Consider the following 144179-nt stretch of genomic DNA (forward strand, 5'->3'; position numbering starts at 1 on the left):
TTGATTTCCTGAATTAAGATATTAGGCTTTTGGTAAATATGCAGTTTAGGTTCACATGCTTTTGAGAGGGTGAACCTTGTCCCATATGGCCACAGTCTAACCCACTAGAAAATTCTCTGCTAACTGTCAAGATTATGTAATACTGTCGTAGACTGAACGTCTCATCCAGTGTACTAAGCGCTAACTAACAAAATGTGCTTTTTGCCTAAAGTGATGAAAGGATTCAAGAACAGCAGTGAAAAAGGTTTTGCTTTACATGCTGTAACCTGGTGGACTGTTTAGAGAAGAAACAGAAGACTATTATTGAAACCAACCAAGCTGGACCTCTGTATAACGCTTCTGAATTGGAATCCGATTCATTCTGTATCTGCTCACTTTTTGTAAGCCTTCATAACATGAAATGCACCGTATGTGAAATCCAGCACTGTCTTTCCCTTATAAAGGTCTCTTCATGCTGTCTAGGTTTTTTGGTTCGGTCCATCTTGAGCCGCGAAGATGGCAAAGACCTAGCGCAAAATATTTTCGATTTGCTTAGACATTTGTTGTGCACCATTCTGCTTTTGGTGAAAATGATTTTTATTAAACAAGCCTTTCCGTTGTCTTTTACAGATGCCGTCGACCTCTTCTCAGAAGAAAGAGAGTGGGCAGAGAGAAACAGTCCTCGAAAAACCATTGCTATTCTTGACACCAAAAAGCCTTTTCCTTTGGTTTTCTGTGCTTTTTCTTTTTTATTTCAACATTTGATTGAGCATATGTGATATTTGTCTTGTCACCATTTGCAAAGAATTTGACATTTCTTTGTTTTTTGAAGAATAAATTAGCTTTATACAGAGCAAGTGATATTTGTCTTGTCATTATTTCTCTCCTTATCCAATTTGATCTCTCAATTAATTGATCTCATGAATACATTAATGTTTGGATGAAATAACGCTGTGGTTGTGTGTTTTTGCGAGAGCAACGTAACCAAACGCGTTGGCGAAAGCCAAGTGAAAATGATGTGAAGCACGTTCAAAGCCAAGCGCGTTTCACTCGCTTTTCGATATCAGTCTGCGGGAAATGGTCGACAAAATTTTGCAAAAGATCCGATGACACTTGATCTGATGACTACTGAAGAAAAAAAGGGAGCGAGGGCAATTAAGCCGTGTCGCCAGCGACAGACATCGTATCTGTGGTCTGCTGGCGCAAATCTTTTAAGCTCTGTCTTCATTATGGCGTTTTCCGGCCGAGACGGCTGGGACGGCTCATAGTGAAGACGTTTTTTATCGCCGTTTTCGTTTTTTCGCTGTACAGAGTAGACATTTTGGTTGAAAACGTAAAAACTAAACAACACATTTTGTCATTCATCTTAGTTGCACTCCAACTTTTCTTTACGTTCCTGTAACACCATAAACGCAGCACAAATGATTCAGAATCCCTGAAATAAGACTGCGCTTTCGAATTTTTTGCCGAAAACGACGATAATGAAAACAGTCGTCCAAAAAGCCGGCTCTGGTTCCGAAAAACGCCATAATAAAAACAGAGCTTTACTGAGTTTTCGGGAGAAGATTAATTAGTACAACCGAAGGTTCGAGAGAACCTGAGAAATTGCACTGAATTCTTTTTCTTCTTCGCGCATTAGGCGATTTGAGGTTTTACATGGGGGATTTCACCTATTTGAAGAACCGCTTTGCTTTTAATTGAAAAGAAGAACGTAAATCTGGCCTCTGACTTGCGAGAAAACCATCTAAAGCCTTTTTTTGTCAGCTTTTAAAGTATATTGGCTAATTTTCTAGGAGGACACTAAAAGTGTCCCTTTTTTGCTGAATTTGACACTTTAGTCCAAAAAGGTTTCGGCAGTCCTGAGAAGGTTCAAGCGTGAAATTTAAAATTAAAATACATGAGGCAATGAATTGATGCCTGATGTTGAACAATTTGGATGAAAATTTTGGTAAAAATAAGAAATCAGATGGAGAATAGGGTAAAATTCTAGTTAAATGACTTCTTGCTATCTCAGAAAGGGTTTAGGTCAGAAAAAATGAAACTTTCAGTGATGGGTCTACAGGCTAATATGTCCTGGGAAGGTATTTTGAAGTATCTACCTCCACTGCTTCTCCATCTAGAGGGCGCTGACCTTTGACGAACTTTAAAAATATGTGTTTTATAAAAGTGAAACCTTGCAAAATAGCCTACAACAAAAATGCAGCTTCATAACTTTGTTCAAATACAAACACAATATGCAAATACATTTCCTTAATTTGAAAAAAAAACATTGATATGGCTCAAAATTCTACTCAAATAACAGGAATTGCATTTTCAAAACTAAAAGCAGAGACAAAGCAACTAGTAGGCCTATATGCTATGCTTTACCCCCCACTCCCTTATGTGCAAATATATAGCCCAAATTTGTTTCTAAACTATTACAGGTTTCAATTCCAAATATCCAATCAACAAAAACAGAAATGATTGCAATTCTATATGTATAAATACAAGAATATTTGGGCTGGAATAGCTCCATAACAGTAGGTTTGTGGTAGTTTTGCAAGAGAGAAAAGATGTTCAAAAAGTCAAAATGCATCTATTAACAATAGTTTAATCACCAAAATAATTGTCCAGGTAGCCTAACTGAAAATTAAGGTAAAATTTTATTTTGTCAAAATTTCAATAGGTATAGACCTGTCATATAGGCTAATTTCAGGGCCCTCTGGAGAGAGAAGGAGTGGAGGTGGGTGCTTCAAAATACCTTCCCAGGACATACTTTAGCCTGTAGGCCCATCCCTGAAAGTTTCATTTTCCTAACCTAAACCCTTTCCAAGATAGCAAGAAGTCAATTAACTAGAATTTTACTGGAGACTAGAAAATATGTGGTTATTTGTATGCTGTTTTTGAATAGGCTATAGCCTCATAACCCCAGCTGAGCCATCAGGAGGGGGGGTGTACATTAGCTAGTGATACAGTTATTATATTTGGAGAAAGAGCATAGTTTAGACCCAGATAAGACCTGGCACATAAGTAAAAATGTTGAGAAAACAAGTCTTTCTTCATAATATGTAGAATGATCATGGCTAACACATTTTCCTTTATCTTCACTTCTTTCATTGTTCTGCACTTTTTCTACCACATTTCTATATTTTTTTTGCATCTATTCTCTAAGTCTTGAAAAACAGACTCAAACAAATGTCCAATTGCCTTCTAATGTAACGTATTTTCTCAACATTTTTCTATTAATATGTGATATAAGAAATTGTTACATGAAGATTTGTTTGAAAACAGAGAAATTGCTTATCAATCCGATGTGTGTTTTTCAGAAATTTGTTAAAAACCAATTATAGACCAATGAAAGAAGTGAAGATAAAGGTTCTCTCCATGCAAAATCTGTTAACCCTTATTATTCTGTGTATTATGAAATAAGAATTGTTTTTTTAACATGTCTCCTTATGTGAAAGGGCTTATCTAGGCTTACACCAAAAGCATAATGAAAGGCATTGAGTTGTGTATTCACCTTGTCTCTATGTCAATAGGCTAATATATTTGTGTAGACTAGGATATATTTTACCATCTGTTTAAAGGAAACCCTAAGGAATTCTGAAATCTACTTAACATCAATTGTAAATACCCTACTAACTTATCTAATTTCTATATTTTACAATAGAACCACTCCTTTTTAGGTGATTGATTAGTGTTTGTTGTAAAGAAGCAGGTTATCAACCTAGAATTGCAGGCTATTGGAAGAAAACAGGCTAATAAAATAACTCTTACTCTGGAATATACAGAGAAATTGTAATTCACTCACTTTGAAGCCACTTCCATTATGTTTTACCCCCTTCCCCTAATATGCAAATATATAGCTTAAATGATATGAATCCTTTGTGTTTTTTTGTTTCTTGGTTTTGTCTCTATTGATTCAAGTTATGGGTACATGGGTTGAAACAAGAATGACAAATGGAAATGTGGATTGGAAATCTATAATTTGGATAAGATAAGATACCTTTTATTTTAAAAAAGTATGCAAAACACTGCAGCACCTGCTAAGAATGCCCCAAAGGGGGCAACAGTCTTCTCTGTTCTACATCATACTACATGCAAACATATAAACTACATACAAACATACTATTCTTTAGCAAAGAAAAATCTCTTAACTACAGCCTTGAAGGATGCCAGATGGCTCAAATTTCTTATATCTATTAGAGTAATATCACATACAAAGGGAGCAAAATTTCTAATTACAAAAGAAGCTCTGACTCTATTTCTAAATGGATATACCAGATTTGATGTCCCTTGTATATTGTGGCTATGGAGATCACAAGTAATGAAGAAATATATTTTGAAAGAAGAAGGAAGAATATTATTGATAAATTTATATATGAAAATACTAACTTGATAATCTCTTGTTTTGAAATATGAAAATGTTGATTCTTAGTGTTCATTGGGCTATATATTTGCACATTAGGGGGGTAAAGCATGGTGGAAGAATATTGTAAAGTAAGGATTGTTTTCTTAGCACATTTTCTTCTCAATAGCCCCAATTCTAGGGTAACACCAGAAGCAATAATAAATAAAAAAAGTAACATAAAACTACTATTAAATATAGCCTAATGATAATAGGCTTAGCCCAAATTGACTATTCATTTATCTGGTAAGGGGTGAGGTTGAGGAAAAGATTCTATAGGAATGAGATAAATATTTGCAATTTTTCAAAAGCAGTTTTCAGATTTTTTTTTTTACATGTTTCTTTTAAATAGTTTTAGCTAATATCAAACAATAATGCAAACTCAGTACATCAGCAAAATTTTTCCATAGAGCTTAGGGCTATATATGTATGTTGCAGACAAGTGCTTCATGAGAAGTGAGAGTACTCCAAGGGAATTCTTTGTGGTTGGTGCTTTACTATACACAGGAACATTGTTGTAGTTTTTCAGTTTTAACCAAAGCTTTTTCCTATATTTCCTATTTTTGAATTTAGAGGTAAATCTATTTATTGGCTCTCAAACACTGACAAATTCATAATCTTATTGGACCACAAGTTCAGGTCTGATGTTAAATCATCTGAAACTATTGTAATCTTAATTCATTTTGTTAAAAAAATTTTTATCAAGGTTTAACTGGTTTAGCCAAAAGTTATTTTTCGTTCTGGGAAAAATCTCTGTTACTGAGCTTTCCCTCTGCATATAGTCGAAAATTGGTTGCTTATGCTGTTGCCAATCTTATTATGAATAGTTTTTCTCCTTTTGCTGCTGCCCATAAAAAAGAAAAAGAAATCATAACTCTTTTTTATCCAAGTGGTCCTAACTACAACATTAAGATTAGCAAAACTATCCATGGACATGCCACCTAGATGTACAAAACTTTTATAACTTGATTGAAATGACAAGTTTGTATTTGTTTGATTTTCTTCCTGCAAATGTGACAATCATAAATCATCACCTGGCTCAACTATGAAACAAATTTTATATTCTCGATTTCAAAATTAGAAACACTTTTTGCAAGAAAACCCTTCATTGTGCCAAGTTTGAGGGTAAAATCTAAACAGCTAATTAAAAAATCTTTCAAAACAACAGCAGAAATTCAAATGTAGTTTCAAATTATGAAAAAACAAAAACCAAAGGACACTAACAATTTTACATTTGATCTTATGAAGTCACAACTGTAGTTCCTCTTTTCTGCTTTCCTCTATTTTAATCATTTTGGTTCTATTTCAGTCACCACATATTTGAAGTCAAGTCTCTTTCCATCATTTGGATGTCAAAAAACCACCCCAATGACCTCCTTAAGAGGGATGGAAAAGTATCAATGTGGGACAAATTTATCTGCAATCCCTCCTCAGAACAAGGGCAGATCCAGGATTTTCTTTAGGGGGGGGGGGTAATAAGTTACTTTGATAAACTTGCAAACAAAAAATGCCTGCAATTTAAAGGGAACCTCAACAATTATGTGTTGTAAGTAGGTAGTGGAAATGGTTGGAAATTTGATCTAAAATCTGGTGAGGGTCAAAGTTCTAATAAATCTGTTGATATTAAAATGGTATAGAAATATTGATACAAAAATAGTAAGTTATAGAAACCACCTTGCAAAAAAATAAAAAAAATAAAAAGCTGTTCACCATCTATAAAAAAATATAATATTTTCTGCATAATTTTTTGCCTTTGCACTTCTGACCACTATAGCAAGTGAGTTTAGAATTGTATTTTTTTTTTTGCATTCATAATAAGTAAATTTTGTCAGAAATCTGTTGGCAAGTTCTAAAATAACATAAAAAAAGAACATACAGGTGAATTTTTTTTTTTAAAGGACCATAAACAAAGTCAGGAAGATAAGATAAAGTTATACAATAGGTCAACTTGAAAGACTTTTTGTTGTTGCTAGAGTCAAGGCTTATCTCCTGGGGCGTCAATTCGTAGAAATTAGGGAGGGGGAAGCAAGGAAGTATTTTTCAAAATCTAGGGCTAGGTGGAATAATGTTTTTTCTTCAATTTTTCAATGAAAGTACCCACAAAAGCCATTTTTCAGTGAAAATACCAAAAAAACATATTTTTTAAAACATTCCCCTCTCCTCATTCATACTACTGTTTAACTCAGGGGGGAACTGGTGGAAAAGAACTCTTATTAAACCACAAGAGAAGAAATTTGAGAAAGCCTTGGAAAGACAAAATAGAGTAAAGTTTGTCATTTAATTGTCAAGTTCCATCTTCTGATTGTCAATAAAAATTTTCAATAAACATAGATCAAGAAGATCTTTGTCATTTTTTCTTAATTTTACTTTTACTTAATGGTCAACATGAATTTCTGTTGGATGTATACTAAAAATAGAGGGCAGTGATAACTGAAATTAAAAAAAAGGATCAAGACACTACAAACTATACTGGCAAGCATATCACTCAGTAATTGTTCATTTTTCATTGTTAATTATCACTTAGTTTGTGTTGAACATCCAATAGGTGTACCAACTTGAGCTTCAGATTCCCTGTTAACAGCAGGACTAACAGGTAAAGGCCATTTCACACCAGTTGCTAATGTTAAGCACATATGGGATATGTCTGCAATTGTTGAACTCATATCCCCATGGAAGAATGTTGAGTAGCCTGTGTCCAATACAACATGGTTAGTTTGGATCTTAGGTTGAATGTCTTCTTTTTCAGATTCTACTGATTCATCTAGCTCAGTTATTGGCTGAATCTCTTTAAATTCAAAATCTCTAGTAACTGGAAATGCTGTACTCAACATTAAATCATTCCTTCTCGAGAAACCATCAGTAAAGCTTATCACACTAATGTCCTCTTGATCAAGGTCAATTTGACGAGCTGTTTTCGAATCTTTGAATAAAATACGTGATCTTAAGTGAGCAATTGGTGAAATTGGTGGTGAACTGCTATCACTGTCCATTAAACTAGCCATATGTTTGTCAGGTGGAGCAATGGGACTAGAGGATATACTGATGCTTCCAGGTGTGCCAAGAAGAGACCCTCTGTAACTACTCTCACTATCTAATTCACAATCACTATCTCCAAACAATTTCCTTCTTCAAAGCAAAGAAGTTTCTAAATCTTCACAGACAAAGGCATCTTGTTCAACACTGCACTCATTCATATACTCCTTAAAAATATCTTCAACATGTTTGGACAGGACTGAAGGCAAGCTCAACATTGTTTGTTTGGCAACATTGTACCTTGTAGAATCACTGAGACTTGAGCTTCGAGCCAGTCTTAAAGCTGCCTTGGGTGTAATATCTCTTGCTGGAGATGGTACAATTTCTGCCTGACTAAAAATATATCTATTGTATCCTGAACCCTTGATTCATGCCATGGACCGACGCGCTGTTGATATTTGCAAGCCAGTGGTGAATGTGTGATATTTACCAGTTTCATTATTGCCATGTGATCAATTGACCACCAAAATTCTTTCTTAGACACTGATGGGCTGACAACTTGAGCAAAAACCAATGAACTAAAGGAAGACATAGTTAGATGGTGAGTATATCCCATCTCTAGATCTGGTTGTGACCAGATCCAGAAAAAGAAGATGAAGAACCAGTCTTACTGCTGTTATTTTGACTTCCACTTGTAGGGGTTATGAAGGGTGATCTTTGAAAATTGCCAAAATGTAATCTATCAATGTATTTATCTGGAGTTACAAACAGGTTTATGTCTTTTTGAATATGACCCAAATCATTAATATTCAAAGGCAACCTAACAACTTAAGAGTTAAGCTTTTTATTCTCAAAAAAAGATTGGTCTTGAGCCATCTTTTGGGGGTCATGCACTCTTTGTGACAATTTGTATAGGTCAAACCATTCAGCATGTTGCTTAAATTTATGGCATTGTTTAGTTACTATGACAGTAATGAAGAGTAGGAAATAAGGGCAAAGATATAACTTGTATATTCATAAAATATATATTAAACATTAAATACTAGTTCTTTTGGGGGATATAACAAGAAAAAGAGAACAAAGAGATAAAAATGCATAGAAGAAATTTAAAACAAGGATTTTAAGTGTAGGCAATAAAGTACTAGTGAATCACTGTTTCTTTTTAGTAATAGTGTTTTAATAAACAGTGTCAACTTTGACAAAATCAAAAAAATTACCAATCAAAATTTTACTTTTCATAACAATGTAGTGTATCCTTCCACTTTTTCAAGTTCTATATATTTCACTGAAGTTATAGAATTCACCATTTTATAAGAAAATTCCATTTCTGTATTTCCACAACTGCCATATCTATTTATTACATGGTCTATGTCCACCTCAATATTTTGGGTGAATGCTTATAATGGCTAGTCCTGTCAGTTTAGAGCTCTTTATTAGTATTTCTTCTTCTATTCATCCTAAAATATTCGAATAAAGACCAAAATTGTCAGAAAAATATTAACTCTAATAAAGATGCATGTAGGTATGTGCTTCAACCTAAGTATATAAATTGAAATACTCCTTAAAAAATTACGTGTTTGTTATTTTTGTATTTGATAGGCATACTCAAGTTGTGAGAATTTCAACTTTTTTATGAAGATCTTATTAGCAAATGTTTGAAAAAAAATGATGTCATTCCACTGATTCAAACTGAGAATTCAGAGACCCATCTATACCAGCTAGATAAAAAAAAAAAAAACATATAATTATTTGCCTTCTTTTGTAAACAATTTTTCAAAAATCTAATCTTGTAAATGATTACTCCTCCTTTGAAGAAGTATTTCGACTCATATGCTTAGTTTTTAAGTATATACAAACCTTTATTAAAGCTATAAAAAATTTGGCCTTTATTTTAATGTTTTAGGATGAACAGAGAGGTGATATGTCACATAATGCAGAGCTTTAATTAGATGAAAATAGGCAGTAAAGTGTATAAAAGAGAAGAAAAAGAGAAGTGTATAATTTTTGCACTTCTCATACATTAATTTTCTATTATACAAATCCCCTAAAAAACAACAATTTTGTAAACTCACCCTGCTTTGCAAAAAAAGCAACCCCAAAAAAACAAAACAGACAGCCAAAAAAAGTAATGATATCAGATTATTCGCTTCAGTGCCATAGCAAGACTCAAAAATATATGACAGCACAATCCTGAAATATCATTTTGACAGCCTAAAGAAGTTAGGATTTTAAATTTCCCCTCCTTTTTCATTATGAAATGAAGATTTTTGCCTCCCAGTTGTCTTTTGTGGAAATACAGACAGATTCCCTTGATATACCTAAATTTTATTAAATACGTTTTGGTGGTGTGCATCATTAGTAAAATCTAATAGAGACTGCACAAAGTAATTGAAACCTTGTTTCAAACTTGTTTGCAAAACGAAAGTCTTAATAATTAAAAATTTATTAAAAACTCAACATATTAAAAACCAATTACAAAAAGTAACCTTCATCTTAACCCAAACCAGAGTAAGCAGTCCCAACCGCAAATCCACAATTATGTCAGGGGCGCGCTCCCCCTGGATCTGCCAGTGCCTCAGAAGGATTTTCTGATGAGAGTCAAGATTACACTACAAATCAAATTAGAGCAAATCTCCCCAGTTCCAACCCAAATTTACATTTCCTGCTTTCAAAAGTTCAACATACACATAAGAAAAAGAAACAATCAGCCGTCCTGTCATTCATATTAAAGCCATATGTAAATGAAAAGCCCATTGTTGCCTTTGCCTCAGTTTTGGAGGAGCTGATCCAGCCCAAAAGACATTGTGGACAAAAGAAGTAATATTTTAGAGTACCTTAAATTTGCAAAATGATAATCTATGGAAGTTTTATTATGAACTAAACTAGGTATGAATTGGGCCCTGCAAATAAAACCCCTTGGGAGCATCCCAGTTAAAGCTGAAAAATAGAAACCAACATTCAAAATTTTTGCAGAAATTTATTTTATAATGTACCCATGAAATCTCCCCCACCCCTGAGGAGATTAATCAGAGCCTTATCAACAATAAAGGTGAACTTATCAAAATAATCAAAAGGTTGTATAAAGCCAATGACTCTGTATCCACATCCAGTAAAGTATTGAATTTATTATTACAACAGTTTTTCATCAGTGTTCCTATTTTGCCAAAATAAAGCATATAAGCCCTATGAAATTAAACAATCCTAATGTACAAAGTGTCTCAGGTTTGGTTGCAAATCTTCTTATTGGAAAATTGAACCTATAAAATGCAACTTCTGCTCTAAAGTGTATTTGTTGACCATGTGCAATTTACAACTAAATATGGCAAAAATTCTGTAGGTAATCATTAATTTCCAGGGGAAAAATTTTGTCCCAGGCTCTTGGACAGTGCAAGCATTTTCAAATTTGCACAAGAAAAAAACCTGACAGTATCTTTTGTGACAAGGCAATGTAACAATATTTTTAAACAAATCTACGCATCCAAAATATTTTCTCTGCTGTCACTCAAGCTCCAAATGATTGTATAGGAAAACAAGAAATATAATAATAACTTGCAAATTGCTAGAAAATGACTTCTGAAGTCAGATTTTCCCCTGCTGTTCTTAAATACCACAAGAGGACACTTCAAGAAGCTTTACCTTAAATTGCACGTCCAGCTGGATAAGGTGGTGATGAGCATCCTGTAAAACATCTTGCTGGTGGTGTAACATTTTATGGTTTGGCATCCCAGGTTAGCCTGCACTTTGTATTGGCCCAGTCCACATCAACTCCTTTCTTGAATACATCTATGGGACTTGATGATGGCTTCAGAAAGGCTGTTCCAGTGAGGGACAGCACATACAGAGAACAAGTGCTGGCACTCACATTGATGGCAACAGGGGATTTGCAGCTTCTTTGTGTGACCTCTTGTTGTACTTGTGAGGGATGAGGAGAAAACTTGGCTTGAGAGGTTGTTTTCTAGCAGTTTCCAAGCAGCAATTGCATCTACTCTCTTCCTTCAATAGACTAGGGTGGGAAGTTTGAGGAACACAAGATATTCCTCATGTGGCTTGTCTCATAAAGCTGGTATGAGCTTTGTTGCTTGCCTTTGGATAATCTTGTGTGCTTTAAGGTCCATTTTATAATGGGGAGATGCTAGGGTCATTCCAAATTCCAGGTGTGGATTTACAATAGCTTTGTACAGCTTCTTGACCACTCATGGCTTCCTTGTGGTAAACATTTGTCTTATGAGCCCTAGGGCCTGGTTTGCTTTAGCAACTTTAGCTTGTGTGTGGCTGTGGAACTTGAGTTTATCATCAACAGTAACTTTCAGGTCCTTCTCCTCACTTGCAGCTTCAATTGGGCCATCTCTTACATGGTAAGGTTGTCTAGGGTTGTTTTGTCCAAGATGCAGGACTTTACATTTTGACTTGTTGAACTGCAAACACCACTGAGATGACCATCTAGAGATTTCATCTAAATCTTTTTTGCACTGTTTAGTGATTGGGGCTGTTTTTCAATATATGATTGAAAAACAGCCCCATGTTTTTCAATATATGATTGAAAAACAGCCAATATATGATTGAAAAACAGGACTGAGAGGCAGCTCTCAGTCCTGTTTTTCAATATATTGCTGCTCCTCTCTGACACTAAGGGTTATCCAAATTGCTACACAGACTGAATCCATGTATTTGGATATGAGTATTCTTCCAATTTTGACACTGAGTTTTTAGGGTAAATTTTACAAACACATGTTATATCTATATCAAGATCAAAACACACAGCTTTCAGTTCATTAAGTTTTGGAGGGAGAGTATCAGAATTTGTGTAAAAAACATGGACTTTCCTAGAATTTTTTTTTATTTCTGTTTATTATTTTAGCAGTATTACAGCCAGTTCCAGTTCCAAAAATTGTAGGGAGGTATATGAACTAACAACAAGTCCTTTCACCTCTTTGACTTCTTCCTCAGAAAAACTAGCCACTGGAAGCGCTATTCTCCTCCAGTCTGCAAACAATGAATATATGCAATTATGAACACTAATACTCTGTTATTGATTGTGGGAAGTGTGAGTACCTGAGCTACCTGTCCCCAGCAATTTAAGGCCACTAGGCCGGCTAGTACCAATACGGCTCTTCCTACTCATTCCCGCTCTCTTCTGCACAATCAAAAACTATAGATAAATCACGTCCTTTTAAAAATTGACTTCTCCAAGCTTTAATCATTATTAAATAATATTTCTCTTCTTTAAGATATCAATTGCTGCCTTAAATATCTTACAATCAATTTCCCATGGCAGGTTAGAATCCAGGATAGCTGTATAAGTTAGTACAAGAGCAACTGATTTCGATTTCGTTTTTGCCACTCCTCTCACTGCCAGTGTTGCCACGCACGCTCTCACTGCCTGAACAGGTGATTTCGAAAGCTTTGTTTGTTGAGAACAGTGACTCAGCTCTGGCAAAGCTTGAGTTTGTTTCACTTCAAATGACCTCTTGCTCCCTATTTACACTGTTTACATCTTTCTGTGCCACATTTATTGCTCCATCAGTCGTTTTTTATTCCTAGATTTTGCTCACTAGCAGCAGCTCTTCTTTTAATCTCTTCAACCAATTCTTTTCTTTTCTGACGGGCTTTTCGAGAGGTATCTACATAAAAGGCAATAACGCCTTTTTTGTTCAGGAAAGCTTCAATAATTCTGCTCTCTGTTTACCCAAACTGATGGGGAGAATAAGATGGGATCAGGCCTTAGAGCAGCTGATGATCTAGGTGCACTATGGTTTTGCCCACCTGGCAGGCGTCAAATGTTTGAAGTAACACCCACGGCTATTTTAAACTCACTTTTCAGGATCCCCTATTGGATCAAGCAAGAGCACCAACTGTTCTTTTCAGTCCATGCTGGCCTGTACTAGGAGAGCCTTTCCAAAAGTCACTATTCAGTTCCAAATCCAAGAAGGTTTCAAAAAATCAAGACTGGACCAATGCAGAATGGAGAAAAAACTGGAATAGCAGATCATAACCTTACATTACCTTAAATTGTAGCTTAAAGTAATGTAAGAATTTCTCCTTGTGACGCTTCAGAGTTGATGATTGAAGTTGTGTTCTATGTCATTTAGTGACCAGGTGCAGTTGGATGATCAGTAGCTTCCCACTTGAGTTTCCACTATCTAGAAGACCACTTAGCGTCAGACCTTTATATATAGATGTCAACAGATTCAGTAGAAACTGATTCTACAGAGTTATTCTGACTGTTGATAATTCTTAAAAAAAGAATTGAGTGCAGACTCTAGATAGGTAGACTGCTTAACAAGTTTCATTTCGCGACCTCTAGTTCCTGAATTAGGACCAACAGTAGGAAATAATGCTTGGAGACTATTAGCCTTCGTTAACTTATTGGCTAGAAGGGTATTACCTCTATTACTCCTGCATACAAGTGCTGGGAGTTTCAGCTTTGCTATTCTTGCAGGGTAGGAAAGCTCCTGCATGCCAGATATTACTTTGGTGGCATGTCTCTTCAAATCTTCCAAAGCTTAAATGTCTTTTTGAAAATAAAGGAAAGCTTGAGACATTCCAACTTTGAGCTTGGGAAGCACAAGTTCTTTTTACAGAAGAATGATGACTTTAGGGGAATAAGTGGAAAAAGCATTTTTAATCAGCCCTAGACTTGAACTAGCACCACCATCAGACTTCTTAGCATGAGTACTGAATTTTAGTTCATTGTCAATAGTGACTCCTAGATCTTAATCACTATTTAGAGAGGAGAGTAGGTGGCCTGAGGAAGAATAAGAGTGACAAGGACTCATTTCGCAAAAGTGAATGACATGCTACTTGGCAACATAGAATTCACGAAGCCAAGCCTCAGGCCTTTGACCAAGCTGTCCAAGATTATTTTGTAAATGGGCAGGATCTTCACATCATGCATAATCGTCAGAATAGAGCATGGATTTACTACTGATAGTGGAAGGAATATCATTGATGAAGATATTATATTGTGTAGGACCCAAAACACTTCCCCAAGGAACTCCACTCAAAACATGCTTAGAGCAAGAAAGATTGTGGTTACCAGAGTTATCAATTAACTGGCTACATTGGAATGGAGATAAAGAAAACCAAAGATCCAGAGCAGGGATTCTCTTCAAGCTTGAATGCACATAATTTAATTGCAAGTTGCTTGTGACAAACTCTGTCAAAGGCTTTCGAAGAGTCAAACAGAATCATGCCAGCAGACACCCTAGTATCAAATAACTTAACAATATGGCATATGATTCAAGGGCTGAACAATGCTAATGTCATGCTAATTAGGTCAATAGTTTTCAGTAAGGTGCTTTCTACCTTTCTTAGATATTGGAATGATATGGACAGTTTCCCAATCCAGAGATAGTCTGGAAAGACCCAAAGATAATTTAAATAGCAAGGAAAGTGGTTCATAAAAGACTGTTTGACATTCATGAAGGATATGAGGATGAATGCAGTCTGGACCAGCAGATTCATTCATTATGAGAAACATAAATTCCTTTCGAACTTTTGTATCAGTAATCTGAATTGGTTCCATCTTAAGAGGTACATCATGGTACAGGAGGGGGGGAAGCAGTACTAGAATTGAAGGAAAGAATCGTTGGTTGAAAAATTTCAACTTTTGCCTCAGAATCAATAACTAATTGAAAATAGAGCAGGATATCAGGGGCTGTACATCTGCTGCAACATTTTTGAGAAACATAACGCTAGAAGGATTTAGGATTATCCCTTACATCCTCAGCCAATTTTTCTTCAAACCGTCTCTTCAACTCCCTGATTTGGTTGGTTGTCTGGTTATGAAAAGTTTCGATGACTTGATAATTCTCAGTTGTTTTTTTTTCTGTAGCAATTCCATGCTAAATGTTTTCTGTTAATGAGTTTACTTATTTTTGTTGTCAAAAAATGCAAACCTGTGGCCTGTTTTGGCCAACAAGTTTTGGTGCAAGACTTTTCATCATGCAAAATATCAGTTTTCCCATTTAACCAACTCACAGCAATATCATCAGTAATAAGTTGTTTGTAATTGGCATTGGCAAGTCTTTCAAAGACTAGTTTGTAATTGACATATTTTTGTTGTTTAGAAGAAGGTTGTTTACTAGGCAAACATAACTCCAAAATTATTACAACATGGTTACTATTACCAACAGATGTGGATATTACATTCTTAAAATACTATCCTCATTGTCAGCCAGATTTTCTACAGATGACTCAAGGCCACCTTATATTGATGGAAATATGATTTGAGGTATTTTAGGTAAGGTAATCCTTGATATCCAGGTCAGATCAGCAATCTTCAGTTGAAGTCATGCTCAAAGATCTTATAACAAACCTATTATTAACCATAAACAAGCAGCATAATCTCATTTAGGTGCTCCAAAGTTAACTAAGTAATGCTGAATTCTAAAAAAACAGTCTTTATAGAAGACCATCAATATACCCTAATGTAAAGGAGAAAGAAACCATTTTAGCTAAAACAATTTTCTGCCAGTAATTCTAACACTATAACTTTCAGTTATCAATGTGTAATCCGCAGTTGAGATTGTGAAAAGCTACTCAGTTTCAATGCATCTTCTATTCCAGCGCAAAATTTTCCGAGAGCTAAGCATAAATATATATGTAGACCTTGCTAAGCTGTGTTTTACAGAGCATTATTTCATAGTAGGAGAAATGAAAACCCTCAGAAATTAGCGTGAGACAAGATAAAGAGAAGTGACAGAATAGATGGAAAATATGTAATTTGGGCTATATATTTGCACATTAGGGGGTAATGGTAAAGTATTTAGACATTGTGAAGTTAGAAAACAATTCGTACCACATAATATGCAGAATAATTGTACCTAACACATTATGTATGCAGGCCCTCTATACTTCCCCCCCCCGTGCAAGTATATAGCCCAAATTTGCTACTAAAGTATTATATTTTTATCTTACTTTGGTATTTTTCATTAGGATTGAGCATCAGAGAAACATATTAGGTAGGGGCTATATCATACAAGTACCATCATTTCAAAAAATCATTCCATATAAAAAACTTCACTTTTTGAACAGATTTCAGACAAATTTAAAATGAGCTGTAGGAGAGCAAAGATGTAATCTTGGCAGAATTTTAGCTTTCTATTAATTTTTTTGACTGCTTCGAAGGAATGCAATATTTTACGAGTTAAATTAAGTGGTTTGTTTTAAGTACCTGGATGATTAGAAACATGCTTTATGATTGACAATAAGCCATTAGAAACAGACAAACAATGAGCTAGAACCTTGCCTGGGATTCTTAGTAAAAGTAATGACAGTATCCTGTCAACTCGTTCTTTTGCAGGTATTCTCTCCATCAAACCCACGTTTAAATACTCACTTCCAAAAATTTTTGAAGCCATTCATTTTGTGAATGTAAATTCAACACTTAGGGAAGATGAAAACTATATGCAGTGGAAACCTAGGATGTTAAAATGAAATAGACTGAGCTCAGATCCTCTTCTTTGTATACAATTTCAGTCCTCGTAAACCTTGAAAAAGTGTTTGTATTTTTAAGTTATGTTGAGTTAAACGGCTTGTTGAAATTAATAACATAGCTTCTTCAGGCAGGCTTTAAAAGGGTTATAACTCAGTGTATAAACCTGATAGATAAGAATTTGATGTTACAAATTTATTACCTAACTAAGAAAGTTATTCGCAGTACTGTTTGAATTGTGAGTATGCTAAAAAGAAAGGCTAGAAATACCTTCAAAAAAAATCCACCTACGCAAACAGGCTTAGTCTTTCAAACAGCCTTCAGCCGAGGTTGGTATAGTCTGCAGCAGAGAAAAGAGGCAATCTGGGCAGCATTTCAGCTCTTAAATAAATTTGTTAACTATCAAACACTTTCTTAGTAGCGGAAACTCTAAAATAATGAATTTTGATAATAATTTATACATCAATAGAATTGGCTTTTTATGCTGATTTGAAATATATAAAATTCATTAAGTTTAATATTATCCCTCAAAGGTACAAGCCTGATTAAATTGGTATGGGTGGGGGGACACCCATAAAAGGTCAAGGAACCTTAATGAAAATCACACCTTTAAATTCAATATATTCAGAGAACTTTAGTATATAGGTCCCTATTTACAAAAAGGCCCCTATTTACAAAAATGTGGAATTTTATACTTTTTGCTGGAAGAAATTTCACAGATGCATGTTTGTCTCTTATTTTTTTTTTCTACCCCAGGGGTGATTGTATCAAACCAATTGTCCTAGGAGATTAGATAGGGCTCATTCAAATGGGAATGAAAAGTTCTAGTGCCCTTTTTGCGTGACCACAGATATTTAGCTTAAAAAAACAAACCAAGTGCCAACAATTCTGACGCTCAAAACATTATTAGAAATGAAACTAATGATTATCCAGCGTGTGTTTCAAATTTCTAAACAGTAATTGTGGATTAAGTAGCTGCCAATATTCTCATATTTGTAAATTGTAAATTTTTAGTCATTTTACCAATCCTCCTTGTAAATATCCTCATGTTGATATATTTAAAGGTTATTCTAGTGGTAGATGCTTTGGCTGCAATAAAACTCACGCTATTATAGTTTAGTATGCGTAAGAGATCCTCAAGAAACTTTCAACCAACCAGTATATCTGTTTTGCTGAATTTGGGCAAAAATCGGAGTAAAACTTTTTCACCTAAATCTTTTAATTTTTTCCCAGATACGGAAACACTCTTAGGTACACTTCGATTATAATAAACACCCATCCTTACCCCAGTGAAATTCTTACAAATTTCCCCCCTTCTTTAGTTCATCACATTTGCGAAAACAAATTTCATTCTAAACTACAGGGGCACCATTCAAAAAACAATCAAACCCAATCATTTTTTTCCTGTAGCTTGTACCAACCTTTATCCTCCGTCCTTGGCCCACTCGCTTTACCTCCATATCCAAACCATCCCCGCTACTTAGTTAGGCTACTATTGGTTACAATTTCTGCTAGTTCCGGTCCATTTATATTCCCTTGCACTTGACCGAGACTTGGGAGATTTGACAAGTTCAATTATCCAACAACTGATGTGACTAATTATTCCCTGTTCCCTACAATGAAACCCTATCACCAACGAATCCCTCCACTTTGTGTGCTCTCGGTCTGACTTCCTTACAAAGAATAATCTCCAGGTACCTTTTGCCCCTGTCAAGACGACAATTTAATCCAAAAAGTTTTTCAATATCTCCTTCTCTTGTTAGGCATGTTGTTCCCAAAGCAGTTACTACCTAAGTTGGCTCTAGTCGTTATCCTGAAAATGATGGAAGTGCTCCCCCAGTCCTGTGTTCTTACTACCTCTGTCTTGCCCCACTATCAATCCCATTAGACATACTGACCCCAACAGTGATTTTAAAAAGTCGTTTAAGATTCCCTAAACTTTGGGGAATTCCCACATTTGACAACACTGAAAGTCTTAACTTCGAAAAACTTCTTGAATTAGAGACATATGTCAAAGACATATAGCTTAGATATAATTGCAATTATTAAAGTGCGAGCTCAAAACTCACAAATTAACACTTTCCCAGTTTTTCACACTAAGACCAAAAAACCACCCTCTGGGTAAGAAAGGTGGCAGAATTCTTTTCTTCGTCCATAATTTTAAATCCAACTGAAACCTCGGCTCAATGTTTAGCTCCCTTTGATGAAATAATGTGGTTGTGTGTTCGACCTAAAGTCTTACCGAGTCTTTCCAACCTAATTGTCATGTGCTGTATCTAAAATTTCACCTAGTCCTGGAACTGCGGATAAAATGAGTTTTATGGAAAATTTACATGCCAGTACTGACTACGTGCTGCCATCACTTACGGCCTAAAACTCGACTTTACCCACAACACTTTCAACTCAAAACACATTGTAAATGTCCCAACAACCAAAGGCAGCACTACTTACAATTTAACTTGTCGTATCCTGTTCAATTTTTACAAGCAAGTCTCCGCTCTGCCCCTTCTTGGTGGCAGTTACCATTTTAGATTAATTTTATCTTCACGTTGCTAAAATGGTTGAAGAATCCAGGGAATTTGGCAAAAAAACATGTACATGCTTCACTGATTTTGAAAAGGCATTTCGATTCTGTTGATCGAAAGATTTTATGGAAGTTTTTGAAATATTACGGAGTACCTGATAAACCGTGAAAATAATTATTGCAATCGATTAAGATAGTGAATGTTGTGTTCCCATAGAAAATGAGGGAACGCCTTTCTTCAAGATAATGTCTGGTGTCAAACAGCCCTGTATGTTATTGCCATGGACTACATTCTAAGACAGTCTTTGGACTCTTGAGATAATATTTGCAGCTGGCAGATCTCTGACCTGGACTTTGCTGATGACATTGCTCTTCTCGAAGAATCGAAACAGCGACACCGGCTGCTACTCAACGCTATAGATGAAAATGCCAAAAGATTGGGTCTTACAGTGAGTGTCAAACTCAATTGAATAGGTCAATGAATTTAAGTACCTCGGGATTTGTATTGATTATACTGCATAGCATTTTTCGTATTTCCTCAGTATGTACTTTGGTATATAGTTTATTTGGCCAACCTCTTGAAATGATAATTGGTCGTTCAGATTAGCCTTAGAAATAAAGAGTTTACTCTGTGGGATGCTATATTTGCTGAGTCAAAAACTGTTTTCTGTAGTCCTGATACTGTCCAAACCAAATGTCGCAGTTTCAATAAGGATAGAAAGCGATATATTTTTTGATTCGGAAAGGGACCTTGAGGGAATATGGGTATCTATGTATCTACTAATTTTAGAGTATACTAAATGTAGCAGATATTTTGAAGCCCTCAACACTGGCTACGTGTATGCGGAGCTTACCTTTATTGTCTACTCAGATTGTTCGGGGAATTTCCCTCTCGTAGATTTGTGAAAATGACCCGGTTTGTCTCAAATTGAAATTTGTAAAGGGAATATGAGACGGATTGGATCCTCTTTGCATATGTGCAATATGTGTCGTATTCACTAATTATGGGCTGACTAAAACCTTAAATATAATGTTTTAGACCTTAGTTATTATCGTTGTCCTGCCGTTGTCCCAATAGTTCCTAACAATGGTTAGACTTTTTTTTATGGCACTTGGTATTAACCAAGTGACATATAGCAATCGCCAATTCTGTCGGTCTGTCTGTCTGTCGATCCCGGTTTTGCTACTTTAGGCACTTCCAGGTAAGCTAGGACGATGAAATTTGGCAGGCGTATCAGGGACGGGACCAGCTTAAATTAGAAATAGTCGTTTTCCCGATTTGACCATCTGGGGGGAGTGGGGGCCGGTTAATTCGGAATACATAGAAAAAATGAAGTATTTTTAACTTATGAATGGGTGATGGGATCTTAATGAATTTTGATGTTTGGAATGATATTGTGTCTCAGAGCTCTTATTTTAAATCCGGACCGGATCTGATGACATTGGGAGGAGTTGAAGGGGGGGAACCTAAAATCCTGGAAAACACTTAGAGTGGAGGGATCGGGATGAAACTTGGTTGGAAAAATAAACACAAGTCCCAGATACATGATTGACATAAACGGAACGGATCCGCTCTCTTTGGGGTAGTTGGGGGGGGGGGTTATTTCTGAAAAATTTGAAAAAATGAGGCATTTTTAACTTACGAACAGGTGATCGGATCTCAATGAAATTTGATATTTAGAAGGATAGCGTGGCTCAGAGCTCTTATTTTGAACCCGACCAGATCTGGTGACATTGGGGGGGGGATTTGGGAGGGGGAAACCTAAAACTTGAAAAACACTTAGAGTGGAGGGATCGGGATGAAACTTGGTGGGAAAAATAATCATGAGTCCTAGATACATGATTGACATAACCGGAACGGACCCGCTCTCTTTGGGGTAGTTGGGGGAGGGGTTAATTCTGAAAAATTAGAAAAAATGAGATATTTTTAACTTACGAACGGGTTATCGGATCTCAATGAAATTTGATATTTAGAAGGATATCGTGTCTCAAAGCTCTTATTTTAAATCCTGACTGGATCTGGTGACGTTCGGGGAAGTTTGGGGTGGGGGAACCTAAAATCATGGAAAACGCTTATATTGGAGGGATTGGGGTGAAACTTGGTGGGAAAAATAAGCAGAAGTCTTACATATGTGATTTACATAATTGGAACGGATCCGATCTATTGGGGGGGGGGGGTTAATTCTGAAAAATAAGAAAAAATTACGTACTTTTAACTTACGAAGGAGTGATCAGATCTTCATGAAACTTCATATTTAGAAGGACCTTGTAACTCAGATCCCTTATTTTAAATCTCAACCGGATCAAGCGTAATTGGGGGGGGGGGGCGTAAATCTTAGAAAATACTTAAAGCGGTGAGATCAGGATGAAACTGGATGGGAAGAATAAAAACCTGTCTAAGATACGTAACTGACATAACTGGACCGGAACTGCTCTCTTTGGTGGAATTGGAGGGGGGGGGGTAATTTTGAAAATTGAGGTATTTGTAACTTACGAAAGGGTGACCAGATCTTAATGAAATTTGATATTTAGAAGGATCTTGTGCTTTAAAGTTCTTATTTTAAATTCTGACTAGATCCTGTGACGTTGGGGGGAGTTGAAGGGGGAAACCGGAATTCTTGGAAAATGTGAAAATTGGAGTATTTTTATCTTACGAATAGATGATAGGATCTTAATGAAATTTGATTTTTAGAAAGAATTCATGTCTCAGAGCTCTTATTTCAAATCCCGACCAGATCGTTTGACATTGGGGGGCGTTGGAGGGGGAAATCTTGGAAAAACACTTGGAGTGTAGGAATCGGGATGAAGCTTGGTGGATAGAATAAACAAATGTCTTGATACGTGATTGACAGAATCGTACTGGATTCGCTCTCTTTGGGGGAGTTGGGGGGAGGGGTTCAGTGATTTGGCGAGTTTGGTGCTCCTGGACGTGCTAGGACGATGAAAATTGATAGGCGTGTCAGGGAGCTGCACAATTTGACTTGATAAAGTCGTTTTCCCAGATTTGACCATCTGGAGGGCTAAAGGAAGGGGAAAAATTAGAAAAAATTAGGTATTTACAACTTACGAGTGGGTGATTCGATCTTAATGAATTTTGATATTTAGAAGGACATCGTGACTCAGAGCTCTTGTTTTAAATCCTGACCGGCATTAATCCTCTTATTTTCCTTTTTAAATCAATTTATTGATTCATAGAATTTTGTTAGAACTCATACCATATGATCTCTTGGCTCTTAGCTCTTCTCGCCTCGTCACAAGTGCCATATGAGCTCTTAGCTCTTGTTTTTTACTGTGGAATACGAGAAAAATTTGTTTTTACTTTAAAGAAATTGCTTCCAACAATTCATGTAAAGATAATGTCTGGTATGAAGTCCGAAAATGGAGACCTACAGAATCGAGACAGCTTTTAAAGCTTCATGATGAGTATAAGAAATAAACCGAAAGTAAAAAAAGTTTTCCGTGATTATTTTGATCAAAAAAATATTCTTTTTGCTTCTAATTTTTTAGTCTAGCTCGCAAATTCCATCAGTGACTTTCCCAATACTGCTTGATTAAAAAATTTGTTTTAGAAATTCACCAACAATCGATTTTGGCATTTTCATATGAAAAAACATTTCTTGACATTACATTTGTTGCCTGCAAATTTTGTTAGGACTGAGGAAATACACCGGATTTCGATTAACCATCCTTATGTAGGCTTTTGTTTCTAAACTGTAAGACGTTGTAATAATTTCTTTTTTTAGGTTTTAACCTATAAGTATGCTGTCCGATGGAGTATCTGTTGACTGGGCTTCTGCTTGGATTCTCGGTGAACTTGTCGATGAAGTAACTTTTGGTGTGGCTTTAGAGATACACAGAGCCCATAAACTTGGTATTGCCCAGCTTGAATATGGAGAAACTGATGAAACGGACAGCACAGTAGTTGACCAGCCTGGGCTTGATGTTTTTGGGCAATCCTTGCCTCTCAAAAAAATATCAGAGATAAATTGTCCAAATTGTGATAGAAACCTGGCCGCAGCAAGGTTTGCTCCACATTTAGAAAAATGCATGGGAATGGGTAGAAATAGTTCTAGATTAGCGTCTCGACGAATAGCTTCATCAACGAAAATGGAACTTGCTATCTCAGATGATGATATGGATGATGACGAATGGATTTCAGATAAAAAGAAAAAGAGAAAGGAAAAAGTGAATAGTCCACGACGACCGAAAAAGTCTAAGAACTCTAGTGACCTGTCATATTCAGTCGAAGATGGTAGCTGGGAACAGTTGCCTGTAACCGAACGGAAAAATGTACTTAATGCAATTTGTGGTGTCGTATCTGAGCATACAGGCAGGCTATGTACAAAATCTCTAAGGTGTCCCCAGCATTCAGATGACCAGAGGAAAGAACTGAGACAAACCATGGGCGTTGAAGATGTTGACTCAATCAAGGAGATTGATGTTGACACTTGGGAGCAAGAAGACCCGATCTCCTTTTTTATTGGAACTGAGCCTCCTTCTCCTGCAGAGTCAACATCGACAACTGCTTCGACTGGATCTGGGTCCTCAAAAAGATATAAAACAAAAAAGAAGTGAAGTCTGTTTAACTCAGAACTGTCTTTCGAAGCTTTCTTAATTCTTAGATAAAATACTTGAACAAGCTTCTTATGAACTGTATTAATGTCACACTATCAAATACATTTTATTTCATTGAAGTTCAAAGTAAATATAACAGCTAGAGCGAATATTTATTTACGAACTTGCAAAAATGCGCTGTTGGTGAAAATTTAAATTCCTCTCATATCTTCTGGTGTTTTTGGAAAATAGATAGCTTTGAAGAGATCCCAATAGTCTTATTATTTCATATTCTTGAAAAAGTCCAGCACCGCTCCAGGAAATCAGGGGAACTCCATTTAGATAGCTTGTATATTTAAAAAAATTACCATAATATCCATTTTTTGCGCATGTTTTTAGTCCCTTTCCCTCCTCAATGAGTTCCTGTGAAGAAGGACCTAATTCCCTCCAACAAAATAAGACCTTTACTGAAATTTCAAGTAAGAATTGCATTATTTGAAAGAGTGGGGGTTCAAGTTTGCTTGGATCTATGTCTAATAAAATGGACACACATTGATTAAGAAACTTCTTGTGAAATATTAGTGCAACCAAAGTTTAAATGTGTTATATTTCAGTTGCTTTCATAGTTGTAATTTTTGTGATTTATAGCGGTTATATCTTCTCCAGGAATAATAAAGTAATTCGAAACTAATTGGAAAGTAGCTTTAGAAACTACCTTGTAAGATGTACTCATGTACGTATAACAAAGACGAGTTTACTAAGTCTTAGCGGTTGAATTGACTAGGTCAGTTCTTGTAGTTACTAAGAAAGAAAAGATGTAACCCAATGTAGAAGTAGTGATGTTACAAAATACAAGTGTAAAAAACTCTCTTTCAGATTCCAGATACATCAAGAAACAATCAGACAGACAAAGAATTCAGGGTTTTACCCTTATCAATGGCTAAATGTTAAGCTTTCCCATTGAATCGTAATTTTCTGTAAACTATATTACCATTAGCTATAATTTCGTTACAACTGCTTTACCTTTACTTAGATTTTTCGTAAGACTTAGTAAATTATATCGCTGGGTATGCTATAACAAGTATTTTTTTTTTGAATTTTTAAGTTTGATGTTAAATTTCATTCGATTTTGGCGTGTATGCTTTCTTTTATGATGAAAATCTCTTTAAAAGGAATTTCATTTAAAATTTTTCACGAAAAATTAAAGTACACAAAACAAACTCTAGGATTTTCAGGAAAACAAACTCCTGAAAAACACCCTCCCCTCTCTTTCTTTCTTCTCCTCTCTTTTTCTACAACGTTAACAGTTTACTGAATATCTTTTGTAAATTTTAGGGAGTTTTCGGACCTATTAAGCCACAAAAAAATTTAAGCGTGTCCTAAAACAATCTAAACCTTTCTTGTCTGAAATTACTCGCTTACACATTTTGGAATATATAAAAACTTGAGGTCTTCCTTAGTTTTCAAGTTCACAGTTAAATTTACAGTTCCAACATCCTCCAGTGGCGCTAATTCACTTTTTTTTTAATGTATTTTCTGATATCTAAAGGGGCAAATTCGCCGTGTTTTCAAATTTTCTATGGAAATACCGAAAAAAAAAAGTATTTTCAAATTTTGTGGGGTAAATAAATCTTGAGTCCCTTCCCTCAATTGACGCCTTTTTCAAAATCCTCATTGAAAATGGTACTCGTGATTCTGTCTGCACGAAATATACGTCAGAATGAATTTTTGTGGGCTTTGTGGACAGTTGTGTGCTATTCTACCCTGTAAATAGTTTTAATACATCGTATTTTCCATAGAAAGGATAATTTTGAAGAAAAAACAGACAGAAAGAAGAGTAGATAGGTAATTAAAGTTGCTATAAATTTGAGTGGAAAGGATAATTATGTCACCGAGAGGAAAGGAGGTGGAATTAAAAACAAGGATAAGAGGGAGGTGATATTTATACTTATATTTTATCATAAATTTTTGGAAAAATGACTGGGCAGTGTTCTGTTAATGTTCACTGATACCTATGGTGTTTATTGAATTGAATCTTTTCAGAAAAATCCTTAGTGCATGGAAGAAAAAATACTTACCTACTATTTATTGAGGAAACGTCTACACACGGTCTTCCTACGTGCTTTGCACTGTGGATGTCTGGGCCCCTCCTGCGCCCGGAGGAAAATTTTTATTAGCCCCCCTCCCTGACTCCAACAAAATATTTTAGGAAAAATGTTAACAAAATTTTTATTTGCTAACAAAATTATTTTCAATCTTCTAATCTATCACATTTATTCCAAGGGTAGCTTGTAGGTTTCAAAAAATGAATTTATATAAGAAGATTAAATTTTTTACATTATTTTCACACTGCTTTTAAAAAGTAAACGGTTTCAAGCCAGGTTTGAAACAAACTTTTTTTTTTGCGTAAATTTGCCTTTTCTTATTATTATTTTTTTGTTTGTCCAGAAAAACCTTTCTTGCAATTTCATTGACCAAATTTGGCTATTTTCTTTGGTTTAGGGAGGATCAGAGATAAGTCGGAAGACATTATGTGTATCTAGCTCAGAAGAATATTATTTATGGCAGAAATGGTATGACGCCGAAGGTTTTGCCAAGGTTCAGTGAGGAAATTTCTTCAAAACTTCGGGAACGGCTTTATGGTTCGAGTTCAAATTTTCTGGTACTTTTGAGAAAAGGAAGGGAAAGGGTAGACCAGGGAAATTAAAATTAAGTGCCGGGAGTAGGTGGGCTTAATGGTTGTTTTTTTTTTTTAGCTCCAAGACAGACCAATTAATGGTTTCACCCTATATACTACCATGAGACGTATAATTTCTGCAGGCCTTAAAGTAGTTTTGATTGAAATGGCCTAAAGCCACTTTTCGCATGCTAAAGGAAACCTTATCCTTTTCTTTTCCCTGATCCGATATCTAAAGGATTCCTTGGCTTGTTCATTCTATATATTATAGCTGATGTAAAAGAAGGAAAATTTAAGGAGGAAATTCTCTGTGCTTTTACCTCTGTATTTGGCCACGTATACATCAACGAGAAAATCCTTGCTGCTACATTTAACAACTTTTGTATTTTCTAATGTTTAACTAAGAGCTGTGACCGGCTTAAAACACGATCAATATAGGTGTTCTTTCCCCTCTTTCAAAAATTGGGTTACAAGATAAAACAGACACTTGTTCAACAGAACAAAAAAAAATACGAAGTTATTGCAACTAGAACTAGCGTAGTACGATAGGATGATGGTCAAATGCCTCCATTGGAATGTATCTTACTATTTATAAGGTCTAACTTACTGATATTTTTTCCATCATTGGGGGATCTAGACTTGAACACGTATACTACAATGTAAAAAATGTAAAAATGAACATATTTATATATATATATATATATTAAAATAAGCATAAATAAGTATAAATATATGTGAATACATGTATACACACGCAAAAACAAACTCGCTCGCGCAAATGCTCGGAAGACTCACGAAGGATCTTCATATACGTTGTCAACATGTACTAAGTATGGCATTAAGAGCAGTTTACACTTTGTCTCCACCATCGTGTTTTAAATCGATTGAGTGAAATCCCTGTAATCGTTGCCAAGTGTTTCCAATATATCATTGACTATGCGAACTAATTCTCTTAGAGAGCTATGGAGAGTCAGTGACCCAAATTTGTTATCAATTCGGATAAAAAAGTCTGTAAGATAAAGATACATAAATTAGGGATTGATGAAGAAAAAACTGTCAGTCATGTTCTTACACACCAGCTTGATTTACAGCAGTTTTGAAAGTTTAAACAAAACCTAAAATGTTGGATTTTTCAAAAAATGTACAATAATACGGTTTTCAAGAAAAGGAAATCATTAGAAAGAGAAACAGTAATTTCCTGAAAATGTCAAGTTTTATCGCTATATTTCGTTGCTATTGTTTTTGCAGGATAGTTTCACAAAGCTTAGGTTTTGCTATGATACTGTTCAGTATCTGAATTGTGATTGATAACAAGTTATTGTTGTACTTCTGTTACTACTGCTAAATTTCAAAAACCCAGGATACCCTTTTATTCCCAACAATTTTCACGTTCGGTCTTTTTTTGAAATGAAGTAATTCTGAAATAATTATAACTTTTCCGTTCACAAAAAAGTCCGAGATTTGCAAATTCTCGCAAAACACTATAGATTAACGTACGATATTGCATTACTTGAATCTTCTAAAGAGTTATCAAGAGTTAAGATGATATACTCATTAAACTAACCGATTCTATAGTTGAATTATTAGGAGAAGAATAGGGCTGGGGGAGGGTTGAAACTTTTTCGCACGTCTCGGGAGAGAAAGGAGGAGGAGAGGGAAATTCAAACTAAAATTGAGGAAAGATTGTATGCAAATTTTAGCTCCAATCCAGACAAAATAAACGTCTTTGTACTTTAAGATACTATGGTGATCATAATTCATGGACGATGAAGTACCCGGAAAAATTTTAAAACATTAGTTCCACCAAGATGTCAAAATAGTGTTTCTGCATCATCTCATGACCGGCTAAGAGCATTAAAAGGAAACTTCAAGGGTACTTTGAAGAAGTAAGTGGACATTGAATTATGGTATATTGTTAACTGAATTCCTCATTTAATTAAGACCCATGCGATTGAGCCCTTGTTCAACTGAACCTCTTTTTAATTTAACTTTCATTCAACCACTACATTTTAAATTTGACTCAACCATACGTAACTCAACCCCTGTTTTGAGTCCCATTTAAATCAACCTCTATTTAACTCAACCCCCATTTAAATCAAGTCCTATTTGACTCAACTCAAGGCTTAAGAAAAAGTTCAAACTAGCCCTGATAGAACCTCAAAATTTACTTCTCGGTAAATATTATGGTTAGTTCATTTTAAAATATACAAATCAGTTCGTGGAATTTGGGTTTTGGCTCCAAAATTAGAAATAAATTTTTCTGTAGTCGGGCTTAAATTTTTACAGGCTGCTGTATATAGTCTAGAAAAACTCAAAAAATTATTCTTGTTCTGACCAATGGTTTGTGTAGCGCAGATACGGATCTTCTGATTCTCTTCCTTCGACCGGGAGCTCAAACCGTGGTTGGGGCAAATCACCCGACGGTTCCCGTGTTTTCCCTCCGATTTTTCCAGGTATCTATTTAGAGCCGGGTCGACTCTGGCTGAGCTTGTCACACTGCTGACCCCCTTTTCAATGCAAGTAACCAGGAGCTAAACCCTTTTCCTCAGCTAGGACCGGCTAGGAACACAATAGCAAAGCAGAATTTGAATAAAACTGAGAAGTATAGGGAAGAAATCGAAGTTTTACAGACTTCAAAATTTCTACCACAAAAAAGGCTCTAGAAGAAGAATACAACGGTAGCGATTAATATACTCAGAAGCAACTTTGAATAAAGAAGACTTTATTTGGAACTTTCGGGCGAAGTATACTGTCTTGCATCGAAACCAGTGAGCAATTGGTGCACCCCTTTATGGAGTGGCGGAATTAAACTCTAATTTTGGGAGCCTAGGCTGGTTACCCATTTCAACACCCCCACGAAGTTCCAGTGACCCGCTAGTGCCGGAGAACAAAAGAACTTCTTTTACTTTTGCGCGGCTGTATAGGACACTTCCAAATGTCGTCCAGCCACCTATTTTTGCACCTCCCAGTTCGTCATATAACGTACGTTGCTCTTGAAACATGGATTCTCTGCCATGCCTTGAGTTTGGTCTGATTTTATTCCTCTGGTAGAATGTCCAAGATTACAGAAGACGTTCCCTGTTGTGGCAAGAGACTGTTATTCCTTTGGTATTTTCAAACGCCTGGTGGTTGATTTATTTTGTTAAAGGTTAATTGCATTTTGTAAATAGTAGCATGTGTATATTTCTTTATATTTAGATTTCTTTTTTTTTATTCTGAAGCAGTAAAACAATTTTTACAAAATTAAAAACGCGGCAATTACGCTGCTGCAGGCATCCTAGCTTAAATAAATAAGCAAAGTATTAAAAAAAGACTGGTAAAATCCTTCATTTTTGCAGTCGAAATAAAAATGCTCTGGCTTTTCTAACTGGCTTATTTACTCGAAGCAAAATACAGGTTTCGAAGCATATGATGTTAAAAGTGCACATAAAATAAAATATTCTTAAACAAGACACATAAAAAATATGGTCTACTCACCTTCAGAAAAGGTTCTCAAAGCCATTTGGTGTGCCTGATCCCAAAGATCCAAGGAAGCTTGTAACAATCCTACATTATAATGGTTTCTCATTAAAGTTGTGTGAATTGATGCCGGAACCATAACCATTTGAGAAGACTAAAAAGGAATGTTAATGTATCGACTCTTCATTGAAATACAAAAAAAAAATTATTATACAGGTCGTAATTTTTCAATTATCAGAAGGGTTCATTGGACTGATCTTTTCTCCTTCCCTTCCTCGTCTTAACAGGTAAACATGTGAATATAATTTTTACTTCAACAAAAAGGTATTTTACACGAAGGGCTCATCAGTTGTATTGCATGTTTACTCCAAGTATTCTTCTAGACTAATGGAAACGACCTCTCTCCTCCGCATTCATTCGAAGGATAGACTTCATTTATTCTTTTAGGGATTTTTTATCATGATACAAATGTTTTTGGGATCTTCAAAATTATAAAGACACCATCTACCATTTTACATAGAGTTAATAATAAATACGATAGAGCCGTTGATTATATTCGGTGTATCTGATTAAAAAATGTAGAATATGCACGTAATCCATTTTGGAAACCGATAGATACAAAGATATCCGGCTTTTGAATGAACAAAATCTTTTTTGGTTCTTAGGTGTGATAGATATAACTCACACACGGCAAACAGAATGGACATTTGCACAGCAAAGGACTCAGACAAAAGAACATGGACAAAAGGGAAACTACGCAATAGATTACAAACCCATCATTATGACGTTTAAACCAAAAGATATGCTAACTAGCTTTGCACTCTTTGGCGGCCTTCCTTCAGTCGCTAGGGCCTTCACTCTTTACCAATAATAGGCTCGGGACAACGGCCATACTACTACTACTACTACTACTAACAACTCACCGCAGCACCAAGGTGCCTGAGGCCATCAAAGCTATGCATGCTCCTCAATCCTAATCTATTCAAGGCCTCCCACTATAATCTCTCCTAGGAAAGTTCCCATTTCCCTTAAATATATCTTTACGACATCCTCCCAACCCAACCACGGACGACCTGCTTTCCATTTAGCCCTAGACGGTTGGCCGAAATGGACAATCTTTGACCCTCTGTCATCTTCCATCCGCAGAACCTGCAAAGAGGGATTGAACTATACTTTTCGTAAAAGCCTACTATTTGAAATATGGTCAGTCTACTTTGATGCCCAAAATAATCCCTAGGTAATTTTTCTGGAAAACATCAAGCAAATCTTCAACCGTTTTTCGGAGTGCCCGTGCCTCAGGACCATGTTTGACCACAGTCATCACTGAAGCTATCAATATTATAATATTGGTTCGTAGACTTATCTTCCTATTCTTCCAACTTTTATCAACTATGAAAAAAACACCAACGGCCAGGGGTCCTCCATAATAAGGGCCTCGATCTTTTGACCCTTGCAATGGCCCTAAGTCAAGTCTGAACTGTGCACGTTTTTTTGCCTGATCATGTTTACATTGGAATGTTTCCAACTATACAATTCTTTGCCGAAATACCTATATTACAAGTTTTAAAGCTCGTCAAAACAGGAAAAAAATAATTATTTTCAAATTGTAAGATTAAGATGAAAATGATTATAATTATCAAATTTGTCTGTAAAAGGTAAGGCCGGGTGTACAGACCAGAATATACATATACCTTCTAAATTTGATAACCTGTATTGTGAATGCATTTTCCACATAACTGCAAATGTTAATAGGAATTCGCCAGGATTAAAGTTTACATAGCAAACAACGCCTTGGAAAATTTTGTCAAGAGAGCTCTATCAATTTAAAAGCCAAACTCACATGTATTGAATCCTTATTCTGGCTTTCAGGCAGAAAACCACCACTTGATGGAAGGCTACCACTTGGTGATGAATTAGAGGAAATGGAATTTACACAGCCAGTGGGCACCTCTACTGAAGGAAGTGGAACCATTTTCTGAAAACAAAAGTTTTTGCAATTAAAACTTGAAGAAATACAACATTGACCATGGCGATAATTTATGTTTACCTTTCTCACTACATAACAAAAAGTGTCTTTGGAACAGAGAAAGAAAAAAAAAACAGAAGAAATCGTCAACGGAATGACAAAGTGAGTGTAGAGTGATAAGCAAGCATTAAATGGATGTAAGAACCATCGCTCTCTTTTAGATTTTTTTTTTTTTAATCATATGAACATTTATCCGATCAAGAGTTTAATGCTTTGAAAAGAATCTTCCTTAAGGTTTTCACCGAAATCGAGTTTTCGATACCCCGGTCGATGATCTTTTGGATCTAAAATTGGAGCAGTAGCTCGCTAATTTTGGGACCTAGATGTATTTATAGTCAGGATAGAAGAGGACTTTTTTAGTGAAGACACGGAAAGGTATATCTAAAACCTAGGATGGGAACTTTTTCAATTTTTTTCTACTGAACGTATTTTTCAAATATAAAGGACACTTATGAGCCCTAATCTTTCTGGTTGGTGTAACAACTCTGAGGATCGGGACCACTTTTCTTATGCATCGATCATCGCAGCAAAATTTCGATTTAACCACCTACAATTAGTTAGACTTTTCAATGTCAAAGCCCTCCCTGACATTTTGTATATTGCTCAGTTTTGTAAGCTGTTTCCTAAATTTGACTATCTGAAATTTCTGTCTGTTTTATTCTAATCACGAAATATTTGGTTGCCACCTTGGGATCAATAATCTCCATTGATCGGGAAATTTAAACTCGTTGGCCCTGATCTTGAAATTTCCAAGCTAATTTCTAAGCAAAACCAAAAACTTAGTTTTTCACGTAATGATTGGCACAAAGTTTTAAATTCAATAGTTCTTCTTTTGTGTGTCTTGTCAAGACCGTTTTTAGTTTATTAATATTTAAACTTGTGGTCGTTTTCATGTCTTATTCTTAGCGTTACATGTCATTATGTCCACAGTTAAAGCAGTGGTTGGTGCCACGTTCATTTGCTTATTTTGTTTTCCTTTTTCTTTACTCTATCTTATACATTGTGAATGGTGGGCGTTCAGTAAATAAATAAATATTTGTTTTGTTCTTATAAACTTACATTTTTGACTCTTAGGGAGAGGGATGAGGCTACAGGGGGCAAACATTTGTCCCATGTTTTCTTTCATCTACATCACTGACTAATGTTTCCATAGTTTTTACAGCTACCGATCCCACTAGTGCCCAACTGCCCATCAAATGTACCATCATGTTATCTACATTACTTTATTGATTTTCTGAGCATTGAAATTAGCAACCAGCATCCCTGGCTTTAGATCGACAGGGGTACCGAAGAACCGCCTTTAGTTTTACGTTTTTTTTAATGCGTTTAATGGCTCATTACAAGAATTTTATTTCCTGACTTGGTGAGGAGGATAGAGCAACAAAAGATCTAAAGCCGAATTGGTCAGTCATAAAGCTATTGGACTAAAGGGACTAGAACACAATTGTTTATACAGATATTTGTATTTTTTATTTCTTGATTTCTGATTTTATTTGATTTTAGTTTTATCTTTGTTTTCTTAGCGTTGAAAATGTCTTGTTTCATGTAGACAAAACATCTGCGTCGCTTTAGTTTTGTCTTTTCCTTCTACTGGCCATAGTCCCATTTGTTTTTTCATTGTGAAATTTCTCTTTTTCTTTGTTTTAGCAACATCAAAAATCTTTGAAAAAACTTCTCAAAACAACATCAACAAACATCTAAAAAAGCAGGCAACATAAGACTATTTCAAAAAAAGAGATATTCTCTTGTCAGTTGCAATAAAAATAAATCACTTTTTGGAAGTATTATTTCTATAGCAAAGGATAATAAAAAATTGCGTAATAAAACTTGTTAAATCAAAATCAAATGAAGAGCAATTTTATGAAACATTAAAAAAGACTTGGAAATAAACAGTAAGGTGATCAGCAAAGAAGCTGAAGAAGGGAAAACACAACGAAAACAGGTTTATAAAAAGATCACAATGAAACATAAAATGATAGAAAGAAATATGGAATAAGATATTACGATGGAGCAACCGTATGAATAACAACAAGGGACGAGAAATTGCACACAAAGTAAGAGAGAAACAGATAAAAATATAGGGAGGATAAAGAGAAAAAAACAGTAGAATAAAGTAAAAGGTAGAATAGGAGAAACTTTTGAAAACTTGAATTTGCGTTAACAACCCAAAATTAGCTTCATGGGTGAAGCTCGTAAGAGAGTCCATCTTTTCGCGTTAATTCATTAGGTGAATTGCCGAATATTGATGCCCTCGGGCCTTCCAATTCAGAGGATCGAAAATAGAACCTCAAAGGTGAGTTCGAGCTTATATTGGCACAGTACATTTGGATTGCGTAAATGGAAGACAACCCGCGCTGGTTATTTGATGAACAGCCTCGAAACTTGTAAGATGTTGCTCCTTCATTTGGAACGGCCTCCCGGGGGAAGTTGTTATTAATGACTCATTTATTGATTCTTCTATAGGATATTCAGCAGAAACTGTTCAATAGAGAAGTCTTCGATAAAATGTTGACTAGTGGCATATCATGTCCTAAGTTTTTAGTAACCTGCGCTATGAATTTTATCGTAAATAAAAAGAAAAAAAATCTTACTTTCTTAAAATATTCGTTTAGGATCCTAGCGTGCTCCTTGATCTCTGAATGCTTTGACTTGTACAGCTTCAATTGCAGTATTGCTTGTGCTTTCATACTGAAATGAAATGAAGAATGTAAATACGTGAAATGGATATAATTAAATGTTCAAATAAACAACAATTTCTTCTAGATTAACTGAAGGTAAGGGAAAACAATTTTAGTTCTTAAAAAATACTTTTGTGTTGACTTTATACAATGTGCGTAAATGTGTTGTTCTTGTGTTCATTCCATGGGCACCAGTTTTCTAAAGTTTTCTACTTGAAGGGAGGAACAAAATTTTGAGAAAAGCTAAGTTTGGCAAAGGGTTGTTTTGGTCATAAGAATTTCAATTTTTTAAAAATTTGGCAGTTCATTTATCTTTCTTCTTCCTGGAGTAAGGTAGGGAGACTTAATCCCAGCTTTATCATCTCTCTAGGTTTCCATGCATTTTATCTGCCTTTTTAATTTTTTAAATCGAGTACTTTAAGCGTTGTTTTAATAAAACTTCAGTAAAGATATAGAAAATAAGAACAGAGTCTTATTGGAAAATATTTTACAGAACATAATAATAATTTAATTCTGATCCACAATAAACCGCTGAAAAAATTAGAGCAAGTAATTATCAAAAGAAAAGAGAGTAAAATGAAAGCTTCTGACATCGAAAGATTTCAGAGACCGATATTTTGTCGACATCCAAACGTTTATAGTCCAAGAAAATAATATTAAATTTTAAATCATGCTTTTGAGTTTATGCAAGGATTGTGGTGTTGACAGAGTTGTACTCGGTTTTGTTGAGCTATTTCATAAGCTGCGTATGTACAATTTCAAAAGACGGTAAAGGTCTAGAACTGGGTCTTCTTCAGAAAAAGATGTGTTAAAATACAAAGAGAGACACTTTTAGTTGGCTAATTCTATGCTCATATTCATAATTTGATTCATTTTTTACGTCATCCCCGACCCCTCCCTCTAGTGGTGTCATAGAGCCTTAGGCTGTATAAAGAAACCAATAAAAAGGATGGAATTCTTACTTTATACTAAGCAGCAAGTACCAATGAATCATATTTCCGTGTATGTCCCAATTTTATAAACCTTTACCCAAAAATGTTTAACGTTAAATCAGATACAGAAATTAATTGTGGACAATTAAAAGCCCTTTTGCCCATACATTGCTATGAATTTGTACCACTGATTATAAAAGATAGATTGAAAGAATTAGACAAACAATATAATCGTAATATAGATAAATTTATGTAAATAAACTCAAAATATTATATTAATTTCTAAAGAAGACTAATCGTATACAAATTAAATAAGAAAAATAATTTTGACCAGAATCAGTGAAAAAGATCCACAAACTGCACACAATTCAGGAACTATTTCTTTAATCACCTTAAATTCCATTATATAGGCATGAAAGGAGGGTTTCTTGTGATACGCCTGCTAGTGATGAATTCAAAGTTTGGTTGAGGGTTCCGGGGTATCCCAGTGTAGATGCCACCCCTTCTGCTCCCTGTCCACATCATGCTTGAATTACTCAAGAGTTTGAGATTGGATTGTTTGGTTGCTTAAGGAGTGACAAAGTGTAAAAACACAGTCGGAAAAGAAGGGGCAGTGTTGTCTATGGCTGGTAGTTTGTTGGGCAATTTTCTGGGAATATCCCAAGGTTTTCTGGTTGGGGCTAATACGAAGAAGGCCTGAGCTAGGGTTAATTTGCAGAGGATTAAAAGTTGTGATGGCACCACCCCTTTTCTTTCAATAAACAAGTATTAGAATTTTGAAGGCCCAAGCCTCTTATGGTGAAGGAGGATCCTCATATTTAATGCCATTTTGGTTGCGTGCCGCTGGACACTTTGAAGGAGTTGTTTTTGTCTCCCTTGAGTATTCCAATAGTAAAGATTTATATTCCATGTAAAATATACTATTTTATGTCCAGACTCCAGCTGTAAATTACAACAAAAGACAAGATATTCCCGAGCCATATTTATTATATTAGTCAGATTTTTTTAGAGTGACCTAGCTTTCATAAAAATACTTGTCTGTATTTGATAATTACAAGTAATTAGCAATATTTACTTATATGTTTTAAATACATTTTTAAATCTTTAAAAATACAAAGCAAATTTCAAAATGTAATTTGATAAACGGATCAAACTAAATCTAACCTAGAGCATGTTAGTGAAATTGACGTCTCATCTTGAGGCATTAAACAAGCAGGAGTATAGAAAAGTAACATACAAAAAAACTTGCACAAGGACCGTAGATCTTGGACCAAAACCAGGCCAAAGCAAACAAAACAAAAAGTCTAAAAGCCCTTTCTTCAGTAATAGTGAAAACGGAACTGAATACAAAAAGCCGATATTGAAGGACAAGTCAAATTTTCAAATGGAAATTTATTTTATATAGGTCTATTTTATATATCTGTTTTTGTTCATTTGCCTTTTCAATATTACAGAATTTTTTTTTATTATTTGGCAAAGACCAGGGACCATAGGGAAAAAGATTTCTTTAGGACATGAGAGCAAAGCTTTTTTACTAAAATTATTGCTGCATTTGCATTTCTGAAAATCTAATTTCTACTAAACAATAAAATATACCTTAAAATCAGGAGTACAGTTAGAATTTCTCTATGAGGTGAACTGTAGTCTCGGGGTTGAAACTTTCGAGAAGTATGCCTAAAAATATCAGAAATATAGAAAAAAATAGATTTAACCACTTTAAACAATTCTTTAATGAATTATCTAATCACCGTGAATAAAAGATTCATAAATCATAAACTGTTGGTTTGGTTTGGAACGGGGTTCAATAGCATGGCTTTGTAAGCTCAGCCAGAGTTAACCCAGCTTAAATGGGTACTTTGAGATATCTGACGGAAAACATGTCGGATGATTTGACGGAAAGTGTCGGATGATTTGCCACTAACCGCGCATTGCATCCCCGGCCAAATGCACTTTCTGACGGAAAGTGTCGGATGATTTGCCACTAACCGCGCATTGCATCCCCGGCCAAATGCACTTTCTGACGGAAAGTGTCGGATGATTTGCCACTAACCGCGCATTGCATCCACGGCCAAATGCATTGAATCAGGAGATCAGTACCTGCGAAACACAGACCATGGTCAACTCTTTTTTCTTTTCTCTATAGATAAGATACAAGTACCTTTTTCTATGGGTAAGATAATTAGCCTCTTTGAGTTTAAAGAAGTCTCTTTGAGGTAAAAACTTTAAATAATTCTTTAATTTATTGTTCTCTGTAGTGAGTAGGGGAGAAGAAAAACATAACCTATTTAAAAAAAATTCAATCTAGTCAAAATAAAACAGACCTCAATCTTTTGACCTTATTATTTTATAGACGAGGCAAAACTCTTTATTATTTTTGAAAGTATTTCAGTAGTCCCTGTAATTATACTTCTTTTAAATTTCTGTTAACAGAAATTAGTTTTTATTTCCAATATTATTTTACCCTGGCATAGCTTAACCCTGGCTCCGAAGACGTAAATAATTCTTTTCAAAAAATTTAATGAAAGAGAATTATTTTTATGTATTTGAAGATCAAATTTTTAGGTGTGACAAAAGAGAGCTTAATTAATTATAGCAACTACCAAAACTATTATTTCTAAATTGATGAATATGTTGCTTTATTTAAAAGAGTGGAAAAAAGTAATACGTGTTCTATATCATGGCTGGTCTAAGACCAAATTTGAACAGCACTAATAGCATGAAAGATTCATTAACAGAGTTACAAGAAAGCAAAGCAAAGCTAGTTAGTAAGATAGACAATAAATAAGAGGAAATTCATAAAATGCTAACAAAATACAAAATAAATGAAACTTCTTTCTCAGTTTCCATTGATATCTAGTAGAAATTCTAGATTTTCTATTAAAAATTGTTAAGACCTCTCTCATAGAACTGTATTTTTCTCAGTGCACATCAGTTGAGTGATTATCTGCAGTTCTGGCATTATTGGGGTTCTTTCGATTTAAATGACTTAAAACTCAAACAGAGAGTTCTTTCTTAACACTTTTTCTAATGGTCTACCAGGTTCTTGCGGAACGTTTCAGCAGGTGGATAATTTAGCAATACCATTTGAATAAACTCCTGCTCCTGATATTGGACATTACATTTAATTATCCAGAAATCCATTGTTTCATTTTTCATGTTGAAAAATTCGCAATATTTGTAGGATAAAAAAAATACCTTGGATTTGAGAATCTAGAAAGAACAAGGTTGAAGATATAAATCTGTTTCAAGTTTCGAGGCTAGTTATGATAGATAGATAGATAATTTTTTTGATATATATGTTGATATATAGATAATGATAGATACAATTATTACATTAAAAATGAAAACTAGCACTGACATTGTTACATTTTTTAGCACTTACAATGTTAGAACGTCACAGTACAAAAATAAAAACTAAGAGAAGGTCATAAAAAAAAAGAAAAAAAAAGGCTGGAGTGCTGACAAAAAAAAAAAAAAAAAAACCAAGCCAAAGCAAGTACAAGCCTACAGCATTAACATAAATATTAAAAAAAAATGAACAAAAATAATTCCCTGCAACATATTAAACACAAATCACCTAATTATTTGTTATTTATTTAAACATATGAAAACCCGTCATAGCTTTAATACTTGCACCCAATAATTTTGACAAATTTCAACTTTGCGATTATATTTTACAATTTTTTAATAATGATTTTTCTTTTTCTTTATTCCTCTGATTCTTCTTTTTTATTTGTTTTAAAGTTGTTTTCTAAATGTTAAACATGAAAAAAACAAAAAATATATTTGTTCATTTTCAGGATAAAATCTAAGTCAAATTTGCTATAGCAAGATTTGTGCCTCTATTAATTACTAATTGGCACTCGACTATTCTTGGCAATGAGTCAGTTGTATGGGTAGTCATTCTGTGCAATAAATAAGAATTTCCCATAAATAAAATTAATTCAACAAGTCAGGGGCGACCACTGACCTTATACTTACTTTTAGCAAAGATGCTGATAATGAACAATACAGTTAGTACAAGGTACCTTGCAGCACTTGCTATAGTCAAGCATTACCTACCGGGCCTCCAAAGTCTGCTGTGCCTAACCAGGGCTAGCCAACAGTCACTACAAAGTCACTTATCTACTTTGAAGTTCTATTAAAACAAAATATATACATATATATATATATATATATATATATATATATATATATATATATATGTATATATATATATATATGTATATATATATATATATATATATATATATATATATATATATATATATATATATATATATATATATAAATATATATATATATATATACATATATATATATATATATATATATATATATATATATATATATATATATATATATATATATATATATATATATATACACACACATATATATATATATACATATATATATATATACATATATATATATATATATATATATATATATATATATATATATATATATATATATATATATATATATATATATATATATATATATATATATATTATAGCAGTAATAGTAATGGAATTTGATCTAAATGATGACAAAACTTTAAAGACAACACTAACCAACCATCGGAGGGATAAACCCCTTTCTGGTAGAATTAGAAACAATTAGGAAGAAAAAAAATTAAAGCCTGAAATACTTACTTAATTAGGGTATTAGCTTCACTGTACATATTTTGGCTTCCTTTATTGGGTTGCTTGCCATCTGAATCCATTGAAGCCCCCGCCAGAACAAAAAACATGGCTGCCTTCAAATAAAATATATATTGAAACACTATATCATGTTCTCTAACAGCTATATTCTTCAGACGCTTTGCTTCGTTTAGGCAGTCATTATGATTCCTGTAATTGAAAAAATAATAATAAGAGAACAAAATATAAAAAAATAAATAACTTCGAAGACCACACTGCCTTTCCATGACGAAAGTAAAAGAGTTCAAAATAGGGATGATACCTTTTTATTGACTGTGAATAGATATAAAATTATTTAACTGGATATTTCGAACACATATACAGTGTTCATCATCAGCAGTAAAACTAGTTTTTATAAATTTTATATCTATTTACTTTCAATAAAAAGGTATCATCCCTATTTTGAACTGTTTTACTTTCGTCATAAAAAAATAAACAAAACGTAACCACTTAAGGGGATACCTTCCCTTAAAAAAATCACCTTATCTCGTTCATTACAAACATTTTTAGTCTGCGGGGCCAAAATATTTTGAGCGGGTTCGAGGTCTTGCCATAGTTTTCAGAGCTTGGATAAGAGATCTGAATAAACAACTTGAAATTACATGCTGGCATCTACTTTTTCAAAAGTATTAGAAAAACTACTGGTGTCTCTCGTTTTGTACCAGAGACAGGGCGGTTTATTTTTTATGAAACTTATGTCACTAGAAAGTTTAAATTTTACTTGTTCAATGAAACAGAGCAGAGTTTTCTTTTTAAAGTTCATGAAAGGGTGATTCCAAAAATTTTTTATTTTACCCTTTTACCTACTTTTATCATCACTTGAATCTCACGATAAAAACCTGCTGGACCTTTCTTATCCTCACCTTAAATTTGGATTTAGATTTTCCAAAGTATTTTTACCTTTCATCAGGCTTGGCACCAGTCTCCATTCTTATTCTTTCATAATTGCTGAGAAAAAACCTGGGCGAATGTTGCAAATTCTGAAATTCTTCCTGGTCAGAGGCAACAACACGTAAACTCTGATAGCCACTTTCGACCGTTGCACCAGATTGAGACCGCCCTGTTGCTTGGTCAATATCAACATCAAGATAAGGAAGTTCGTTTTCCGATCGCTCGTAATCTGTCTCCAGGCCGTTGTGAACTGACGAATTTGAGTGGGTGATCGACTGAAATTTAAAGTTTCTTAAATTAAAAGAACTAAATTCATTTCCTTGAATTACATTAATTTATACGTTAACTTTTTCTCCCTCTTCTTACATGTTTGAATCTCTTTTAAGAATTTAAAACTTTATAAACTAGAAGACTTTTCTTCATTTTCTAGGCTTTATTTAATCAGTTATTTAATCAATTATTTAATCAATTTCAATTTAATTAATTATCTTTATTTAATCAATTCCTCATTATTTAATCAGATTAAATTTTTACGCTGCACAGCTTTGATCATACCTTAAGCCAATTGTAGCAGTAGTTCCGGATTATTAAATTTCCGCAAGGTTTAGATAATCTTTCCTGGACTTGGATAAATAAAACTGACTTGACTCACGAGGACCTTCCATACAGCATCTCGGAAAATATATAGGATGAAATGGGAGTTAACATGTTGCAATTAATTGTAAATTTCCAAAAAAAGTCTATTGAAAAATCTTCTGGTGTCATTCAAAGTTTCCAAAATATAAACCTATGCCTTAATGATTTCAGAACCTCCTATTTTTTTTAGTATTTTCAATAGTGATCAGACATTGTCAAAATAATTTGTCAGCCAAGAGTTACGTAGGAAAATACCAGAAACCATGTTCTTCCTATCACACTTCCTAGTCGTGTGAATGTTGTCAGTAAAAAGACATGGTTTGTAGCGCCAATGCACAGCAGCTTTCAGAGTTAAAAAAGTTTTAATTTACCCAACTAGTTGATGTACTGGAAATTTCTCGGGAATTAAATCAAAACACTCATAAGAAATTCTGATAGAAAACTAGAAATATGATTATAGAAACTTAAAAATACTTTTTTAAGTATTTAATTATTTAATTAAAATTTAATTATTTAATTAAAAGTTTAATTATTTAAACTTTTTTCTTTAATAGTATAAACAGCATTTAAGAATAAAATCCTTAGAAACACCTTAACTTGGGATATAGGCTGCAAAAGATGATTTTCACCCCCATTTCTTTTCTCAAATTGACCAAAGAAACCCTTCAAAAAAAAATGTCGGAATAGCGAATTAACATTGCCCATTCTCCTCTTCAAAGGGCTGACCTGTGCGCATCAACGAAAGCTCCGATGATGTCTAGCCCAACCAACCAATTAACCCCCCTCGAAATAAATCAATTTCGTTTTGAAATAATGGACCATATCATTTAAAGAAGTACTAAGTAAAAATGGTACCTGACTAGGCAAGTAAAGACTATTCCTTTCATCTACAGAATTATTCGAATTTACTCGTTTTCGTTTCTCTTCCTTTCTGTGAATTGAGAATTCACCACCATTTTCATTCATCTCTGTATCTGCATTCAAATCCCTTGCCCAGCTTTTGGCACAGTCAGAACGATTTGTGTTTTGGTCAAACAAAGGTCTCTCACAATCTTTGACAACTTGATTAACATCTTTATCAATTGCAGTTTTCTGGATAGTGGGTAGTCTTCGAATTAACAACAGGTTCAAACTACACTTAACCACGGGAACTTGAGTGGGTACATTCTCGTTGCCTTTTGTTTGTACACATTGTTCGTGGTACCCGTCAGTACTCTTTCCCACGTCATGGTTCTCTTTTTCATTTGCTTGCTCTATTTCTTGTTTAGAAGTCGGTTTCCCCTTATTTTGGAACACATGGCGAATTGATCTTATTTTGTTTCTGTCCATTGTCCACTCATTTCCACTAAGCGGGTGAACCATATTCATTTTTCTTGTCTTTACATTTTTTAATGTTTGGCTTCTGGATTTTGAGTTATTACTTGGGTCGAGGTTGGCGGTTGGCGGTCCTATTGTTGGCGGTTCATTGGCAAACGGCATTTTGGTTTCAGAACCTTTTGAGTCCGGACTCCTACGAAAGAAAATTCATGAATTAGTATTTGGAAGTCAAAAGAATCTTGTTCATGGAGGAGTGGGACAGGAAGGGCTCGAATTAGCCCCAAAATAAGCGTTTTCAGCAAAAGTCAAAGTGGAATATTTTAACTAAATTATTGTGTTTTTAAAATGTATCTTGTTGGGTCAGGTATGATTAGAAGCAGGTACATCCACATCAGGAGTTTCAGTCTTTGTCCCAATCTAAAGACTGTGTGATCTTCCTATAGTTAAAAGCATTTGGGTCCACTAGTTTTTGAATGACTAAAATTAGACCTTTCCTCCCCCTCTTTCATATTACGACCCCTCAAAATAAATTACTATGTGCCTCCTTTTTAGAAGTATCTGCATTAAAAACTATATATATAATTTTCCCTTTTCTTGCTCGCAGAAATAGTTAGAAATTAAAACTTCTAATATCAAATTTTTTGTCGTAACTTCGAGACATAAGAAGGGCAATGATCATCAATAAAAGCATAGAAAGACACGTATTTTTTTATCTTTAACTCACTGCTCGCATATACCTTGTAACCATAAGAAAAGATAGAATAACAGTGATCCTAGTCACAAAATGGTTTAAAGTGACAGAATCAACCAAAAACTTTAAAGAAAGAAGATAAAATCTTAACATGATGCTGTGGGGTTAGAAAATTTCAGTGGAGGATTTTTTAAATGCTACTTCTAGGAATGAACACAATGATGACACCAATTTATAATTTTTCTGAAGATACGGAGCTCAGTCACCGAATTAAAACTTATCAAATAACTGATTGCCTTAATAATTATGCTTCAAGTTATATTGATTTTTTTTAGAAATTAATATTTATTGTTTAATTACTAACAATTATTTAACATCAATGCAATAATATTAGTTTTATCGACATCAGGCAAAACGATAAAATTAAATTAACTTGGTCTTTCTTTGACCATAAGATTCGAGCAATCAACATGAATCTAATTTTGTCAGCATTAGCTTTATTCGTCACCAAAATTTTCAAGGATCGAAAAAGAGTCCCCCGGGAGCATTGGCATAGCTAAAAATTTATTCTAGGGGGAGGGCGGTAATGGAAAGTCGCAGCACGGTCTCAATTTTTAGTAATCCAGTTTAGGATTTATCTATTTTTTGGTGAGGTCGACTAACTTTGGAGGTTATCAAGCAATGTAATGAGAGGTGCATAAGTGACACCTTGTTCTAATGATGTTATTCTTCTGCTTTTTAGCATTTAAAAAAAAGCTTCTTATTCTAATTAAACGGCCCTTGTTTTTCATGAGTTTTTCTCCTGCCTGTTTTTCACGGCCCTTGTTTTTCTTCAAACCGTTAAATTTTAGCGTAAAGAGCAAGATAATGAGGAAAGGCCAACCTCTCTGTATACGAAATGACTTATGTTCGTCCTGAGTTTCAATAATGCTCCTTATTTTCAGTAAAAAAAAAGTTTGTTTTTATTTCTGATCGTTTTTCAAATAATGCCGGTAAACCGTGCTCCTCCTTCATTAACAATTCCTTACCTTGACGGGAAATTCCCCCCATGGAAATTTTCTCCCATGTAAAATACTCTCCCCCGTAAAATTCCCCTCTGACGATTCCACCCTTTCTGAAAAATATTATACGTAAGCAATAGGCAAATTTTATAACTTACAATCCCTTTCCAGGGGGTTGCAGGGGGCCATATTATCCCTAAAGGCACAGATATTGAATCTTGGAGAAAAAACAGGCTCGGGAGGGGGCTAGCTGCCCTCCAATCTGTTTGGTTTAAAAGAGCACTACAACTTTTGATTTCCGATCAAACAAGCCATCTCCCGATCTTCTAGGGACAATTGTTCGATACGATCACCCCTAGGGAAAGCACAAAAAAAAAATAAACACGCATCTGCGTTCTTTCTTCTGGCCAAAAAAAAAAAAAAAAAATGCATAATTCCACATTTTCATGTATAGGAACTTGGAACCTCTTCAGTAGGGTTCTCTAATAAGCTGAAACTAATGGTGGTTAAAGTTTTTTTTTACTACTTTCAAAAGAGCTATTTATTTTAATTAAACGGCCTTTGTGATTCAGGGGTCATTCTTAAAGAATTGGAAAAAAAACTTAACTTTAGACTGAATTCAATAAATCTTTTATAAAAAACATAATTGAAACATAGCTTAGCGGTCACTCTTTATACTTTCTTCCTTTATAAAAATGTTAACAATAATCAGCTTACTCTTATCCCTGTTTACTTATGCGGTACAGAAATAAGAATCCCAGGATGCAGGCAATAACAAATTATTCATATATTGCATATATCATATATTGCACAATGGTATTTATTTTGTAATCTTTGACTTAATCTATATGGTAATAAACATCGTTTTAATCAGGTAATAGGTACCTTACTTTTCATGAATTACAAAGTACTGAAAAATAGAAACGTACTAAAGTATTAAAACCTTATTTTACCGAAATCTTCTATATATTAGCTTTTAAAAAAAGTTTTTTTTTCAGGAAATGCTTTAACAATTGAGATAATGCTTGGTAGACTGGTCGTTTTCGGTCATGACAAATTTTTATTTTCAATACAGGCAATTTATCTAGGACGGGGAAAAGGTTCTGAAGGGTTGGCATTTCCCACCCGTACCCACTGCCAGCTACGCCTATACCCAGGGAGAAACAAATGCCCTCCCGCATTAAATTTATGTGCATTATTATACACATGCAGTTTTATTCGTACATATGTGCTTATCAGGTGTTCCAAAACTGTTTGTTTACCGCAGACATAATAGCACCATCTGTTATGCAAATGATAAAAATAATATTAAAAAAGAAAAATAACTTCACACAGTAGAAAACAACCAAACAATATTTAGAAACTTGTAATACAAAATGTTTTTCTTTGCTTTACTGGCAACTATTCTAGTTGCGTATATTTTCTATTTATTATGCATAAATTCCAATATTGACTGATAAGCTAATTTATTAAAACAGTATTTCTCAAGTAGGTTTGTTCAAAAGTAATAATCAACATTATTTCATAGTTGTTGCATTTTGAATTTTTGAATTAAAATCAATTTGGTGGAAATGAGTAAAAACTTGAGTGCCATGGCTAAATAGAGTAAAGTCAAGGCAGATGACAGAAGCCACCTGCCTTTTAGCTCTTTATGCTCAAGTTTTCTAAATATGCTAAAGTCTTCTTTATGCTAGAAGACTTTATGCTAAAGTCTTCTGCCTTTAGCATTCAGACTTTACGAATGCTTAAACTGAATTACTTTAAGAGTCAAACTTTACGCTAAAGTTTGACTCTTTCTCTTAACTGTATTTTTTAAAACAGCAAAAAACTTTAGCGTAAAGAGCGGGGCGTTGAGGAGGAAAAGACCCTTTCATATACGGAGTAAGTTTGTTACTAAAAAAAATATGCAAATTTCGAATTAAGTTTGACTCTTTCTCTTAACTGTACTTCTTAAAACAGTAAAAAACTTTAGCATAAAGAGCGGGGCGTTGATGAGGAAGCAGCCCTTTTCATATACGGAGTAATTTCTGTTCGTTTTAAGTAATAATGTCGCTCCTTACTTTCATTTAAAAAAAACTTTTTTTTATATAATAATAAAAGAAATTAACGTTTTAAATTGAAACAGTTACAAACTAATTTTAGGACTTTTCTGTTGATCATGAATATAAAATAAGAGGATAAGATATTTCATGAATACCAAACATATAAAAAAAAGTCTCTTTAATGTTTTCCAAAGGCTAATTAAAAAAAGAATATTAATTTTAAGGAATTTCAGTAGAAAGAAAATAACCTATTGACGAAGTAATCTAATAATCATCTAGGCGCTTTTTAAAATTTCTGAAATTTCAGAAATGAAATTTTTTCTTTTTCTGTTCTAGGTTACGTGTTTTTCATTATGATTATTTAGAAGATTAAACAGCAAGCATTTTGCCTGTAAGTTAAACATATTATCAGAAAAAATTCCAAATGATATACAAAATAGCTGCAATAAGGAAACATTAAACAACCACAGCAAGAAGGTGGGAAAAAGTATATAACAAAAGTAGCTCAAGAAGCGGTATGCCACCATAGGGTGAAGTTAAAACATCTATGTGGGTGGTTTTAGGGGAAGAAATCGTAATAGAAACCTTTTCTGATGATGTGGAAGAACAACAAAACAGACCTCACGAAAGCTTATGTTATCTGTATCCTATATCGTTTTGATTAAGGATTCAAAAAAATCAGCGTTAAAATCCCCAAATTTGGCCCAAAACATGTAATAAAAGTGACCAATAAAAATTGCGGGCAATGCGAAAAAGTTATGACTGCTTCAAACTTTGTGAAAAATACTAATAGAAGCACATATATTTTACGTAAAGGACCAGAGGATTTCTTAGATATATCCATAGTGTTATTATTTATTAATAAATGAATTAAGCTTACCCAAGCGGAGAAAGAGGTTTGTGCGTCTTGAATTGATTGACAATCTGAAAAATGTCAATCGGTGAAAGAGGTCGAGATGGTAGCATATCTATCTCTAAAGATCTTTTCTGGTGGGGTGCTTCACGTCTGGATTCATGACGACTAGGTCTATCTATACTAACTGGGGGACGAATTGGTAGACCATGTCCCCTTGTGTGACTAAGGTCAATTTCTACCTTGGTGTTTGATACGGTGGGCTTATCTTCGATGAGGTTTCTATAATATAAACTTTGATAACATATTAATAGCATAATTACATACATATTAATAAAAGAACTAAATAATAATTCATTCTTAAATACAAAGTTGTTGCTTCTAAAAATATTGTTGCTCGAAAGTGTGACCATTTTATTAGCTTAACATTTTGTACAGAAGAACTAATCAGGTTTCAAGAAGATAGCTTATAGGTTCTTCGTGTGACACAAATTTGTATGATGCATTATCACAACTTAATTTGGCCTTAAAACAATTATATTGGAAGAAGGGAGGTCTTAATACAAAGTTGTTATGCTTAAGCCACAGAGGAACAAAATTTTTCTTGTAAAAATATTGGGGCTCAAAAGTGCCACCATTTTATTGGCTTAACATTTTGTACAGAAGAACTAATCAGGTTTCGAGTCCTATAAGTTCTTCGTGTGACACAACTTTTTTGATGAATTATCACAGCTTAATTTAGTTTTAAAACCAATTGGAAGGGAGGGAGGGAGAGATTTTTTTATATCTAAATAAAAATTTAAAAAACAGATGACTTGGGTGAATGCTGTAAGAAATCATGAGGGAAATAGTAGGCAAAAAAATAGGTAGTTTCTCCCAAAATAGTAGGCAAAAAATAATTTGTGTTAAAACTAGGAAAAATTCACGCGAGTTAATCATCAAGAAATCAATGTGTTTGTCGAAACCTTTAAAAAGAAAGAAAGAAGCAAATTACTCTTATTTTAGTTAAGATAAAGTTATGCTTTAATTTTCAGAGCTTTGTTTAGAAGAAGGGGGAACTAATTAAAATTATTATGTTTCAGTACGAAATAAAGGATACGTAATAATCAAGCCCGTATAAAGGATTTGGATATGGAAAATTTGGAGTAAATGATGAACTAACACTTTCTTTTTGGCATTTTTGAATACCTTATAACAAAATTCTTGCGGTATGAAAATTACTGGCCATGTAAAATTTCAATTTGAATTTAAACTAGGTCAAGTTTTAATTTATTTCGTGCTTAATTGACCATGTTATCTAGTGTCTTATGTCGAAACTAAAAGAGCTTAAAAATACCTAGTGATTTTGATCTCAATAGACTATGCTGATTATTCTACAAGTATTACGTAAAAAGCTGTAAACTGTAACCTTAATTTTTTTTTTAATTTGAAAGGAGGATGAAATTCGTAATACCCAGCAATTTGCTTATAGTGACCATTCAAAGACGTAGAGCTACTTGTACTGATGAGGAATTATATAATTCAATCTGTAGTCGATTTGACGGCAGTGACAAAAGGAATGTTTAAATACTTCTTGGGGTTAGAGCGTACCAAAATATAAACTTCAAAACTACTAATAGATTTTATTCATTTACTCTTTGAAGGCACCTAAAAAAAGTATACCATTCAGAAATTTGCTTTTTCGTAAATTTATATTTTTTTTATTTGAGTCCTTTATGAAAGGTCAATATTGATTACTCATTCAATTAGGGTCTTAGAAAAAAGTCACAAATTATTCAGTCATTGTGTTTAAGACATATTTTTATGTCTTATTCTGCCTTTTTATTTATCATTTTTAAAGAAATTAATTAACGATGAACCGAGATTGAATAATAAAAAAAAAATTTTTGACAAAATTTCTAGTTAAAATCAAGTAATTGCCGGTATCAAGTCATGGCTAATTGTAGAAAAAGCCAAGACATATAGTCTTATTTGTCTTGAGCAGAGCAAAAAAAAAAAAACTACCAGAAATATAAAGAACAATGAACTAAAAGTTAAAAGAAACAGATATTAAACCTAATAAGAAATGAAACTAATGATGAACTTATAATTTACCGAAAATAAAACTGATGGCGAGAGAGAGAGGGGAAGGAGGCTGAAGCCCAGTAACACCCTTCAATCTAGATTTGTGTTTTTGGATGTTTCGTTCGAGGGCGGTTACAAAAAAAAACTTTACAAAAACCCATCACAATTTGTTAATTTCCATATTTGTAGCTTTACGAGCCGTATTTAAGTTTTGGACGACGGGGGGGGGGGTTGATCTGAAGCCCAGTAAATCCTTCACGATGGATGTGGCCTTGAGTTTTTATTTGATTAAATAAAAAAATGTAAGTAATTTTTTAAATGAAATTAAGGAGCAACATTAAAACTTAAAACGAACAGAAATTACTCCGTATATGAAAGGGGCTTTTCCTCATCAACGTCTCGCTCTTTACGCTAAAGTTTGACTCTTTCTCTTAACTCTATTTTTCAAAGAGTAAGAAACTTTAGCGTAAAGAGCGAGGCGTTGAGGAGGAATAGCCCGTTTCGTATACGGAGTAATTTCTGTTCGTTATAAGTTTTAATGTTGCTCCTTACTCTCATTTAAAAAAACTTGTTTTTCTTATTTAATTTCTGTACGTTTTTGAATTAATGCATGTTTTGATCTTGGCTCTCCGCACATAAATAATTAAATGCTAAAAAATCCTGCGCCCCCATCATTGAAATTCTCTTCCCCCATGAGAAGTTTCTCCATGGAAATATCCTCCCACGTAACCCCCTCTCCTCAACTTTCCCCTTTAAACCAAAAAAATCCCCCTGAAAACGTCTGTACACTTCCCAGTAACCATTACTATATGTAAACACAGGTCAAAGTTTGTAACTTGCAGCCCCTCCCACGGGGACTGCGGGGGAGTAAGTCGTCCTTAAAGACATAGCTACTATGTTTTTCGACTATGGTGAATAAAATTGCTATCTCAGAATTTTGATCCGGTGACTTTTGGGAAAAAATGAGCGTGGGAGGGGGCCTAGGTGCCCTCCAATTTTTGGTCACTTAAAAAGGGCACTAGAACTTTTAATTTCCGTTAGAATGAGCCCTCTTGCGATATTCTAGGACCACTCAGTCGATACGATCACCCCTGGGAAAAAAAAACAAATAAACACTCATCCGTGATCTGTCTTCTGGCAAAAATGCGAAATTCCACATTTTTGTAGATAGGAGCTTGAAACTTCTACAGTCAGGTTCTCTGACACGCTGAATCTGATGGTGTGATTTTCGTTAAGATTGTATGACTTTTAGGGGGTGTTTCCCCCTATTTTCTAAAATGAGTCAATGTTTCTTAGGCTCGTAACGTTTGATAGGTATAACTGATCTTGATGAAACTTGTATATTTAAAATCAGCTTTAAAATGAAATTCTTTTGATGTAACTATTGGTATCAAAATTCCATTTTTTAGAGTTTCGGTAACTATTGAGCCAGGTCGTTCCTTACTACAGTTCGTTACCACGCACTGTTTGATAAAACATACATTTCATATATTTCGCTTTAAAATTGCTTAAAATATATATTGCTTTCAGTAAAGTGCGAATGAAACTCCCACTCTAATCGAAATGCAAGAGAGACGACTTCTCAGTTCATATATCTAGTAATTTCTGTTCGTTTTGAGTTTGAACATCAGTTTTATTTCTGGAATCTAATAAGTTCAATGTTGGTTTCGTGTTTTATCAAGTCTAATATCCGAAATATCCATTTCTTTTAACAATAACATCTGTTTTTTCGTTACATTATAACTAGAGTACAAGGGGGACTACTTCCCAGTTCATATATCTTGTAATTCTGTTCCTTTTTAGTTTGAGTTGAATATCAGTATGATTTTTGGTACATTTTAAGTTCATTATTGGTTTCATTTTTTATTAAGTTTAATATCTGCTTCTTTTAACTTTTAATTAAGTGTTCATTATAATGTCTGATCATTCTTTACTCTGCTCCAGACATAGCTTTGCTCTAAACTTTTGTAATTTTTATTTTATTTTATTCAATTACTTGAGAAGAGCCAAAGCCAAAGAACCTTGTGAAGAGCCAAAGAACACATACATTGCGTCTTTTAATAGACAGAAGATCATAAAGAGAATAAAAGAAGAGAAAAATAATTTTTTTCAATAAAAGTAAAGCGCAATATCGAAACTTAAAAGGAATGATTTCCCCAGGTTAAAAGATATTGTTAAACCTTAAATATCGTTTTTTTTCGTTTTTCTCATAAAAAAACAAATCGTTCCTCCTGTACGCTTTAGATTTTGAAGTATACATTTGCCCCTTGCAATCTTGTAAAGCGACAATATTTCAAATATAATGGGTTTTTTTTAATTGACAAATATATGAACTTTTTCTTGGGAAGGAGGATTTTCTGGGGGAGGTTGGTATTTTCCAAGGAAAGAAGGCAAAATGGACAAAGAAACTTCCCCAGGTAAAGAAATTTTTCAGAAAATTTTTGTACGAGGTGGGAAGGGAAGGGGATTTCCTGGCATATCTTGAAAAACGGTCAGAAATTAAATAAAAATTAAGTTTTTTCTACTGAAAGTAAGGAGTGACATAAAAACTTAAAACAAACGGAGATTATTTAGTGTATAAGGGTGCTACACTTTTCAATTCCTTGCTCTTTACGTTAAAGTTTGACTTTTTCTATTTCTTTTAGGAAGACTGCTCAAACACAAAGGCCGTGAAATTTGGATGAGAAGTATTTTAATAACTATCTTTAGTTTCTGTTTAAAGAGCATCTCCTTGTCTTAAGTTTTAATATGGCTCCTTATTTTCAGGTGATAAAACTTGATTTTTAATTTTGAGAAAAAGCAGGCAGCTAACTGTCTGGTGCAAATACACTGACCAGTACTAAGTGAACTAACTGATTGGTGCAAATAAAGATAGGGAAGGAGGAATTTTCGATAATCCATCGTTTCCCAAGGCTCTTGAGAATTTTAAGAACTAGTAAAAATATCTGTTTGAATGCTATGAAGAATTAAACAGTATAGAGTCTAATGAAAATCGAATTACCCTGATGCTGGGGCGCAAGGACGTTTAGGAATCACATGTAAGCGAATGGATAATGAAGCACCTGAGGCTGGGACATCACAGATATGCAAGGAACCTAGGTCTTTCATTCCTATCTCTGAAAGCCACAGGAAAACAGCCGTACGGAGATGAAGCTAAGAGAGAGCAGAATAACACGAACGGCTACTGAAGCCATTACCGGTACTGGAAATTTTTGTCACAATGAATGACGAGCTGATTTCCCCTGTATTCAAAAATATGAGATGTCCACATTAATAGAAGAGCATTGAATAGGCGAACTTCTAACCAGGATTACATGTCGGCTAATGTTGGATTTTAGACTTTAGGGCACAGTTCGGGAAAGTTGAGTATTGACTGACTTTGGGAAGACTACTTATAAGAATAATAAGCCATTTTGACATACTGAAAAAATACTGATTTTGCCATGTGTGTTCACACACTGAATCCATTTAATGACTTATCACACTAGCCAACAGAAGGTAAAGGGCTTCATCTAGATTGGTTGAAAGGATATCAAACAGTTCGTGGTAACGAACTGTAGTAAGGAGCGATCCGGCTCAATAGTAACCAAAACTCTAAAAAATTGAATTTTGATATCAATAGCTACATCAAAAGAATCGCATTTTAATGCTGATTTTAAATATATAAGTTTCATCAAGTTTAGTCTTAGCCATCAAAAGTTACGAGCCTGAGAAAATTTGCTTTATTTAGGAAAATAGGGGGAAACACCCCCTAAAAGTCGTAGGATCTTGACGAAAATGAAACCATCAGATTCAGCGTATCAGAGAACCCTACTGTAGAAGTTTCAAGCTCCTATCTACAAAAATGTGGAATTTTGCATTTTTTGCCCGAAGACAAATCACGGGTGCGTGTTTATTTGTTTGTTTTTTTTTTTTTTTTTTTTTCCCCAGGGGTCATCGTATCGACCAAGTGGTCCTAGAATGTCGCAAGAGGGCTCATTCTAACGGAAATGAAAAGTTCTAGTGCCCTTTTTAAGTGACCAAAAAAATTGGAGGGCATCTAGGCCCCCTCCCACGCTCATTCTTTTCCCAAAGTCAACGGATCAAAATTTTGAGATAGCCATTTTGTTTAGCATAGTCGAAAATCATAATAACTATGTTTTTGGGGATGACTTACTCCCCCACAGTCCCTGGGGGAGGGGTTGCAAGTTACAAACTTCAACCAGTCTTTACATATAATAATGGTTATTGGAAAGTGTACAGACGTTTTCAGGGGGATTTTTTTGGTTTTGGGGGTAGGGTTGAGGGAGGGGGCTATGTGGGAGGATCTTTCCTTGGAGAAATATGCCATGGGGGAAAAAAATTCAATGAAAAGGGCGCAGGACGAATCTGGTCACGTTAGAAAAAAACGTCAAATTAAGAGCTTAATATACAATGCTGGGTGTTCGGAGCCTCTCTATTATGGAGTATAATTTGAAAATAACACAACTATACGAGCGATAAAACATATATACCACAACCATAACTACTGCTAAGAGATAACACAACTATAAAGCGAAAACAGGTGAAAACTAACGGGAAAATAAACGAACTAAGAGGTGGAAGGGGCCCAGAGAAAAACTATAATCCTTTTTCAATTTTGAGCCTAACTTCCGCAAAGGAGTAATAATGTCAGAAGCCCCGAAATACCGAATTATTTTCTTTTCAAACAGTTCGTGGTAAGGAACTGTAGTAAGGGGCGACCCGGCTCAATAGTAAACGAAACTCTAAAAAACGGAATTTTGATACTAAAAGATACATCAAAAGATTCGAATTTTTACGCTGATTCTAAATATTAAGTTTCAATTAATTTAGTCTTTGTCATCAAAAGTTACGAGCCTGAGAAAATTTGCCCTATTTTGGAAAAAAGGGGGAAACATCCATTAAAAGTCACAGAATCTTAACGAAAATCACACTATCGCATTCGGTATATCAGAGAACTCTATAGCAAAAATTTCAAGCTCCTATCTAAAAAATGTGGAATTTTGTATTTTTTGCCTGAAGACAAATCACGGGTGCGTATTTATTTATTTGTTTGTTTTTTTTTTGTTTTTTCCCAGGGGTCATCTTATCGACCAAGTGGTCCTAGGATGTCGCAAGAGGGCTCATTCTAACGGAAAGGAAAAGTTCTAGTGCCCTTTTTAAGTGACCAAAAAATTGGAGGGCAAATAGGCCCCCTCCCATGCTCATTTTTTTCCAAAAGTCAACAGATTAAAATTTTAAGATAGCCATTTTGTTCAGCATAGTCGAAAACCATAATAACTATGTCTTTGGGAATGGCTTACTCCCCCACAATCCCTGAGGGAGGGGCTGCAAGTTACAAACTTTGACCAGTGTTTACATATAGTAATGGTTATTGGGAAGTGTACAGACGTTTTCATGGGGATTTTTTGGTTTGGGGGGTGGGGTTGATGGGAGAGGGCTTTGTGGGAGGATCTTTCCTTTGAGGAATATGTCACGGGGGAAGAAAAATTCAATGAAAAGGGCGCAGGATTTTCTAGCATTACTATAAAAAAAACAGTGAAAAAATAAACATGAAAACGTTTTTTCAAATGAAAGTAAGCAATAGCATTGAAATTTAAAACGAACAGAGATTATTACGCATATGAGGGGTTCTAAAAATACTTTAGAATAAAGAGCGAGGTATTCAGGAGGAGATAGATACCTCGCTCTTGATGCTAAAATATTTTTAGTGATTTCAACTATTTATTCTACGGCCTTTTTGATTCAGGGGTCATTCTTAAAGAATTGGGACAAAACTTACGATTTAGTGTAAAGAGCGAGGTATTAACGAGGGTACAAACCCCCTCGTACACATAATAAAAATATAAGAATATAAAAGTTTGTTACGTAAGTTAATTCTTAAGTTACGTATATTTTTTACTAATAAAAACGTTCGTTGAATATTAAAAGTTCTAGTAGCCTTTTTAAGCAACCGAAAAATTGGAGGGCAGCAAGGCCTCCTTCCCCACCCCTTATTTCTCAAAATCGTCTGATCAAAACTAAGAGAAAGCCATTTAGCCAAAAAAAATTAATATACTAATTTCATTTCAATAATTTATGTGCGGAGAGCCAAAATCAAACATGCATTAATTCAAAAACGTTCAGAAATTAAATAAAAAAAACTAGTTTTTTTAACTGAAAGTAAGGAGCGACATTAAAACTTAAAACGAACAGAAATTACTCCGTATATGAAATGGGTTGTCCCCTCCGCAGTCCCACGCTCTTTACGCTAAAGTTTTTCATTGTTTTAAAAAGTAGAATTGTGGCAAAGAGTCAAACTTTAGCGTAAAGAGCGTAGGACTGCGGAGGGGACAACCCATTTCATATACGGAGTAATTTCTGTTCGTTTTAAGTTTTAATGTCGCTCCTTACTTTCAGTTAAAAAAACTAGTTTTTTTTTATTTAATATCCCAAGGAGCAATTGTTAGTAGACGTTCATTTCCTTAGGGCAAGGGCGTATACATACACGTATAGATATACTGTGCATGTATGTATGGGTTTTCTTTATATTTATCATAAAGAAAAGGCTAAATTTAGATGCGTACCTTGATGCTTCTTCTTGGTATGGCTTCAGCTCCGAACGTTCTGGAGTTGGAGTCAGTTGACCAATAGGACTAGGAACCGACATATCCTAAAAATAACAAATTTGATTATTATTTTTAGGTTCAAAGATATTCTCAAAACTCAAATAATTTGTTTCTTAGATAAAGACAGAAAACGACAAAAATTTAAAAAGAAAGTTGAAGTGATGACAATGGAAAGAATAATGTTTAAATAGTAAGTTGAAACAAATTTATGGCCCTGATGTAGTTGTTTCCCTGTTTCCGTTAAATGTGCATGCTACATGCTGTTAAAACATATTTTTCTTTCTGGAAATAAAGTTTGTAGTTTATATTTTAAAATTTATTTTCTTCAAAACTAAGTATTTAGTATCAGTCTTTCATACAGCCCGAAAATTGAAACCTTTTGCTCAGAGCTGTTTTATTGCAGGGACTGATCTGTGATGTAAAATTGTGCTTTTTAGTCATGTACTTATGACCAAATGAAAAGCCTGGGACCGTTAAGTGGACTGGGAAGAGGGTATAAAAATATTTAAAGGAGGCGTGAGCTTAATAGAAGAGAAAAAAAGGAAAGTTTTATGCTGTCAGGTAAAGGAGGATTATACACGTTGTTGCCTTTAGGTTGCGTAGTGTGTGTGGTGATTTGTTAGTAGTAAAAGTAGTTATCTTTTGGGAGATCAAGAAATATCTGTTTTTATGAATTAATATTTTATCTTTTTCGGCAAATCGGTAAATTTGAATCTTTCTTACGATCATTCTTATTGACAATTTAAATATTTGTCAAATTGTTGCCTAATTTGTATTAAACACTATTTGGTACTTACGGATTATACGAGAAACACTCGAGAAGTGAAGTTTGGTTAATGTCAATGAAGGTTAGGTTACACTTCAAAAGATGTTACTTCTCATTAAATTGGTAAAAACTCGTAAGTGGATAAAGCAAAACTTTTTATCCCTACTTTTGTTTTTGATTTATCTGGATTTTTAATTTAGGCTACATTCAACATGGGCATAAATGGTTATGTTTGGTTCTTGCCGAATGTTCTCCCTTGTTCAAACTGGCTTGTATTTATGCAGCGTATGATGACATTAAAATTTCGGTAGTGGATAGACAACCTACATAAACATTTTCTCTTTTATTTATTATAACATTCTCTATTACTTATTTTTACTTATTCTAATAAAAATTGCAAAACACTGTCATTCATGAATATAAAAACTACGTCAATGGCCAGGGCTACTAAACACAGACGTTTAATAGAAATACTAGTTTTTTCCTCTTTTTTTGTACCGTGGCGATCATTTTGCAAGCTGTACAAGTGTGACAATATATTTTGCAATCATCTACCAGTATCATAAGAATATGTAGTGTGAAGCAGCAACTTTTATGTTAATTACAAGTGTATGCAAGTACTACAAAATAAAGCAGTAATAATAATTGCTAAATAATTAGGTCATGACAATTATTGACCTCCTATAATGCATTCAATATTAACTGTACATGAAAACAACTTTAAAATTGATTAAATGCTCCAAAGATACGATTTTCTGCTCCTCCAAGAACATTTTTTTGTAAAAGTAGGTACAACACTACAACAAATATTACCAAAGGAGGCTGATTGAGTCAGTGAAGGCCGAAACGGCTGTCCAAATAACAACTAAAAATATTCATCAGCTTTTCTTATGACAGATTGAAGTAAAATAGTCAAATAAGTAATCAGATTCTTTCCTCCCCCTCTTTATATTTGGCGCCGAAATTGGGATACAGATTCTTCTGGGACTATAAGTCCAAAAACAAAACTAGCTCTGGCTGTGATGGGGCAAAGGAAATCGAAACTTTTTTTTGGATTATCTTGACCATTGTGAACAGTGAAAGATCTACAATCAATGGCGCACTCAGAAAATAATTATGGGGGGGTGACCGGAGGTCTCTGGGCCAGCCAACGGAAAAAATCTGTATTTTAAGGCATTTCATTAAGTTTATTTTAGCTCTTCAAATGCAAATTTGAGTTTGGACTAATGATAATTTTTTAGAGGAGGGGGTTGGACTGAAGCTCCTTTATCTCCCTCAGTGGTTACACGCCTGTCTGCAATCACATAGGTGCTTGTAAAAATAGCTTAAGCATTACAAAAAATGTGCTTGAAAACTTTACCTTTAAAATTTTGTCTAACTTCCTACTGAATGTTTCACCCTGCAGCTCCCTAACTTGGTGAGTGTTCGTAGGTGTCTGAAATCCGGGAGATATTGAAAATGATGGTTTTTTACTGGTTTTTAATGAGGATTGCTGTTGAAAGCTGCGTTTTTTCACAGCAGTTGCAACCAATGCAGAAGACTGAAATATTAAAAAAACTTGGTAAATGAATTCAAGGCGAAATACATCATAAATATATAAACATCATAAATATCATAACATGAAGCAGCTCAGACTTTTGGCCCTTGAACCCTTTTTCAGAGACAATTTTTAATATTCGAATTACAATGGAATGAAAACACATGGAAAAAAGGAAATGATATAATTTGTTATCTTTAGTAAAAAAGATAGTTTTGTTTTTTTCCAAAAAAGCGTCATTATTTTCTATATAAATTAATAACTGCAAGCCCAAGTCACTCCAAAGTCTTTTCAAATTAAAAGGCTACGGTTTTGGACCAGGACGAAACGTATTCGAAGAAATTCAAAAGTAAAAATCGATTATAATTACTCATGGTAATATAAATGGATCAAGTTAATTGGTTTTAAATTGACTGTTGATTTGACCATGAAGAAAACATGGAGTGACGAGACGTCATTAAAAAATATTCATAAAAAAACAAGAGGCAAGAGCTCATATGGCGCTTGTGAAGAGATTGGAAGAGCCAAGAGATTCTTCCTACCAAGTTTCATTACGGTCTCTCCACTCTAAGTGCTTTCCAAGAGATATTTCTAATTTAATATAGTCTGGTGCCAGATATGCTTGCCAACTTTCATCGTCCTAGATTATCTAGAAGTGTCCAAGCTAGCAAATCCCCCCCCAAACTCCCCCAAATAGAGTGGATCCGGTCCGGTTATGTCAATAACGTATCCAGGACATGTGATTATTCTTCCAACGAAGATTCATCCCAATCTCTACACTCTAAGCGTTTTCCAAGATTTACCGTCCCCCCCAACTCTCCCAAAATCACTGGATCCCGTCGGGATCTAAAATAAGAGCTCTGAGATGCGAGGTCCTTCTTAAAATCAAATTTCATTAAGATCTGATCACCCACTCGTAAGTTAAAAATACCTCGTTTTTTCTAATTTATCCGAATTAATTCTCCTCCCCAAACTCCCCCGAAGAGGTCAAATCTGGTCTGGTTTTACCAGTCACGTATCCAGGACTTGTGTTTATTCTTCCCACCAAGTATCATCACGATCTCTCCACTCTGAGTGTTTTCCAAGATTTCCGGTTCCCTCCCCCATCTCCCCCCATTGTCACCGGATTCGGCCAGGATTAAAACTAAAAGCTCTAAGACGAGAGGTCCTTCTAAATATCAAATTGCATTAGGATCCAATAATTCGTTCGTAAGTTATAAACACCTCAATTTCTAATTACCGAATTAAGCCCCCCCCCAACTCCCCCTCCCCTCAAAAAAAAGTGGATCCAGTCCGGTTATGTCATTCCCGTATCTGGGACTTGTGGTTATTCTTCCCACAAAGTTTAATCCCGATTTCTCCGCTATAAGCGTTTTCCAAGATTTCCCCCTCTCCCAACTCCCCCAATGACACTGGATGCAGTCGGGATTTGAAAAAGAGGTATGAATTACGAAGTCCTTCTAAATATTAAATTTCATTAAGATACGATCATTCGTTAATAAGTTAAAAATACATCATTTTTCTAGTTTTTTCGAATTACCCCCCCCCCGTCAACTCCCCCAAAGAGGGTGAATTCTTTCCGGCTATGTCACTCACGTACCTAGGGCTTATGCTTATTTTTCCCGCCAAGTTTCATCCTGATCTCACCACTCTAAGCGTTTTCTAAGATTTCAGGTTTCCTGCTCCAACTCCCCCCAATGTCACCTGATCTGGTTGGGATTTAGAATAAGAGCTTTGGATATAATATATTTCTAAATCTAAAGTTTCATTAAGATCTAACCACCCGTTCGTAAGTTAAAAATATCTCATTTTTTAATTTTTTTTAAATTAACCGTGCCCCCACTACCCCCAGATGATCGAATCGAGGAAACGACTATTTCTAATTTAATCTGGTCTGGTTTCTGATACACCAACAAAATTTCATCGTCCTAGCTTGTTTGGAAGTACCCAAACTAGCGAAACTGGGACAGACAGACCGACAAAAATTGCCATAGCCATATGTCACTTGGTAAAAACCTTTGTTAAAACTTTGCACATCCGAACTAGATTGCATTTCACAGTACTTTTATTTTATGTAATGAAGCAACGCATATAGGTTACCGAAAATCGATTTTTTTTTTTTTTGTATAACGTTGCTATAACGCCCAAAGTTAATGTCTGACATTTTTATACTTAATAGATAACTGCCAAAGGCCATTTACAAAGTTGCCCTCGGTAGTGGTTTGTTTGCCATTTAAATTGCAAATGTTCGAGATAATCCTATTTCTAGAAAGCGGGAAAAATAGAAAACATTTTGTTCTCCAAAGATCTGAGGAATTATTTTTTAATCGTTTATTTTTCTTTTAATGAAGGACCTAAATGCCAGACTTTATAATGATATTCACAAAATAAAATGCATATTAGCCTCATTCTTACCACTTTTTCAGGAGTTGGTATGATTGTTAGCAACTCTGTATCAACATCTTTGTCCAAGAGCTTGGTTTTACCTGCGGTAATTGGCATTTTCTCAACCCCAATAAGGTCAGAATGTCCCTTAACTATAGACGACTTAACAATATTAAATTCACCAAGAGCACTGACAATCATACGACTCGTCGGATCATTCTCACATATCACCTGAAATTATTGGATTTTATTTTAAACTAATAAAAAACAAGTTTTTCAACTGAAAGTAAGGAGCAACATTAAAACTCAAAACCAATAGAAATCATTTCGTATATGAAAGCTTTTTAGCACTTCTAAAAAACCTTTTTAATCTAATCAAAAGGCCCTTACATTTCAGGAGTCGTTCTTAAAAAACTGAAAAACAAGTCAAACTTTAGTGTACAGAGCAAGATATCGAGGAGAAGAACAACCTCCTCATATACGGGATAATTTCTGTTCGTTTTGACTTTTAATGGTGCTTCTTAATTTCAGTTGAAGAAACTTGTTTTTTTTATTTGATTTCTCATCTTTTTTCAAATAATACCGACAAATCTTACCCCCCCCCCTATGAAAAAAAAATCACTCCCCTAACGAGAAATTCATCCGTTGAAAGTTCATCCCCGTTAAACCCCCCCCCCCCCCCTGACATAAAATTTCCTCCTGGGACTTCCTTCCTCACTGAACCAGCACCCCCCCCAGTAGATTTCTTATGAACGATTCCGCCTGAAAAATTCTCCTTAGCATGTTTTTATTGGAATACAAAATTTAATTTTTAATCGTTTTTTCCAATCACTCTGGAAATCCCCCTTCTGTAGAATTTTTTTCTGGGAAATAACCCCCTCCCCCAGTTGGAAGCTGCTTCCGCCATGGAAAATTACTTTTGCAGAAAATTCTCCCATGGAAAATTCATCTAGTGGAAAATCCCCCCTAACTAAAAAATTCTCCACACAATTCCTAACCCGCAGAAAATTTCCCCCGGAACAATTCCTCAATCTTACATGCGGAGAGAATTTTTAAGGAGAATTGTCTGGGGGAAATTTTCAGCAGGAAAGGAATCGTCTGAGGAAACTTTCCGGGAGGGGGGTATTCACAGGATGAAATTTCCATGAGACGTTTACCATAGAAAGAGGGGGGATTTCTGGCATGACTTTTAAAACGAACAATATTAAAAGTTATAACTGACAGAAATTATTCCATATCAGAGGGGATTGTCCCCTCATCAATCCTTCACCCTTTACACTAAGGTTTAACTTTCTGTCCTAGTTCTTTAGTAATGACTCCTGGAAAACAATAGCCATTTCATTAGAATAAAAATCTTTTTTTAAAGCCCTAACAAATGTTAGCGCAACGAGCAAGGATTGAGGATGGGCAACCCTGTTCATAAATATGGTAATTTCTATTAATTTTAAGTTTGATTTTGCTTATCTTTCGATTTAATTGACATAAATAGTACTTGATATATTTACTGGAATAGTATATATATATATATATATATATATATATATATATATATATATATATATATATATATATACATATATATATATATATATATATATATATATATATATATATATATATATATATATATATATATATATATATATATATATATATATATATATATATATATGGAGGATATAATTGTCCTTTCTTTAAAGAGGAAGAAGATTTGGACCCTTTTCTCGAAGTGTACATGGTGTTTTCTGACTTCAGGGGAAAATATATACAAGAGATTGACCTGCTGATCCCTGTCATGTCAATAATTCAATAATTCACCAATACAACAATGACAATAACTCGACAAAACGACAAACCTGACGAAAATAACTCCAACAGGTGTTTTCGATACGACAAAATGAAAAATACGAAGAAAGGGGACAATACGACAAAACGAAAAACCCAACGACAATACCTTGAGCTGGCGTGTAAAGATAAAGGATTAGAAAGAAGGAAAGGTTTGTAAAAGTAAGTTATATTGTTTCTATATTACGTTTTCTGGCTTTTTAATTTGTTCTGTTATCGATTTCCATATTTGTATACATTTTTGTGTATATGGCCCTTAGGTTTGCGCTGATTAGTCTAGGTCTGTTAGGAGTTACTAGTTTTGTTTCAAGTGTATTGAACTTCAAGTTATGAGCCCCATTCCGCCGCTAATGATTAATAAGCCCAGAAAATCATGACAAACCCATATAACATATAGCCAACTCTTACGTATAGCCAAGGGTCAAAGTTCTTTTTCTAGATAAATAAACCTAGTTTCCACTTTTTTTATATGCTAAATTAGGTAAACATATTAACTTTTTTATCGGTAAACATATTAGGTAAATATATTACTTTTTTAATCGGTAAACATATTACCATTTTAATCGGTAAACATATTACCTTTTAATCGGTAAACATATTACCTTTTTAATAGGCGGAAAAGATGGAAGAGGTTCCTCACTGTCACTGTCACGTTGTTGCAATGCACGCTTGCGCTCCTTGCATGCCAACTGACGCGCCTGTTGTCTATTTGTAAGACTTGACATTATCTGAAATATAAGAGAAATATATGGTTTATCATTTTCTACAGATAAGGTACATCAACTTCCCTTTTCCAAGGGAAAATTTAATAAAAAAAATTATAAACTAATTAAAACCCAACATGATGTCTTTAATTTTCTGTCTTCGAATCCTAGTAGCACCTTTATCACTTCTATTGGGAGGTGCGGATATTTCCATTGTGACAGCATCACACATTGAATTGTCATGAATTCTTACAAAAATTAAAGGTTATTGTCTTAATCATGACATGTTAAAGGTTAGCCTGGGCTAAAAGACTGTCCTTCCAACTTACGTTCCTAACTCCATCAGATAGACAAGAATTTATTTCCGTAATCAAAGAAAACAATGTTGTCAAAATTTCATTAATTAAAACTTTGTCTGACCCAAACAATGTGTACGTATAACTCCTAAGAGAGAAAACTTTGGTGTTAGGAATTAACAACCACCAGCGTTTTAACGGTGCTGCCAACCAGAACAGAAAAAATCACAACAAATTTGATTTTAGTTGGGGCAAGTTCAAGTCTCAGTTTCAGGATTTTAGTTTATTTTAACAGTCAGAGACGAAATTTGCTATAGGACAGGGGGTATCTGCAGCCACCCCCTAGCTGAAATTTAGCGTCTTCAAAAATCTTGTCAAAACGGACATAGGCTTTCATAATTGAAGCATCCGGAGAAACAGATCATTTTTCTTTAGTATACTTCTGCCTTTATTATATTCAATGATTTATTTTAAAGTTTTTACTGTCAATTTTTACTCGAATTTGGAAAATTGAGTTGGGCACAATTCTGCCCCCCCCCCACCTTTGATTTTGACGAACTTTTGCTATTGGAAGAAACTAAAAGCAGACATCTATGTAAAGCGGTCAGTAAGAGATATATGACTGAATTAAACCGTGATGTGGGAATCTAAGAATTATCCCAACAAGATACTTTAAGTCCTGTTAGAATAACTCCTCTGCACATCTTTATTTTAATTAAACCAGTATTACCTTTAAGAGTTGTTAAACGAAAAATCAAGTTTTTCTCACCTGAAAGTGAGGAGCATCATTGAAACTTTAAAAGAACAAAAACTGTTTCGTAAATGAGGGGGGCTACCTCCTCCTCAATACCTTTCTCTTTACACTAAAGTTTTTAGCAGTTAAAAAAAAATATTCTTATTGTAATTAAACTCTGTCCAATTAAATTGTTTGTTTCAGGAGTCGTTCTTTAGAATTTGGGATGAAGGTCAAAATTTACCGTAAAGCGGAAGGCATCGAGGAGAGACAACCCCCTCACATACAAAGTAATTTCTGTTCGTTTTAATATTTAATGTTGCACCTTACTTTCAATTAAAGTTTCTTTTTTATTTAATTTCTGATCATTTTTCAAGCAATGCCGGGAAATCTGGCTCCCCTTCATGAAAAATTCCCTACCTCCCACGAAAAGTTCCTCTCAAGTCCCCCCAAATAAATACCATCCTCGCTAAAAATCCGTAAAAATTCGTAGTGAGGGGGTTCTAGTTTCTATCAACAAGCACCCCCTTCCAATCCCGGTGCTGGCACTTTTTAAGCTAGTGAATATTTGGAAAAGCTTCATCAAGACGCAGTGCTTGTCAAACAGTTCGTGGTAACGAACTGTAGTAAGGAGTGACCCGGCTCAATAGTAAACGAAACTCCAAATAACGGAATTTTGATGCTAATATATACATCAAAAGAATTGGATTTTTATGCTGATTTTAAATATATAAGTTTCATTAAATTTGGTCTTTGTCATCAAAAGTTACGAGCTTGAGAAAATTTGTCTTATTTTAAAAAAAATAGGACAAAACACCCCATAAAAGTCACAGAATCTTAACGAAAATTACACCATCGCATTCGGCGTATCAGAGAACCCTATAACAAAATTTTCATGCTCCTATCTACAAAAATGTGGAATTTCGTATTTTTTGCCAGAAGACAAATCACGGGTGCGTGTTTAATTGTTTGTTTTTTTTTCCCAGGGGTCATCGTATCGACCAAGTGGTCCTAGAATGTTGCAAGAGGGCTCATTCTAACGGAAATGAAAAGTTCTAGTGCCCTTTTTAAGTGACCAAAAAAATTGGACGGCACCTAGGCCCCCTCCCACGCTCATTTTTTCTCCAAAGTCAACAGATCAAAATTTTGAGATAGCCATTTTGTTCCGCATAGTCGAAAACCATAATAACTATGTCTTTGGGAATGACTTACTCCCCCACAGTCCCTGGGGGAGGGGCGCAAGTCACAAATTTCGACCAGTGTTTACATACCAGTGTCGACCGGTGTTGAGGGGAGGGGGCTATGTTGGAGGAGCTTTCCTTGGAGAAATATGTCATGGGGGAAGAAAAATTCAATGAAAAGGGCGCAGGATTTTCTAAAATTACTATAAAAAAAACAATGAAAAAATAAACATGGAAAAGTTTTTTCAATTGAAAGTAAGGAGTAGCATTGTAACTTAAAACGAACAGAGATTATTACGCATATGAGGGGTTCTAAAAATACTTTAGCATAAAGAGCGAGGTATTTAGGAGGAGATAAATACCTCGCTCTTTATGCTATAGTATTTTTAGTAATTTCAACTATTTATTCTACGGCCTTTCTGATTCAGGGGTCATTCTTAAAGAATCGGCACAAAACTTACGATTTAGTGTAAAGAGCGAGGTATTAACGAGGGTACAAACCCCCTCATATACATAATAAAAATTTAAGAATATAAAAGTTTGTTACGTAAGTTAATTCTTAAGCTACGTATATTTTTTACTAATAAGAAAATTCGTTAAAAATTAAAATTTATAGTTACGTTTTTGTGTAACCGAAAAATTGCATGGCAACTAGGCCTCCTTCCCCATCCCTTATTTCTCAAAATCGTCTGATCAGAACTAAGAGAAAGCCATTTAGCCAAAATCAAACATGCATTAATTCAAAAACGTTCAAAAATTACATAAAAAAAACTAGTTTTTCTAACTGAAAGTAAGGAGCGACATTAAAACTTAAAACGAACAGAAATTACTCCGTATATGAAATGGGTTGTCCCCTCCGCAATCCTTCGCTCTTTACGCTAAAATTTGACTCTTTACCACAATTCTGCTTTTTAAAACAATTAAAAGCTTTAGCATAAAGAGCAAGGGATTGCGGAGGGGACAACCCATTTCATATACGGAGTAATTTCTGTTCGTTTTAAGTTTTAATGTCGCTCCTTACTTTCAGTTAGAAAAACTAGTTTTTTTTATGTAATTACGTAATAGGAGATACTTTTCTTCAAGATTTCTTTCAAAGGTAATAAAGGATTGTTTAAAAATCTACGTGGGCTAGGTAGAAAAAACTTCTCAGTGTCTGCTAGTGTGGAACCCTCGGTTGTGAAAAAATAGTTGATTCCTTAGAGAGAGGAGTGGTAACCTAATAATATTTCTAACAAGAACAAACCATGTTTTGAAAATAATTTTATTTTCAGTACTAACAATTGAATACTAAGAATCTCACTTTTTTTCACATCAAGATATTTTTTCTTCAAGACATTCTTCATAACGTTTTTTAATGTTTCAAGATGTTTTTGAAGAGATTTTTCTTCAAGATGTTTCAAGAGATTTCCAAGACATTTATCTTCAAGACGTTTTTTAAGAAGTTTTCTTCAAGAAATTTTCAAGTTGTTTTTAGATAGTTTAAGGCATTTTTTACAAGATTTCTTCAATACTTGGTTCTTCAGGACCCGCTAATCGAGTGGGAAACCTCCGGGTTGAAAAATTATACATACATTCTTTGATTCGTATAAAATTGTTTTAGCAGCTAGAAAACAAAGTGGTTTTTGTGGGCATTTCATGTGCAGCCAACTCCTTTTTTAAGGATTCAGTCTTTTTCTCATATGCATTCAAAAATGGTCCATACATTGTTTGATTCATATGGGACTTTCCATTTCGTTATTAAAATGTAATACTCTAAGGCAGTTTACGCCACCGTGACAAAATTAATTTTCCTACAAAATTAACCCTAGAAACGAAAATTGATAATTTTTTTATTTTAACATTTGACTCTTCGTTTGATTATTAGAACGTGATAGTCCAGGGCAGTTCCCGCCACTGTGGCATTATACTTCTTTCCTTTGGCACCCTGTGGCACAAACTGTCATTCCTAAAGCGTTTTCAACCATTTTCCTACAAAAACAACCCTATAAACTAAAATTGATCATTGTTTTTATTTGAACCGCGAGAACTTTCAATTTCATAGTTAGAAAGTGATAGCCCAGCATGGCACTAGGCAGCCGGCCTGTGGCATACACTATCATTCCTAAGGCATTTCCAACCATTTTACTACAGAAATAACTCTATAAACCAAAATGGATCATTGTATTTATTCAAACAGCCGAACTTTCCATTTCATCATTAAATCTTGATATTCCAAGGTAGTTCACACGACCATATCGCGCCCCTTCTTCTTATTATGATTTTGCCAAAAAAATCTTTATTGTTAAAAAGGGCATAGAATTTCAAAAATTTCTTGAATAAGCCTTCTTCTTATTCATTTCAACCAGTCATATTCTCCCCTGCAAAACTAATAACTCGTAAAACATACAGAAATCGCCTTCTAATAAAGGAGACAGAGACAAAAAAAAACATGCACACAAGCACACAGTCTCAAGACACAAGAACACACAAAGACAGACAGAAGGACAAAAACACACACAAACATACGGTCAGACACACGGGCACAGGGAGAGAGAGAAAAACACACACAAACACACAGAGTCAGACACACGAAGACAGACAAGCAGAAATCCAGTGGATTCATCGATTGGAAAACAGATTATCGATAATATCAATTGCAAATCACATAGAAACTATTCCTAAGAATATAATATTTGGAATTATTTTGTTGGTTCAATTACTTAACACGTCAATCCATTGTGGAAATCTCTGGTCTTACGTTCAATTTCTACAGTGGACCAGAAACCTTTGTTGTCATTGGATTATAAAGATTGCCTGAGGAAAAAATCTTGTAAAAAACATTTCTCGTAAAAATGTCTTGAAAACAAAAACAAATCGAAAAAAAATGTCTTCAGGGAAAAGAAATGCTGAAATAAAAGATCTTGAAGAAAAAGAATCTTGAAGAAAAACAAAGATCAAAGAAAAAAATCGCATTGTAGAGAACAAATCTTGAAGAAAAAACATTGAAGAATTGGCTGGGTTCCCTGTACGACTTGTGGGCCCTAAAGAAACAAGTTTTGGAAAAATGTTTAAGAAGAATGTCTTTAAAAAAAATATCTTCAAACGTCTTGAAAAATGTATTGAAGAAATCTTGAATAAAACTGTACGTCTTGAAACATTATATATATGAAAGGCCAAATATTCTGGTGTATCTCTTGATACACCAGAATAATGTCCCTGATAATAATAATGTCCAACGCCATTTAGACTGCCTTTACCTATGGAGGCTATGCTAAACCAGAATACAAAATACAACTGAGAGCAGTAACAAAATGAGGTATAGAAAAAAAATCCTTTAGATAGCAGTGGTATATTTTGTGAGTATTCAATAAGAAAAACAAGTTTTTTTCTACCGAAAGTAAAGAGAAACATTAATTGAAACGAACTGATTGATTGAAACAAATAGAAAATTACCCATGTCTACTACCTCCTCAGAAATCGTTCTTTATGCTAAAATCTTGAAGATCTTTAAAAACACTGTTCATTATAATTTAAAGGCCTTTGTGTTCCAGCTGTCTTTCTTAAAGAATTGTGACAAAAAGTCAATCTTAAACGTAAAGAGCAAGATTTGTGGAGGGGGCAGCCCTTGTTCATATATGGAATAATTTCTGCTTGTTTTAAGTATTATTGTTGCTCATTCCTTTCAGTTGAGAAAAACCTGTTTTATTAACCGATTTCGTATTGTTTTTCAAATTATGCCGGGAAAGCACTTGCTCCCCAACCTTTCATGAAGAAGTTGCCCTGGAATATTTATCGCAGATATTCCCCATTGGAAAATTCGCCGCATGGAAAATCCTTCCCAAAACGTTCTCGCATGTTTCCCAAGAACAGATGTTGTTGTTTTTTGGGGTTTGACGCGTTCGACCAATAGGTCATATGCGTTCGTATCACTCAGTTGTTCCGTGCCTTCTATAATCACTAGCTTGCTTGGGTGTCACTCCAGTCAGTATTCACTGAGCCAGAACAGTATCGCTTGACTTGCTAATGGAGGGGGGTTATTTGCCTGCAGCAACTGCCTGCGTTGAAAAACGGGAATCACAATACTGCAACTATGCATTGTCAAACAGCAATTAAAATACATGTACAACACAATAATAAAAAGTAATACAATTTTTACACATTATAACCAATATCAATACAACCAAATGTCGATAAAATATATCTAAAATGACAAATAGGGAAATTCTAAAAATCCTATTAAACAGGTAATAATAATAAAACAAAAAAAAAAAATTATAGGGAATGAACCAAACCAGTAGTCTTAACAAATCTACCTAATAGGTTTGTGCTTAGTATCTTAGCCCAAGGAGGAGACGTGTGATGTCCCAGAACAGAACGCATTGTGAATGCACTAAATGCCTTCTCACAGCAATTTCTTAATCCTTGTCTTTCTTTTTCGTATTTTCTACAGTTAAAGATGATGTGACATATATCTTCATACACTCCACAAGTGTCACAGTTGGGGGATGGAGCCATTTTCCACTGGAATAGTGTTGATTTTGTCTTTGCATGGCCACATCTAAGACGAAATAGGGGAAGTTCAATTTAGGTGAATTTATTTTTAGAACACAAAGCAGGATTGTTTTTTGAGAAGAGATGGCCAAAAATTAGGTGAAAGGGACTGCGGTGTATCGTAAAGTAGGCTATTACAAAATTGCTAGGCTAGGGGGTAGGTTGATAGGCTCCCTTCCAGGTATACATCTACTTTTAAATGCCACCGGACTGCAATATTTATCACCTAAGCCGGAAACCTTGATGTGAGGTTTCGGTATTAGTATTAAAACTAATTAAAATTAGTATTAAAATAATACTTATTTTAGTAGTTTTTCAGCAATAACAATGAAAACATAATTTACCAAAGAATAATCAGAAAACAAAATAGACATACCATTCAAGAAATCAAATAATGAGGTATGACCAAAATTCTACCATCCAAAGTTATTTTGAGGTCAAAAGAACTGTAATCAGTTATTTATAACTAAGCATAAGATCTTTAGTTATCAAGAGTTGAAAAATAACTGAATTGCTTAAATCCCCAGATAGTTTGAGGTCAAACAAAGTGTTTCCACTAATTAATCAGTGGCTTTTCGTATTAAAATAATAAATTGCCACGGGCAAAAAAGGAAGTGGTTGAATATTGAACACGTCAATTAATGAGATTTTATAGTTTGACACTTTTGGTAGATACTAAACACATTATTTAAAAACTAAGAGCTTACACACGCTTTAACAATCATAGAATAAACCTTAAAAACATTGAAAATACACTGCCTAAGCTATTCTTAGTCTATAAAAATAAACTATGATTTTTTTTAAAAATATACCCGCACAAAATATCTACTACCATTTAGCTCAAAGCCGTATCGAGGGGAGAGGAGTTAGGGGGCTTTAATCCCCCCCCAAAAGTGTTTGTTTAACTCGTAAAAAATAACTAAAATGAATATTGACAAGGTTTTGATACCTTTCTAAAAGTTTTTGTGTCCCCTCGAAAAAATCGTTTTGCACTCCCTGCCCCCCCCAAAAAAAAATCATAGATACGGTCCAGATTAAGCTAATGTGAAATAAACTGTTTATGAAAGAACAAGATTTTCTTTAAACGAATCCTTTTGAAAAGAGGGGGAAAATATATTTTCAACTCAAACACGTAGGCTAACAGGATTTTTTTTTTAAACCAATGAAAAAATTATTTGATAATTTGAATAAGAATTACCCAACATTCGGTGGAGTTTGGTAGAAAAAACGTACCTATAATTATAATCTTTATAAATATAAAATAATAATTCTATAATAATCGAGATGACAGGAAAACGAACAAAGGGTTTATTTCCTGGAAATCTCAGTAGCTCGAAATCTAATTTAGTAGATTATTCTTGTTTTTAAATATTTTATAGAGTCTGATTAACGACGCTTCTTGGCGACTAAGGTGCTTTTGTTGACCATGTAAAGTCTTGCTACAGCTGAGTTTGAACTCTGGGACTCGTATTACCAAGCTGAGACCAAATCTACTTCGCCACCTCAGGGCTGTAGTTCAACATTATACTACTACTAACACAAAAATGTCAATATTATGAATAAAATGAAACTATTTTAGATATAATTGGTTTCAGTAAAGCTTAAATGACGCAATAACCTTTCGAAGGTTTATTAGTTTTTAATTTTTAGCGCCCGGGCAGTACGATTATCGAAAATTAGCTATGCAGAAGAGAACATTCTGTAAAAAAAAGGAGCGGTACCCTTTGGTGAATGCAAACGGGTTTAGAAGGTGTTCCTTTACTTTACCTAGCAAAATTTGAAAAAGCAGCGTTTCCAGTTGTGACCTGATTTTAAAAGACCAAATCACAAAAAAGGTAAAAAGACGCATGAAGAATTTTGTTTCGCCTCCAGCATTAGCCTTTAGTCAAGTTGAGGAAGGAGTAAAAAAAAGTAATCAATTAAAGAAAACGTGAGGATAATTGATAAAACATTGACAAGAATGAATACATTTATTTTGGGTAAATTATTTGACAATTTATAGATTATGCAAATTTGATTGTTTACAGATAGGATTTATCACTAGGAAGGGGAAAAAATGTTCCAAACTGGTTGTGCACCAAAAGAGTAAGGATTCAAACATGAAACCATAGCGAGTTTTGAGGGGTATTTTAAACTAAACCAAAACCATGTGCATCCTGGTTATGTGGAAGAATGAGTAAAATTAGAAAACAATTAATTAAAGAAAAAACGACATGATAATTTATAAAATATTTACAGCAAAGACCACGTTTATTTTAGTTGGCAATTTAAAAATCATGCATTTTTTATTGTTTATGCACAAGAAATATCAATGAGAAAAGGGGGAGTGGTTCAACCCAGTTGTGCCCCTAAAGAGTAAGGATGACAATATGAAACTTTAGTGAATGTTTAGGGGTGTTTTGGACCAAAGCAAAAGACACTAGGTGCGTCCGGTTAATGAAAAATCTGCGTCTGCAATACCTTAAGAGCTGGGGCGTAGCTACAGTATTTTTATTGGGGGGGGGGAGATACAGTGCTATAGGGGTAGGCGTTGTTCAAGTGGTAGTGAAGAAAAGTAACTATTTAACAAACACACTACTTGGTGAATTTAGAACATTACACAGCACATATAAAATTACATAAAAAGACTAGTTTTTTTAACTGAAAGTAAGGAGCGACATTAAAACTTAAAACGAACAGAGATTACTCCGTATATGAAATGGGTTGTCCCCTCCGCAATCCCTCGCTCTTTACGCTAAAGCTTTTAATTGTTTTAAAAAGTAGAATTGTATCAAAGAGTCAAACTTTAGCGTAAAGAGCGAGGGATTGCGGAGGGGACAACCCATTTCATATACGGAGTAATTTCTGTTCGTTTTAAGTTTTAATGTCGCTCCTTACTTTCATTTAAAAAAAACTAGTTTTTTATGTAATTTCTGAACGTTTTTGAATTAATGCATGTTTGATTTTGGCTCTCCACACATAAATTATTAAAATGAAATTTGCATATTAATTCCTTTTTTGGCTAAATGGCTTTCTCTTAGTTTTGATCAGACGATTTTGGGAAATAAGGGATGGGGAAGGAGGCCTAGTTGCCATGCAATTTTTCGGTTATATAAAAAAGGCAACTATAATTTTAATTTTTCACGAATTTTTTTATTAGTAAAAAATATACGTAACTTAGGAATTAACTTACGTAACAAACTTTTATATTCTTTAATTCTTATTATGTATATAAGGGGGTTTGTACCCTCGTTAATACCTCGTTCTTTATACTAAATCGTAAGTTTTGTCCCAATTATTTAAGAATGACCCCTGAATCAGAAAGGCCGTAGAATAAATAGTTGAAATTACTAAAAATACTATAGCATAAAGAGCGAGGTATTTATCTCCTCCTAAATACCTCGCTCTTTACGCTAAAGTATTTTTAGAACCCCTCATATGTGTAATAATCTCTGTTCGTTTTAAGTTTCAATCCTACTCTTTACTTTCAATTGAAAAAACTTTTCCATGTTTATTTTTTCATTGTTTTTTTTGTAGTAATTTTAGAAAATCCTGCGCCCTTTTCATTGAATTTCTGTTCCCCCATGATATATTTCTCCAAGGAAAGATCCTCCCACATAGCCCCCTCCCCTCAACCCCACCCCCAAAACCAAAAAAAAATCCCCTGAAAACGACTGTACACTTCCCAATAACCATTATTATATGTAAACACTGGTCGAAGTTTGTAACTTGCAGCCCCTCCCCCAGGGACTGTGGGGGAGTAAGTCATTCCCAAAGACATAGTTATTATGGTTTTTGAATATGCAGAACAAAATGGCTATCTCAAAATTTTGATCTGTTGACTTTGGAGAAAAATGAGCGTGGGAGGGGTTCTAGGTGCCCTCCAATTTTTTTGGTCACTTAAAAGGGCACTAGAACTTTTTATTTCCGTTAGAATGAGCCCTCTTGCGACATTCTAGGACCAGTTGGTCGATACGATGACCCCTGGAAAAAAGACAAAAAAACAAACAAAAAACAAAAAACAAACAAACAAACAAATAAACACGCTAAAATCCGTTAAAGGATTTTCGTTAAAATCCTATGACTTTTAGGGGGTGTTTCCCCCTATTTTCCAAAATAAGGCAAATTTTCTCAGGCTCGTAACATTTGATGACAAAGACTAAATTTGATGAAACTTATATATTTAAAATCAGCATGAAAATCTGATTCTTTTGATATATCTTTTAGCATCGAAGCTCCGTTTTTTAGAGTTTCGTTTACTATTGAGCCGGGTTGCTCCTTACTACAGTTTGTTACCACGAACTGTTTGATTTTCACCAATGAGCTGCTTTACACGACAATAGTATAGCGTAAAGAAGCTTTTAGGTGGGCGAAGGTGAATTTTGTATACACTCAGCTTTTTTCAGCTAGATTCACCACTAATGCTGCAGTGCCTATTCCCCTCCCCTTCCTCCAGCCTCTCACGCCCAGCTCAGGATGCTCTATCCCACAACTGAACCAAGCGCTATTCTAATTGCCCTGGGTATGGCGCTATTCATCTGTTCGTAAGTTTGAATGAATTTTGACTCTGTAAGATTTAATTTGTTGTTTTAAACTTTTACTATGCATGATTTATTGAAATATTATTTAAGATTTTATTAAATTGATTCGCTTGTGGGTTCCCCCATTTATATTAGTAAATATTATTAATATCAGCAGGCCACATAAAGCTGAAACAAAAATCATAGGTAGCGCAATTGCGCTGTCTACCTAAAGATACAGGATAAGTAAAAGCATTGTCACAGATTGTATAACATTATATTGTAACATATTCCTCACATTTGAATAGTGACCGTATTTCTAATTTGAATATATTCGAATAACAAGGTTAGAATTATTAACTTATCTGTTAGGCATTTTTTTTTACAGCGAATATCCAGAAAATTTGAACTTTTCTCTACTTTTATGGGTTAGCATCTAAATCCGATACGCAAGGAATATAATGTTATGAACGCGTATTGGGCATTACAATGACAAATAACAGAATCAGAGTTTCAATTTAATGCTGGAAATAAAAATTAAAACAGTTAAATGATTCCAGGAGCGGATCCCCCTCTACCAGATTCAATGACCAAACTTCAATGACCAAACTATAGATTGAATCAGACTATTGACCGACAGCAAGGTATAGGAGTAGAAATAGAAAAAAAAATTATATTAGTAAAAACTAACCGCCTGCCTGCTCTGATCCCTCAATATCTTCAAGTACGTTCTTCTATGGTACGAATATCATTACAAAAAGCACCAAGTCTGATTTTGTTTTTTAATGATTTCTTTTTCATTCAGGAAATTATATTCACTGTATATCTACCTTCTTATTCGTCAATGATTCCATTTCTGTCCTATTTGCAGATATAGAGGGTATGTTCATTTCCACTTTTGAATGTTTTAAAACAAGAGATTATAATCTTGAACTGATAAATTTATGGAAATAACAGCAGCTTAAATATCAGGGGAAATAATTTAACCTGAGTAAATGTGGCAAAACAGGAAGTATAGAACATTATTGAGTTTTACCAGTAACTAGGCTTACATTTTTACTTGATGATAAGGTTTCAAAGTATATTTGGAAAAATATCAATGTGGAACAAATTATGAAGCGTAATGGAACCCTATTTTTCTCGTTTTCCTTATGTTAACAAGAGCTAAGAGCTCATATGACACTTGTGACGAGGCCGGAAGAGTCAAGAACTCATACGGTATGAGCTCTAGCAAAATTCTAAGAATCAATAGATTAATTTGAAAGGAAAATCAGAGGCTTAATGCCGGTCGGGATTTAAAATAAGAGTCTGAGACACGAGGTTCTTCTAGATATCAAAATTCCTTAAGATCTACTCAACCGCTCGTAAGTTAAAAATACCTCATTTTTCTAATTCTTTCTCTCCCTTCAGCCTCCTCCCAGATGGTCGGATCGGGAAAAACAACTTTATCAAGTCAGTTTGTGCAGGTCCCTGACACGCCTACCAATTTTCATCGTCCTAGCACGTCCAGAAGCACCGAACTCGCCAAAGCACTGGAACCCCCTAACTCCCCCAAAGAGAGTGGATCCAGTCCGGTTACGTCAGTCACGGATCTACGAAATTTATCTATTCTACCCACCAAGTTTCATCCCGATCTCTCCACTCTAAGCATTTTGCAAGATTTCCGGTTTCCCCCTCCAACTCACCCCAAATGTCATCAGATCTGGTCGGGATTCAAAATAAAAGTCTGAGACAAGGATTCCTTCTAAATATCAAATTTTAAAATACCTCACGAACGGTCACCCGTTTTTACGTTAAAAATACCTCAATTTTTCTAATTTTCCCGAATTAATACCCCCTCCAACTCCCCCAAAGAGAGTGGATTCAGTCCAGTTATACCAATCACGTATCTAGGACTTGTGCTTATTCTTCCCACTAAGTTTCATCCTAATCTCTCCACTCTAAGCGTTTTCCAAGATTTCCGGTCCCCCCAACTTTCCCAAATGACACTGGATCCGGCCAGGATTTAAATAAAGAGATGTAAGTTACGTGGTCCTTCTAAATATGAAATTTCATTAATATCCGATCACTCCTTCGTAAGTTAAAAATGCCTTATTTTTTTCTAATTTTTCAGAATTAACCCTCCCCCCAACTCTCCCAAAAAGATCGAATTCGTTCCGGTTATGTCAATCATGTATATAAGACTTGTGCTTATTTTTCCACCAAGTTTCATCCCGATCCCTCCACTCCAAGCGTTTTCCAAGATTTTAGGCTCCCCCTCCAACCCCCCCCCCCCCCAATGTTATCGGATCTGGTCAGGATTTAAAATAGGAACTCTGAGACATGATATCCTTGTAAATATTAAATTTAATTAAGATCCGATCACCCGTTCGTAAGTTAAAAATACCTCATTTTTTCAAATTTTTCCTAATTAAACGTCCCTACTCCCCCCAGATGGTCGAATCAGGGAAACGACTATTTCTAATTGAATTTTGCCTGGTCCATGATGCGCTTGCCCAATTTCGTCGTCCAAGCTTATCAGGAAGTCCCTAAACTAGCAAAACCGGGACCGAAAGAATTTGCGATCGCTATATGGCACTTGGTCTTTAGCAAGTACAATTACAACGAGCATGGATTAATAAAAGAATTATCTGCTCAAAGTAAACAGTAAATTTAACACTTAAAACGAGCAACAGTTTTATAGCTACTTAATAAATTAAAGATTTTTTCATATTATTGGGGAGTGAGGACTGTCCCCCCTCTTGTCCCCCTTAACGACGCCACAGCTTAGGAATAGCTAAGAGTTTTAACTTGAAACTTTAACGCTCCCTTATGCTGCATCTTCTAGAACGGCTGCGACTACTTATTAATCAGACTACAACCACTTTCGAAAAATCCACTTGCAACATGTTTCACGAAGAAAAAAATCAACACACAATAAGCTTCGTGAAGAGAAAAAAACCAACATACAGCAAACTTCACGAACAAAAAATTACCATGCAACAAGTTCCACGAACAAAACCGGTTTCACAAGGAAAAAATTAACGTACAAGTTTCACGAAGATATAAATCATTATGCAACAAGTTTAATGAAGAAAAACAAAAATATAACAAGTTTCTCGATGACATAAATCAACGTACATTAAGTTTCTTGAACAGTCCACATGCAACAATTCTTACGAACCAAAAATTCCAAATGCTATATGCTTCACAAAGAAAAATCAACACACAACAACTTTCACGAAGAAAAAATAAAGATACATTACGTTTCATTCTAATGGTTCGAATCGGCCTTGGCTGTAATAATTTGAAACGAATTATTAAAAATTTATTTGAACCATAAATTATAGACTCGTATGTTTTTTCAATGTACTGTATCATTTCTGCTATTTATCATAGACACGGTTGGAAATAGAGCACTCGACAGCCGTGACCCTGGAGAGCTTACGGTTAAAGGACTTCCCATGTAAACGTCTGAATTTGAGATATCAGATTAGCGCAAAACACTCGGTCTTGCTGCATGGTCAGTAAGAAATTCAACATGAAATGAAATGAAATGAGCACTCGACAGCCGTGACCCTGGAGAGCTTACGGTTAAAGAACTTCCCATGTAAACGTCTCAATTTGAGATATCTGATTAGCGCAAAACACCCGGTCTTGCTGCATGATCAGTAAGAAATTCAACATGAAATGAAATGAAATTAGCACTCGACAGCCGTGACCCTGGAGAGCTTACGGTTAAAGAACTTCCCATGTAAACGTCTGAATTTGAGATATCAGATTAGCGCAAAACACCCGGTCTTGCTGCATGATCAGTAAGAAATTCAACATGAAATTTTTTGTCGTATCTAAAATGTATAAAAAAAAAACGTCGTTCTGCAGTGCCAAGAAATCGCCAGAGAGACAAAATAAATAAAATGTATACAAATATCCTACTAAAAATTTTTTTGTCTGGGTAAACACTACTTTTTCTTGATTTGTAATCCTCAAAATTATTCAGATTGAAAAGCGGGGTAATAAACTGAAGAACTAAAAGATTCGTTTTGACATCTCAACGACAAATTTCAGCTACTATCTTTATTGTGCTGCAAAAAATAGTGTTGGAAATGTGGTACGTCTTATCCACAACGAGGCTTAAATTTCTTTGATTAAAAATGACATACTAGTAACTCTACCAACTGTTTGTTCTAATTTAGTCATCGAACCTAGAAACCCATTTTCTAGTGTTTCTGTCACCCTGTAAAATTCATGCTATGGACCATACCTCTTTTGAATTACCCTTGCCAAAACGAACTTAAAAGCTCAAGTTCTTTAAATACTAAAAATGAGTTAATTTTTTTTCAAGCGCTATTGTAAATGTCGCTAAACCAACTTGGTTTAACAATCTTTTAATTGATAGGAGAGACTGTAAGATTGCTTTAGACAGTGCTGTCAATTCTAGTGATGTTTCGGGAGATCTACTGAATTCCTAATCCTTCTTCCGGCGAAAAAAGAAGGTTTCAAAACCATTTCCGAAAAAAAGTCGGTAGATGGCTTTCAGCCAAAGAGCCATATACGAATTTTCTACCAAAAATCACCTAGTCTTGAAACAAGGGTTTCCTTAAACATAAGGATTGCAGAATGCTCTTTTGCATATCTTGAAGACACTTCTATTTAGCATACTTAAACAAAAGTAAAATAAATTATAAGTAAATAGTTGAGCAATTGCATTTTCCTTTGAACAAACCTTAAATTGATCTATGAACCTTGATATCCGTAGCTTTAAAAATAGAAGGAATCCATCGATGAATATAAATCAAGAACTTTGATCAATCATAATTACCCAGAAGAAATTGATAGGGTCCATCACACCCGTGATCCAAGTGTAAACAGGGCATCGTTCATTATCATTTTGACAAATTGGACCACCAAGGGAAAAAAAATGTAACTATAGACCATAGCCAAGCTCATCATAATATCAGTTTTACAAGGATATCTTTAAAAGCTAACTATTAACATAGTCATAATATCTTTTCACAAGATCAATTTTTTGTCTAAATACCATGAATAGTGAAAAAAACAAGAGACAAGTATTTTAGCTGAAAATCAAGGGGGGGGGGTTTGAACGAAGGCCCCAAAATCTTGAAATATATTTCAAAAAGGGATATCGGCTTGAAATCGGGTAAAGATATAATTTTTCCAAGAAAACCCCGTCCATCCCTAAGACCCTAAGTGGCTTTTTGATCCCTCTAAAGGGTGAAAAGTTAAAAAAAAAATTTGAAATGACTCATGAAATATGTGTCAAGAAGAAACGAATGTCGTGGAAATGGATTCAACGTGATATCTGCTTCGCTGTCCTGGTATCATTGAAGCAATTGCTCCCTCTCCCCTCCCCTGTCGAAAAATGTCGTCCCTAATCTTGGTAAGATTTAGTAAAAAGGCCAAGGTTCTCTTACAAAAAAGACAATTCTTCAAGATTCAAAACGATTCCATTTTATTCTTATGTAGTTTATTTTCTAATTTCTCCCAAAATTCTTCATCATACTAGGAAAATACAAAATTCAAAATAAGCTACTCGAATTACTGTAAATCTATGCAATAATAATTTATAAACGTTGAGTTAGACACAGCATGTTTTCATGTTGAGCCTGCTGAATCAGCTTGGGGACGGGGACCTAAGAAAACACCAGCCATGTCTTCTGCAATTTGTTCCGAATCGAAATCTGGTTCAGTGCTGGACCTAGAGAAGGGCAAGAGATGGTAGTAGATCCAAGTGCTATAGTAAGAGAGAGCCAAAAGTCCGTTCATTTTTACGTTCTTTGATATTTTGGTCAAAAGATTCATTTTAAGAAATAGAAATAAATTTTACATTACAAAAAAATGTCATAAAGTAAATATATAACCTTGAATTATCAAAATGTTTAATTTAGTTGGTCGAATTCAGCAAAAGACAAGCCGAGCAATATTGCTTACAGGGAATCTGACTAATCTGGCCAATTTTCCCGGTTGGCAGAGATCAAATCAGTCAGTTGGTTTTTGGGTAGCTTTCATTATAAAGTTGACGACACACAGTTTCTTAGTAGGAGGTAAAGGGACTTAAAACTTTGTGGGCACAATATTTTTTGGTCCTCGTAAAACAATGTTCCCTACATTTTGTCAGTATTTAGCTTTTCAAACTGTCGGCTTTTTGGCAGGCATTTTATGAAGTGGAGGAAGAGTTATTTTGTTTGGGAAATATTTTAACTTAAAAAATATTTTAAGTAAATATTTTAACTTAAAACATGTCACCGAAATAGCCGAGTTTTTTTTTTAATCGGAGCGGAGCGCGAAATTACTTTGAAAACTGGGCACCAAAATGATTTGTTACCCCCAGAATCTTAGGAGATTTGACCCTGCCGTTTGTACTACCGTCAACCATTATAACATATAATTGTAAATTTTAGCTGCTCATAACTTGAAATGTGAAATGTGATTGTTTTCTCTTCCTTGTAAAAATTCAGAACGGGGGTGTAATTCTGTCTCTTCTTTAGAAAAATTCAGAACAGAAGCTGAACTTTTTTTCTCTTTCATAGAAAAATTCAGAACAGACGTTCAATTGTTTTTCTCTTTTATAGAAAAATTCTAAATTGAATTTGAACTTTTTCTCTTCTTTGGAAAAAGTAAGAATTTCCTAAAAGCAGTGAAAAAAATTTTAAGCTCTGTTCTGAATTTTTTCATAGAGGAGAAAAAAGTTCCACTTCAGTTCTGAATTTTCCCGAAGAAGAGAAAAAAAATTACACTTCTGTTCTTAATGGTCCCAAAGAAGGGAAAAAAAGTTCAACTAAAAAAAGTTCAACTGAAGTTACAATTAAGTTCTGAATTTTTCCATTGAAGAGATAAAATTTACACTTCCGCACTAAATTTCTCCAAAAGAAGAGAAAAATTTCAACTTCTGTTTTGAATTTAACCAAAAAAGACAAAAAAACTACACTTCAGTTCTGAATCTTTCCAGTTAAGAAAAAAAAGTTCAACTACTGTTATGTATGTTCCCAAGGAAGAGAAAGAAGTTAAATTTCTGTTCTGACTTTTTCCAAAGAAGAGAAAAAAGTTTCACTTAGGTTCTGAATTTAACCAAAAAAGAGAAAAGTCACACTTCTGTTCTGAATTTTTCCAAATAAGAGAAAAAGGTTCAACCTATATTCTGATTTTTTCCATAGAAGAGAAAAAAGTTACATTTTAGTTCTAAATTTTCCAAAACAAGATAAAAGCTAAACTGCTCTTAAGAATTTTTTTATAGAAAAAAAGGTCAGCTTCAGTTTTGAATTTCTCAAGTAAGAGAAAAATGGTTCAACTTCTGTCCTGAATTTTCCCAAGGAAAACAAAAAATTACAGTTCAGTTTGGAATTTTCTAGAAAAGAAAATAGAGTTCCGCTTCAGTTCTGAATTTTACATGAGAACGTCTTTATGCGTCTGTTATGAATTTTTTCCAATGAAGAGAAAAACTTACACTTCTGTTCTTGATTTTTCCATAGAAGAAAAAAAAAATGAACTTCAGTTCCAAACTTTTCCAAAGAAGAGAAAATAAGTCCAACTTCAATTTGGAATTTTTCCATGGAAGAAAGTAAGTTCAGCTTCTCTTCTGAGTTTTTTCTAAAGAAGAAAAAATTACAATTCTGTTCTGAATTCTTCCAAGGAAGAGAAATCAGTCACACTTCTGTTCTGATTTCTCCCAAAACTGTGAAAAAAAATTAAGCTCTGTTTTGAATTTTTTATAGAAGAGAAAAGAGCTCCACTTTCGTTCTGAATTTTCTCAAGGAATAGAAAAAAAATTATATTTCTGTTCTGAATGGTCCCAAAGAAGGGAAAAAAGTTCAACTAACAGTTCTTCCGATTTTTTTCATAGAAGAGAAAAAAGTTCAACCTCTCCTGAATTTTCCCAAAGAACAAAAAAAAAATGCTAACTTCTATTCTCTGTGTTCGCAAAGAAGAGAAAAAGTTACATTTCTGTTCTGACTTTCCCAAAGAAGAGAAAAAAGTTCCACTTGAGTTCTGAATTTAACCAAAAAAGAGAAAAAAGTTACACTTCTGTTCTCAATTCTCCCTAATAAGAGAAAAAAGATCAACTTCTCTTCTAAATTTTTCCATAGAAGAGAAAAAAGTTAAACTTCCGCTCAGAATTTTCCCATAGGTGAGAAAAAGTTACACTTTAGTACTGAATTTTGTCAAAAAGAGAAAAGCTACACTACTCTTCTGAATTTTTCCAAAGAAAAAAATTTTTTTTCCCCTTACGCACATTGAAGATGAAGTAGGTGCAGCTCATCCATACGGCGGTCGAAGTGTTCTTTCGTCACTGACATATTCATACCAGTTAATACCGCTCTACTTGCCCAACGAACACTATGCTGGTACGGACATCTCCTTCGCATGCCCCCCGACACTCCCGCAAGAACGATTCTTGACTTTGATCCCGTGCTGCACAGTGGGAAACGCCCAAGAGGTCGTCCCCCAACCAGATGGAAGGACACGACAGGTACCTTCTTAGTCATGGCAAATATTCAGGAGGATGGACACATCCTTGCAAGAGACCGGTCCAAATGGAGGCACCATGTAGCATCACTCTCGACGCCGGAAGCATTTCGGAAGGAGTATTAAGTCAAGTAAGTCAAGCCTTTTTAATCACGTTAAAAAGCCATAGAGTGAAACTTAAACACAAGGGCCCCTTTATGTACTAAAACCAATTATCACTTGGGGCCCGCTTTCATCAAAATGCAGCTGCTCCAAATATCCTTTTAATCCTTTAGGTATAGCGTCTATGCTTGTCTCCGGCACGGGGCGTGGCTAATATACATTCATTTTACCGGGCAAGGAGAACCTCTCTGCGTGAATAATCGAAGGTAATCGCAAGGGCCCCTTTCTTCTAAGAAATACAAATCCAGAGGTGTCCGCTTTCAAACAAAGTCAAGATAAACAATAACAAGCCAGCGCTTTGAAATGAAACAACAATCACCTCTGATTACATTAACTGTTATTTCACTTGGCAAACATCCATAAACAGGTAACACTGACGGAATTAGCAATCACCCGCTTAGTCGAGCGTTGAGAAGTAGTTGAAAATAGGTCAACTAATAGAGTTTTTTGTGTTAAATTTTTTCTTTATTTTAGGGTATAAATTAAAAGGAAATATGCAATTCATTACAACTATTAATTAGTTGCATTAGTTAGTTAATGATTAGTTTACATGCTAGAATTTGGCAAAGGACAACAGAGGTATGTGTTATCTTTATCCTTCCCTTTACAGTCTAAATTAAAAGTAAAGTTGCAATTTACTGCAACTTTTTATTAGTTGCATTAGTCAGTTAATTATTGGATAATCATTGCCAAGTTTTCTTAGAGGACAACATATAGGGGAATGCCTTACAGATACGTTGAGTACCTCCATAGGAGGCACGTTCCAAGGAGGACCTTGTCCCTGGGGGTCAATAATAGAAACTGGGGCCATAAATACAGGTGAAGGTGGAAGAAGGCCCCTCAAATGTACACTCAACCGGGCCCACTGGCGTATTCACACGTCCCATGAGTTACAAACCTTTTCCCAGTAATGAGTTAAATTGCATGGGGATGCAGAACACCATCGTGGGAGGATCCTCTATGAGAGGACAATTGTGGCAGGGCGTAGGATCCAGATATATGGGCAACGGCCTCTGTAAAGGGCTGCCTCAAAACTTTTGGGGTACTTGCAAGACTGGGGATCAAGCGGTCAACTTTTCCCACTTGAGGAATGGTGCTCCTTGAGGAAATTATAGCCTAGTAAACAACACAGCACTCGCATGGGATTCTGATTATTGGATATTTTTCTGAGTTTGGTTTGTTTTCATGGGCGTTCAAGAGCTGAAAAACCTCTTCCTAGTTAAATTATCTACTATGGGCTGCCTCCCCGTAGCAGCATAATATTTGTAGGCATGAATATATAATGAGTTGGTGGTAATAGGCTTGGGACTGTCTATGCAAGATTTCGACTTTTGTTGATAGAAGAGCATCGCCAAGTGCTGGAAACAATGTTGTGACCAAGATGAGCCCAGTATTGCACAGAGCCTCCAACTTACTGGAAGCCCCAGGGACTTCTTGTTGTCCGGTTCTAAGCCGACTCAAGTGCTTCGGTGTAGACTCGAGAAGATATGTTGGTTCCCGTCCTACATTGATATTCGGAATCACTGCTTTTCCTGAGGCCAAAATAATTTCGATGATTCAAAGAAAATGAAAATTGGAACTTGGAATGTTACGACGTTAAAAAATGACTATCGTATCGACATTTTGACTGACGAATTCAGACAGTTTGAACTAAATTTACTAGGAGTTTTAGAAACTCATATCCTAGGGGTAGGAAGCATGAAATTAGGTGACATAGAATTTGTTTACTCAAGTAGGAAGCATGGCGTACAAAGACAGGGAGTAGGGCTCAGGACGAATAAGGAAGTTGCTAAGTCTTGTTTAGGATGGGAAGGTATTAATAATAGAATACTAATTGCTCGTCTTATGACTAAAAAGTTCAGGGTATCAGTTATAGTAGGATATGCCCCGGTTAAACCAACTGACGGAGACAGTAGTGACTCAGATGAATTTTACTTACAGTTACAGGAGCAAATAGACAGGGTACCAGGTAGAAATATGTTTTTTTCCTAGGAGATCTTAATGCCCTGGTTGGTGGAAATAGGGAAAGATGGTATCCTAGCCTAGGTAAATTTGGTGTAGGAAAAGAAAACAGTAATGGTTACAGACTTTTGTAATTTTGTAGGTATAATAACCTACGTTATAACAAATATAGTGTTTGGTCATAAAATGGCCCATAAGTTGACATGGTATTCACTTGATTGCAAGACAGTAAACCTTATTGATTATGTTATTGTAAACCCAAGACTAGCAGGATGAATACAAGTTACTAGGGTGTATTGGAGTGCTGTTATTGATGTTAAAAGTAAAGATCACCATCTAGTAGTGTCTAAGGTTAATTTAAAGCTGAATATCGGAAGGGTAACTATCTCCTGGAAAGTTATGATGTTGGTAGACTCCAGGATGAAAATTTGAGAGAAACCCTCCAGGAACAGTTAAATACTAAACTTGAGATTTTAAAATTTGACAACGTAGAAAATGGATGGAATAAGTTTAGAAAAAAAATTTGTGAAGTTGTTGATGGTGTCTTAGGGAAGAGTTTTAAGACTGCAACTAGAAATATTAGTGAAAACGCTTTTTAATTAATAGAGGGTAGAAGGGGTTTGTACAAGAATTATCTGAGTGATAGATCATATGAAAACAAAAGAAATGTAAAGAAAGTGGAGGAAGCATTCAAATATGAACTAAGGAGATATGAAGTAGAGGCCATGGGTAAAATTGCCGAAGATCTAGAAGATGCATCTGGACGGCATAATAGTAAAATATTATACTGGTATGTTTATAAATTGAGAGGGAGTAGACAATCTGGACTGGTCCCAGTTAAAGATAGGAATTTGGCTACAATCAGTAATAAGGAAAGAGTTAAGGAAAGATGGGCAGAACATTTTGAGAATGTGCTAAGCTGAGATACAGTTGCAGGAAAAGATATAGATGAAAATGAAAAGGTTTGTGATACCTTGGATGTGAAGAAAGATTTGTTTCGTGAGGAAGAATTAGCGACAGTACTAAATGGATATAAAAATAATAAGGCTCCAGGTGCTGATAGTGTGATAAATGAGTTTCTTAAATATGGTGTCTCTGAGGTTAGAAATACTACTGAAGATTATGAATATGATTTTTGAAAAGGGGGAAGTACCTAATGATTTTAAGAAAACCTTAATTAAGCTACTAAATAAGAAAGATGACATAAGTGAGTGTCGTATTTATTTAGGCATTAGTCTGGTCTCTGTAGGTAGCAAATTACTTAGTAATATGATACTTTTTAAACTGAGAGATACTGTAGACAAGGTTTAAGGGAAGAACAGTGCGGCTTTAGAAAAGGTAGAGGATGTGTCGACCAAGTTTTCACTCTTAGGTTAATAATTTAGAAGTCCCTTCGTTGTAGATCACCTTTGGTCCTCAGCTTTATCGATTATGAGCAAGTTTTCGATTATGTTGATAAAAGGACGTAGCGAAGGTCTTATCCTGATGTGGTATACGAAACAAATACAATAAAGTGATTTGTGCTATGTACGAGAATAATACTGCTGCGGTTAAGGTAGGAAATGAGGTTAGCTACTGGTTTTGTATTAAATCAGGAGTTAAGCAGGGTTGTTCTATCCCCCTTTATAGGGATCATTTTGATGGACTTTGTCTTAAGGAGCAAAGGAAAGGCAATTGGAGACCACGGAGTCAAATGGGGAGGAAGAACGCTCCTGGACTTAGATTATGCTGATGATTTAAGCACATTAGATGAAAGTGTGAGCAAAATAAATGAATTTTTAGAGGTTTTGCGAGTTCTGGGTGCTAGAATAGGTTAAAAAATTAATGTTAAGAAGAATAAGTCATTAGGGTTATGAAGAAGTGAAGATGAAAAGGTGACATTGGTTAACGAAAAGAATGATCAAGTGGGCAGCTTCACTTACCTTGGTTGTATTATTGGTAAAGACGATGGGAGCAGTGAAGATGTTAAATGTAGAATAGTTAAGGCTCAGGGTGGTTTTTTGTCACAGTTAAAAGAAAGTTTGGAAGAATAGGAAGATAAGTCTGCAAACCAAGATTAGAATATTGGAAGCTACAGTGATGACAGTAGTCAAATATGGCTCTGAAGTATGGGCGCTTGAAAAGCGGACAAAATTTACTAGATTTCCTGCTGAGAAATTGCCTACGGATTGTTCTGGGTACCTGGCTGACTGACTGTATTTCAAACTATAGGTTGTACAAAAAATTTGGTTCAATCCCGCTTTCTAGGGCTATAATGAAAGAAAGGTTGAGATGGCTAGGCCACGTTCTACGGATGAAGGATGACAGATTGCCGAAGATTGTCCTTTTTGGCCAAGCTGGGGCTACACGGGAGGGAGGACTTGAATAGAGTAGGTTGGAGAAGGAGCTTGCTTAGCTGTGTTGGCCTCAGGCAGCTTGGTACTGCAGTGAGTTATTAGTAGCTACAGTAGTAGTAGCCTTTTATGTAACAACCAAAGAGAATATTTGCATAAGCAAACACACCCATATTATGTAACAATCAGGTGTACTATGCCGTTACAGGTGCAAATAGTGTTGCGTAATACCCAGGTGAGAATAATAGCGTCTTCAGGGACTTGTAACTCCAACAGTATACCCCTCTATGAGTCTTGTCAAAATCATAGGGCCGTCACTACTGATACGACCCTGATCACTGCTTATTTTTAGTTTGGATCAAGCCACATTGGCTTCATAATAAATTATTTAGTTCTCGACAGCGCAATTTCTTCTGATCTCTTAGTCTTTATTTTTAGGGAGTTTTGTAATGAGTCAATCAATTGTACTAACTAAAAAACGTAGAAACTGGACTTGATCAGATTGACTTTAACAAAACTTGATCAGCACATGTTCTTAAATCCGAATATAATTATTCTGGACTGTAAGAAGAGATCATTTGAAATTCTTGGCATTTCAAAACATTTTAATTCCATTGATATGGATGACATAAAGAAAGTTGATTGCATTAAATAGCTATTCATATTTGTAATTGGCTTCATATGCGGTACGTGACAAATGGTACTCCACCCCTTAGTAGAGAAACTGATTACATCTATCAAATTGATACTAGGGGTTTATAACTGCCAACTGAAATACTTCTTTTGAGATTTTCCATATGCTGGAAAAGTAATAAGATTTTTCAATATTATGTAGAAATTTGTGTTAAGCAATTATTTTTTTGAGAGGAAATTAATTTAGTATGTTTAGCAAAAATATTGTCAAATAAAAAGGAGCAAAACAAACAAAAAGCAAAAAAAAAACTGAAAATGCGGAAGTAGGTGAGCTAGAAGAAAATGTTTGCCAAATATATGGCTACCTAATATAACTGCCAAAAATGTCTGTAAAGAAAACAACTTCAAGTCCTAATCTCTTTCAGTAAGTCATCTGGATTCTGGTACGTGAAATAATTAAATATGAGACACTAATTTTTTCTCAAATTCTTATAAAAATCTTTAATAAAAAAGTAAAAAAAATGCTTTTTAATACAAAGATAATAGTAAAAGTCTGAACATTTTGGCCTCGCATCTGGAATCCTTTATAAACAAAAAAAAACAGCCTAAAAACATTTAAAAAAAACAACAAAAACCATAAAAAAAGAAAAATGAAAGAAAAATTCTAATTTTAATTAATTCCTGCATGGTAAAGAACGCAAGCAGAAATAATTACTTAACAAGACAAGAATTCCTGCTGTAGGCTACGTTTTATTATTGCACGTCCCAATTACCTTCTGCTGTAAATTCTGTCAAGAAGAAACGGTCTTTTTATTTAATTAAATAAAACAAACTAGTTTTTTTAACTGAAAGTAAGGAGCGACATTAAAACTTAAAACGAACAGAAATTACTCCGTATATGAAATGGGTTGTCCCCTCCGCACTCCCTCGCTCTTTACGCTAAAGTTTGACTCTTTGCCACAATTCTACTTTTTAAAACAACTAAAAACTTTAGCGTAAAGAGCGTGGGACTGGGGAGGGGACAACCCATTTCATATACGGAGTAATTTCTGTTCGTTTTAAGTTTTAATGTCGCTCCTTACTTTCAGTTAAAAAAACTAGTTTTTATGGCACTTGGCATTAACCAAGTGACATATAGCAGTCGCCAATTCTGTCGGTCTGTCGGTCTGTCGGTCTGTCGGTCTGTCTGTCGGTCTGTCTGTCGGTCCCGGTTTTGCTACTTTAGGCACTTCCAGGTAAGCTAGGACGATGAAATTTGGCAAGCGTATCAGGGACCGGACCAGATTAAATTAGAAATAGTCGTTTTCCCGATTTGACCATCTGGGGGGGGAGTGGAGGCCCGGTTAATTCGCAAAAAACAGAAAAAATGAAGTATTTTTAACTTATCAGCGGGTATTTGGATCTTAATGAAATTTGATGTTTGGAATGATATTGTGTCTTAGAGCTCTTATTTTAAATCCCGACCGGATCTGATGACATTGGGGGGAGTCGGAGGGGGAAAACCTAAAGTCCCGGTTTTGCTACTTTAGGCACTTCCAGGTAAGCTAGGACGATGAAATTTGGCAAGCATATCAGGGACCGGACCAGATTAAATTAGAAATAGTTGTTTTCCCGATTTGACCGTCTGGGGGGGGGGGGGAGTGGGGGCCGGTTAATTCGGAAAAATAGAAAAAATGAAGTATTTTTAACTTATGAGCGGGTGATTGGATCTTAATGAAATTTGATGTTTGGAATGATATTGTGTCTCAGAGCTCTTATTTTAAATCCCGACTGGGTCTGATGACATTGGGGGGAGTTGGAGGGGGGAACCTAAAATCTTGGAAAACACTTAGAGTAGAGGGATCGGGATGAAACTTGATGGGAAAAATAAGCGCAAGTCCCAGATACATGATTGACATAATCGGAACTTATTTGTTCTCTTTGGGGTAGTTGGGGGGGGGAGTAAGTCTTAAAAATTAGAAAAATGAAGTATTTTCAACTTACGAACGGGTGATCGGATCTCAATGAAATTTGATGTTTAGAAGGATATCGTGTCTTAGAGCTCTTATTTAAATCCTGACCAGATCTGGTGATGGGGGCTGGGAGTTGGGAGGGGGAACCTAAAACTTGGAAAACACTTAGAGTGGAGGGATCGGGATGAAACATGGTGGGAAAAATAAACACAAGTCCTAGATAGATGATTGACATAAACGGAACGGATCCGCTCTCTTTTGGGTAGTTGGGGGGGGGGGTTAATTCTGAAAAATTAGAAAAAATGAGGTATTTTTAACTTACGAACGGGTGATTGGATCTCCATGAAATTTGATTTTTAGAAGGATATCGTGGCTCAAAGCTCTTATTTTAAATCCTGACCGGATCTGGTGACATTGGGGGAAGTTTGGGGTTGGGAGGCCTAAAATGATGGGAAACGCTTAGATTGGAAGGATTGGGATGAAACTTGGTTGGAAAAATAAGCAAAAGTCTTGCATACGTAATTTACATAATTGGAACGGATCCGCTCAATTGCGGGGGGGGGGGGTAATTCTGAAAAATAAGAAAAATAACGTATTTTTAACTTACGAAGGAGTGATCGGATCTTCATGAAACTTCATATTTAGAAGGACCTCGTAACTCTGATATCTTATTTTAAATCTCAACCGGATCAAACGTAATTGGGGGGGGGGGGGGCAGTTGGGGGGACCGGAAATCTTAGAAAATACTTAAAGCGGTGAGATCAGGATGAAACTGGATGGGAAGAATAGAAACCTGTCTAAGATACGTGACTGACATAACTGGACCGGATCTGCTCTCTTTGGTGGAATTGGGAGGGGGGAGGTAATTTTGAAAATTGAGGTATTTGTAACTTACGAAAGGGTGACCAGATCTTAATGAAATTTGATATTTAGAAGGATCTTGCGCTATAAAGTTTAACTTTAGGTTCTGACCTTCTCACAAGTGCCAAATGAGCTCTTGGCACTTGGCTCTTCCGACCTCGTACCATATGAGCTCTCGGCTCTTCCGACCTCGTCACAAGTGCCATATGAGCTCTTAGCTCTTGTTTCTATTTAATTTCTGAACGTTTTTGAATTAATGCATGTTTGATTTTGGCTCTCCACACATAAATTATTGAAATGAAATTAGTAAATTAATTTTTTTTGGCTAAATGGCTTTCTCTTAGTTTTGATCAGACGATTTTGAGAAATAAGGGGTGGGGAAGGAGGCCTAGCTGCCCTCCAATTTTTCGGTTACTTGAAAAGGCTACTAGAACTTTTAATATTCAACGAACGTTTTTATTAATAAAAAATATACGTAACTTAAGAATTAACTTACGTAACAAACTTTAATATTCTTATATTTTTATTATGTGTACGAGGGGGTTTGTACCCTCATTAATACCTCGCTCTTTACACTAAATCGTAAGTTTTGTTCCAATTCTTTAAGAATGACCCCTGAATCAAATAGGCCGTAGAATAAATAGTTGAAATCACTAAAAATATTTTAGCATAAAGAGCGAGGTATTTATCTCCTCCTAAATACCTCGCTCTTTATGCTAAAGTATTTTTAGAACCCTTCATATGCGTAATAATCTCTGTTTGTTTTAAATTTCAATGCTATTCCTTACTTTCATTTGAAAAAACGTTTTCATGTTTATTTTTTCATTGTTTTTTTTTATAGTAATGCTAGAGAATCCTGCGCCCTTTTCATTGAATTTTTTCCCCCATGGCATATTTCTCCAAGGAAAGATCCTCCCACATAGCCCCCTCCCTCAACCCTACCCCCAAAACCAAAAAAATCCCCCTGAAAACGTCTGTACACTTCCCAATAACCATTATTATATGTAAACACTGGTTGAAGTTTGTAACTTGCAACCCCTCCCCCAGGGACTGTGGGGGAGTAAGTCATCCCCAAAAACATAGTCATTAAGTTTTTCGACTATGCCAAACAAAATGGCTATCTCAAAATTTTGATCCGTTGTTTTTGGGAAAAAAATGAGCGTGGGAGGGGGCCTAGATGCCCTCTAATTTTTTTGGTCACTTAAAAAGGGCACTAGAACTTTTCATTTCCGTTAGAATGAGCCCTCTTGCGACATTCTAGGACCACTTGGTCGATACGATGACCCCTGGGGAAAAAAAAAAAAAAAACAACAAACAAATAAACACGCACCCGTGATTTGTCTTCTGGTAAAAAATGCAAAATTCCACATTTTTGTAGATAGGAGCTTGAAACTTCTACAGTAGGGTTCTCTGATACGCTGAATCTGATTGTGTCATTTTCGTTAAGATCCTACGACTTTTAGGGGGTGTTTCCCCCTATTTTCCTAAATAAGGCAAATTTTCGCAGGCTCGTAACTTTTGATGGCTAAGACTAAACTTGATGAAACTTATATATTTAAAATCAGCATTAAAATGCAATTCTTTTGATGTAGCTATTGATATCAAAATTCAATTTTTTAGAGTTTTGGTTACTATTGAGCCGGATCGCTCCTTACTACAGTTCGTTACCACGAACTGTTTGAAATGAAATTCTTACGTGTTCCCTAAGCTAAAATCAAATAGAGGTCAAGCACTATTATGTTTAAAAAATTGAAAGAAAAGTATCTATTGTTCTATTTCTAGAGCGTTTGTCCTTGAAGCATTAAAAAAAAAGAGTCAAATCAAAGCGTAAAAGGGGGACTTGAAAGGGAATGTATAGGATATTTTCTGTTTATTTCATGTTTAAAATGTCTCTAATTACTTCAACTTGAATAACTGTGTTTTGGTTTTATTTTTTTTGGTTTGAATATCATTTTTAGGGTTATCATAAAAATGAGGGGGCTGTCACCAACCCTCAATCTCCTATTTTTTACTCAAATTTAGATTTTCTGTAAAAATACTCCGAGAAAAGGGTGCCCTCATTCCGGTATATATGTTCCTCAAAATAATACTGAAACTTCTTAGATGTGAGGGAAAGCTCCTAATGGTGCACATTCATATACACCCAACTGTGTACACTTCAGTCAAATTCAGCTTTTTGTGAATGCTTCTAAATTTCGAAAGTAGATTTCCCTGCTAAAAACCACCGTTTCTCCAATAGGATGGGGTACATCAGCCCTCGTAACCCATATTGCACGCTTAGTTCAGATGTACTATGCTAAACAGAGGGAGTTCAAGGGTTAAAAAACTTTCAATTTTGATGTACCCACCAACCGCTCTCTATTAAAAAAACACTAGCCACAAGAGCCATAGATAGATTTTTCGCGGGGGAGGGGGGCAAGTGTAGACTTTGACCCTCCCCCCTGCCGCACCATCAAACCTGTAATTATAATATTTTGGCCCACAAATATTAAAATTTAAGCTTTTTTGCCGCCCCCTAGACGTGCCACCTGGGGCTCTTGCACCCTCTAGCCCCCCACCCCTAGATCTGATCCTACTGACCACTCCTTGTAGCTACTGTGCAACTATCCAATAATGTCTAAATGTCAATTTTAAAGAATAAAGGATCATATAATCATTTAAAGGATCATTTAAAGAATAAAGGATCATCTATAACAAAGGATCATTTTTTCATGGAGTGGATAGACATTTAGAGAAGAATATATAACTGCGTGTCATTGTGGTCTCATGAATTGGATGACTGAATAGATAAACTGTTCAATAGTTCTAAGCCAATTGACTGTCTCGTCCTTGATAACATTTTAGCCCTTTCCGTCCAAAATTGTTACTTAAAAAAAAAACGTCCAAAAACTGGCATAGACAGACACTTTGTGTGGCTTCTTCTCTTTTGTTATTAGAAATTTACTTTAAATCTCTTTTCGAATTTCGGCAAAACTCTTTTGAATCTCTTTTCGGCATTTGCTGATCAAATGAATAGACAAGTTTTTCAATAAAAGTAATGAGCAGCACTAAAACTAAAAAAGAACAGAAATAATTCCGTATATGAGAGGGACTATCCCCTTGTCAACCCCTCGGTCGCTATACTAAAGCTTTTAGTGCTTTTAAAAAGCCTCTTATTCTGATTAAACGTCCTTTGTGTTTCAGCAGACATTCTTAAGGAATTTGGACAACAATTCAAACAAATGAATAGACAAGTTTTTCAATAAAAGTAATGAGCAGCACTAAAACTAAAAAAGAACAGAAATAATTCCGTATATGAGAGGGACTATCCCCTTGTCAACCCCTCGGTCGCTATACTAAAGCTTTTAGTGCTTTTAAAAGCCTCTTATTCTGATTAAACGTCCTTTGTGTTTCAGCAGACATTCTTAAGGAATTTGGACAACAATTCAAACAAATGAATAGACAAGTTTTTCAATAAAAGTAATGAGCAGCACTAAAACTAAAAAAGAACAGAAATAATTCCGTATATGAGAGGGACTATCCCCTTGTCAACCCCTCGGTCGCTATACTAAAGCTTTTAGTGCTTTTAAAAGCCTCTTATTCTGATTAAACGTCCTTTGTGTTTCAGCAGACATTCTTAAGGAATTTGGGCAACAATTCGAACTTTAGTGTAAAGATCATTGAGGTGAGGAGGGGATGCCCCCTTATGCATTTTCAGTTTCAATTTTAATGTTACTCCTTACTTCCAGTTTAAAAAAACTTCTTTCTTCAAATCATGCTTGAAAATTCTCCCTCCCCCTCTCCTTTGGTGCAAAAATTTGTTTTTAAGTTTATTTGAATGCTCATAGAGAACAAGGCAACTTTGACATTGAAATGCACTCTCTTAAGGCGTGTGGGATACCCCCCCCCCACACATACACAATGATGTGCAATCATGTATCACTAAGCGTAATTTCATAAAAAAATAAAGGAGTCATCATAGTTAAATATCAAGCATTAAGGTAAATTTCTATATTATAATCATTTATCTGGCATTATCTTTTGAGGAACGTACACCACCGTACAGCATTACTTAATCTGTAGCTGAGAGGCTCAATATACAGGTTTTCTTATTTTTAATATTCAAGGTTTACAGGTTAGTAAATATACAGGTTTATAAATCGACTGACCATTCCAGATGTGTCAATTAATGACAATTGGACTTGTTTCCTCTTTGGAGCAATAAGAGGGCAGAAGAACCATTTTCCTGTGGCAGGAACTTTTTGGTCACTGGAAAAGAGCAGAAGAACTTTTAATTTTCACTTGAATGAGCCATCTCCCGACCTTCTAGAACTATTGGCTCGACACGATGACCCCTAGGGGGAAAAATAAACACACATCTGTGACATTTCTTCGAAAAAAAAATTCCACGTCTTTGTGATAGAAGCTTGAAACCTCAATAGTAGGGTGGTCTGATATGCTGAATCTGGTAGTGTTTTCTTTCTCATTTCGTATTGCATTTTCTTTAAGACCGATTGCCGGGGTGTTTCCCTCTTTTTTCTAAAATCAGTAAATTTTTCTCAGGCTCATATTTTTCGATGGGCTACGTTAAACTTTATAAGTTTTGTGCTGTTGGAATCAGAATAAAAACAAGCCAATTCCTTTGCTGTATTAATTGTTGTCAAAATTCCGTTTCAGTTGCTATTGGTCCCAATCACTCTTTACTTACAGTCCGCCATTACGAAGTGTTTGATAATAGTGGACCACTGGTTTTGATTCCATAACGCGTGAAATAAACCGCAACAAGTTTTGTATCATTTGTAATTTGTAATATGAAATCTCTGCTCTGAGACTTTTATAAATGAAAATTTTAACTGTGTAACCTCCATTTATGTTACACCCATCTATGTTATTTGTTACATGAATAAATTTCTATTGGTAAATTTTCAATTAATAAATTTAAAAATTTTAGAATCAGCATGAATAAAAAAAAATCTTTTGACTTTACAATTGTAACCATATTACTGCTGTTGACATAAATGACAAATGTTGATACCTATGACTTTTAATTATTATTGACGATGCCTCCCTTGTTTGATCTTCGTTTCATTTGCAGCTAAGGCCAGGGACCTCTTTTATCAGGAATATCCTAGAGGGTTCCAGGGCTAGGGGGAAGGATTCTTTTGGTAGGGGGGAAGGGGGTCTAGATAAAAAGAACTTAGAATAGGCAAATAATGTGCTAATATATCAATATATGAGGCCATCCAGGAGGGGGCTAAGGCCGTATCCAGGGGGTTAGGGGGTTCGAATGTTTGTTTGAGTCATAAAAACGTAACAAAAATGAATATAAACAAATTCTTTATGCGTTTTTGAGAGTTTCTTGTGCAAACCTCCTCCCAGTGACAAAATTCTTTTACAAAACACCCCGCACGCAAAAAAAAATCCTGTATACGGCCCTTTATGAGCGAATCGTAACATTCACCCCCAGATTTTGGTGTCCCCTTAGTGCCTTTTTTGGAGTGTTTTACTGGAAATTGTGCTTTTTGGCATTCTTATTAAGAGAAAGATTTTGCACCCCTCATAGATTTTGAAAATAAACCCCCTCCCATACACAAAATATTTGTAAGTTGACGCTGTATTGTAGCCTACCATCCTTTCAAAACGCTTTAGCACCTATCTTTAGATAGAAGTTGGCACTGCATAAATGAAATTACAGATTTACATCCTCTACATCGGATATGTTCCCATATAGGGTTGGGATGTCGTCACAGCAGACATAAAAAACGTCAGATTTTTTGCACGTCTTGATTTATGTAAATTGTCAGTAAGGCTATTTCAGTAGAAAAAATGGCCGTGTCGTTTTAGCCCGTTCGTTCTCCAACTAAAGATGTTGATTGTAAGATCATGCCTATTTTGGAAACTTTATGAGACTAGACCTAATTCTTGACACTAATATTATTTCGGATTAGGGATTATGAACTGAGAACAATACATAGTAACTACAGAAACGACACAGCGAGAGTCCACATGTATGACAGTTAGCATACTTCATCATTAAAATAATGAGGTCTATAAGTGAGAACTATCTTGTATTGAAAACACTATTGGCTTCAAATATGTTCTATTATTTAAGATTTTATTCGTATAGTTTGTTAGATCCAACGAATATTTTCTTTATTTTTCGTTTGGATATAGTTGCAAAATTAATTGTAGGATTGTTTCCAACTCTGCATCACCATTTTCAACATGCTTTGGGCAAGTGGCAAATTGACCCTCTTGGACCAAGAAACAGCACTGTAGAAGAACCCTTATCGTAAAAGCATTTTCAAAGAGTGCTTTTATTTGCATAAATTACTGTGAATGTTTGAAATTCGTGAATGTCGACGTTCACTGGTGAGTCTCTGAAACACCTCCCACCCTGGATTTAATCAACGTTGCCAGTCAACTTTTTCAATTTAATGCACGCTTTGATGATGACAGGTTACGTTAGGTTCGGTTTTAACCCATTTCTGATATCTATAATTAAATGTAACCTAACCCAATCTAACCTAAACAAATATAATCTAACCTAACTTAACTTTAATTTTTACGATAATAGCTTGCAAAAGACTGAAAAATCTGACTCGCAAAGCTAAATGAATTCAAGCAGAGAAAAAGGAATTCGGACATTCTCCAGTGAATGTCGGACATTAACCAGAGTTCAGACATTCACGGTAATATATACATATATTATTGATTTTTTCAGCCTTGGAAAGATGGGGGCATGCCCCCACTAGAAATACTGACGTTTGCGAATAGTCTCTTTCGGAGACTCATTTTGAAATTTGTTTCGGAAGGAGAGACAATTTGACTGACTTACATTGATTGGTGGATTTTTTTTTATAGAAAAACCGATTTTTAAAGTGTTAATGTTTGGAGGGTACCTGAAAGCCTTTTTCCCACCACACCTTTCATTCCTAAATAAGTGCTGCAAGTACAATTCTTAAGATTGGCAGCAATTTTACCAAATCAGATAGACGGCCAAGGATAGTTCCCTCCTTCCGTCAGAAATGTCAAGAAAAAGCATAATCCTCGTTTCTATTGCGTTTATTTTCAATAATATAACTGTTTCTATACTCGTATTATATTTGGCCTTTCGCTATGCCTTTTCCATTTTTTGTTTTTATACCTTATTCATTATTATGACCTCTTAAATGTTTTATGTAGTTATCAAGGCCGTATCCAGGGGGGTGTAGGTGGTTAGGGGGTTTGACCCCCCCCCCCCGAAATGTTTGTCCGACTCGTGAGAACGTAACAAAAATGAACATAAACAAATTTTTGACTCGTTTTTTAAGTTTTTGTAAAAATCCCTGCGGTAAATAGTAATATTAGTTTATTAACCTGTTATAGCGGAAGAGCCGAATTGCCTCACTAATTTTGGATCGATGACCACCTATCAACTTTTAATATCAACTGTTGAAATCTCTTATTTTTGCATCACATGTATATTTCTGTATATATTTCCATTTGAATCTGATTAAAATTGATAATTTTTAAAACGAGGCTCTCCCGTGTGTGAGCCTTTAATTTATGTTTACTTATTGTAACCCATGTCTATAGGACCGTGCCCCCTCCCTTAGGCTGGCTAAACCTCCTGGATAAGATATCATAATCTACGTAACACCACAGATTTAACTAGACCTCCGTTGCCTGTGCAACGGGAAGTGTTGCAGCAACTGTGCCCTGTTCCTTAGGGCACAGTTGCGGAGCAACACGTGCAACTGTTCCCTACGGGACACAGTTGCGGAGCAACAGTCTCCATTATGTCCTCCAGAGGACATTTTTCTAATGCGGCTTCGATTGTTATCTTGAAGCATCTTTGATATGGTTTTATTTCGAGCTCCTACTAAACTGAGTTTGGTAAAATGTTTAGCTGGTCCAGAAATAAACGAGAAAAAAAAAATTCTAGCTGGCCCAGAACCGAAGTTACCTCTAGAACGTCGAAACTTCGGAAATTATTTCTAAGAGAACGAAGCAACCTGGTATAAAGAACACTTCACTTCTTCTTGCATAACTTTCATAGCACTACTCGATAAAAATAAAATAGACATCAAAATCGAAAATTTAAGAAAATTTCAAAAAATCGGAACGAGATTGACTTTTCCGGAATTATTTCCAGGAAATCTGAAAGAGCTACGGAATTTCATGCTTCAGTTCTCGAAAACATCAATAAAAGTTCTATATGAGTTCATAATTATTTTATCTCTAAAACGTTTAGTTCCGAAACTAGGGCCGTCTTACCTTGACGCCAATTCGAAGTATTATGTTTCGAGACGCACATTACGGGAATTATTTCCGGGAAATCTGAAAGAGATACGGAAATAACGTCTTACAGTTTTCTGCTTAACTTTTGATGGTCTAAACTAGGAAAATATAAAACAAACCAAATTCACCAAAAAATTTAAATTGCCCCGAGGGCATGACAAAACTTCCAAATAGAAAAACCCAAAGAAGGAATTTTATTTCTGAGAAACTATTGTAAGCTTCAGTTGTTAAGAGATCGAGACCTGTCGAACCGCGTTGGAAAAAAAATTCTAGCTGGTCCAGAACAGAAGTTACCTCTAGAACGTCGAAACTTCGGAAATTATTTCTTAGAGAACGAAGCAACTTGGTATATAGAACACTTCACTTCTTCTTGCATACTTTTCATAGCACTACTCGATAAAAATATAAGAAACATCAAAATCGAAAATTTGAGAAAATTCCAAAAAAAATCGGAACGAGATGGACTTTTCCGGAATTATTACCGGGAAATCTGTAAGAGCTACGGAATTTTGTGCTCCGGTTCTCGAAGAGACAAATGAAAGTTCTACATGAGTTCAGCATAACTGTATTTCTAACAAGTTTATGTCCAAAGCTAAGGTCGTCTTAACTTGACGCCAAACATCGAACGCACAGTGTCTAAGAAAAAAACGGTTTTATTTTTTTTTTATGGAAAACTGTTAGAAATTTTAGGAACTTCTCTGGAACTTTTTTACTCTGTTTCACGTTTCCCTTCCCTCTGAAAAATCTCAAATTTTTAACTCTTACCACTTCGGAGCTACAGGTCGCTGATCACGGTGAAAAAAAAAAAAAAAAAAAAAAAAACTACGAAAGCAGTAGTGTTGCTCCGCAACACAATAAAAAGCAATATGTCTCCTATGTTATATTTTTTTCTGAGCTCACCGTATAAAAAACAGATGATTGTTGAATCTTTGGGCGATGACTCTTTAAATTATTAAATAACTAAAAAACAATTTTTTCAGCTAAAAGTAAGGCGCAAAAATTAAACTTAAAACTACAGAAATTATTACGTATATGAGAGGGTTCACCCCCTCGTCAATACCTCACTCTTTACGCTACGTTCCGATTCTTTAAAAATGACCCCTGAATCACAAAGCGTTTAATTATAATAAATAGCTATTTTGAAAGTAATTAAAAAAACTTTATCGCAACGAGCGAGGTATTGACGAGAGGGTGAACCCCCCTAATGTACGTAATAATTTCTGTTCGTTTTAAGTTTTAATGTTGCTCCTTATTTTTTGTTGAAAAAACTTGTGTTTTATTAGGTTTTTGACCGTTCTTTAAATAACGCTGAGATATCCGGCGCTCCGATAATTCTCTTTCCCAAGAAAAATTCTTCCCCACAAAGATCCTCTCATGTAACTTCCTCTCCAAGACCCCCCACAGGAAAAAAACTCCCCTGAAAATGTCTGTATACTTCCCAATAACCGATACTATGTGTGAAAATGGGCAAAGTTCACAACTTTCTACCCTGCCCCCAGGGATTGTGGGGAATTAAGTCATCTTCAAAGACTTAGTTATTGGATATTTGACTATGCTGAACAAAATGAATATTTCAAATTTTGACCGGGTGACTTTGGGAAGAAATGAGCGTGGGAGGGGGCCTGATCGTTTTTTAAATAATGCATGGAAATCCGACATCACCTTCATGGAAAATTCTTTTAGCCCATGAAAAATTCTTTCATGAACAGACCCTCCCACGTAACCTTCTCCCCAACCCCTCACCAGAAAAAATCCCCACTGAAAATGTCTGTATTTTCCCAATAACCAATACCATGTGTAAACAATGGGCAGAATTCACAACTTTCAGCTCTTCTCCTGGGAACTGTGGGGGATTAGGTCATGCTCAAAGACATAGTTATTAGATTTTTCGACTATGCTAAACAAAATAGCTATCTTCAAATTTTGACCGGGTGACTTTGGGAAAAAATGAACGTGGGGGAGGGTATAGTTGCAATCCAAGTTTCTACTCACTTAAAAAGGGCGCTATAACTTCTAATTTCCGTTTGAATGAGTCTTCTCGCGATATTCTAGGACCACTGGGTCGATACAATCACCCCTGGGAAAAAACACCAAACAAACACGCATCCATGTTCTTTATTCTGGCAAAAAAATACAAAATTCCACATTTTTCAGGTAGGAGCTTGAAACCTCTACAGTGGTTTCATCAAGATTTTGTGACTTTTAGGGGTCGTTTCCCTCTTTTTTTCGAAAAAAGGCAAATAATCTTAGGGTCGTAACTTTTTGTGGGTAAGACTAAATTTGACAAAAGTAATATATTTGAAATCAAGATAAAAATATAATTCTTTTGATATATCTATTGGTATAAAATTCGTTTTTTAGAGTTTTGGCTACTATTTAGCCGGGTCGCTCCCCATTTACAGTTCGTTATAACGAACTGTTTGATACCTTCAGAGATAATGATTATAGAAGCAGTACGATTAGGTGAAGGCATTCCCAAATGCTTGAGAAGTTGGTTTGCAATAGATAAGCACAAATCTTCAATCATAGCTAAATTGCAGTTATAAATTTCTGTTGTAAAGTTCAAGGTCATATTTGACCTTTCTAGCCGTATTCGGTGGAGTATATTCTCGGCCATTTGCGATTTGTATTTCTCCCATAACTCTGTAGGAGATGAAGGAGAGCAACTTTTGCCGGAAGACACGGGCCGTAATGTCATGTCTATGAACCGGCGATTATCCAAGATGTAAAAGCTGTTGTATCTAATCCCAAGATGGATTATATATAAATGTAATAAATGACGAATCATAATCTATAGGCATAGTATTTCATTGCGCTGCGTTTCTTATCCATTTCATTGTTAGTGGCTGGATTTATCAATTTAATATTAAAGTGATAGCCGTTGGCTCCATCCCAAAAAATGATAGGATATTGTAGGGCATTGTAGCATCGATGAGTTTAATAAAAAACTTCTCTTTGAAACGCCTGCCTTCAAACGTTTCGTTTCCCAGTCGCAACATCTTTTCCACATAAATAATAATTTAGTGCTTCTGTTCAAAACAGCAATCGAATTGATGCCTACTGATACGCAACTATCAACGAAGTGGCAATCGTTATGGTCGGTGATTCTTATATGACGTCAAAGGCTTTGTATATGACATCATTACAAGTATATAAGAAGGCATGTATGTTAAGAAAAGGCAGGCGTTGTATATCTATATATATAAAAACTAGCTGTTGGGGTGGCGCTTCGCGCCAACCCAACACCTAGTTGGTGGGGCGCTTCGCGCTGTCATTTTACAATTAGAAATTTCTCTTTCAACGGTCTTCTTACAATTAAAAATTTGTCTTTGAACGATATTCTTAAATACCTGTGTCCTGGTCGTCATTTATATTCCCTGTGTCCCGGTCGTCATTTGTGTCCCGGTATCCCAGTCTGTAATTTCTCTTTTTTCTTTTTTCAGTTTTCTTTTTCTTCTTTATTTTTCAGCTTCACTATGAAATACATATCGCCGAACCTTTGTTTTTTTAACTAAAATCTGGTAGTCATTGATGACCTTTTCCAAGTCAAAATCCCAAACCCAATCATCATCGCTATCATTTTCAGTTTTAATATGTTTTGACTCTCGCTGTCCAGGTGGATCTTCATCTAACTGCGCGCTTTTGCGTTCTTTAGCCTCAAGCCTGTTTCCTTGCTGTTCTTTTGATTCCTCGGCACGCTTTCTTTTCTGACTTTCTCTATCAGCAGCAAGTTTTTTGGCATAGACTCTTTGAGCATCTTCATCAGTCATTGTAAACTTAAACATTAATAGAATTCTACGCGAACATATGTCTTATATAACTTGAATGACGTCACCTTCAAAGCAAAAATGATGGCAACTAATTTCATGACGTCAGCCGAAACATGACGTCACCTGATCCACAGATCCACACACAGACAACTTATTTTTATATATATAGATAAGTTGTCTGTCTGTCTGTGTGTCAGGTGACGTCATGTTTCTGTGTCGACTGACGTCATGAAGTTAGTTGTCGTCATTTTTGCTATGACGGTGACGTCATTAATTTTATTTAAGACATTTGTTCACGGAAAAATGTTTAATTGTAAAATGACTAAAGAGAAATTACAGACTGGGACACCCGGACACAAATCACGACCGGGACACAGGGAATATAAATGACGACCGGGACACAGGGACACAACTACTACGGGGACGCCGGGGGCACAGGCGGGATATATAAATGACGACCGGGACACAGGGATTGTTCGAATAGAAATTACAGACCGGGACACCGGGACACAAATGACGACCGGGACACCGGGACACAGGGAATATAAATGACGACCGGGACACTCAAAGAGAAATTACAAACTGGGACACCGGGACACAAATGACGACCGGGACACAGGGAATGTAAATGACGACCGGGACACAGGGACACATCATTAGAATAATGAGGTATAGATCTGAATACGGATTGTTTTTCCCATGGACAATTATATGTTGCATGTTCAAGAGTCAGTAAACCTGACAATCTATTTATATGCACAGACAATGGGACAGCGAAGAATGTTGTATATTAGCATGTTTTACGTAGTAAAAAACATAGATTTATATCTATCTCTATTCACAGGTGGGACACAGGGACACAACTACAATGGCGCGTAACTAATATGGCGCGTAACGACTTACGCGCGCGGGGGGGCTTGGGGGGCGCGAAGCGCCCCACCAACTAGGTGTTGGGGTGGCGCTTCGCGCCACCCCAACAGCTAGTCTATATATATATATATAAATATAAGTTGTCTGTCTGTGTGTCTGTCTGTCAGGTGACGTCATGTTTCTGTGTCGACTGACGTCATGAAGTTAGTTGTCGTCATTTTTGCTATGACGGTGACGTCATTAAAGATATTTAAGACATATATTTTCCCTAGAAATCTATTAATGTTTAAGTTTAATATGACTGATGAACTTACAATGGCAAAAGCCGATGAAGATGGTCAAAGAGTCTATGCCAAAAAACTTGCTGCTGATAGAGAAAGTCAGAAAAGAAAGCATGCCGAGGAATCAAAAGAACAGCAAGGAAACAAGCTTGAGGCTAAAGAACGCAAAACCGCGCAGTTAGATGAAGATCCACCTGGACAGCGAGAGTCAAAACATATCAAAACTGAAAATGATAGCGATGATGATTGGGTTTGGGATTTTGACTTGGATAAGGTCATCAATGCCTACCAGATTTTAGTTAAAAAAACAAAGGTTCGGCGATATGTATTTCGTAGTGAAGCTGAAAAATAAAGAAGAAAAAGAAAACTGAAAAAAGAAAAAATGTAAAAAACTAAAAAATACTAAAAAGAAAAAACACTCAAAGAGAAATTACAGACCGGGACACAAATGACGACCGGGACAGAGGGAATATAAATAACGACCGGGACACTCAAAGAGAAATTACAGACTGGGATACCGGGACACAAATGACGACCGGGACACATGGAATATAAATGACGACCAGGACACAGGTATTTAAGAATATCATTCAAAGACAAATTTTTAATTGTAAGAAGACCGTTGAAAGAGAAATTTATAATTGTAAAATGAATGAAGAACCTACAATGGCAACGGTACCACCATCGAAGTAGATAACCAGTGGGTTGTTCCATATTCCCCGTTATTATCAAAAACATTTAATGCACACATAAACGTTGAATACTGTAACTCCGTAAAGGCAATCAAATACATATGTAAATACATCAACAAAGGCAGTGACATGGCAGTTTTTGGCTTGCAGCCCGAAATCAAAGATTTCGACGAAATCGTACAATATCAGGCTGGAAGATACATAAGCAGTAATGAAGCTGTTTGGCGAATTCTTTCATTTCCGATACATGAACGTAGTCCAGCTGTTGTTCCCTTAGCGGTACATTTACAGAATGGTCAACGTGTTTATTTCTCGGAAACCAAGGTGCAACAAAGAGCCCTGAATCCACCGGATACAAAATTAACAGCTTTTTTTTTCGCTTTGCAAAAATGATTGTTTTGCAAAAAAACTGCTGTATACTGAAGTGCCTTCGTATTACACGTGGAATACTAAAAATAAAGTATTTGAACGTCGAAGACAGGGTAAGTCAGTCGACGGCCAACCTACCATCTTCAAAGATACCACGATAGGAAGACTCTACACCGTTCACCCCAATCAACATGAATGCTTCTTTCTACGCCTGCTTTTGGTGCATGTACCCGGTCCGACATCCTTTGAGTATTTGAGAACTGTAAACGGTACTATACATGACACTTACCGTAGTGCATGCCAAGCTCTGAATTTATTGGAGAATGACCAACACTGGGATAACTGCATCAATGACGCGTGCGAAACGTCAACCCCAAGTCAAATTTGTGCATTGTTTGGCATCATTTTAACAACTTGCTCTCCATCAGCTCCTACAGAGTTATGGGAAAAATATAAGTCAAAAATGTCCGAAGATATACTCCATCAAAAACAGTTAGAGACGTCAGATATGACTTTTGATTTTACATCAGAAATTTATAACTACACTTTAGTTATTATAGAAGATTTGTGCGTACGTATGGCAAACAAACCTCTTCAGGATTTGGGAATGCCTTCACCTAACCGTATCGCTGCTGTTTCGACATGTGTAGAATTGGATCGTAAACAAAGTTACAGTACGAGTGATCTATTGTCGTATGTACAAAATAACATTTCCAAGTTAACGTCGGAACAAAAAGACATTTATGATACGATAGACTCAATTTCAGGACGTATACAACTACCTGCTGATTTCTGTAATTTAGTGACGTCCAAAAATGAATTGATTGAAAAAGTATTTCCGAATATTCTAAAAAATTATAAAAATAATAAATGGCTAAGTGAAAGAGCGAATCTCGCACCCAAAAATATAGACGTCCACGAAATCAACAATATTGTTTTGACCAAGATTCGAGACCAGGTAGTCCTTTACAAGTCAGTCGACACAGTTTTGGAACCAAATGAAGCGGTTAATTATCCATCTGAATTTTTAAATTCCATAGATCTTTCAGGGTTTCCACCAAACGTGCTACAACTAAAAATAGGCGTACCAATAATACTTTTAAGAAATATCAACCCACCAAAGCTTTGCAATGGCACGCGACTTGCCGTAAAAAAAACAATGGAAAACCTAATAGAGGCCACAATCTTGACAGGGCCTTTTGAGGGTGAGGCTGTTCTTATTCCTCGCATTCCCATGATTCCAACGGATCTGCCTTTTCAATTTAAAAGATTGCAATTCCCAATTCGATTAGCATTTGCAATCACCATTAACAAAGCTCAAGGTCAATCATTAGAAAAATGTGGTATAGATGTTAATACTGATTGTTTTTCCCATGGACAATTGTACGTTGCATGTTCGAGGGTCGGTAAACCTGACAATCTATTTATATGCAGCGACAATTGGACAGCGAAGAATGTTGTATACTCGCAAGTTTTACGCAGTTAATTTGTATTGTATCTATCTATCTATCTATCTATATAAAAACGAGTTGTGTGTATGCATATTTGTTTGTTTGTAAAAAAAACGTTTGCATATGACGTCATTATTAGTACATACGGCTTTGTATATGCACAGAAAACGGGAAAGCCAAGAATGTTGTATATTCGCAATTTTTACGTAGTTTAACTCCTGCAGACGAAATGAATGCTTGCCTGAAAAATTCTAATCTAAGGGCACACGTAAAAATATTGAAATTAACTACAAATATGCGTGTCCGATTGCAAAACGATGACTCTGGTCAAACATTTTCAGATCAATTGCTGGCAATTGGAAACGGAAAGCTCCCAGTAGTGGGAAAGCCAAATATGTTGTATATTCGCAATTTTTACGTAGTTTGAAACAAATATATAAATCTATCTATATTCACAGGTGGGACACAGGGACACAACTACAATGGCGCGTAACTAATATGGTGCGTAACGACTTACGCGCGCAGAGGGGCTATGGGGGGCGCGAAGCGCCCCACCAACTAGGTGTTGGGGTGGCGCGAAGCGCCACCCCAACAGCTAGTTAAGTATAATATACAAAGCCTTTGACGTCATATAAAAATCACCGACCATAACGATTGCCACTTCGCTGATAGTTGCGTATCAGTAGGGATCAATTCGATTGTTGTTTTGAACAGAAGCACTAAATTATTATTTATGTGGAAATGATGTTGCAACTGGGAAACGATAGTCCTTTAAACGTCGTTTTTTTTTATATCGGTATCATTTTCAAGTTGTTTGGTTTGTTTTACCTTGACTTGTCTTTCGTCACTATGAAATACATATCGCCGAACCTTTGTTTTTTTAACTAAAATCTGGTAGGCATTGATGACCTTAGCCAAGTCAAAATCCCAAACCCAATCATCATCGCTATCATTTTCAGTTTTGATACGTATTGACTCTCGCTGTCCAGGTTGTTTCAGGTTGCTCTTGTGATTCCTCGGCACGCTTTCTTTTGGTGATTTCTCTTTGTGACGCAAACCTGTTTTCACGCTGTTGTTGTGATTCCTCGGCACGCTTTCTTTTCTTACTTTCTCTATTAGCCGCAAGCCTTTTGGCATTAGCGCTTTGAGCACTCTACTCTGCTGTTTCTTCTGCCATTGTAGGTTCTTCTGTCATTCTAAGATCTATATTAAAAATTTCTCTTTGAAAGGCCTTCTTATATACTTATAATGACGTCATATACAAAGCCTTTGACGTCATAACAAACATGACGTCAGTCGACAAACAACTTCATGACGGCATAATGCTCAATCCTTATAATGATGTCAAACATGACGTCAGTCGACAGGCCGCACTACAAGGCTATGATGCAGGGTCTCTGCCCCAGCATGCAAGTGAAGAATTCAAGCCCTTCTACGCTCCCCCAGTCTCATGTTAGTGAAGCTGCCGGCGCCTCTGTATCCTCCAACTATGGTAAAGTTGGCAGTCCAATATTAAGTAAAGTTATTAACATTTATCGAAAAGCTTGTTCATTTGCGGTAAAAATTCATTGTTTTTTCAGTATTCTTTTCAGACAAACGAAACCATTTCACAATGAAAATAAGATGTTTTAGATTCACCTTGGGATATTTTTGTTACCCGATCCTGCGTTCCAAGGGTATAGTGAGCATGGAATCCCACCCTTGTCATTTATTTCAAATGAAACAAACTAAGTGAACAGCATTTTAATAGTGTTCTACTGTTAAAAAAGACCATGCGTCTAAGAGATGTGTTTGAGGACTCTAGTCCTTAAATTAATATTCTCTTTTCAGCTTGATATAAATTCTTTTTTATAGCTTAAAATCATAAATGCTTCCAGGAATAACAATTGCCACTATTTTTCCAGGTTCCCGAAAAATATTTCAACTTTATAATTAATTATCTGGTCGCTGAATTCCTTGGAGCACCGCAAATGTAAACCAAGACCTCCTCCGTAAGTATTTTAAGACTCTTTGGAAGTTTGTAATAACTGAAGCGTGAAGATGGGAAACTTACCCCATGTATGGAGTAATTTCTGGCTCTTAAATTCTTAACTGGTAGTGGGGTATCTCTAGATCCCAAGGGTCACTTCGGGTCCATTTATGGAATAATTTCTGGTCATTGGATCCTTAAGTGGTAGTGTTGTCTTAACGTTTTTTGGGGAAACTTTGCCCTCTCTAGAAAATTTTAGACTAATAATATATTCTTTTTCAGTCTAATATAATTTCTTTTTCATTATAACTCTTGTTAATTTGTTAGGTTCTCATACTGGCGTCTCAAAGGGTGTACATTGAGGAAATATTGCCACTACAATCCGAATTCGAAGACAATCCATGTACCGCCTCAGAGGAACGTGAATGTGAGGGAAACTTCTGCGTGGAGGAGAACCCAAGTAGTTTACCACTCCCTATTTTTGATTTACATGATTTTATAGCCGATCTAGGGCATGAAAAGGACTATGAACGAGTAGGTTACGAGATAACACCAAACGAGTCCGAGAAAGCGCAAGCAGACCAGACAGGGCCCGGTCTCCACAGTGACCACGAGAAAGTGGACCAGGAAAAAGTGGAAAAGGTTTACCCTTTTAACCAGAGTTCTATTTGGCCAATTCTGCTTTGCGTGATATATATAATTTTTGCCTGAGTTTTGAGATCTATTTAAAACTTTCACAACAGGTAGTATTTATACAGATCTAGTTGAAATAGTCCATGCCTATGTAAGCATTAATCGGGCCCTTCTTGACAAATGGATTTGGAAGGGGGTTGATGGGACAGTGTTAAAGCGTCTATTGCAATTTTCTTATGAAAAGTCGGGTAAGTTCTACTCGCATTTTTGTGCAAACAGAAATACATACGCTTCTCCAGGACTCACAATTTTGAGGGTGTTATTCAGAGTGGGTGGGTTGCCTTTTTAATAGGGTGGAGAATCATAACGACATGGGAAGCGGGTCAGTAGTTTTACTTATCCAAAAATTTAGATTTAAATGTAACTAACTTTAAAAAAACATTTGTTTTGATAGGCGACACCTAGCACCTAGACCACCAACATCTAGGTGGTGGGGGCGCTTGGCGCCCCCCAAGCCCCCCCCCCCCCCCCACATGCGTAAGTCGTTACGCGCCACTGTAGTTGTGTCCCTGTGTCTCACCTGTGAATATGTATATATATATATATATATATATATATATATATATATATATATATATATATATATACATACATATATATATATATACTAGCTGTTGGGGTGGCGCTTCGCGCCACCCCAACATAGTTTTTGCCTTTTTTTAGTTTTTCAGTTTTTTTTTCAGTTTTTTATTGGTTTTTACCTTTATTTTAGCTTATTTTTCAGTTTTTTCCTTTTATTTAGTTTTTTTTAGTTTTTAGTTTTTTTAGTTTTTTACCTTTTTTTAGTTTTTTTAGTTTTTTTTTAGTTTTTTAGCTTTTTTATTTTTTTTATTAGTTTTTAGTTTTTTTTGTAGTTTTTGCCTTTTTTTAGTTTTTTTAGTTTTTTAGCTTTTTTCATTTATACTCCCTGTGTCCTGGTGCTTTGTTGATTGCTAATCGAACATTCCTTTTGTCCTTGTCGCTTTCTCTTTGAGTGTCGTCATTTATTTTTTTCTTTTTTAGTTCTTTTAGTTTTTACCTTTTTTAGTTTTTTTTAGTTTTTTAGATGAAATTTTTTTTAGTTTTTTCCTTTTTTTCTTTTTAGTTTTTTATTGGTTTTTACCTTTATTTTAGCTTATTTTTCAGTTTTTTCCTTTTTTTAGTTTTTTTTTATTTTTTATTTTTTTTTAGTTTTTTACCTTTTTTTTGTTTTTTTAGTTTTTTTAGTTTTTTAGCTTTTTTACTTTTTTTATTAGTTTTTAGTTTTTTTTGTAGTTTTTGCCTTTTTTTAGTTTTTTCAGTTTTTTTTTAGTTTTTTATTGGTTTTTACCTTTATTTTAGCTTATTTTTCAGTTTTTTCCTTTTTTTTTAGTTTTTTTTAGTTTTTAGTTTTTTTAGTTTTTTACCTTTTTTTAGTTTTTTTAGTTTTTTTAGTTTTTTAGCTTTTTTATTTTTTTTATTAGTTTTTAGTTTTTTTTGTAGTTTTTGCCTTTTTTTAGTTTTTTTAGTTTTTTAGCTTTTTTATTAGTTTTTAGTTTTTTTTGTAGTTTTTGCCTTTTTTTAGTTTTTTTAGTTTTTTAGCTTTTTTATTTTTTTTATTAGTTTTTAGTTTTTTTTGTAGTTTTTGCCTTTTTTTAGTTTTTTCAGTTTTGACGTCACCTGATCCAGTTTTTTCAGGTGACGTCACCTGATCCACAGATCCACACACAGACAACTTATTTTTATATATATAGAAGATATATATACTTAACTACGTAAAACTTGCGAATATACAACATTTTTGCTGTCCTATTGTCTGTCCATATAAATAGATTGTCAGGTTTACCAGCTCTTGAACATGCAACATAATAATTGTCCATGGGAAAACAATCCGTATTCATATCTATACCGCATTTTTCTAACGATTGCCCTTGAGCTGTGTTGATGGTGATTGCTAATCGAACATTCCCTGTATCCCCGTCGTCATTTATATATCCCCCTGTGCCCCCGGCGTCGTCATTTATATTCCCTGTGTCCCGGTCGTCATTTGTGTCCCGGTATCCCAGTCTGTAATTTCTCTTTGAGTGTCCCGGTCGTCATTTATATAGATATATAGATACAGTTTCATTTCAGTTTTTTTTCTTTTTTAGTTTTTTCTTTTCTTAGTTTTTTCTTTTTTAGTTTTTCTTTTTTAAGTTTCTTCTTTTTATTGATTTGTTTTCTTCAATTTGTCAATGTTCATTCTAATATTGACACTTGAAAAAATCTTTACGTGCCAAGCAAGCTAAAGCTCCAACAATTTATAATAAACCTCAAAATTTGGGGTATCTGTTTTAAGATTTTCGAATTACCTTAATCTTTTGTCAAAATATATTGAAATATTTGTGCAATTCCCAGTTTTTTTAGTTTTTTCTTTTTTTAGTTGTTTAGCTTTTTTTTAGTTTTTTTCTTTTTAGTTTTTTACCTTTTATTTTTTTATTTTTTTTACATTTTTCTTTTTAAGTTTTTTCTTTTTTAATTTTTTTTAATTTTTATATTTTTTTTTTAGTTTTTTCTTTTTATTTTTTTTTTAGTTTTTTGCCATTTTTCTTTTTTCAGTTTTCTTTTTCTTCTTTATTTTCAGACGTCATATGCAAACCCTCAATACAAAAATACATACAACTTATTTTTATATATAGATAAGATATAATCTGGCGTAACAGACATAGTGTAACAGACATAAAAGACAGACAACTTATTTTTATATATATAGATTTTTATATATATAGATACAGTTTCTTCTTTAGTTTTTTTTTCTTTTTTGTTTTTTTCTTTTTTTTAGTTTCTTCTTTTTATTGATTTGTTTTCTTCAATTTGTCAATGTTCATTCTAACATTGACACTTGGAAAAATCTTTACGTGCCAAGCATGCTAAAGCTCCAACAATTTATATTAAACCTCAATATTTGGGTTATCTGTTTTAAGGTTTTCGAATTACTTTAATCTATTGTCAAAATATATTGAAATATTTGTGCAATTCCCAGTTTTTTTTAGTTTTTTCTTATTTTAGTTTTTTAGCTTTTTTTAGTTTTTTTTTTAGTTTTTTATCTTTTTTATTTTTTTACGTTTTTTCTTTTTAGGTTTTTTCTTTTTTTAATTTTTTTAATTTTTAATTTTTTTTTTAGTTTTTCTTTTTAGTTTTTTTTTTTAGTTTTTTACCATTTTTCTTTTTTCGAATTACTTTAATCTAATGTCAAAATATTTCGAAATATTTATGCAATTTCCAGTTTTTACATTCTAGTTTGTTTTCTTTTATATATATAGAAGATATAATCTGGCGTAACGGACAGACAACTTATTTTTATATATATAGATATATATATATATATATATATATATATATATATATATATATATATATGTTTTTTAACTACGTAAAACTTGCGAATATACAACATTCTTCGCTGTCCCATTGTCTGTGCATATAAATAGATTGTCAGGTTTACCGACTCTTGAACATGCAACATATAATTGTCCATGGGAAAAACAATCCGTATTCAGGTCTATACCTCATGATTCTAATGATTGCCCTTGAGCTTTGTTGATGGTGATTGCTAATCGAACATTCTCTGTGTCCCCGTCGTCATTTATATCCCCCTGTGCCCCTGGCGTCCCCGTTGTAGTTGTTTCCCTGTGTCCCGGTCATTTATATTCCGTGTGTTCCGGTTGTCATTTGTATCCCGGTGTCCCAGTGAAATAAATTTTTTGTTTTTTTTCCTTTTTTCTTTTTATTTTTTTTTTTTGGTTTTTACATTTTTTTAGCTTTTTTATTTTTTATTATTTCTTTTTGTTTTTTTTTGTAGTTTTTATCTTTTTTTAGTTTTTTTTAATTTTATATTTTTAATGTTCTTTTTCTGCTTTATTTTTCAGTGTTTTTCCTTTTTTAGTTTTTTTCTTTTTTAGATTTTAGTTTTTTACCATTTTTTTATTTTTTTTTCGTTTTTTAGTTTTTTTTGTAGTTTTTACCTTTTTTAGTTTTTTATTAGTTTTTAGTTTTTTTGTAGTTTTTACTTTTTTTAGTTTTTTTTCTTTTTTAGTTTTTAGTTTTTTACCTTTTATTTAGCTTTTTTAGTTTTTCTAAAGTCAAGGTTCGAACCTGGAACCTCTCGAACCTAGAACCTGGAACATAACACGTTACCAACTCAGCTACATCGGCTTGAATACTTTCGTTTTTGAATTGGTATATGATAGAAATAATTCAGACGTCATATGCGGACAGACAGACAGACAGACAAAAAGAAAGACAGACAGACAGACAGACAACTTATTTATATATATATAGATATCGAACGAGGTGAGTGAACCCATACATCAAAATATCCATGTGTCGTTGATCTTCAAAACCAGTTTTTGCTGGATTATGAACGTCCACCGAAATCAAAAGGTGTCACGTAAGATTGCGTCATCTTCACATGTAAATGTTTGACTATGACCATTTTTTTTAGAACCGGGACTTCACCACTTGACTAGTGGACTCTAATAAGTCTACTAAACTCCAACAAAGAAAGTATGATTTGACAGGACCCCTGAAAGTTATGCATCAAATCAATTGATTTCAAAACAACATAATTTTTTATCACGCTTTCAATGGCTGAACTGGTCAATTCCTGAAGGTTCTGGATGGTCTCAACCATGTTCAAAAGATCATGGAGTGCATCAAAATCAACATGACCAGGGGATTGCATATATTCTTCCCCCAAAACGTCTTTCAAAAATATATTCATCATCTCTCATGGGTCTTTCTGGGGGTGATGAATTTCCATTGACCTATTAAAAAAGTTTTAATATTCATTTGTCATCTATGTAAACGAAAGAAAATAGAATGCATAGAAAGAAAACAATACTTAACTATATTAAAAAAAATGAAGTCATAGTAGTAGTATTAGTACTAGCAGTAATAGTAGTAGTAGTAGTAGTAGTAGCAGTAGTAGTAGTAGTAGTAGTAGTAGTAGTAGCAGTAGTAGCCCAATCAAATTATAAGTCCAGAAAATTAACACTATCACAGCTGATGACTGGAGACTAACCAACAAATCCAAAGTTTTTTTCTACTTCGAGAATATTCCTAGAGAGAGGAGCCGTAACCTACTAAAAATATTTAAGCAAAACATTTTTGATTTAGATACGTTTTTAATTCATAATCACACCAACAATATATCACTCATTTTTCACATACTTATTCAACTTATTGTCCTCAATATATTTCACTATTACATTTAAAGCAGCTTGAAGTCTATGTATATGCATTATATTAAGTTTTGGTGCAAAACATAACTGCTAATACAATTCAAATTTGCTCAATGATATCACATATCTTGCTTACATCTCACCTCATTCAAGGCTTAGTCGAGATCCTCTTGCAAATTCTGCTGCTGTGTTTGGTACTCTTGTCTTTGTATCATTGCTGCTGCCAGCGCCACTATCAACTCCTAATCACATAAACAAACCACTCATTTTTTGCTAGTATGTCTTGTAAAATAAAAACTTGATGAAAAAAATTTGGACAAACTATTCTTTCTCTGAATTCTACTTTCTTATTAGTATAAAATACATTGAAAATCCAGCCTTATATTGGGCATGGTTGCTAAGGCTGGTAGCTAAGACCTCAGGTATCTCATGGAAGTATGCAAATTAGATGTAGCCTCTGTAGTATAGACAATCTGGTTACTAGGGAAGGTCCATGACTTGGTTGCTAGACAAACCGGTTATGCAAATTTTGTGCTAACACAGTTATGTTAATGAGGTATTCATGACAGCACGACTGTTCACGGAGGCTAACCTGATGCAGATTTGGAGGCAAAGAATTAAGGCCCTGGAACATAGCCTCCTTAGGGTCCTTTTTCAATCCTCCTGGTGCTTCTTTTTGTTTGATAAAATTATAAACTTACTCTTTTTATAATTTTGAAATTTCTTACACGAACTGTATTCTCCTTCCCAAAATGTTGTTAAAATTAACACTATATTGAAAATAAACAATCCCTTTACAATCAGGTTCTTTCGAAAAACCAGATCAAACAGGATCTCCAGAACAGCAAAGGGATATTCAAAATGAATGTAAGTTAAAGAAAATATTAGTACGACACAACAACAATTCTCAGACATCTCAATACACGTAATTCTCTGAGTCAGTCTGTCTCTACAAAAACAAAAGTGACCATTATTTCCGACAAAAAATCTTTCCACGAATCCAAGTCCAAAACAATCATCGGTAAAAACTCTCAGAAAACTCAAGAAGTCTCAGAAACTTCCAGACAGCTGGATTTTCTATCAGCAAAATTGAAATGTTTTCTCTTCGTGCTGAAATGCTGAAAAACGTTTATACTATTGGATTTATATATCATTAGTAAACGATGGTTTGTATGTTCTTTCCCAAAGTTTCACCCCCGAAGAGATTTTAAGTAGGAGGACGTGCTTTATCAGCTAGATACGGAGGTTAAAAAAACTATAGCATCAAGTGTTATTTATTTCAGATTACACTTGCATTTTTAGCCTTCACTGTGAAATTTTTTTTTTAAAAAACGAAGGCGTGATAAGGAGTCATTCTTGGGTCCCAAGTCCTTTCCGTCAAACCCCCTAGAATTTCAGGAAAATCTAAGTTTTTTTTACATTTTTGTAATATAAGCATTTCATTTATTTAAGTCATAGTTCTTCTTTCCATGATTATGGTATCAGTCGCAACCTATTGAAGAATTAACTCCACCCCATAGTAACCCGAAAATTAAAAACCTGTTTTGAAAAAAGAAACTGTCAAGCGGGGAGGAATCGAATTCTTTTTTTCTTTTTTTTCTTCACCAATTGAGGGGCACTGAAACATCATAAAAAGATGTTTAATGGTTCATTAAAAAGCCAGTTTTTATAGGTAAGTGCTTTTTGTAAGCAAAAAACAATAAAATTAGTATATGATGTAATTTTTGATTAAAACTGTAATTTCGTAAACAAGATGAAGTAATGCATTGATATTTTGGCAAGATGATACAACAAATGTGACTTTTTAAAGTTTTTTTTCTTGGATTTTACGTCAGATTTGATTGATTCTTCTATCTAATTCTCTGTGCTTCGTTTTTTATTAGGTTTTAGCCAAGGAAAAGCCGAAGATTTTTCCTGCTTATGATCTATATATGTATTCCAAAATTAAAGGCTACATATGCTCGAAAGATTTACCCAAACTTTTGATTCATACATCCTTGTTTTAGGAGGAACATATATACTGGACACCTCTCTGAAGTGGAGTTTCGAACATCTGTTATTAAATGTATTATGCTATCCCATAAAGTCTTTTTGTATAGTTCTTAATAACAAATACTATGTGTGAACGATGGGCAAATTGCTCAATTTACAGTCCGTTTCCCAGGGACTATGGAGGGTCATGTCATCCGCAAAGGCATAGTCACTGGGCCTTTCAGTTAATTTGAATTAATTGGTTATCTCAAAATTTTTATCGAATATGTTTGGGGAAAAAAGGGGCGTGGGAGGGTGGTCAGTTGCCCTTCAATCCTTTTGGTTACTTGAAAAGGGCACTAGAACATTTTTGTTTCCGTTCGAATAAACCTCGTTGACCTTCTAAGGACATTGGTTCGATGCAATCACCCCAAAGAAAAAAAGTAAATAAACCCTAATCCGTTATCTTCCGCCAAATTAATACAAGATACCATATTTTTATAGATATGAGCTTGAAACTTTCACAGTACGGCTCTCTGGTATGCTGAAAATTAGGGTGTGAATTTAGTAAGATCGTTTGACTTTTTTAGGTGTTTGTCTCCTTTTTGAAAATCAAGCAAATTTTCACAGGGTCGCAGCTTTTGATAGAAAATATTAAACTTAACGAATCTTATACATTTGAATTCAGAATAAAACCCTATTCTTATGATGAGTCTATTGTTACCAAAATTCCGCTTTTTAGAGTTTCGGCACTATTGGGCCCAGTCACTCCCTAATCACAGTTCGTTACCATGAACTGCTTAATTCAAATATAGCTGACTACCCATGAGTACCCTTATCTTAGTCAAGGAAAAATATGGTTTGACCGTAATTGAGGGAAAATATGGTTTGAAAAATATGCTATGGTTTGAAAATCTGGCTGATTCCAAAATATGAAATCTGTTGGACAATTATTTCTGAAATCCTCCCGAGCCCTCCACCAGGAATTACCCCAAAACTCTGCCCAGAGAGGGAATAGAGGAGGATTAAGATTTTCTATTTATAACTTGTGTGGGTTGGACCACTCGTTGTCCATCATGTCAATCATGGCAAGCTTAAATAGATAGTCTAAACTTTGTTTTTGTTTCTAGAATGCCTTACTTTACCCCCAAGGGTTAAAAGGGCGTATAAATAGAGATTTACTCTTTGCACAATGCTAAGATGCAAACAGAAAATTTTCATAACACTGAGTCTGATAAGCTGAAAAATGAAGTTTCAAGCTAAGATCTTTAAGGTCGGAAGCCCACTTTCATTTTCAAGAGGCAGGAGGGCGGTCAGGTTTTGCATATCGCAATATTATTGCTTTCATTTCGTTTTGGCTGGCCGAGTCAAGTTAGAACGATCCATGGAACAAGTAGATCCTGTCGGAGTCAAGTTATTGCATAAAAACTTGCTTTCCCGAAGAGCTAGACCTCCACTCCCCCCTTGTTTATGACAAAGAAAGCTAACTAATTTTATGAAAGGACTTGTATAATCGTGTTCGGCACATTTCAAAACAAGTCATATGAACAGAAAGCAAAGATTCAGGAATGGAGGAACATCGTGCTGCTTCAAGTTTCAAATGCATTTTTCCGCCAGCTTTGTCTACTGGATGTGGAGTCATCGTTAGACATTGCACTACAGCCGGAATGGAGCAACATCGTGCTGCTTCAAGTTTCAAATGCTCTTTTTCGCCAGCTTTGTCTACTGGATGTGGAGTCATCGCTAGAGATTGCGCTACAGCCGGAATGGAGCAACGTCGTGCTGCTTCAAGTTTCAAATGCTCTTTTTCGCCAGCTTTGTCTACTGGATCTGGAGTCATCGCTAGAGATTGTGCTACAGCCGGAATGGAGCAACATCGTGCTGCTTCAAGTTTCAAATGCATTTTTCCGCCAGCTTTGTCTACTGGATGTGGAGTCATCGCTAGAGATTGCACTACAGCCGGAATGGAGCAACATCGTGCTGCTTCAAATTTCAAATGCTCTTTTTCGCCAGCTTTGTCTACTGGATGTGGAGTCATCGCTAGAGATTGTGCTACAGCTGGAACGGAGCAACATCGTGCTGCTTCAAGTTTCAAATGCTCTTTTTCGCCAGCTTTCTCTACTGGATGTGGAGTCATCGCTAGAAATTGCGCCACAGAAAAATAAATTTGTTGCTATTTATTGTCCCAGTTACTTTGCAGCATCTTTGCTTCATGGATGCGAGAGCTGCTTTCATCTGTATCTGCCTTCAAAATAGCTGTTGCTTATAATCCCTGAATAAGAAAGCGCTACATCTGATCCAAGCAGTTGATTCGGTATTGTCACTTGATAACCTTTGCTGGCTGTCTTGCTCTATTTTATCTACAAAATCTTTGATTCTCTATTGCCATCATGTCTATCAAAACCATTTTGCTGGAAGGAACACACTAAAGAAGATCACCAGATAAGAAAAAGTGTTGATTGAGCCCTTTACGACAACTGTTTGGTTTGATTTGATTTATGTCACATGTGCCAGGGTATGGAATTTCCTCTGAATTTCTATTATTATTTTCAATCGTTTATTAATTTTTATTTCTTTAGACAGATCTTGACCAAATTTTGATTTCATATCCCACTCAATCGATGAACATTTCTTTAAAGTAAATTTGAATAAGGAAGAGGAGGACCTTGAATAAGGGGAGACAAGGAAGAGGGTCGTATAGAGTGCCTTTTTCTCAGGAGGAATAGTCCCAGAGGTAGATAAAGTATGTTGAATGGCTTTTCCCTTTTTTTGTTAGTTTGATTTTAATTGAGCCAAGGATGTAATGCTGTAAATTTATAAAAGAAAACCAGGCGAAACTGATCAAATAAAATAAATTGCTTCAAAAGCTGCCAATTATTCTTTAAATTTTTACTTAGACATCAATATTCGATATTTCCATGGTTTAATGAAATATAATAAAAAGGAAAAGATACTTGCTTCGTTTCCTGTGATCTTCATTATTAATGTGATTTCTGTATTTATGGTCGATAATGTTTTGAGGAAGGAAAAGAAGGGAGATGGCTCATAAATTCTTGTCATAAGGACCTCTACCAGAGGGGTAATGGTACCACTTTGGTGGGGAAAGGCTACCTCTTGATCCCCCTACTACTGAGAAAACCTTTTTTGACCTTATTATTGAAAAGCCTTTTTTCATTGAAAAATAAATGGAAAAAATCACCACCCCTGGATTTTGAAAAATAAATTTGCCTCATACAGCATTGGCGCCACTGGTGCCACTCAGCCAAAAACTTAGTGTGAATTAAAAGTAGCCTAATTGTAGCTGTCAATTTAAAGAGCGGTTAACCTGCCCCGCCCACTCGGAAGACAGCATCCAAATGTAGCGTTTATCCATCTGGGGTCCCATAGAAAATACACAGTGGTGACAGACTCAAGCATTGATATACTTATATTAGCCTTAGGGGAGTGAACGCCCTCGCCCAACGTTTACAAAGCATATGTTTTCGAGAAAAGCTATTCATCCATAGCTGTATCAGTTATTGCTATGTCTGATGTGAATAATAATAATAATAATTTACTTTTGACCCACTTGAAACAGCGGAGCATAAAACAAACACACAGAAAAAAAACACAACTTCTGATAATACATTAAATTACTGTAGAAAACATTTTAGAAGACCTTGAAAAGGGTTAATAGTAAAATGTATCGAGTCGGATAGTTTCTGGTGTAGCACTTTAAGTTTATTTAATAAACCTGGAGCCCCGAAATTTGTTACCATATCACTGTTCTTGTACCAGGGAAGAAGATACAACAAAAATCGGAGGAAACGAAAATAAGATGACTTGAGAGCCTTTAAATCTTTTCTTTTTAAAATAGGATACAATCCAGAAAGATATAAAACCGAGTGATCACAAAAGCAAGAATAAATTTGTGAAAGGGCTTTGCGATTGTATTTCCTCCTGTTCGCAACAATTTTAGAATAACCCACTTGAAGTTTAACCTAGCATCAGAAACTATTTTATTACGAAAAGAGACTAAATTGTTAGTAAGGGTAATGCCCAACCACCTTAAAGAAGTCACGCACGGAATGCTAAATTCAGAACAGTTAAGTCTAGAAGATTGGTTAGGAGAAGGACCAAAATGAAGGAATTCACATTTATCAGGATTAAGGGTTAGACCTACATTCGAGAAAGCAGTAGGGATAGAACGAACAGAAGCCGAAAGCCCAGATTTAGTTCTACTAATGAGAAAAATATCGTCTGCATAAGCAAGATATGAGACATTTGAACTACCTAAAAGGTAAGTTGTTGGAAGACTATTTAAAATATCAGCAATACAAATTTTGAAAATTAACGGAGATAAAACTCCACCTTGTCTCACACCTTGCCTTACGGAGATCTTTACCATAGAAGGATCAGAAGGAGAAGATTTAATATGAAGGAAAGAATGACCATACCAAAATTTTAATAAAGAAACAATAGAAACATTCACTCCACATTTAAGCAAAGAAAACAGGGCTTGGGAGTGAACTACAGAATCAAAAGCCTTAGATAGATCTAAAGGACAAAAATAAAGATCATAGCCCTTCCCGGAAGCATCAGAAAGCAGAGTAGAAAGAACTTTATGGGCGTGCTGACATCCCAGACCACGCTGAAAACCAAACTGGTTAACTCCAAAATTTATATTATCTGTTATAGAAGGGAGAAGTAAATACTCAAGGACTTGGCTTAAGGTACAAGAAACAGTGATAGGACGATAAGAAGAACATAAAAATGGATCTTTCCCCCTTTTTAAAATAGAAGTAACTGTGCCACACAAGAAACTGTCCGGCACGACAGAACAACACAAACACATTTGAAAAAGTAGTTGTAAATGCGATATTAAAGGGGGGCAATCAGGTTTTAAATGATTCACTGATTTTCAATCAGTGTCAACTGACTTAGACTTAAGCCTTTAATAGCCAGGTAAATTGAATCAGTGGATATCGGTAATATATCCTGCTGAGATAAAGCAGACGGTAGTATACGTTTCAAAACAGCTGAAAAACGTGAATGAACTGCATAATTAATCCGGGAAAAAATAGCAGTATAATGCGATTCCCAAGCTGACTTAGAAATATAATTGTCAGGACCATCACTAATAATTTTACAATAATTTAAAACTTCCTTCCAATCACTTGGATTTGATGGAAAATCAAGACCCCAAAATCGGACTGCACGAAGGTATTTCTTATAAGCAAATTTAGTGCGATGTTTAATACTGAAAACAATACCAGAAGCAGGCCTTCCGCATTCTGACCATATACGCAACCATAACTTTGCACGGTTCTTAATCGACTTCAACTCTGAATCATTATTCCACAGAGGTTGACGAGCCCCTAACCTAACTCGTTCACAAGGGACAACACAAGACTCAGTGCATTTCAAACACGAAATAATTCGAGAATAGTACAGGTTAATATCGGCAACCACATTTTTCACAGGCACCCGCGTCTGGAGCAAATGAAACGGAATACGAAATAGAACTAAGTAGTGTAGCAAGCGTCACACTGTAAAGGGCAATATTTTCACGATTCCAATTATACTTGTCGAAACACCGTGAGGGCTTAGGAAAAAAGGAATATGTAGGAACATCAGATAGGGAAAACGTAAATGGCATCGGCATATGATCAATGTCCTGTTCATCCGTAAGGACATGCACTTTAGAAATACTGAGACTTGGCGAACAGATTACATGGTCAATATTTGATACATTTCCTGAATGATGAATGTAAGTATAGGACTGATCCTTTGGCACGATTTTATAATCAGGAACTAAATCTAACAAGCAGTCAGTTCTGGCCGAGTTATCTAAAATATTGCAGTTCAAGTCACCAACAATCAGATATGTAAGTTCGGAATCAGCGAATTGCTTCACAGCTGAGCATAACGAGGAGCAAGCTTTAGCGAACCGAGTCATATAATCAATTCCATGTGCATTATGTGGCAAATAAGTGTTAATTATAACAGTATTGCCTAACTGGATGGCAATAAAATGATAGTTTGAGCATAAGTAAGTAGGATTTAGACCACTTAAAGTCCGATTCACAAAACATACAAGCACTCTAGAGGGCCTGCCAAAAAGTTGTACGGGCATTTATAAGAAATAACTGATGTGATGTACTTCGTTGTATGAAACTGGAACTGTTGGAAGAGAGCAGATGTTCTTGTAAGCAGACTATATCGTAGTCATTTATGAACTCGTCGATCACAGAGGCTTTATCCTCAGTTCCATTAATATTAAAAGAGAGCAGGGATATCGAGCGAGTCATCACTTGGCAGCAGAAATAACTTTTTTAAGGAATTGACATTTTAGGCTAAACGACACATGCGGACCACCACAATTCGCACATTTCGGAGGGAGTTTACAGGGAGTTTACACATGGAGACTGGGAGTTTACACAGGGAGTTTACACATAGGAGTTTACAGGGAGTTACAGGGGAGTTTACACATCTCGCAGAGATATATTCATATCAGTTTCTGTTCATTTATTCATTCATAGCAATTTCTGTTTATTCAAGTTTGAATTCACTCATAGCAATTTCTATTCGTTTCAAGTTTGAATAATTATATAATTAAATAAAAAACAAGTTTTTTTCAACTGAAAGTAAGGAGTAACATTAAAAATTAAAACCAATAGAAACTATTAAGTATATTAGGGGGGTTGCCTCTCCTCAACACTTTGATCTTTCCGCTAAAGTTTTTCGGTATTTTAAAAAAAGTTACTTGTTGTTCTAACTAAACGACCACTGTGTCTCAGGAGTCGTTTGTAAAAAATTTGGACAAAACTTAAGCTTGAGCGTAAAGAGCGAGGTGCTGAGGAGAGACAACCCCCTAATAATTTCTGTTTGTTTTAACTTTTAAAGTTACTCCAGATTTCAGTTGAAAAACTTTTTTTTTAAATTTAATTTCTGATTGTTTTTCAAGTAACGCCAGGATATTTAGCTCCAACTCGACGAATAAATCTCCTCCCCATGGAAATGTCTTCTGGACAACTCAATCCTGGCGAAAATGAACAGTTACCCTTAACATCTCCATACCTCAAATTGAGTCCGCAACGAGAAAGCAAGACATATAAAGAAATTTCGTTAGGAATTCTGGCAAATTCTCCCAATATATGATTTCCCCTGAAAAGTTCATCCACTGGTAACTACTTTCCGTGAAAAATTCTCCCCGTGCAAAATCCCCTAGCAAAAAATTTGTCCTCCTCTCCCAATCCGAATAATGTATGCAAATTTTCCAATAACAAATCCCATACGTAAACAATGGGCAAATTTTATAACTTTATGACCTTTCCCCAGGGGCTGTGTGGGGTAATATTATCTCTAAAGATATAGTTATTGGGCCTTTCAACTATGCTGAACAAAATGATTTCTCAAAATTTTGATCGGATGATTTTAAGAAAAAATGGCGTGGGAGGGGGCCTAGTTGTCCTCAATTTTTTTTCGTTACTAAAAAAGGGCACTAAAACTTTGATTTCCCTTTAGAATGAACCCCCTCCCGACGTTCTGGGCCCACTGGGTCGAAACGATCACCACTGGGAAAAACAAAAAATAAATAAAAAATAACCACGCATCCGGGAACTTTCTTCTGGCAAAAAATACAAAATTCCCTATTTTTGCAGATAGGAGCTTGAAACCTCTATAGCAGAATTCTCTGGTAGGCTAAATCTGATGGTTTGATTTCCATTAAGATTTTGTTGCTTTTAGGGGGTGTTCCTCCTTTTTTTCAAAAATCAGGCAAATTTTTTCCGGCTCGTAACCTTTGATGTGTAAGACTAAACTTAATGGAGCTTATATATTTGAAATCAAAATAAAAATTTGATCCTTTTTACATGTCTATTGGTATTAAAATTCCGTATTTTAGAGATATCGGTTACTATTGAAACTGGTCGCTCCTTATTTACTGTTCGTTACCTACCACGAACTAGTTGAAACTTTATTTCTGCTTGCTTTAGGTTCTAATATGGCTATTTGTTTTTCTCTGAAAACCTTATTTGTTGATATATTTTCTCAGAATTAACAAAAATACTATATGTAAGCAGCGAGAGCTTACCAAAGAGGTAGCAGCTGCCTATGCTAAACCAAATTTACACTGTTAACCCTTCATAGCCCTTATAAAGATTTCAAACGGTTCTTGGTAGCGAACTGCTAGTAAGGAGCGATGCGGCTAAGTAGTAACCGAAACTTTAAGAAACAGAGTCTTGATAATAATATATACATAAAAAGAATCGAATTTTGATGTTTATTCAAAATATATAAAATTAATGAAGCTTGATGTTATCCATCAAAAGTTACGAGCGTGAGAAAATTTGCCTAAATTTTGAAATGGGGGAAGCGCCCCTAGGAGATCAAGTGATCATAGCGAAAATTATACCATGCGATTTAGGATATCCGAGCTCCTATATACAAAAATGTGGAATTTTGAATTTTTTGCCAAAAGCAAGATAACAGATGCGTATTAATTTGTTTGTTTATTTTTTGTTTTTCCCGGGGGGAGGGGATTCTATCGAGCCAGCAATCTTGGAAGATCAGAAGAGGGCTCATTTGATTGGAAATCAAAACTTCTAGGGCCCCTTTTAAGTGACCAAAAACATTGGAGGGCAGCTTCCCTTCTCCAACCCCCTTTTTACCCAAAATCATATGATCAACATTTTGAAATAGCCTTTTTCTTCAGCATGGTCAAAGGATTTAATAACTATGCATTTGAGGACGACTTGACCCCCCACAGCCTCCGGGTGAAGGGCTGCAAATTATGAACTTTGCCCATTGTTTTCATATTGTGATGGCTATTGGGAAGTATAATGATATTTTCGGGTAGAGGGGGATTTTTTGATGGGGTTGCTTACGTGGAAGGATCTTTCCATGGAGGAGCTTTCGTGGGGGAAAGGAATTTTCCTTGGGAGGGGAACCTGGATTCCCCAGAATTAATTAAAAACCTATCAGAAATTACATAAGAAAAAACATTTTTTTTTCAACTGAAAGTAAGAAGCAACATTAAAACTTAAAACGAACAGAAATTATCACGTATATGAGCACCTCGCTCCTTAGCACCTCGCTCTTGACGCTAAAATTTTTTAGTACTTTCAAGAGAACTATTTATTCTAGTTAAATGGCCTTTGTGATTCAGGGGTCATTCTTAAAGAATTGGAACAAAATTCGATCTTTAGCGTAAAGAGCGAGGTATTTGGAGTATTCATATACGCGATAATTTCTGTTCGTTTTAAGTTTTAACGTCGCTCTTCAGTTTCAGGTAAAAAAAAAAAAACTTGTTTTTCTGACGTATAACTTTAAAGATCTACTGCTACTGCTACTAACAACTCACTGCAGCACCAATTTGCCTGAGACCATCATAGTTGACCATGCTCCTCCTCCATCCCAATCTATTCAAAGCCACCCTCTAGTCATGTAAGATAACGTTAAGTCAAGATCGCATCGTTTTATTTTCTTTCGGGTTATTCCTTCCATCTTAGACCACATTTACCAGTTCATATTATAACCTTAAAAGAAGATCGAATCTTTTTAATTACATTTTCTTCAGGCTATTCCTTTCATTTTAGACCACATTTACCTTTTATATACTTAACTGTACTGGCAGACGAATATCGATAATAAAAGGCTACTTGAATTAAACCCTGTCCCATCTTCGGTGACTCATAGAATCCAGAAATTTGGGAGCCGAGGCGTCTGACACATGTCTGAGTTGAAACACGAAGAGGACCGTCATAGAAGAGAAAATCACGGATTCACTCTATCTTAGTTGTGCTCGGATGCTGGCTTGAAATAGTGGTCATCATAACTGGATGGTGGTTTGACACTCAGGTTTAACTAATCTAGTTTGCCGGTAGGATGGGACGAAACATCAAGCTCGTCGTCGGGATTATTGCAGTCTATTGTGTTGTTTTATCTGCTGCAGGGTAAGTCCACGTAATTCAAGCGTTAACTTCCAAGAATGTTCTATTAGCTTGAATGGGATTACAAATAACGTTCAATTTTTCAGACGTTATTTATTAGTAAAAAACAATGTTTAGTTTTCAGCAATATTATGATGTAACACCGAAATCAAATAACAAAATGTTACCCTAGAATTGGGGCTATTGAGAAGGAAACATGTTAAGAAAACAAGTCTTACTTCATTATATGCAGAGTAATTGTAGTTAAAATATTGTGATTGCGACTCTACTGTCCTTTACCAACCCTCTCTTCTCCCTAATGTACAAATATTTAGCCCAAACTATATGTTTCCCTTATGTTTTTTGTTTGCTGATTTCGTCAGAGTTGATTCAATTTACGGGCAGACGGGTTCAAATAAGGGTGAAGCGGGGTGATCTTTAATGGAAATATATAATTTAGTGTATATATTTGGGTTAATGTTGTTATTACCTGAACAATTGTTTTGGGTCATGAAACTATTGTTAATAGATGCATTTTGATTCTTCGAACATATTTTCTCTCTTGCAAAACTACCGCAAACTCACCGTTATGGAGCTATTATATATTTGCACATTAGGGGGGGGGGGTGAAGCATAGCATATATTAAATACAGCAATGGTTAGTTTACGTATTTAATTTATGCTATGCTTCACCCCCCCCCCCTAATGTGCAAATATATAGCCCAAAGTTGCTTCTGAACTATTACAGATTCGCGATTTCAAATATCCGATCAACGAAAACGGAAATAATTGCAATTCTATATGTATAAATACAAGAATATTTGGGTAGGAATAACTCCATAACGGTGAGTTTGCGCTCGAATGAGTCCTCTCCCTTTATTCAACGACCACCCCAACAGCTAGTATATATATATATATATATATATATATATATATATATATATATATATATATATATATATATATATATATATATATATATATATATATATATATATATATATATATATATATATATATATATATATATATATATATATATATATATATATATATATATATATATATATATATATATATATATGGGGGCCCCCCCAAGCCCCCCCGCGCGCGTAAGTCGTTAAGCGCCATATTAGTTACACGCCATTGTAGTTGTGTCCCTGTGTCCCACCTGTGGATATAGATATATATATATATATATATATATATATATATATATATATATATATATATATATATATATATATATATATATATATATATATATATATGTATGGCTAGAGAACTTGCAAAATTTGTTAAGGGTAAGGGAGACAAAGGCCTACTATGGTAAGCAACGGACCATAAATTCCTCAAATGTTTCACTTGAGGGATCATCTTATTAAAAGGCTTTTCAGGCGTTCCTTAGAGCAAGGAAATGTCGGTGTAAAGCCAGTATACCTGACTTCTGTTTTTTAGTAAATATATGACAAGTTGCATACGTTAAAAACATTATTAACTGCACTATCAGCAAGATCAGTCATGGGCGTAGACTATTTCTTGATGAAAATAAATGGCTTTACATGTTGAAAGTCCCGAAGAGGACAATTCAACTCGATAAAGAGCCAGTATTGTTAGTACTTTCACGGACAAAGAAGCATGTCAGATTTAATTAGCATGAAACAACACTGACATGACCAAAGAAAGATTAGTTATACAATGTATAATTAAGAATTGCATAACTAGTCTATGATTTGATTTCTATTTTAAACTTTGTAAAATGATAACCTGATTTTCTGGCATGTCTCTCCAACATTATGCCTATATATATATATATATATATATATATATATATATATATATATATATATATATATATATATATATATATATATATATATATATATATATATATATATATAAAGCCAGAAAATTTAGGGAGTTCAGTTGTGTGATCAGCAGGGCTCTTCTTTTCTCCTAACATGATTTATAGAACTGGAGAGAGTGATGAAAGAGAGGATAATTGTATAATTTGTCAAATCACATGGGGATTTCAACTTTCTTTTACATAAAAGTATATTTAAAAAAATTTTAAACACAGATCGGTGATGTCAATTTGTAGTTCTGCTCATTTAAAGTCATAATTGCTTTTTTATGGAATCGTAATTGGGGGAAGGGTAAATAGGATGTCATCCTGGAGGTTTAGGACCTCATATAATACGTGTCAAACCTTGACTAGAACGTTTTTTCAAAAGGCTGTTCAATCTCTGAGAAGATCTTGGATCCCCCCCCCGTCCAAGCAAAAATGAAATTTCATTTATGTGTTTCCTAGACTCTTCCTTGTGAGGCCTTCTTGTGAGATGTACGTTCATCGTAGGCTCGGGCACATGGTTCTTGGAAGGGCGGAACAGGGGGGGGGGGAGAGAAAATACCAAGAAAAGAATAGTGTGTGATAATCCGAATATTTTGATCCTAAAAAAAGGATCAACCCCTTAATTTGAACGAATACCTTTTCAGGTATTTTGATTGGATTTTTTTTTTGTATTTGTGTTGAAAAAATTAAAAGACAGAATGCTAAGAAATATATTCTTACCCCTCCCCCTCCAAATGTATGTGTGTTGACACCATTAACAACATTACCAGCTATTCTTGGTCTTTTACAGGCATTTTCACCTAGCTGAAGAATAGTGAATAAAACCCAGCCGGCAAATCAAACAGTTCGTGGTAATGAACTATAAATAAGGAGCGACTCGGCTCAATAGTAACCGAAACTCTAAAGAACGGAATTTTGATACCAGTAGCTATATCAAAGAATCAAATTTTTATGCTGATTTCAAATATACGAGTTTCATTAAGTTTAGTCTTTTCCATTAAAGGTTACGAGCCTGAGAAAACTTGCCCTATTTTCGAAAAAAAAGGGGAAAGCTTCCCTTAAAAGTCATAGAATCTTGATGTAAATCACACCATCAGATTCAGCATATCAGAGAACCCTACTTTAAAGGTTGCAAGCTCCTATCTGCTAAAATGTGGAATTTTGTGTTTTTTTTTGCCAGAAAAAAGATCACAGATGCATTTGGATTTTTTGTTTGTTTGTTTTTGTTTTGTTTTTTTCCCAGGGTGATCGTATCGACCCAGTGGTCGTTGAATAAAGGGAGAGGACTCATTCGAGCGGAAATTAAAAGTTCTAATACCCTTTTAAAGTGACCAAAACATTCGAGGGCAGCTAGCCCCCCTCCCACGCCCCTTTTTTCTCAAAATCGTACGATCAAAATCTTGAGATAGCCATTTTGTTCAACATAGCAGGAAAGCCAAATAACTATGCATTTAGAGATATGATAACCCTACGGCCCCTGAGGAAAGGTCTTTAAGCTACAAAACTTGCTCATTGTCTACATATAATATTTCTTATTGGGAAGTAAGTTTTCATTTTTGGATTGGGGGGAATTGAATTTTCTGGTGGTGGAATTTTCTACTTGGATAATCTTCCATAGGGAGGTAAGTTTTCAGGGAGGGAATTTTTCAGGGGAAATTTTATACTGGGGAAAATTGCCAGAATTTCTATACGAAATTTGTCTCATGTCCTGCTTTCTCTTTGCCGACTCAATTTTACGCATGGAAATGTTAAGGGTAATTGTCTCGGGTCAATTTTCACAGGATTGATTTGTCTAGAAAATAAATCCGTGGGGAGGGGGGATTTTTCCGTAGAGGTGTAGCCAGATTTCCTGGCACGTAACAATCTGGAATTAAATTGAAATAAAAGGTTTTTCAACTGAAAGTAAGTAGCAACGTCAAAACTTCAAAAGAATAGAAGTCCTTATGTATATGAGAAGGTTGCTCTTCCCCAACACCTCGCCCTTTATGCTAAAGTTTGAATTCGGTTCCAATTATTTAAAAACGACTCTTGAAACCCTATTTTTGTTTGATTAGAACAATAGGAAGCTATTTTTAAAGGTACTAAAAACTTTGGCGTAAAGAGCCAGCCGTTGAGTAGAAGCAATCATATAAGTAATAGTTTCGGTTTATTTTAAGTTTTAATGTTGCTCCTTAATTACAGTTGAAAAAACTTACTTTTTCTTATTTAATAAATGCATGAAATTGCCCATTATTTAATGTTTGTTTTCAAAAATAGCTTGAAAACGGAGTTTTTACCGTAAAAGACCAAGTAAAAAAAAATACTACTTAATGTTTCAAAAGATGGAATTTAAAAATATCTTATTTATCAAGCTTTCAAGAAAAGTAACTTCCTGTTTTGTAATCATGGTTGCAGGGATAGCTGCTATCTTGTAAAGAGCGAACCAGTACCTATAGTAACCAAAATTCAAAAACAGGTTTTGCAAAAAACTGTCTAGCGCGAAAAAATTGTCATTTGAAGCTGGTTCAAGAATAATTACTATTATTTCGATTAGTCTCAATAATAATTCGACTATTCTTAATATTGCAGAAACAAATTTATGAGAATTTCAAAAACGAGTTTGAAACTGCTCGAAAGTGTTGTCAGGTGGAAATGAAAATTGCATCAACGGGATCGTTGATGGTCCAAAACTCTTATGTAGGAGGATCATAGTTCCCTGTCTTGAATAATAAGTTCAAAGGATGCAATGTTTAATCAAAAATAATATCAACTTCTTTAGTTTCGTCACTTAAGTTAAGCAAAGACCTTTTTGTGAGGTTTGTCGTGTAGGTTTCAGGGCAAAAATAATAAAAACGAGCAAAACTGATTTTTTAAAATTGAGTTCTTTCCGGAAATAAAGAGCGAAGTTGAAACTTAAAATGAACAGGAATTATTGCTTCACAGATGATTCAAGATATAGCCTATCTACAAATCTAGCTGAACTATACTGAGTAGCGATATTCATCAAAACATCTCGAAATCTAGAAATTAACGCTTTGCTGAAAACTGAGCTGAAAACTATCTTTTGGAGAATTATTGTTGCATACAAAAGTTGTTAGCATCGTGGGCGAGTACTATTTAAAACCGTAGAAATTAGTCTTTTATTTTTGCAGGCTGTTTAAGGAATATTTTGCTCCTATGAGAACATCTTGTTTTTTGGATCGTTTTTGTGTTTTCAGTAAAGCGCTAGTTTTTAAAATTTTATACATACTGAGAAATTTCATGAGTAAATTTATTTCAGCTAGTTTTGTAGATACGACTGGCGTAATCTGCCAAGTGAGAATTCCGATTCTTATTTGTTTTGAGTTTCAACTTCGTTATAATTCCTATAAAAAAAAAAAAAAAAAAAAAAAAAAAAAAAAAAAAAAAAAAAAAAAAAAAAAAAAAAAAAAAAAAACTAATCATTCCATATTAAGGTTAACATGAAAGAATACTATTCTTTGAAAATTTTAGGGTCTATCGTATACTCTGTATCCAGTAAAAAAAAAAAAAAAGGCTTGTCATTTTTGTTTAACGGAAAAACAGCCGTAGCGGACAATTGTCCCTTCCCAAATATCAGCTTACAGCAACAGTGCGAGTCAACGCGAAATCGTTGAAACGCTAAAGAGCGCAGCCTCCCGTGCATTTCTTTTACATAGCCGCTTCGCATGAAACAGACGGTCTTAGAAACTTGTAAAAAGGTTAAATTGATTAGAAATTGAAAGCTAACTAACAGTAAAGGGCGTCTTCGCAAAAAAATTTAAAGAGGAAGAGTGAAGCTTTGGCTTAGGCCTGAGATTGGACTTTAAAACACTTCATCTGACATTGGCTATCGCGCTGTTTCCTTAAAACTAGGCAATTTTTTTAATGCCATTTCCTCTACTCCTTGATGATATCCCTATAATCAAGTTTTTTGTATCAAAGGCTTTGACTATAAGCTAGAATTATTTTCAAGTGAACCTTTTTGTGTGTTGTGATTGGATAGCAAAATGAAATAGACCATTTGATTCCCAATTTAGCGTTATTTCTAAGTATAATAATCAGTCTCGTTGCAATCGCGAGACCACTTCCTCCCCGACCAAAAGGTGAATACGGCCCTAGGTTATATACACAAGTTTACCTTTTTTAAGTATAAGCCTAGGATCGAGTCTGTTGAGAAGGAAACATTTTAAGAAACTAATTATCACTTTATAATATGTAGAATGATTGTAGCTAACGCATTTTGACTGCAATTTCCCTATTCTTTACGCCCATGTTCCCCCCCCCCAAAAAAAGTAATGTTGGTATTACCTGAACAATTGTTTTGAGTTATAAAACTACTGTTAATAGATGCATTTTGATTTTTGGAACATCTTTTCTCTCTTGCAAAACTACCGCAAACTCACCGTTATGGAGTTATTCCTACCCAAATATTCTTGTATTTATAAATATAGAATTGCAATTATTTCCGTTTTCGTTGATCGGATATTTGAAATCGCGAATCTGTAATAGGTCAGAAGCAACTTTGGGCTATATATTTGCACATTAGGGGGTGTGTGTGAAGCATAGCATAAATTAAATACGTAAACTAATCATTGCTGTATTTAATATATTCTATGCTTCACCCCCCCCCCCCCCTAATGTGCAAATATATAATAGCTCCATAACGGTGAGTTTGCGGTAGTTTTGCAAGAGAGAAAATATGTTCGAAGAATCAAAATGCATCTATTAACAGTAGTTTCATTTTCAAAACTGAAAATGATAGCGATGATGATTGGGTTTGGGATTTTGACTTGGATAAGGTCATCAATGCCTACCAGATTTAAGTTAAAAAACAAAGGTTCGGCGATATGTACTTCATAGTGACGCTGAAAAATAAAGAAGAAAAAAAAAACTGAAAAAATGTAAGAAACTAAAAAAAACTAAAAAGAAAAAACACTCAAAGATAAATTACAGACCGGGACACAAATGACGACCGACACAGAGGGAATATAAATGACGACCGGGAACCTCAAAGAAAAATTACAGACTGGGACACCAGGACACAAATCACGACCGGGAATATAAATGACGACCGGGACGCGGGGACACAACTACAACGGGGACGCCGGGGGCACAGGCGGGATATATAATTGACGACTGAGACACAGGGAGTGTTTGAATAGAAATTACAGACCGGGACACCGGGACACAAATGACGACCGGGACACTGGGACACAGGGAATATAAATGACGACCGGGACACTCAAAGAGAAAATACAAACTGGGACACCAGGACACAAATGACGACCGGGACACAGGGAATATAAATGCTATTTATATGCACAGACAATGGGACAGCGAAGAATGTTGTATATTCGCATGTTTTACGTAGTTAAAAATATATATTTATATCTATCTCTATTCACAGGTGGGACACAGGGACACAGCTACAATGGCGCGTAACTAATATGGCGCATAACGACTTACGCGCGCGGGGGGGCATATATATAAACATATATATATGTTTTTAACTACGCAAAACTTGCGAATCTACAACATTCTTCGATGTCCCATTGTCTGTGCATATAAATAGATTGTCAGGTTTACCAACTATTGAACATGCAACATATAATTGTCCATGGGAAAAACAATCTGTATTCAGATCTATACCTTATTATTCTAATGATTGCCCTTGAGCTTTGTTGATGGTGGTTGCTAATCGAACATTCCCTGTGTCCCTGTCGTCATTTATATATCCCCCTGTGCCCCCCGGCGTCCCCGTTGTTGTTGTTTCCCTGTGTCCCGGTCGTCATTTGTGTCCCGGTGTCCCAGTTTGTAATTTCTCTTTGAGTATCGCGGTCGTCATTTATATTCCCTGTGTCCCGGTCGTCATTTTTGTCCCGGTCGTCATTTGTGTTCCGGTGTCCCGGTCTGTAATTTCTCTTTGAGTGTCCTGATCGTCATTTATATTCCCTGTGTGCCGGTCGTCATTTGTGTCCCGGTGCTTTGTTGATGGTGATTGCTAATCGAACATTCCTTGTGTCCCGGTCGCTTTCTCTTTGAGTGTCCCGGTCGTTATTTATACTCCCTATGTCCCGGTGTCCCGGTCGTCATTTGTGTCCCGATGTCCCGGTGTGTAATTTCGTCAATCAACAAACATGACGTCAGTCGACACACAAACATTACGTCACTCGACACACAGACAACTTATTTATATATATATACTAGCTGTTGGGGTGGCGCTTCGCGCCACCCCAATACCTAGTTGGTGGGGGCGCTTCACCCCAAGCCCCCCCCCGCGCGCGTAAGTTGTTACGCGCCATATTAGTTACGCGCCATTGTAGTTGTGTCCCTATGTCCCACCTGTGAATATAGATATATATATATATATATATATATATATATATATATATATATATATATATATATATATATATATATATATATATATATATATATATATATATATATATATATATATATATACATATATATATATATATTATATATATATATATATATATATATATATATATATATATATATATATATATATATATATGTTTTTAACTACGTAAAACTTGCGAATATACAACATTCTTTGCTGTCCCATTGTCTGTTCATATAAATAGATTGTCAGGTTTACCGACTCTTGAACATGCAACATATAATGGTCCATGGGAAAACAATCCGTATTCAGATCTATACCTCATGATTCTAATGATTGCCCTTGAGCTTTGTTGATGGTGATTGCTAATCGACCATTCCCTGTGTCGCCGTCGTCATTTATATATCCCCCTGTGCCCCCCAGCGTCCCCTTCGTAGTTGTGTCCCTGTGTCCCGGTCGTCATTTATATTCCCTGTGTCCCGGTTGTCATTTGTGTCCCGGTGTCCCAGTCTGTGATTTCTCTTTGAGTGTCCCGGGCGTCATTTATATTCCTTTTGTCCCGGTGTCCCGGTCGTCATTTATATCCCCCTGTGCCCCCCGGCGTCCCCGTTGTAGTTGTGTCCCTGTGTCCCGGTCGTCATTTATATTCCCTGTGTCCCGGTCGTCATTTGTATCCCGGTGTCCCGGGCTGTATATACATTCGTTTTTTTAGTTTTGTTTTTCTCCTTTATTTTCATTTTTTTCCTTTTTTATTTTTTTTCTTTTTTATTTTTTTTTAGTTTTTTAGCTTTTTTAGTGTTTTTATTAGTTTTTAGTTTTTTTTCTTTTTAGTTTTTTTTGTAGTTTTTACCTTTTTTTTAGTTTTTTTAGTTTTTTTTTTACTTATGTCCTGGTCGTCATTTATACTCTTTGTGTCCCGGTGCTTTGTTGATGGTGATTGCTAATCGAACATTCCTTTTGTCCCGGTCGCTTTCTCTTTGAGTGTCGTCATTTATATTCCCTATGTGCCGGTGTTCCGGTCGTCATTTGTGTCCCGATGTCCCGGTCTGTAATTTCGCCAGTTGAAAACATGACGTCAGTCGACACACAAACATGACGTCACCCGACAGACAGACCCACACACACACAGACAACTTATTTTTATATATATAGATAGATATACAAGTTCACACAAGGATTTGTCCAGGAATTTTATTCAGAGGGGGAAGTAGTTCATTGGGGTTGGCACAAATCAACTTATAAAACGCATAAAAAAGTTGTTTATGTACAGTTTTGTTACTTGTTTACGAGTCAGACAAGAATTTTGTCTTGTTTGAGGGGGAGGGGGTCAAACCCCCTCCCCAAGAGGGAGGGGACAACACCCCCAGCTGAAATTCAGAGTCTTTAAAAATCTTTTCGAAACTAAGATAGGCCTACCAAATTTAAGCATCCATAGAAACCGATCAGTTTTTTTTAGTATCCATTTGCCTTTATGGTACTATACGGCTCATTTTCACTTGAAATGAGAAAGTTGGCTCCAGCTTTGCCCCCCCCAGGATTTTATCAATTCTGTATTTTTTCTTGAAAATGGGTATCTTGGGATATTCTCTCATAAGAAAAACGATCTAGATAGGTCAAAAGTCGAAAAGAGAAAATTTGTTAAGAGTCAATTTTGATTTTCGCAAATGACGTCATGTACTGTGTTAGTAAATCATATAAGCATTTCTTATGGGATCATGTAAGCATTTTCTTATATGATGTCATTCAAAGCATAAATAAGATTTTTGAGTTTCCGACGCATCGACTATTTATAGAATACTAGCTGTTGGGTGGCACTTCGCGCCCCCCAAGCCCCCCGCGCACTTAAGTCGTTATGTGCCATATTAGTTACGCGCCATTGTAGTTGTGTCCCTGTGTCCCACCTGTGAATATAGATAGATATATATATGTTTTTAACTACGTAAAACTTGCGAATATACAACATTCTTCGCTGTCGCATTGTCTGTGCATATAAATAGCATTTATATTCCCTGTGTCCCGGTCGTCATTTGTGTCCTGGTGTCCCAGTTTGTATTTTCTCTTTGAGTGTCCCGGTCGTCATTTATATTCCCTGTGTCCCAGTGTCCCGGTCGTCATTTGTGTCCCGGTGTCCCGGTGATTCTCACCAGTGAGAATCCATATATAGAAGCCTGTCGTGTCCCGGGACCCAGCAGCACGCTCAAAATGTACAACTAACACGATCATGTGGAATAAATTGATATCCAAAGGAATCAGCAGTCAGTTAAATTTAAGTAAACCTGTGTTAACGTGAACAGCCGAAACTTCAACCGGAGCAGTGGTTAAGGGGTTATCACATGGACTTTTCCAATCCGTACACCAGAGGCATATTGTCACCGTTATGATTAAAGGTCATATAAGTCAATTCGCCCTTAACGGGTGAACACCAAAAACCGTCTGCTAAGCTTTTCTCAAAGGGAAGATTAGCAATATAATATAGACCAGGGGGATTGACTCGTGACTGGAAAGTACAGTGTCGTGCAGGCCCTACCTTTGAAAGTAACTCAGCAAATAATTTTTGGCAGTTATATCAAAAGTTTGAAAATATGAGTTACGACTCCTACCCGTAACAGTGACGATATGTTATATACGTTCCTTCTTCGTTTCCGAAAATTCCGTCCGAAAAATTTTACTGGGACCCTTGGCTCATCTTATTCGATTTTTTTTCCTTATTAGAAAATGATTATTTGGGAATAGAAATAGGGTGTATATTAAAACAGAACAAAATAAAAATGCTTATTGTAGCCCCTTAAGTAGAAATTTTTGGAAGGGGAGCGTGTCATAAAAACAAAATAAAACAGGTGAATTGCTCGAGAATTATAGTATATTTACGAATATGTATAAGAACATGCAGGAATACCTATGAAAATTAGGATTATTCATGACTGTAGGCTGCACAATGTGTCCCTGCCCTAAATGTATATTTGTTTACAGACATGAATGGCAACTTCTTGTAAACCGTAAATTTCGTTATAACAACGAAACGGAAGAGGGAGCAACCTAAAAAACTATTATTATTTGCTAAACATGCTTATCATAATAGAATTATCATATCTACTGATGAAATGAGATCTTTGTATCTTTCTTAGATATATTGCTGGATTCAAGAATGTTCCACCACTAGTCATATTAATTGTTTGGATATTTGGCTAAACTAATGATTCACCCTAAATAATATTTTCCTCGACCCCTGTCGCAGATGCGTCAACACTGACCAGAAACTAGCTGGTTGCCGGTGGCTAGAATGTGATACCAAGCTAAGCAGCGTAGTCTGCTCTAAACATAATTAAATCCCTCTTGTTAGAGCACTCACTGGACTCATGACTCACTATATCGATTGACTGTTCATCGTATCACAATTTGACAAAATGCTATTGATGGCTTTGATTTTGCAGCGTCATGCTAGAAAAGCATGAGGATGCACCCCCTTACAGCTTTTGGCTTAATTTCTGAAGGCTATTGTGTTTTGTTGTCAAAGGAAATTGAAGAGGGATGTCCAATGGCAGGAAGCTTTCGCAAACATTTTTCAAAAGAACACAATTGCACTCGTTTATTATAAAAGCTTGGTTGTGTAAGTAAGAAAGGATGACTCAGTAGTTTGTAATGAATTTGCTATGACGAGTTCGTTTTTAAGTTCTGCAGCATTGTCTATTAAAATTTTTGTTTATGGAAATGATTTTTTCTAACGGAGAACTTTTCCACTACATCAAAAGGAACAGAACACAATAATAAATAGGAAAAATAATTTTGAAATCGGCTGCAAATTCAAGCTATACCGGAAGTTTGAAGAAACTGCATGTCTTCAGAATTGGATTCTCCGTAAAAATTGCCTTCGCAATAAATCCCTCCGCAGCCCCCCTGTAAATCCCCCCCAAAACTGTGTATCTTCAGAATTGCGTTCCCAGGAGTCTGTATTAACAGATATCGTTTTATCCCCAATGTTGGATAAGTTAATAGGGCTTCTTTATGAAGAATGCTTGATGTTATCTTTGACGTGCTTATGACGGGGAACAGCGAATAAATATAATTAATCACTTGTCTGGTGAGTTTCTTACGCCAAAAGAGTGCTGTTTTTATATGGATTTAAAATTGGAGTCGACCAAAATTACAGGGTAAAAAACAATATTTGGAATGAAACTAAAAATATAGAATTAAAAGAAAATACAATTATTAAAAAAAAATAATAATTGAAATCTTAGTCTAAGCCACTGGAACCGCACCTATCAGAAACGAGAAAAGTATCGGCTGTCACTGTTGAAATTCTTAGAATCTGTACTTCGTTGAACAGAAATTTGTTGTTACTCTTATATCCTTTAAATATTGTCTGCAATTGTCCCGCTTGGGGGACAAGCGGGCTTTGTTTGTGGGGCTTTAAACCCTCACTCTCCAGAAATCTTTTGATTTTAAATACGTTTCATATAGTTTCTTGTTTTTTTCTTTATAGATCAAATATTTTGGTGTGTTTTTATGGCACTTGGTATTTACCAAGTCATATATAGCGAATCGTAATTTCTGTCTGTCTGTCCGTCTGTCGGTCCATGGTTTTGCTAGTTCAGGCACTTCCAGATAAGCTAGGACGTTGAAAGTCAGCATGCATATCCTGGACCAGACCAGATCAAATTAGAAATAGTATCTTCCCCGGTTCGACCATCTGGAGGGAGTGGAGGGACAGCTAATTCGGAAAAATTAGAAAAAATGAGGCATTTTTAACTTACGAACAGGTGATCGTACCTGAATTTTGGTACTGAAATTTGAATGACATGAAATTTGAAACTGAAATTTGGTATTTAGGAGGATATCGTACTTCAAAGCTCTAATTTTAATTCCCGACCAAATCTAGTGACACTGGGGGGAATTGGAGGGGAAAACCGGAAATCATGGACACGCGTAGAGTGGAGAGATTGGCATGAAATTTGGTGGGAAGAATGAGCACAAGTCCTAGATAAGTGATTTAAATAACCGGACTGGGTTAACTGGGCTATCATGAAAATTGAGGTATCTTTATGTTACGAATGGGTGATCAGATCTGAATCAATGTCTCAGATGCTCCAATTTCAATTCGAATTGGATCCGGGGACATAGGAGGATTGAGGGGGGAAATGAAAATCTTGGAAACCAAAAAGATTAGAAAATGCTTAGAGTGGAGAAATCTAAACGAAACTTGATGGGAAGAATAAGCACAAGTCCTAGATACGTGATTGACATAACTGGACCGGGTCCACTCTCTTTGGGGGTGTTGTGGGGGGTTTCCAGTGCTTTGGTGAATCCGGTGCTTCTGGACGTGCTAGGACAATGAAAATTGGTAGGCACGCCAGGAACCTGCACAGATTGCTTAGATAACAGTCGTCTCCCAGATTCGACCCTCTGGGAGGATGAGGGGGGAGAGAGAAAATTGGAAAAAATGAGGTATTTTTAACTTACGAACGGGTGACCGGATCTTAATGAAATTTGATATTTAGAACGAACTTATGTCTGAGAGCTCTTTTTTTTAAATCCCGATCGTATCCGGCGATATTGGGAGGAGTTGGAGGGGGAAACGAGAAATCTTGGAAAACACTTAGAGTGGAGAAATCGGGATGAAACTTGGTGGGAAGAATAAGCACAAGTCCTAGATACGTGATTTGCATTGCATAACCGGACTGAATTCGCTCTTTTTGGCGGAGTTGGAGCGGGGTGTGTGAAGTCGGAACAATTGGACAAATTGCGGAATTTTTAAATTACGAACAGGTGACCAGACCTTAATAAAATTTGATACTTAGAAGGAACTCATGTTCCAGAGAACTTATTTCAAATCCTGACCAGATTTGGTAACATTGGGGGAGTTGGAGGGGGGAACTGGAAATCTTAGAAAACGCTTAGAGTGGAGAGATCGGGATGAAACTTGGTGGTTAGAATAATGACATGTCGTAAATATGTGATTGACGTAACCAGACTGGATCCGCTCTCTTTGGGGGAGTTAGGGGGGTCCAGTGCTTTGGTGGTTTCGGTGCTACTGGACATGCTAGGACGATGAAAATTGGTAGGCGTGTCAGGGACCTGCGCAAATTGACTTGATAACAGTATTTTTCCTCAATTCAACGATCTGGGGGGCTGAAGGGAGAGGAAAAATTAAGAAAATTAGGTATTTTTAACTTACGAATGGGTGATCGGATCTTAATGAATTTTGATATGTTGAAGGACCTTGTTTCTCAGAGCTTTTATTGTAAATCCCAACCGGCACTAATCCTCTGATTTTCCTTTAAATCAATCTATTGATTCTTAGAATTTTGCTAGAGCTCATGCCATATGAGCTCTTGGCTCTTCCAACCTCGTCACAAGTGCCATATGAGCTCTTAGCTCTTGTTTTTTTTTATGTTTCCACCCCTGCCCTGTTCTAGTTTTCCGTGTTTTTTGGCTGATACGAAGCAATGTCTGTTTAAATTTTTTGTCCTTGTTAGTTGTTTGAAGTGTCTCGCAATTGTGTTTAGGGTTGCTTCCTTTCAATTAGTGTCATAATTCACTTCCAGGCTCTTAAGTACAAATTGAAATCTTCCTATTGGCAGATATATTAATGTTATTCAGTTATACCACGGTTCGGAACTGCGGTTTGTCGCCCTCCATAACCTTGAAACTTAGACTGTTTCTTATATATTTTTTTCTATACTTGCTGTATAATTCGAATTTCGGTTGGTTTCTCTCATGTTTCGACCTCCTGTTTTAGGTTTCTGTGAATTTCTCTAATACCTTTAGGAATGATTGGCCAATTAAGTTTCTTGATTTTAATCTACTTGTATCCATTTTTCAAAGCTTATATGAAGACACTTGGGGATCAGGTTCGGAGGGGGGATGTGACCCTGGGTGTTTAAGATTTATCTTCCAATCTCCAACAGAATAACAGAGGATTATATGTCTTAAAGCCCAAAGAAGAGGCCATGTAATAAAACAAAAAAAACAAAGAAAAACGTCCGAAATAAAATGAACAAACATCGGCAATTTTAACCTTACCAAAAATTGAATAGCATCTTTAAACCGAAAAATCTAGATTTTTTATGTATTAATGAAAAAATAAACATTTTCGAAAAATGATTTTTTTTTTATAGCAAAGTAAAGAGCGACATTAAAACTTAAGACAAACAGAATTGAAGTCTTTAAAAAAAACCTGTAAGCTGTTAGCCTGAACTAACAGCTACAAAACTATAGTAGTTTTGCCTGCAGACTTATTCTAATTAGTGACATCTCGTTGTCCTGTTGCAAGTTGGCAGCAGAGTCAATTAATTCCAGTGATTTGCCACTTAATAACACTATTTTACGATTCTTATACTTGATAAAGTCAGCAGATTCTAATGTTGTACTGATAACATTGATTGAATATCCTATTTAAGTGACAGTAATTGTTCCTGTGTTTTATTTGTGTCTGTGTGACAATGTTTTGTCGACGCGTAATCCACGTCAAAGTTGGATGGATGCGAGGAAAATATGTTAGGCCATACGTCAATGTCAAGTATGGATTTATTTTCGAATCTGGTTTTCAAATTCCCAACTTTTCCCATCTGGAAAGGATATGCATGGAAGTGAAGTTGGATTAAAAGTAAGATCTATGCATATTTTCTCGTTTAAGCTTAAAGGCCGAATCGTCTTTAAGAACGATAAACAGACGTATCTGTTTTGAAGAAATATGGATTCAAACGCGTATTTCTTCAAGAACACGACTTTTAAACATATTTGTGTATTTGTAACAATAAATTATGGGTAATAATTCTACCAACAATCATGTTTCCACGAGTTTATGGACCACTATTCTTCATATTTTTTGTGAAACCCTTCAAAAATTTGAACTTTTTCCGGAGAAAATTGTTCATTTATAATGACCGCAAAACTCTAAAAATTTTGAGAATACAATAACCATGCAAATATTTTCAGCGACTGTGGACGATTTTGTGCATACTTTTTTAATAATTGAAAAACGCTGTTTAAAATGTTGGTTTGTATTTTGAAGGTTCTATTTTTAAATATATTTTCCAGTTAATGTTTTCTATAAGTTTTTAGTAGCTTGTATTTGTTTGTTAACTTTTCAGTTAACAATTTGTTTCTGGTAGCCAACAGAAAAATGTTAGGAATCATTGGTATCCGGGAAACACCTTCAGATAGACACTTCGTGTTGCAGTGTTTCATAATGTTTACTTAGGCATTAATGTAGCTGGCTGATAAATTTTATGGATTCCTTTTTTAGGGATTCTGGGTGTTAATTTAATGTGTACCAGCTTCTTGTGAAATAATATATTCCAAAATATAAAAGCCACTTTAAACAAATACAAATTACATGAATAAAAAAGTCACTCATATACATTCTAAAATACGAATAAGATTGAATGGGCACATTTACGTTTACATCATAAAAGTTTGTTTAAATCATACTTCTATGTTACATCTGGGAAAGTAGGTTTACATCATAAAAAAAAGAAGAATTTTTCGCCTTTAAATAAAGTCCACATTTCGAAATAACGCAAAGTAAAGGAATTTTTTTTTGGATAAGAAAAACACAAATATTTTTTCACACGAAAGTAAAGAACGACATAAAAGGAACAGAAATATACCAAAGTATGAGGGATAATGCTGTTCGGTCACCCTCCCTTTGTTGCACTAAAGTTTAACTCAAGCATGATTGAAAATGTATTACAACAAAACAAACGGAGCAGGTAGCTAAGGAATAATTCTAGCGTTTAAGCAAAAATTTATACCAGGAAAACATTAAAGTTTTTAGCGAGGCAAATACCCTAGACAAGACCTTATCAAGGGGAGCTAGGGGGTTTGGACACCCTCTCCCTAGAAATGTTTGTCTGACTTTCAAAAACGTAAAAAAGGAATATAAAAAAATTTTGATGCGTTTTCTGAAGTTTTTTTGTACCCCCACTGGTGGATCCAGAGGGACTGAGGGGCCCCGGGCCCTCAATATTTTTTTCTGATGCCCTCTTCCTCTTTTTTTCTTTTTTCTTACGCTTTTTTTTAGAATAAGATTGTCAATTTTGTCAATTATTGACACCTTTGTCACATTGGCTCCCCCCCCCAAGATTTTGCTCATTGGCACTCTTGTCATATTGGGCCTCCCCCAAGATTTTGCTCTAAATCCACCCGTACACCCCCCCCCCCCTAAGCCTTCCCCCGAAAAAAACTACTGGATTCGGCCCTGACCCTAGCTATTACTGAAAATAAATCAAATTGATTGTATTCATTCTCAAAGCAGTTCAGTTAAAGTGATCATATTTAAAAC

General features: G+C 35.2%; 3 protein-coding genes across 4 annotated transcripts in view; 2 read left to right on the top strand and 1 right to left on the bottom strand.

Annotated features, from left to right (window-relative positions):
• The first annotated feature begins 1835 nt into the window (after positions 1–1835).
• On the top strand, positions 1836–24544 carry LOC136028225 (ataxin-7-like protein 3). The gene is made up of 2 exons (XM_065705949.1): positions 1836–1927; positions 23043–24544. Exon 2 carries the CDS (start codon positions 23059–23061, stop codon positions 23872–23874), a length of 816 nt encoding a protein of 271 aa, XP_065562021.1. The 5' UTR covers positions 1836–1927; positions 23043–23058; the 3' UTR covers positions 23875–24544.
• A 2719-nt stretch (positions 24545–27263) lies between these two features.
• On the bottom strand, positions 27264–70943 carry LOC136028224 (uncharacterized). 2 transcript variants are annotated; one of them, XM_065705947.1, is made up of 14 exons: positions 70791–70943; positions 63573–63698; positions 61156–61356; positions 58564–58743; positions 56396–56481; positions 47793–48047; positions 42717–43371; positions 41235–41500; positions 40287–40484; positions 37222–37299; positions 34607–34703; positions 31830–31964; positions 30008–30143; positions 27264–27539 (listed from the first exon to the last, which is right to left on the bottom strand). In XM_065705947.1, the coding sequence occupies exons 1-14, from the start codon at positions 70791–70793 to the stop codon at positions 27406–27408; spliced, it is 2550 nt and encodes an 849-aa protein (XP_065562019.1). In that variant the 5' UTR covers positions 70794–70943; the 3' UTR covers positions 27264–27405. The 2 variants fall into 2 exon arrangements, with proteins under 2 accessions (XP_065562019.1, XP_065562020.1); XM_065705948.1 differs by lacking the exon at positions 61156–61356 and having other exon boundaries at positions 70791–70941.
• A 55601-nt stretch (positions 70944–126544) lies between these two features.
• The window catches only part of LOC136028229 (collagen alpha-1(II) chain-like), a gene marked incomplete in the record, with an annotated part of 194538 nt that continues 176903 nt past the window's right edge, over positions 126545–144179 (top strand). Inside the window, 1 exon segment of the mRNA XM_065705953.1 lies at positions 126545–126722. Coding sequence (XP_065562025.1) covers positions 126655–126722 — 68 coding nt within the window.

The sequence above is a fragment of the Artemia franciscana genome, chromosome 6 (genome assembly GCF_032884065.1).
Source record: "Artemia franciscana chromosome 6, ASM3288406v1, whole genome shotgun sequence".
NCBI lineage: Eukaryota > Metazoa > Arthropoda > Branchiopoda > Anostraca > Artemiidae > Artemia > Artemia franciscana.

Bases quoted from the DNA above. Each gene is read 5' to 3' on its own strand.
- LOC136028225 (XM_065705949.1), top strand. From the start codon at position 23,059: ATGCTGTCCGATGGAGTATCTGTTGACTGGGCTTCTGCTTGGATTCTC.
- LOC136028224 (XM_065705947.1), bottom strand. The intron at 48,048-56,395 runs GTACGCATCTAA...TTTATATTATAG, and splicing joins TACCAAGAAGAAGCATCAAG to AAACCTCATCGAAGATAAGC. The intron at 31,965-34,606 runs GTAAGATTTTTT...TTTTGTTTTCAG, and splicing joins TAAACGAATATTTTAAGAAA to AAAATGGTTCCACTTCCTTC.